This window comes from Coptis chinensis, chromosome 3 (assembly GCF_015680905.1).
Source record: "Coptis chinensis isolate HL-2020 chromosome 3, ASM1568090v1, whole genome shotgun sequence".
Lineage (NCBI taxonomy): Eukaryota > Viridiplantae > Streptophyta > Magnoliopsida > Ranunculales > Ranunculaceae > Coptis > Coptis chinensis.
The window spans coordinates 103,742,796-103,886,974 of record NC_141458.1 but is presented as its reverse complement, the minus strand read 5'-3'; the positions used below and the strand labels follow the sequence as shown (position 1 = coordinate 103,886,974).

The 144,179-nt window shown below is 36.6% G+C and overlaps 8 protein-coding genes, 3 long non-coding RNA genes and 4 pseudogenes across 34 annotated transcripts; 9 read left to right on the top strand and 6 right to left on the bottom strand.

Moving 5' to 3' along the window:
• Window positions 1–34,157: 34,157 nt before the first annotated feature.
• On the top strand, window positions 34,158–35,159 carry LOC147512398 (uncharacterized). The gene has a single exon (XM_086598723.1). The coding sequence runs from the start codon at window positions 34,158–34,160 to the stop codon at window positions 35,157–35,159; it is 1,002 nt and encodes a 333-aa protein (XP_086454849.1).
• Window positions 35,160–39,482: 4,323 nt separating this feature from the next.
• LOC147512397 (uncharacterized) lies at window positions 39,483–42,360 on the top strand. Its single transcript, XM_086598722.1, has 2 exons — window positions 39,483–40,652; window positions 40,762–42,360. The coding sequence occupies exons 1-2, from the start codon at window positions 39,483–39,485 to the stop codon at window positions 42,358–42,360; spliced, it is 2,769 nt and encodes a 922-aa protein (XP_086454848.1).
• A 1,505-nt stretch (window positions 42,361–43,865) lies between these two features.
• LOC147512395 (mediator of RNA polymerase II transcription subunit 20a-like) lies at window positions 43,866–60,429 on the top strand (annotated as a pseudogene).
• Window positions 46,132–49,646, top strand: LOC147512396 (uncharacterized). Of its 2 annotated transcripts, XR_015217204.1 has the most exons (7): window positions 46,132–46,329; window positions 46,416–46,457; window positions 46,576–46,638; window positions 47,650–47,690; window positions 48,304–48,500; window positions 48,598–48,971; window positions 49,434–49,646. It is a non-coding gene; the product is annotated as an uncharacterized LOC147512396 (long non-coding RNA). The 2 variants fall into 2 exon arrangements; XR_015217203.1 differs by lacking the exons at window positions 46,576–46,638; window positions 47,650–47,690; window positions 48,304–48,500; window positions 48,598–48,971; window positions 49,434–49,646 and adding an exon at window positions 46,690–46,754.
• Window positions 52,176–63,099, bottom strand: LOC147512394 (cytochrome P450 CYP72A616-like; annotated as a pseudogene). Its single transcript, XR_015216083.1, has 9 exons — window positions 63,077–63,099; window positions 61,437–61,594; window positions 61,263–61,303; window positions 60,378–60,578; window positions 59,501–59,745; window positions 59,160–59,324; window positions 56,711–56,765; window positions 52,985–53,098; window positions 52,176–52,759 (listed from the first exon to the last, which is right to left on the bottom strand). The product of XR_015216083.1 is annotated as a cytochrome P450 CYP72A616-like (transcript).
• Window positions 63,100–63,670: 571 nt separating this feature from the next.
• On the top strand, window positions 63,671–65,517 carry LOC147512393 (luminal-binding protein 3-like). Its single transcript, XM_086598721.1, is given in 4 exon segments — window positions 63,671–63,696; window positions 63,888–64,120; window positions 64,443–64,749; window positions 64,751–65,517. Coding segments are annotated over 4 exon segments (777 nt in total). The 3' UTR covers window positions 64,962–65,517.
• An 11,560-nt stretch (window positions 65,518–77,077) lies between these two features.
• Window positions 77,078–80,255, top strand: LOC147512392 (alpha-1,2-mannosyltransferase ALG9-like). Of its 7 annotated transcripts, none has more exons than XR_015214917.1 (7): window positions 77,078–77,534; window positions 77,702–77,816; window positions 77,898–78,036; window positions 78,136–78,332; window positions 78,425–78,468; window positions 78,616–78,687; window positions 79,872–80,255. XR_015214917.1 is itself a non-coding variant. In XM_086595363.1 (6 exons), the coding sequence occupies exons 2-6, from the start codon at window positions 77,811–77,813 to the stop codon at window positions 78,620–78,622; spliced, it is 393 nt and encodes a 130-aa protein (XP_086451489.1). In that variant the 5' UTR covers window positions 77,078–77,534; window positions 77,702–77,810; the 3' UTR covers window positions 78,623–80,255. The 7 variants fall into 7 exon arrangements, 3 of the variants coding, with proteins under 3 accessions (XP_086451489.1, XP_086451491.1, XP_086451490.1); XR_015214920.1 differs by having other exon boundaries at window positions 78,420–78,468; XR_015214919.1 differs by lacking the exon at window positions 78,425–78,468 and having other exon boundaries at window positions 78,136–78,381; window positions 78,641–78,687.
• Window positions 80,256–83,262: 3,007 nt separating this feature from the next.
• LOC147512391 (uncharacterized) lies at window positions 83,263–94,230 on the top strand. 14 transcript variants are annotated; one of them, XR_015214906.1, is made up of 10 exons: window positions 83,278–83,475; window positions 86,691–86,779; window positions 88,361–88,455; window positions 89,096–89,192; window positions 89,656–89,711; window positions 90,064–90,484; window positions 90,583–90,862; window positions 91,974–92,041; window positions 92,948–93,027; window positions 93,855–94,230. It is a non-coding gene; the product is annotated as an uncharacterized LOC147512391 (long non-coding RNA). The 14 variants fall into 14 exon arrangements; XR_015214907.1 differs by having other exon boundaries at window positions 83,278–86,543; window positions 90,405–90,484; XR_015214914.1 differs by having other exon boundaries at window positions 83,278–86,543; window positions 90,381–90,484.
• A 4,546-nt stretch (window positions 94,231–98,776) lies between these two features.
• Window positions 98,777–102,201, bottom strand: LOC147512390 (bifunctional aspartate aminotransferase and glutamate/aspartate-prephenate aminotransferase pseudogene; annotated as a pseudogene).
• A 196-nt stretch (window positions 102,202–102,397) lies between these two features.
• Window positions 102,398–103,483, top strand: LOC147512389 (uncharacterized; annotated as a pseudogene).
• Window positions 103,484–107,253: 3,770 nt separating this feature from the next.
• On the bottom strand, window positions 107,254–111,640 carry LOC147512388 (cytochrome P450 CYP72A219-like). 2 transcript variants are annotated; one of them, XM_086595362.1, is made up of 6 exons: window positions 111,128–111,534; window positions 110,305–110,525; window positions 109,584–109,828; window positions 109,227–109,437; window positions 109,047–109,144; window positions 107,254–107,830 (listed from the first exon to the last, which is right to left on the bottom strand). In XM_086595362.1, the coding sequence occupies exons 1-5, from the start codon at window positions 111,399–111,401 to the stop codon at window positions 109,061–109,063; spliced, it is 1,035 nt and encodes a 344-aa protein (XP_086451488.1). In that variant the 5' UTR covers window positions 111,402–111,534; the 3' UTR covers window positions 107,254–107,830; window positions 109,047–109,060. The 2 variants fall into 2 exon arrangements, with proteins under 2 accessions (XP_086451488.1, XP_086451487.1); XM_086595361.1 differs by having other exon boundaries at window positions 109,047–109,437; window positions 111,128–111,640.
• Window positions 111,641–132,374: 20,734 nt separating this feature from the next.
• LOC147512387 (ubiquitin-like protein ATG12) lies at window positions 132,375–135,402 on the bottom strand. The gene is made up of 6 exons (XM_086595358.1): window positions 135,199–135,402; window positions 135,073–135,131; window positions 134,919–134,987; window positions 134,769–134,831; window positions 134,413–134,517; window positions 132,375–132,676 (listed from the first exon to the last, which is right to left on the bottom strand). The coding sequence occupies exons 1-5, from the start codon at window positions 135,230–135,232 to the stop codon at window positions 134,458–134,460; spliced, it is 285 nt and encodes a 94-aa protein (XP_086451484.1). The 5' UTR covers window positions 135,233–135,402; the 3' UTR covers window positions 132,375–132,676; window positions 134,413–134,457.
• A 44-nt stretch (window positions 135,403–135,446) lies between these two features.
• On the bottom strand, window positions 135,447–139,045 carry LOC147512386 (histone-lysine N-methyltransferase ASHH3-like). 2 transcript variants are annotated; one of them, XM_086595357.1, is made up of 4 exons: window positions 138,955–139,002; window positions 138,615–138,674; window positions 137,419–138,457; window positions 135,447–135,904 (listed from the first exon to the last, which is right to left on the bottom strand). In XM_086595357.1, the coding sequence occupies exons 3-4, from the start codon at window positions 138,425–138,427 to the stop codon at window positions 135,843–135,845; spliced, it is 1,071 nt and encodes a 356-aa protein (XP_086451483.1). In that variant the 5' UTR covers window positions 138,428–138,457; window positions 138,615–138,674; window positions 138,955–139,002; the 3' UTR covers window positions 135,447–135,842. The 2 variants fall into 2 exon arrangements, with proteins under 2 accessions (XP_086451483.1, XP_086451482.1); XM_086595356.1 differs by having other exon boundaries at window positions 137,419–138,674; window positions 138,955–139,045.
• Window positions 139,046–139,819: 774 nt separating this feature from the next.
• On the bottom strand, window positions 139,820–142,973 carry LOC147512384 (transcription factor MYB1-like). The gene is made up of 4 exons (XM_086599463.1): window positions 142,597–142,973; window positions 141,165–141,297; window positions 140,943–141,072; window positions 139,820–140,750 (listed from the first exon to the last, which is right to left on the bottom strand). Exons 1-4 carry the CDS (start codon window positions 142,648–142,650, stop codon window positions 140,090–140,092), a joined length of 978 nt encoding a protein of 325 aa, XP_086455589.1. The 5' UTR covers window positions 142,651–142,973; the 3' UTR covers window positions 139,820–140,089.
• On the top strand, window positions 141,724–142,248 carry LOC147512385 (uncharacterized). The gene is made up of 2 exons (XR_015217202.1): window positions 141,724–141,825; window positions 141,969–142,248. It is a non-coding gene; the product is annotated as an uncharacterized LOC147512385 (long non-coding RNA).
• Window positions 142,974–144,179: the final 1,206 nt, after the last annotated feature.

Sequence of the window (144,179 nt, the reverse complement as noted above, 5' to 3'; positions counted from 1 at the left end):
CGGGTGGATTTTTGTGACCCACGATTTTAACCCCATACGGGCTGTCACCTAACTTACGGTGGTCAACCGTTCGACGACTCGCAGATGCTTAGGATCGACACATCCGGGAGTGGACTAAACTCTCACTCCAAGCGTCTAAACCTCATCGAGGGTAACATGTAACCTCACACAAGCTAAGCACCATACATGCATTGACACATACAAGCATGGTTATCTAGAAAAGTAGAAAGGGAATTCCCGGACTATATCCCTGTGATGTATCCCTTTAAAGGTGGCCCACCACCTCGAAGGTGTACCCCACGGTTGGAATCTAGAAATTAGGCTGCCGTCTCGAATCGCGACAACGGTTCCTTCTTTATAGAATTCACCAATTCTTTTCCAAATCCCTCGTGATAAGCATGGTAATATATATATATACTTTCATTATTACGGTTATTTCAAAATACTATAATTACATATTTAGTTTTCCTTTTAAACGTTGATTACGTAGGTGTGAGTTCCTGGATTTCCCACCATCAAGTAAAGCAACCTATGACTCCCAAACGGGACAGTCATAGTAAATAACAACCGATGATTCCCAAACAGCGAATCATCGTAAATAACAACCATCCCGGGAACAATCCAGAACCTCACACCTAGTTACAAACAACCGGATAATCCTTACCCGCATTACAAAATCCATCTCTCTGTCTCCTTACTGAGACAAGAGACGAGAACCCTTCCCAAAACCAGTTTTACTCTTTTTAACCAAGAAAATAAATCCCCACTACCCGATTTCATGAAACTCATTTTTTCACAAAAGCTATCCATTATATTTAGTTTATATCGCGAAAAATACAAATGCAAAATATGAATACCATATATACATGCATGGTTGATAAGCAAACTATCTCTTAACAATTTAACCAAATCAAATCATGCATGAAAATAAACATGCTATATATTGGTATGTAGGTTCCTACCTTAGCAAGCTCCGTTCTCCTCAAGCCCACTTAACCGAATCAAGTCCACTTAACCAAATCCACTCGAATTCACTCCTATAACATCAGATGTATACGTCGGTCGTTAGAGTTTATCAAACTAACGAGGAAATTCTTATCTACGAAAGTCGAGAAGAATCTCGGCGTTAAAATTTGGTTTTGTGATATGAGCTACATGCCATTGCTAGCTTGTTCCTCGTGAGGGGCTGTAGTCATTTACGTGACCAACTGTAGGACCGCACGTCATCGCCAATCATATATATCAATCCCACTAACTATTACGATTTTTTTCCCAACTCTAACTACAACAAATTCCACTCTTCAATTCACATTTAATCCAATAATACTAAGTGGGTGTTCTTTCTCACTCACTCGATACTCAACGTGATCTTAAACAAGTGTGAACTAGCATCAATGCTCTAAAATAGATTGAATATTTATAATTCTTACCGAGTCAGCAAGAATAGCTCCTTAGCTTGCTTCTCCACCAATTCGCTCCACTCTATCTTCACCCAAAAGCTACTGCCGATATTACCAACACCCCCATTCAATTAATTTCATCCATACACTCCTAATCCATTGAAATTTAGTTTAAATATCTATTTAGGAAGAAATTAAACTCACCTTTTACCTTGGTATGACGCGATTCTAAGAAATTTCGAATCCTCACACTTGGGTTTAAGGTTTCTAAGGTTTGGGTGTGAAGAATTGAGGTTATGTCGATTGAAATTGAGTGAATTAACCCTCTCTCTCTTAGGGTTTCAAGAGATAGCGAAATTGGGGAAAAAATAGGTGCGATTTGATTTGGGGATTTTGTTTGGTGTGATTTTGTCTAATTTTTAGCCAAAAGACCATCCTACCCTTACCTTCTAATTTAGCAACCAACAAGGTTTTGAATCCCCCGCTTTCGCATGCAACGCCCAAGTTTGCGCACGCGATACCGTAATTGCGACGCTGTCGTCGAATGACTTGTCCAATTTTACAGTTTCCGGGTTTACAGGCGACATACTCTTATTGACTATTAAATTATTTAGTTAGGCGCCCCCGAGTTTACTACGTATCGAATTATTTTATCACTTATTATTTAACTTCTTTTCAATTTTCGTATATTCTAAGTAACCAGTTATATGAGACCTTAGAATTTTTTTTTTCGAGAGGTTTTCCTGAACTAACTTGGTTTTCTCGATTAGGTGTTAAATAAATTTACGTTACGTCCGGGCTAACCGTCTTTCGGTTTGGCCAAATGCGTAATCGCCCTAAGGTTCAAATGTCTTTTACTAATTTACCCTTAATAATAATTCAGGACTTTACAAATGGGGAGTTCCTCTTCATGATGACAAGTGAGTTTTTCTTCTATAGGCGCCCTCCTTATAGTTCTCTTCTTCTAAAGCACAAAAAGTGACATTTAGCCTATAAATTAAAATGAGTGCGATCACATTTGTTTGAACTACTAGTTTTGAGTGGTGCACAAGTTGGAACGGACATACTATATTTTCTTAAGATATTTCTCTCTCTCGGATTAAGCTCTCGGTTATTATATTTCTTGCTCGGATTGGCTCGAATTATTATTATTAAGGAGCTTCGAATCGGGACTCGGACATCAATCAATTGAGGCTCAAAATTCTTTATTCATAAGTCATCAATCAACTGTGGATAGGTAATTTTCTTTCAACATCCATAGGCGTTTTGGCGCGGTAATCATTGATTCAGCGGCATTTTCTTGCAGTCTTGCTTGTAAAGGCAATTGTAGATTACACAACATTAAATTAACTTGCTTTTGTTTAGTTTAATTCATGATCGGATAGATAGATCGGTGGTATGCTTTGTTTACTTTTCTAATTGACTTGGATTCATCACCTTGTTTGGTCCATAACCAGATTGTATATATTTCAGACTATCTTATTTACGGGTGGGTTTCTTTTTGTTATACCGATTTGGGATTTTTGGCTACTTTTGTTTGGGTGTTCAATTTAACTAACTTATAAAATGTATTGTCATGATCTAGTTTAACTTTGATATTCACTTGTACTTGGCATGATTTAAAAGTGAAATGATGAAATCCATTATTGTATCGGTTGCATAGGCAATGTAATATTTTGTGTTTGCAATGAAAGAAAACTAAAAGTCACGATTTGAAGTAATCATTATGCTCTCAAAATGAAATTACTAACATATATAAAAACTTCTAAACAGAATGGTTGATGAAAGAGTTGGCCGGTTATTTCATGGCTTTCTTCATTTTAAAGTCTATTAGTTTTTAGTTAGCATTTTATAAAATTAGCATAATCCCTGTTTCCCTGTTAGTTTTTTAGTAGTGGGAACACCTAATTTCGTAATTTCTTACTTGGAACACAATCAGTTTTAATTCAAATCTATTCTGTTCTAGGTCAATTTGTAAGGCAAAAATAAGCATAGACTAAGTGGCATTGTGTTGGGGTTGTTGAGTTATGTTGAGCTTTCAATTTTCGTTGGTTTCGTTGTTGGATTTGTGTTTGTTGCTATGTTTTGGTTGGGTCTTTATTTACGTACTTTTCATCTGGCCAGTGTGTTTTGTTAAACAAAATAAGGCATAATAAAAATATCAATTGTACTAGCTTTTGAGGTCCCTATATATCTTGTTCTATTAGCTTCTTGTTTGGGTTATTGATGAATGTTGTTGCTAATTAGCTTCTCAATCAAATTTACTTGAACATCACATTTATTATGTGTACTTCTTCTACCTATTTTCCCAATGTATTTCTTTATATATATATATATATATATAAGGGATGTAAGTAGACTTACGGCTAGTGGGTTACACCGCTAGTGTCGGTGTCGAAAACCCAACCACATCACCAACTAGAGATCCATTTAAGCGTTTACACTTATGGGGAGGTTTGAAGATGTGGAACCAAGCCTTACTAGATGCATTCAATTATAATCAACATAAACATAGATAAATTTTTTCTAAGTATTCTCATTGAACTATTTTATTTCTATAGGAGGGAGTGGAGAACTTGACAATGAATACCAAAGTGCCTAATAAAACCCTATTGGAAATCATTAACAATGATTGGAATAGTGGTGACTGGATCAATTGGAGGCAAAAGAGTGGTATGGGGAAACACACTAACTTTAGCTAAACTCGAAATCAATTGGGCTTTCATAGAAGCACTTATTAGATATTGGGAGCCAAATGACATGGTCTTCAAATTTGGCTCTCATCTACTTTGTCCTACACTAGAAGAATGTTCTCATCTTCTTGGCATGTCTCTTGGAGGAAAGCCTGCTTTCCCCACCTAAAAGATAGCTATATAAAAGGAGCTTGTCGATTTCCTGCATATCTCCAAAAACTCTTGTAAAAAGAAACAAATGGTCAAGTGAAAACTTGCTCTCTTGATTTCCTTATCGCTAGACACTTGAATGTCGGTGATCAAAGCGATAAAAAAAATCGTTGGGGTGTGCAAATTCAATAGACTTAGCAATTGTGGGACATGTTCTTCTTCGAATAACACAAACAAAATTGATGCCTCTTTATGCAAAATTATTCAAGAAGTTAGAACTGGGAGGCGTTACTATCATTACCAATGATATTAGCGGAACTTCTTATAGGTTTGACCAATTGTGTCATAAATAGACATACCAAGCTTCGGGATGCATTCCACTTCTTCAAGTTTGGGCATATGAGCACTTATCAAATTCCTTGGTGAAAATGAAAAGTGTTGGAGATAGCGGTATAATCTTGTCAAAACAAGCATTAGCAAAAGCGTCCTTGTACAATTCCTAAGGATGCACGCATGAATGCGCCAAATTTTAAATTCTTTGAAGGCGAAAGGACATCAAGTGGAAATGTGATTGGCTCTTGTGTCAGAGAGATATTTATCTACATATTCGAATTCGACCACGATCTTGTACTTGTTGGCCTTCATGGTTCCACTCATTATGTGCCACTTGGTACTATGCGGTTTGGGCGTGTTCCATTCAATCCAACCACGCTGATCTTGCAAATGACCGTGTTGATTTTTACTTCATACTCCATGAAGCAAGAAATTAGATATGTCAAGACATAGGACCCGAGTCGTCAATCTGTTGTTTAGTTTCTTCAAAACAATACCTCTACCATAAGTGAAGTAAATCAACTTGCTCCAAAGCATAGCAGAGAATTTGAAGGAGATCAAGAAAACCCAAATAGCAAGATGTCCACTTGTAATAATGCAAGAAGAGAGGGGATTTAATCTCTGTCATGATCGCATTATACATCAACCTCCACCAAAGGGACTGAATAATGATTGAGAATTTGCATTTGTTTATGTCAAATGCATGTAAGTCCAATTTTTGACATTATATAGTTTTATTTATTTGGCAATGTATTTTAACTTTTAAATTAGTGAAAAAAAATTATCCAAAAGCGAATAACAATAAATTAGATACAACTTTACTCTATCATTTTCAAACAATTCAAAGAAAAAAACATGATTTATTACCTTTTACTCGATCTCATGATCTCGAAGCGAACAGGTTAAGCGATTGCTTACATTTGTGAGTTGCGATTAATTTGGGTTGTATTTAGTCTTCCATGTCTTCCCTCATGAATCACGGGTCTCCAATTTTGAAGATGGGGTTTTTCTTTCCTCAGCGTCTCTTTCTTTCTTTGGTTCTTTTATACCATTTATCGTCACCGAGGTTGAATATTGTGCTTACCAAAACCAAAAAAAAAAAAAATATTGTGCTTACCTCTTGCTAGCTCACTTGGATCAAACTAACCATTTGGTTATCATAGAACAATACAATAGTCGATAGGTTTAGGTGAGAGGGAGCGAAGTTAAGCTAGAAAGAAGTCATAGGTAATCAGGATATGAGTTATATTGGAAGTTATTGTAAGCCAATTGAAAGTGGAAGATGTATGAGCCATATTGATTGGGATGGTCATGTTCGTTGTCCAATAATATTTATATATTTATTTATTTATTTTATATATTGTATTAAGAAATGTTACTTAATACCATCCCACTAAAACGGTGTAGTATTTTCGATGAGCAAAGCGCACCGGTGACACACCCGAGGTAAAATCTGAAAAGATCCTTACTCTACCGGTAGATGGGCAACTTTGAAAATGTAAGTGGTGTAGTGGTAACCATGGAAGGACCTGGACGAACAAAATGTACCGGTGAGACATCCTCTGTAGTAGTCTGTAGTGAAGAATCTCCTGGCGGCAAACAATTTCAGATTTCCGAATTCACGGAAAAGCCCAATTTAAAGGTAAAGGAATGATGAGAGTCATCCAAACCAAAATGTTTAGGATAAGATTACGTAGTTGTTTGATGTCTACACTTTAGAAGTCCTCTATATATGTTTTATTTTCATAATAAGAGTAGTATGCTTTGATCAATGAAATCCAACTTTATTAGTTCTAGTTCATTGTTAAGCATGACCTGAAAATTTGTTAGCATTGAGCATACTTTCACAGTCTTTACGTGAGTGATGCTCAATTTCATGGAGTATGAATTGCATTTTCGTAAGAATTGATTCAAAAATAGATCTAATTTTTGTAATGAGTAGTATCTATCTATAAACCATATCGATTGAAAAAGATGCCCATTGGTTTTTTTGTATTGTGTTGTTTAGTAAACTTCAATCTCATATTTCCTGTTTTTCTAGCATGAATCGGAATGTATGTTGGCATTGAGCATGCTAACATGAACTTGTGAGTTGTGGTCGTGTCATTGTCTTAACATAATGTTTATAGAATAGATACAGGATATTAAAAGATGATAATAATACGACATGGTGTAGTGAAAAGAATGTGATGCCACTATTAGTACTACTAAATATCTATGGTACTTAGAACTACTAAAACTTAGAACATATATTTCTTCTGTAGTACTCTGGTTCCATCTTCTAAGATAAACTTGGTTATTCATTTACTAATATCTATGGTGTATGTGTATCCGGCCACTATTTTTCGTGAAAAACCGCGAAAAACGTAAGTTACGCTCTATTTATATACTCTTTGTATATGTACTTGGCAGTTGGTAATTTTAGTTCTTGGGTTCTCAGTTATACTTGAAATGTATTAACAGGGATCTTCACGAATATGCTAAACCCGAAGGCATAATTGAAAGAACGTAAAAGGAAAAAAGCTGCAACATAAGTTATGCTTCGAGCAAAGGAATGACCAAGACGGTCTATGAAAAAGATTAGCCAATCGAACAACACGAAACTAAGGAAAAGAAGTTTGGGTTTTGGATCAAGAAAGGCATGCAATCCTGCATTTGCGCCGTCCCGTCAAAATTTGAATAAATTGAGTTCATTTGCCACCTCCGTAGGTCGAACAATTCTTCTCAAGTTGTGGGAGTAGAATCAAAGTTAGGCAGCGTTTCTACCGCAGATTCTCGAACATGGAAAAAGAGATTAGCCCGATGGACAATTCAGTTTCTCATGAACCAAGATTCCATATTGGGGGTTGGGATTGTGGGTAATCAACACTTGACTTTGAGTCGACCCACAGGATTGATCAATCAAGAGTGGAATTAGGTTGCCTAAATCGATCCCGAAGTGCCCTGTCTTCTCTCTATCTCAACTGATCGATTGCCTCTTTCAATTATGATTTGTTTGGTACGAAAGGTGGAACATCAAATACGAGAATGAAGACCTAAAATGAAAGCTAGACCACGAATCATCACCACCCTAACCTCCTAACTTCAGGCTTCCTCCTTACTGCGACTAATTGATTATTCCTGCTTATTCTATTTTTAGATGCCACTATCTTACTTTTTCAGTACTCTCTATTTCAACAAGATTGGAATTGATTTGCTCATCTGGCTCCATCCTTTTCTCTTAGCCCCTTTTTTTGCTTTTGATCTTTACCGCTTTACTTCTTACAGTGCGTTAAGTAAAACTGGGACCCTAAATCAAATAAAGTACCTTAAAAAAGAAAGTCCTCTATCCAACTATTGCTTGTTGGTTGATACTTCTCCACTAGGCGGCCCCGCCTGGGGTTAGTTTTCGGCCTTCCGCGTGCTCACCGTGAGAAATGGCTTCACCCATTGCTCTATACCGCCGCTTTCTTTTGGCCTAATAGCCCTACCTAGGTGACCCCTTATGTAGTATTATATAATCTTGGTTAGAGGCATCCCCTTTGAAGTTTTGGATTCTGACCTACCTCTGCGGTACATCGATTCCGGTCATGATAGTTCGAGTTATTAGCGTGAGCTCCATCCAACTCCCGGCTAGCAGCTCTACTTCCCGCTTTTTCTCATTCCCACGGGCCTTTCAACCGCTTCCGACATTTCGCTTTCTTAGGCCTGGGCTGGCTAGGACCACTAAGGAATTCTCTTCCACAACTAGCTCGACCCGGAAGGGGGGAAGTAGGATGATCCCACGCGGAAGAAGCTCTTCCAGTATGTGAGACCGGCTTCTATGGAACTAGCTACCAATGTCCGACAATATAAGTAAAGCAAAGTGGTGTGGTATGGGCTGAAACTATAGTTGCAGAAAACTTTGGTTCTAAACCACATAAAACAACCGATAATGGGTTCTAAAAGGTGTCACCGTGATCTTGAAAATTTAAGGTCTGCTTGATTCGCCGCTCTTGGTCATAAGTTCCTTTGATCGATGTAGTTTAGCATACGGTATTTATGTCCTTCAATTTGGTGCATTGTTAAATTTAAGTTTGATAGCTATATATCTCACGCTTTGGTTCAACACATCATCGCTTCATAGAAGGTTTCAGCTTAATGCGATAATATCCATTTGATTGGTGAAGTGCCTATTTGAAACATAAACTAACATTTTGGTTAATCGGGGTGGTCGGAGCAAACCGGGCGCAGATACTCAAAGCGGGGCATTGGTGGCGGTTCGGAGAGGGCATGGTTCTATCCTTCTCCACCAAAAATCTCATTCACTGCTCACATTACCAACGGCAGCACTTCGCCACCTCAAACCCAAAACCACTCCCTAACAACAACCCTTTCAAAATACCGTGATTGGTGGTAGTTCTGGAGGGCATGGTTCTATCCTTCATCCGGACATAAATGATGTTGTTGACCGCTTAACTGTGGGACCAAAGCGTGTAGGGATTGAGTTGGGTCATCAAGGGCAATGTCGTTAAAGCAACTCTTGGAAAGTGTACAACAAAGTCCGATTAGTTCGAGATGTAGCTTCTAGATCGGATGTCACAATAGAGAATTTTCTCAAGTCCAAGTCACGGGAAGGTGTGAGGTGCTCGCTTTTGATATGGGATGATCCTACTTCAAGAAGCATCTTGGGTTTGGATTCATGATTGTACCCGAACTTCCATCCACGAAAGAGGAAGATCTCCTAGAATAGCAAGGAAGTATACAAATCTAATTCCCGCTACATAAAGACTTCTTCATTATTAAAAATGGTAGAACAGATTACCATCATTATACATAATAAAGCAAAATGCCAAGAGCATTGGCATTTTGATTCGATAACTGCATTAAAAGTTTAACAAGAGTACTTCATCTCAAAGTACTTTTTAAATAGTTCGTTTTTATTTCTTCTTTGTAAATGTTTTTCTTGATTTCGAGTAAATGTGGATTGTTCTATTGAAAGATATATGCAATGAGATTCTTAGTATTTGTTTCTGAGCTTTGTTGTCACTATTTTCGTGTGTGTGAGAAGATTGCAACTCAACAGATAGTCTTATTTGGTAGTACTTTAGTTAAACCACCGGCCTAGACGTGATCATATTGGTACTTACTCGAATCATATTTCAACTTCGTCTCTAAGCAAGAAATTACTTGATATGACTGAAAAAAAAGACAAGGTACCTACACTATAAGGGTTAATGTTTATCTTCATACCAATAGAATCTACCACTAGATAGGGTTAATGTTTATCTTCATATGATTTCTCGGACAATAACAATTCACGACTTACGCCTTCGAATATAAACTAATTTCAAAGTTTATCTACCACGGCCAAAATGTCAAAGTTTATCTTATTTAAGAAAGATTTACTTACTAAGTGTTTTGTTCAACATTAAATTCCTATTAGCTATGTTTCTGAGAACAATAGTTTAATTCAAACTCTAATTCATACTAATACTAAACCTATAAATACAATATCAATATACAATTGTCATTCTTAACTCCTAAACAAAAGAAGGTAAAATCTTAACTAATCTATTTATACTCCATGAACTACATGTTTTTAACAATATTTTGATATTGTTAATGGTTTACAGATCAGACGAAATGGCAAGGAAGTGCAAAAATTTTGACAAACTGAACCTTAACTCAGGATTTTGCAAAATAAGAGCACGAGTAAGCAGACTCTGGATATCACGGTTTAAGGAAAGACTCTTTGGGACTGAGATGATCTTAATTGATGAAAAAGGTAAAATTTATTTGTTTAGGCTATTGAAATTAAAATTCAAGTTTCATTGTTTGATAATTTTAAATGTTTTTGTTGCTACAAATAATTAGCACTATTTTGACAAAAACAAAGTTGTTATCTTCTTTGAGATTTTTAAGGTTGTTTACAGAAAACCAAATTCATGCAAAAATCGATAAAGTTTTGCAAAAGGACTTTGACACAAAATTGAAACAAGGAGAAGTTTATTATTTTGAAAATTTTGAGGTAAAGGCAGCCCCATTTAAATTTCAACCTATGAGATTCAACTTCACAATATCATTCAAAAAGAAACGATCATTGACTACTTCAAAGGAAGACACATCAATATTCAGGGCACCACAAATTTTCATTTGTTGAATTTGAAGAATTCATGGAGAAAAAGATTACTATGTCAAAGCGATCAACACAGTTGGTATGTTATTAATTACTTCAAGTTTTTGTTTTGTACATGTATTTTTGTAATAACATTTTCTACTAAACAGATTTTGTAGGGCTTCTAAAAAAGTATCATCAAAGCCCATATGGTTTCGGAGATGTTACACTAATGAATGAGAGGTAACATCTGAAAAAAATAAATAATTAATGACAATTTTATTTACAAAATAAATTCTTATTTCGATCTCTTTTCTCTTTTGCAGGGAACTATGAACTGGATATTGCTATGGGGTGAAGATTCAGAAAAAAATGCTGGACTAAACAATTCTAATGGAATTGTCATAGTCATATTAACGTCACTCTATATGAAAAAAATTGGACGTATGCAAATTATTCAATAATACTCGATGTTTATATGTCTAATTTTATTATTTTAAAAAACTTAATTTTTATTATTATCTAATTTGACTCCATAGCTGTCTTTAAAGCATCCGAATCACATCAAAGAAACACAAGTATACTTCAATTTGGATATCCCTCAGTCTAATGAAATGAGAAAGAGGTAAAAATAATCTAATATGTTTATTATTTAATAATTAATATATATTGACATATAAATCTAATCTAATGCAGCTTTGAAACCGAAAACATTCAAATAGAGTTTGAGGAACATAAAGAAGGTGAACCTACTTCACTTTTGGAAGTACTTAGTAAGGACAGAGTCACCATCACTGACCTAATTAAATTAGGCAAGGAAAGATGCAACCCGAGGTTAGTTTGTAATGTTGGAATTACACGCAAAGACGATGCAAAAAAGTTATTTATTTCATTATTTAAATATTGATTTGTAGAAAAAGTCATTCACTTGCAAAGCAAGATTCGTAAAGCTTTTTGGAAATCGTTGGAACTACAAATCTTGCAAATTTTGTACTGTCAAACATGTGGAAACCAGGGATGAGCCATACTGTAAGGAATGTAAAACTACTTATAATGAACCATCTGAGAGGTAAACAAAATGAATTTTAAAAAAAACATAAAATTTATATATTACTAATCTTCTTAATTATGTTTTCTTTTTATGCACAGGTACTATCTTAAACTTTGTGTGCAAGATGAAACAAATCAAACAACATTTGTTGTTTTTGGAAATAAAGCAGAATACATAGTGCAACAACCATTTGACAAAATTAAAAGATGAATTTAAAAGGCGAGTAAATATACAATTATTTAATGATACCAAGTATAATTTTTTTGGAAAATATATATTAATGCATTTCAATTTCTCAATGTCTTGAGGGCAATGATTGGGATGAAATTAAAAAGGAGAACTAGAGAAAAATAATTGGAAAGACATACATCTTCAAAGTTGTGTAAACGCGAGTACATTATGCATGAAATGTATCCAACATTTAGTGTAAACAATGTCTTGGAAGAAGAAACCCGATAAAGAAAAAAACAAAATATATTGACCCAACAGATGATCCCCAATCGAAAGGTGTAATAATCTTTTAAACTAACTTTCTTTACGACCGTTGTTCAATTTTATTTTCATATATAAGAAAAACTTACATGTCAAAAATACAAGAAAATGGATCAAATAGAAAGAAAAATAAGAACAAAAATCCTACAGATGAGGTCTCACCAACAAAAAGAACCGAACCTAAAGCTCGAAATCACAATGAACGGATGGGTAATAGGATTTTAGTGTTTTTAGATGTATAATTTTTTTTCAATGAACAATGAAGAAAATAATTTGACATTTTATTTGCTTATAAATTATGTTTTTACATGTCTTTTACAAGTTAATTTGGTTTTCTTCATTATGTGAATGATATTACGATTTCAAATTTATTTATGTCAATGCTATTACGATTTCAGAGATCTAATAGTTGGAATAACCCGACAAAAACAATGAAAGATGATGAATCAAATCAGATAATGAAATGATAAAGAACAACATAATTCATACTAGAAAGAATATATGGAGAAATCTAACCTTTCTCCCTGTTAAAGCATAAAATAAATTAGATCCTCCATTTCATTCTTGCTCCAACCAAAATATGAGAAAGTGAAGTCTTCTTCAGAGCTTTACTTGCATAATTTTTGATAGAAGACCAAAAATTGGATTGAAATTGGAAGTTGTATTTGCCTCTCTATATTGATATGAGGGGTATAACATGTTGAAAGGCACTACTTCTTGCAGTAGCCTAGGTAGCCAATCTGATTAGGACAAGCAAAAAAAAAACAGTCAGTCATCTCTTAAGAACTTCTAAAGATACTAGATTGTGATAGTGAATCAAACAAGAAGGCAATTGAATTGAACTCGACAGATGGCCATCACAGTATGCAGTCATCAGTTTCCTCAGTTGAGTACTTCTTTTGATCCTAAAGAAAACTTCATTTTCATACTAAATTAACATAGAGTCAGTTCGAATTACCGTGACTTTCACTAGAGATACAACAAGCACCAAAGTTCAAAGAAGACAGCCCTGACACTAGCAAGCAATAATCTTTCCAATACGTACTTTTAATAAAAAGACTGGATTTCAAATAACCCCAGCAATGGTATTTGCTAAGTTTCCTAATGTACATCTTTCAAATATATTAAGTTAGGAAAATTTGCTAACTAATTTTCCTATAATGAGAAAAACCCGCACCGACCGATCTTTAATCTTTGTGAACCTAATATCTTTGTGATTGGATGATTACTATTTGTCTCAAATTCCTAATGAGAATGTAGACAAGTGTAGCTTAGCTCCGGCTACTTTTGTGATCCCCGATTCTCTTATTAATATATTCTATATACCCGTTATAAATAAAATAAAATAAGAAAAACCAGTGCTACCTTATATCAAGCTCCTCGATTTCGAATCCGCTTCTTGGCGGCTTTATGATTGATTTGCCATGCCAAGATGAACTACCTCAAATAATGTAGGTAGAGTTGTATGTATAGTCGGAAGAGGGGCCCAATAGGACCAAGAATAACATGATGGGGCTGCAACCAAATACAAAAGTAATTGTCATATTAATTTTTTTTTTTTTGTTTTTGTTTTTTTTTTTTTTTGACAAATGAATATATTTTATTAAATTTCCAAAATATATCATACAAAGGATTTGAGGGTAAAAGCGTTCACTATTGATTATTCTTTGGAGTTTTAGATAACTCGGTCTTACCACAGATAGATGCTCTCCATATTCATCCTTTGATACAATGTTAGTTTTCCAGGTATTGAGCTTCTCTGAAAGCGAAGTAAATTTCTCTTGAGGTATGATGAGACGAAGTCTCATTGGTGCTCTTTTAATAGGAAATTGCTTCTGAAGTTCACGGATAACTTCTAACCCCTGCAGGTGAGACACTAACAGCATAAAGAATAATCCAACTGACAAGGAATATCCAACGAAGTGGGATTAACCCATGAAATTTGCAAATATTCAATCAAAAACGCCGGCTATTATTGGAAACCAGATCCAAGAATTAGCTAGAAAAGATACCTTAAATTACACATGGCATCCGTATCTTGAAAAGTTAAGGTCGAAGCTTTGGATGCAGATCTTTTGCATTGGCTTTCTCCTCCTGAAACGAAAGGCGATTAGATATAAGAATGAAACTGGAACTAAATGACAAAGTTATATCAAGAGCTGATGGTGACCGATACAAAAAATATGTACAAATACTGGACTACCACACACTCAAGGACAGACTTACCAAACATCTGAGTATCATATCCAGAACCCTAAATACGTTCCATAACCATCCAAAGAAAAAAGCACAACGGCCTGAAAAAGGAAAGTGGAAGAACGCATTACCAATTAGGTGGTATAAATTTAACTTTCGTATATCAAAGAGGACCAAGGGCTATTCTTCATCTATTTTCAGTATATCAATTAAAAATAGTTATATCAATTAAAATCAGAATAATAGGAACTCACCAAATCACCAGCATTATCCAAATATACCTGGACCATCGCATCCAAAAAATATCCAACGAAGTGGGATTAACCCATGACATGCAAATATTCAATAAAAAACGCCGGCTATTATTGGAAACCAGATCCAACAATTAGCTAGAAAAGATACCTTAAATTACACATGGCATCCGTATCTTGAAAAGTTAAGGTCGAAGCTTTGGATGCAGATCTTTTGCATTGGCTTTCTCCTCCCGAAACGAAAGGCAATTAGATATAAGAATGAAACTGGAACTAAATGACAAAGTTATATCAAGAGCTGATGGTGACCGATACAAAAAATATGTACAAATACTGGACTACCACACACTCAAGGACCGACTTACCAAATCACCAACATTATCCAGATATACCTGGACCACTGCATCTCCGCAAATGCGGCGGTCCGAGGAGTCGTATATTCCATTTGAGAGTCTTGATCCGCGTGCCACTAAATATACAAGAAAAAACACAGAAATCATTACCTAATTTGAAGAACAAAACATATAAAGAACAACCAAAAACATTAATATAGTCACTTCTATCTACTCCGACTCACCATAACTCTAACCATGGGACGGATCATTATTGAGAAGCAACAAAAGACTAACCATTAGATTGTTCTCAATCTAAAATGCTAACCATCTTCTGAATTGAATCATCCTTTGATACAATGTTAGTTTTCCAGCATTGAGCTTCTTCTCGAAAGCGAAGTAAATTTCTCTTGAAGTATGATGAGATCTAAATCTCATTGGTGCTCTTTTAATAGGAAATTTCTACGAGAATGTAGACAAGTGTAGCTTAGCTCCGCCTACTTTTGTGATCCGATTCTCTTATTAATATATTCTATATACCGGTTATAAATAAAATAAAATAAGAAAAACCAATGCTACCTTATATCAAGCTCCTCTCGATTTCTCGAACCGCTTCTTGAGCGGCTTTAATGCATTGATTTCCCATGCCAAGATGAACTACCTCAAATAATGTAGGTAGAGTTGTCTCGTATAGTCGAAAAAGGGCCAATAGGACCCGAATGCAATTTGAGGGCGCAAGCAAATACAAAACTAATTGTCAGTATATGTATGTAATTATACAAATCATGACACCAGACGTCCAGACAACAAAATTTATTTACATTTCAACTACATTTGTGAAGGGAAATGAGGTTTTGTCCCATTGAAGCTATTGTTATGTTATGCCCAGACTATAGAGTGGCAAAAGATAACACCAAATGGCTAATTTCTATATTAACTTTATATGCAGCAATCCGCAAAAGAACAACAAGAAAAATATGTAAAACACCAACTAAAATTTAGAAATCAATAAAATGGTGCAACTAAAAACTAATGAAATGGTAAAGCACAAACCTCGGGCGAATGCAAAGATTGGCATTTTACTGCTGATTTTTCCCTGACCACTGAATAACATCCATAATTACATCCCATAGAATGCGTACAACCTCAACATCAGGCAGCTTAGCGTCGTTAACACGTTGCTTCACAGTGTCAATGACTTCAGATATGTCAGTCTCCTCTGCTATCTGGGTCGTCAATGCAGATTTCATTTCCTTGAGTTTGATCTCAAATATTTTCTTCTCATTGTATTCGACCAACCCAGTCAGGCCGTCCTTGCTGAATAGAAATAGACATAACGCAACATAAAGCACAATTAAAACTCAGTATATCCAATACCACTATGACATCACATGAATAAATTACTCATCAAAGTTTGCCAAAAGAGATCACCATCCGTTGTCTGCTATGTAACACTCTCATAACCATGTATACAAACTGTTTGGATCTCTCTGCTGCATTCAATATCTTTGACGAGATGACTAGCAATCTGGATTCAGTTTCTTGGAATGCAATTCTAATAGCATGTCTGCATCACAACCAGCCCAATGATGCTTGCTGATTCCTAAAACTAATGCATACTTCTGAATATAAGATTGATCATATAACACTGGCAAATGTGTGGTGTTTAAAACTCTGCTTGCAGCATGTCGAAACGGTGGGGATGTAGAGGTTGCAAAGCATGCAATCAAAGCGAACCTGCATCGAACAAACCACCTCGGAATGGATGATCGAAAGGATTAGAAGAAAATGCTAATGCCGCGAAAGATTTCGCTTCTTCTCTTAAGATAATACATAACTCAGAAATCCTTCGAACTCTAGCCTTGAACTACTTGAATGCTTTGAAACAACGGATTTCCTGCCGATCGGTTGAATGCAGATTCCCCAGTTGCAACTAAGTCACAATGCGGCAGATAGTGTATGGAAATTGGATCCGTCCGATTCAGCATCTCATGTGTTACTCGGCAACATCCTTGCATCGACAGGTAACTGGGGTGAGGTCGCCAAAGTAAGGAGATTAATGCAAGTCCTAAGTTACCGAGTTTCACCTGAAACAAATGATCAACACAATAACATACCCAATAGTACTTCACATATTAGTAAGTATATATGGATCTAAAAACAAGTTCACTTACATGAAATAGGAAGTTGTTATCAATCAGCACATCCTGCAGGCCTACATTATCGATGCAAGTATTATATGGTATTGTCATCGAATGGGAAGATTTGTAAGTACTATTCTCCATACACAAAAATGCTTGCAGTAATTATGTTCAACTAAGGACAGGGAGGTTGCAAAGCATGCAGTACAGTGAACTGGTATCGAACAAACCACCTGGGAATGGATGATCGAAAGGATTAGAAGAAAATGCTAATGTTGCAGTACTTCGCTTCTTCTCTTAAGATAATACATAACTCAGAAAGCCTTCAAACTCTAGCCTTGAACTACTTGAATGCTTTGAAACAACAGATTTCCTGCCAATCGGTTGAATGCAGATTCCCCAGTTGCAACTAAGTCACAATGCGGCAGATAGTGTATGGAAACTGGATCCGTCCGATTCAGCATCTCATGTGTTACTTGGCAACATCCTTGCATCGACAGGTAACTGGGGTGAGGTCGCCAGAGTAAGGAGATTAATGCGAGTCCTAAGTTACCGAGTTTCACCTGAAACAAATGATCAACACAATAACATACCCAATAGTACTTCACATATTAGTAAGTATATATGGATCTAAAAACAAGTTCACTTACATGAAACAGGAAGTTGTTATCAATCAGCACATCCTGCAGGCCTACATTATCGATGCAAGTATTATATGGTATTGTCATCGAATGGGAAGATTTGTAAGTACTATTCTCCATACACAAAAATGCTCGCAGTAATTATGTTCAACTAAGAACAGGGAACCCCCCAAATTAAGTAGGAACACTTTAGTAGGATATCTGATGGCATCAATAATGGAGGAAAGGAGCTTTATAGTTTGGAACTTCTCATCACAGAGGTCAAGGACAAAATCAGCGTTTCGTCCAACTTTCGAGAATCATTTTCTGCTGTAATGGTTCTTGGCACAGTCGGGCATCAGCCCTTTGAAATCAACTTGGGCAGGGAACAAATTCATCCTAAAGGCGACAAGAATGTCTGTAGAGTCGTTTCTTCTTGATGAATTTTGCATCCCAAGGCTATAAATGGATAATTATTATGCAAAACTTGAATGTAAAGTGTTCTCACAAACTAATGGATATCAGATTTGCGGGCATAGCCGCACTCCAATGATTCAAAAAGAAAAACGTGAAATGAGACTAGAGATAGAGAATGAAATCAGCCTCTCAATATTGGATAGAACAAGATATAATCCATCTCTATCTGAAGTTGGATCATGCACTTCGATGATTAAAAGATTGAATGGGCATTTCTCCGCGATAAGCGTAGGACTTGAGACAACCTACATCACACCTGTGACCGTTTACTAGCATATTCATCAATGCAACATCCCTCATATTTTGGAACTACTACTCACACAAAGATTTATACTGAAACAGTCGAATGCTTTGCGAACCAACAAGTGTCCCGGACCTAAGCCTACATATCATAACAAAAGATGCACTTAGGTGCATAAACAAGATAACCAACATTTATTGAAGCAGGAGAGCTAAGCTCATAAGCATACTGATGTTCCATCCGTATCGACAATTGATGGGTTGCAAATGTAAGATGAGTAAAAAGTTCAAAAGTTGATATTCATTTGACTTGCTTCAAAGTCATGGTTGTCCAATTATTGTGTTTGCCATGTGGTTATCAAAAAGGTTTAAAACATTAATATCATTGTACAAATTTTAAATTATTTACAGCTTGCAACTTCATAAGGCTGCTACATTTTTTCAATACAGAGGGGTATGGCCCCTTATTGATGTACTTTACCAAGCTGTGAAGGTGATTAGATTCTCCATAGGTTTATATTTGTACGTTGTATTTACATCTCCTTTGATCAGTGTAGTTTAGCATACAGTATTTATGTCCTTCAATTTGGTGGATTGTTAAATTTAAGTTTGATAGCTATATATCTCACGCTTTGGTTCAGCACTCTGTCCTTCATAGAAGGTTACAGTTAATGCAGTAATATCCATTTCAGTGGTGAAGTGCCAATTTTAAACATAAACTAACATTTTGGTTAATCAGGGTGGTCAGGAGCAAAACTGGCGCAGCTACTCCAAGAGGCACCCGAACTTCACTGCCTGAGGAAGATCTCCTGGAATAGCAAGGAAGTATACGGTCTAATTCCTAGGCCTACATAACGACTTCTTCTACCAAAAGAATCCTATCTATACTTAACTTCATAAACAAACATATCTAATAAGAATCCTATTAATACTAAACTTCTAATGACATAATAAAACCTAAACAACCTATATATATAAAAAAAACCCACGATCCTCCTAACACAAAACAAAAAACAAAGGTAAACTTTCAGTTTTTTTTTTTTTTAGTCTGATTTACATTAGTTTTACATATATAATCGAAGTTCTTTTCTTTTTTTTCATTGCATGCAATAGAAGATAGTCAATCAAGGCTTCAGAAAGAGTTAACAAAAATGGATAAGGTAAACTATTTCTTTTCCAATATCTTATTTAATAATTTTGTTGATTTCTCTTTTATGATTCAGCTGATGATAATATTAAAGGTTAAACACATGAGATATTAGCGTAAGCCTGTAACGGTTTGTTTTTTATGATTCTTTTAATTCAAAATTATATTGAAATATATTGAACTTAAGACATGTATTAGTGTAACAACTACTCACTATTAACTGTTCCTGGAACCCCTCTTTACCCCTCCTCTTTATAATTCTTCTCAATATTGTGAAATCAGTGGGACTGGGGGAGAGACAAGTCTCGAGTTGAAGCTATTGAGTCAATCAATCCAACACAACAATTATTGATGAAATTATATGAAATATAAGAGCATACAAAAGGAGAACATATCAACTTTCAAATCATCCATATGCTTTAAAATATATTTCAAGGGGGAAAGGTGTGTGTGTATAAGGTACAGTATAATATATATATGTAACTAGAGTATAAGAAAATGAATGTTTTATATCAAAATTATGTAATGCTAGAACCAAGTTTAGTGGTATATATATACTTGCAATTATTCACTATAGCCCACTTTGACACACGCTTTGGTATCCTCCCACAAAGCCTACAAAACAAGAAAAGATCCATCAATAAAACAAAACCTAAAATTTACATGTTCAATGTGAGATCAGATATTTCGATAATATAAACTAATGTAATTTTTAAAATTGTATATTTCTCGGATAATATAAACTAATGTAATTTTTAAAATGCAGCTCATGGAGTATGAAACCAAACACAAAATTTCACTCAAGACAGTTTGAGAGAAATTCTAATCAAGGAAAAAATTCAGGGGAGAACCAGCTTTACATATCAAAGATTGAAAACAACCGATCTGCATGCAGATGTCATAATAGATTTGCCGATAATGAGAGAAATCTTCAAAATCCCAATTATCCTATAAGCCAATCATTTCCGGGACGTATCAAACTAAGAAAGTGGACTCAGAAAATGCGGCTGCAGGAAACGCAATCCGCTTCCTACAGCAAATATACAAATTTGAGGTTTTAGACATCAACCACAAAGAAGTCATTACTAAATGTGAAGAGCTACATGAAGCAAATACTAGAGAAAACAACTTCATCAAGATATTGAAAACTTGAGAAAAGAAAAAATGCCTATTTGAAGTCAATAAATGAAGCATTGCTTATAGGAGGACCAAATTGGGATATGGACTACCTAAGCATCCCAAATAATTCATCAGATTTGGATGAGGATTAGCGTAGTGTTTTTCAAGCTGAATTCTATATTGGATGAGGATTAGCACAGTGTTAGATCCATCAAATTTATGTTTTTGTTTTTTCAAAATTTGAATTATCTATAGTTCATCATAACTTAATGAAATATTTATTTTAGGACATATACTGAGTAGTTCAGAATTTTCTTTTGATGACATTAAGAACCTGTTTTTGGCTTGAATCCACCTAAGGTCATCTGAAAACAAAACCTTTTGCTCCTCAATGTTAGCCTACCCCCATATGTATGACCCCTAAGTCGATCTTTGCAATCATAGATACATAATTGCCGGTTTTATGTATGTATTGGTAGCATGACAGTTTTACAGATAATGGAATTAAAAATGCAAACATTATCCGCATGATAACCCAAAACCTTCACTTCCAATCCAACCCAAAGATGAACAAGATCAGAACAGCTTAACCTCCCACCAAAAATCTCATTCACAAAATACAGCAAGAAAGAAGACCACTCGAGCTCAAACCACTCTCCAACCAAAAATCTCATTCACAGCTACAGCTGTAGCAGCAGCACTTGCCACACTAGACCCCAAACCACTCTCCCACCAAAAATCGCATTAATGACACAAAGAACCCAAAGATGAACAAGATCAGGAACAATTAACCTCCCACCAAAAATCTCATTCACAGCTATAGCAGCACTCGCAGCACTCGAGACCAAACCACTCTCCAACCAAAAATCTCATTCATAGCTACAACTGTAGCAGCAGCACTCGCCCCACTCGATCCCAAACCACTATCCCACCAAAAATCTCATTAACAGCTACAGCTGCAGCAGCACTCGCCGCACTCGACCCCAAACCACTCTCCCACCAAAAATCTCATTCAAAATCTATAGCTGCATAAAGAAGACTCTCCCACTCAAACCCAAACCACTCCCTAACGGCAACCCTTTCTCAAGCGAAAGCAAGCACTCTCTTCAAACACTGCTAGGTAAATTTGTAAAGAAACACACTCACTCTCTCAAGTATAGATCGAGAGTAAGACCAAATTGAAAGGAAACCTATTGTGACTTGCAAAGGATTCCTAAAAAATTATTCTCCCTACAGTTTTATGCCAAATTATAAAGTGTATGTGAGTTATTGGGTTGTTCCAAATGATATTTAATATTGGTTATATTAAATGCTTGACCTTATACAGAGTTAAGCTTAACACTGTAATTTTTAGTAATTAATCTTATTGCATGTAATTTTTAGCGTATAGGATAACAAGGCTTCCCTGGATTGTGCACAAACGAAGAATCCCCTTTTGATGACTAAAACTTCTTTTACTCAAAACATCCTTCACTACTGAAGGTGATATTTTCTTGGATAGTTGCGGGGTTAAAGTTTTTTGGTAAATGATTAATTACTGCTGACACTGGGAAACCTCTATTTTTTCGTGTGAGTTTCCATCCGACTCTTTTTCTAATAAGAGTCCGTAATGTGTAAGATACATGATCTATGTAAATAACAACATTGCCGATCAATTGTACCTAGCATAAATTAGAACACAATTCGAAACTCTTATGATTTGCCTTTCAAATTAACAATAGGTATTTACCGTTTCTATAAAATAGTTGCTACATATCTTCAGTTTCATGGGTATTATCTCTATTGTCTGGGAATTATCGTCTATTGCATATAGCTTAGGTTTTTGTATTGAGTTTTGAATTGGTGTGGTATATTAAGCTTCTTTTGGTATTGCAAGACGAGTGGGTATTGGGTGCATCTTCTAAGTGAAATGACACCAAATATTGGTTGTACTCTCAACAACATCATTTGGCACATAGTCAAAATCGACATGAACATAGGTATTTCTCCAAAACTTTAGTTTATTGTTTTGTCCTGATGCTACTAAAAATATATGATGAATAATAACAAATACCTTCTGGAGACGAAGGGAACTACTCCAAATGTCAGTCCACAAGCAGCTTGAACAAACAAAGAAAAAGCAATCATCATAGTTACTGAAGCCTCCAGTGTGGTCACTCTACCAAGCAACACACAAAGTAGACCTCCAATTGTTTGCACCACCTAGAGGCTCCAGAGCCTACCTCTCATCCCATACCTCTTAGCCATCATATCATAGATTAATCCTCCACCAGGTCAAGAAATGAAATTCGCTAGACCAAAACTTGCTGCAATGATTCCGGCAGTTTCGAGCTTTAGATTGAACCTGTCATAAAAGTATTGTGCAATTATGTTGTCCACCATCGATTCCACTCCAAAACAATACCCATAAGTCAAGGCCAAAATCCACCCTCTGTAATTGGTGACCCTATGGTTGAACACCTGCAACTATTTATCTTTTGGTCTCTCTCCTGACTTCTGGAGCGGCTTGAATGCGAACTGCATGTTCAAAGAATATCCTAGCAGCTGAGGATCCCGAGATCCTACCTTCACTACAAATCTATCACCACTCTGGTAGAGCACAAAACAATGTCAGAGAGACAGTTAGCATCAGTAATTACGATGCTAACAAAGATGGTATGATGTTTAAAGCATTACTCTTAAGGGTCCAAGAAACTTCAAAGGACATTTATGATAATGCCAAAGCTTCTCCATTACAGGGCAATTGCATCTGCACTTTTGAAAGGAAGCTGCGTGGGAAAAACAGATAGCGATTTAAATTTGAATTGAATTTTAGATTCAATACCCGCAATTTGTTCGGCCCAGGCCCAACACTAATAGTATACTTATGGGTTTCTAAACCAAATAGCTTCTACCTAATTAAAAAATATATATCTAATTTAAAATAAGGTGATTTAGCTTTAGGACGTCCCAATAATATGGGTATTTGCATTGGACCCAAAGTTTTACGTTTCTGAGCTTTAGGTAACCCTATCGTTAGTTAACGATTCATTTACCAAGTTTGACCGTCTATTGTGGTGTGTCTGGTGTTATGCCATTTCAAAATGCAACAATTACCCCTCACACGTTTTGCACGTGCCCACACCATAAAACTCAAAAATTATTTAACTAATTATTTCATTCTTCCTCTTCTCTATTATTTACAATTATTTATTGACTTCATTTTATTATGTATATTGTAGATAATGGCGTATGAAAATTACAGCTTATGTAAAAAAAAAAAAAATGCTAAGGAAATTCTAGAAGCGGGGACTTAACATTCAACAAGATTCAAATCTACAACACAGAATTAGAGAGCGGACGATTCAAAAGCACTGTGACATTAAATGTACCAAAAGACTTATTCTTTAACAGTGAAGACGTCATAGTTAAAGAAATTGATGGAAGCCCAACATATTCTGTTGCAAAAGTAGAGGATTCAGCAGCTTTTCACGCAATACAATTTATAAAGGATGAACGTGATATAGAAATTGAAGACTTCAATTTCAAAGAACTTATGAAGAAAAGAATAGAAGTTGATGAAAAGCAGAATCAACTCGATATCCTCAAAAATATTATGCTAGATTGTTTGGTTGATGATAAACACAACAAAGATAAAATATATTATCTCGAAGAAAAAATTAAAGGAATGAAAGGCATGTAGAGTTCCATAATAAAGAAAAGAAAACCATGAGGATTAGTACTTTAATACCAAAACTTTATTATGTTGGTCACATAGTATTTTTTTAATGGCCGAGGTTTAACGCTTTTTATTTATGAAAGTTTGTAACTATTGAGTCCGTTAATTTTTAGTTTAAATTTATAATATTACCACACTCGCTTTTCAAATACGACTACTTCAAGTTATATTGTGTTCGATATCGAAAAAAATATAAGTCATTTGTCACCTTTGGAGTAGGTATTCGTATCATAGCATTGTTTCGTTTGCTGACCTTCTAAAAGAAGTGAGTAATTGTAAATAAGTGGATGCACTGAACATTCAACAATGTAAATACTGGATAGTGTCTTCCAAATATTAATGAGATAGTGAGTTCCTCCTTCAGTATTCTAATGCCAAATACCAGATGAACTTTTAAAAAAAAAACACACCATTAGTAGTGCGAAATAATTAGGCAGTCAGCAACATTCTCAAATGTCTAGATTTTTTTAGTATTATCGAGGCAGTTTTGCAACTCCATTATATAAACTCTCCTAAATCACCACAAATTACCACAAGAGCACAATCAATTATGAAAATGGTGAGCTAGAAAGCATTCTTATTATAATAGCTTTGACCAAAACTGAAAGATACTTAATAAACTTGGATCGGGGTTTTGACACACTTAAGTTGTGGATGTGAACTCCTGCCTGCTCTCAGACTCACCTGAATTATCATCAAAATGTCTACAGCAAGCATTAGGGCTCATCTTTGCTAATAACATGTGGCAGAGACAGTTTTGCTTTAGTTCTGCATAACAATGTGGTCAATATCTTTGATCTCCCCTTTCAACATGAACATTGGTTAAATAGCCATTCCTGCTCTTTGTACTCCCTCTACATTGCCCAAAATCCATTTCCACAACCTTGACATTGTCTTCAATGTGTCTATCAATGTACATACAGAAAAATCATATTGCTGATTAAAGGGCGAATAATTTGTATTTCTTTTATTTATAAGAGAGATTCTCCCATCATAATAGTGGATATGCTTTTAAGTAGTGCAAACTATTTTCAGTAGGATGCATGTGGTCATTTTATTTATATAGAAATAATTTCATATCTGTGTTATAATTTCATATCTGAGAAACGCCAAAAATAAGTTCATATCTGTGTTATAATTACAAAGCAAATACAAGAGCTTCACCTTCGTTTACAGCAGCACAGTCCATATCCACATCTGTATTTAATTTAAGAGATTTAAACGTGAAATCAAGTGGTATGTTGAAATAACCCTTTCTCAAGCAAAAGTGATAGACCAGTTGACCGAACCCCAAGCATTCTCATAGCAATATAGCAGCAATTCCAAAATTTGCTGAAATTTGGGAAACAAGAACTAAGAAAGATCAAGAAATATACTGATCTAGCACAGAAAAGCTACTTCGACACAAATGTTCATACATTTAAAGACATCGGTAGGTTAAAAATCCACAGCAAGTTAAAATTTTAGTTTAACCAGTGAAAACACGAAGATATCAATAGATGCCACAGGTCTATATAGTCAATCTGAGTTTTTAACCGGTCCAAAATCAGAGTTACCAATAGGAAGATACAAAACTTCAAAACAACACAACTATCCAACTGGAAGTCAAAACCACACCTTAATAAGTTTTTTAGACAAATGAGAAAAAAGACCATACCTACCTCGACTGTTTGCTTTATTCTCTCCTATACGCAGACCACTTCAATAAGTTGGTATTGTATTCTGCACTTCCTAAACTCTGAAGTTGAGAAACCATCTGTTCGTTGCCAGCTCTCAATATATTGCTATGAATCAGCATGAGTACCTAGGTGTAAGACATTTTAATATCTCCATAAGAGGTAGCAACTCAAATTTGAATTGAATTTGAGATACAATACCCACTTAAAACATATGTTATACTTAGAGGTTTCTAAACCCAATAGATTCTACCTAATTAAAAAAAAAAAAAAAAAAAAATCTAATTTAAAATAAAATATGGGTATTTGCGTTGGACCCAAAGTTTTACATTTCTTAACTTTAGGTAATCCTATCGTTAGTTAACGATTCATTTACCAAGTTTGACCGTCTATTGTGGTGTGTCTGGTGTTATGCCATTTCAAAATGCAACAACTACCCCTCACACATTTTGCACGTGCCCACACCATAAAACTCAAAATCCAAATTTCAAATTACCCGACAAGTGTCATAATCCATGCTCCTAATAGAGTGGTGGCTGCAAAAAAGGAGAAGCTCGCTGTTCCAAAATATCAAAATTTAAGAGATATACAAAACTAAAAACCTAGTAAAAGTGAACTTCCAATCACTTAGTAAAACATAATCTATTAACCTAAAAAAAAAACAATTTAACTACACATATCAAAAAACAAGGTAGCCTATTTTCTTCCTCTTCACCATTATTTACAATAATTTATTGACTTCATTTTATTATGTATATTGCAGATAATGGCGTATGAAAATTACAGCTTATGTAAAAAAAAAATGTTAAAGAAAATTCTAGAAGAAGGACTTAATATTCAACAAGATCCGGTTTACAACACAGAATTAGAGAGCGGACGACTCAAAAACACTGTAACATTAAAGGTGAAAACGTCATAGTTAAAGAAATTAATGGAAGACCAACATATTCTGTTGCAAAAGCAGAGGATTCAACAGCTTTTAACACAATACAGTTTATAAATGATGAACGTGATATGGAAATTGGAGACTTCAATTTCAAAGAACTTATGAAGAAAACAATACAAGTTGAAGAGAAACAAAATCAACTCGACATCCTCAAAAATATTATGCTAGATTGTTTGGTTGATGATAAACACAACAAAGATAAAATTAAAGGAATGAAGGACACGGAGAGTTCCATAATAAAGAAAAAAAAAAAAAAAAACCATGAGGATTAGTACTTTAATACCAAAATTTTAGTATGTTAATCACATAGTATTTTTTTAATGGACGAAGTTTAACACTTCTTATCTATGAAAGTTTGTCACTATTAAGTCCTTTAATTTTTAGTTTAAATTTATAATATTAGCACGCTCACTTTTCCAATTCGACTAATTCAAGTTATATTGTGTTCGATATTGAAAAAAAAAAGTTATTTGTCACCTTTGGAGTAGGTATTCGTATCATAACATTGTTTCGTTTGCTGACCTTCAAAAACAAGTGAGTAAATGTAATCATTACCTATCCTCCCTTACTATTATTACAAACGAATTTAGCAAAATAAGATAACAATTAACAAATATCGATAAAAAAATAAGTAAAGAATAATAGGTAATCAGCTATTTCCATACTGCAATAAGTCGATGCCCTGAACATTCTACAATATAAATACTGGACAATATTAATGAGATAGTGAGTTTCTGCTTCAGTATTCTACTGCCAAATACAAAATGATCTTTTAATTTATTGTCTGAGTGAATATAGTTTGGAAGTAAGATTTTTTATATATAATAATAAAGTGAAAAAAAAATTATATAAAAACGGTCCCCGTTCGTTGAACGGGTCCAAAAATCTAGTTTTATTCAAAATAACACAACAACAACTTTAGTAAACGGTCTTGTCTTCTACTATGAGAAGCCTGTCAATGAGATTTCCTTTGATCTCAGTCTGCCAATTCAGGTATGAAGAATTTCTCTTTATTACTTTGACTGTTCACCTGTCACTTTACCTTTCAACATTGGAGTTTGTCACGTATATCAAACCACATAAATCTTGTAATATGCAAATGGGTCCATAGGATCCTTTGGATTGGAATCTTGTTGAATTTGTATGATATGTGGATGGCGGAAGAGCCTTTTGACAGTTTATAGTCAAGGCTTCGATTGGTTGTTCAGTACTTCAAAAAGCTTTATCACTACAATGAAACTGATAAGGCTTGGCGTCTCTATGATCCTAATAATGAGAGTGTGTTTAAGGCTCTCAGAAACTCAGGTGTTAATTGGCCGTCGTGTCAAACTTTGACACACAACTACAACTAGTCTTACGGGATTTAAATTGTGATCATTGGCTTGATGCGGTAGCAGTGTTAACTGAAGTTGAAGCAGAGAAACCAACTTGTGAGTTATTGTGAGTAACTCCAGTGGATGATGTGCATGTAGGGGATGATTGTAGAAATCATGTTTGGGGTGCTAGAGATTCGGGCTGTGATGCGTGGCTCTGGGATAGTGGTGTTCACTCTTTCAAGGAGGTTGCTGAAAGGATTGGTGTGCCTTTGTAAGGAGCATGCATATTATATTCCAATACTCAGTGAACTTCACATGAATACTATAACTTCTATTTGAAAATTATTTTATAGAAACACATTGGAAAGCCAAATTAAAGTACAACGGCAGCATTTAAGTCCCTGAAGCTTGTTAAATATGCGTACCCCCATGGTGCAGCTGCTTGGAGTAAATAAAATCTAAGCATTCATTAATTTTGGTTGTCTCAAACTTCACAAAATCTATGTTGGTTTCTGTTTTCAACCTGCTTTTGTTAAATCGAATGTGATTTTTTTTCTTTCTAAAAGGCATGTATGTTCACGTTTTGAGACTGTCTTTCATTGTAAGGATTATTTGATAATTATCAGATGGTGCGAATCAACATGTTTCTTGTTTCTTTTCTTCATTGGTAATATATAGAGCTTTCAAATGTAATCTTTAATTTAATATTGGAGTATGTTATCACACTCTTGCACTTAGCCTTGCTGTATGTTAGATTTGATGTGCAAATCCTCTCTATGTTGCTTACCATGATGAAGAATGGTGTCACGTCCCGAGACCCCAACACACATCCCGAGGACGAGGAGTGAATCTCGAGGCCGACACCATCCCAATTCTAATGAAATTTCGACAGAGTTTCCTTTGTTTAATCGATATTTCGTATACAAAAACCTGTCATAAAATCTGGACATCCCATAATTCATCCTTCCAACCATATATATATCCAACAACCATATATACTACTCTTAACTTTAGATATTACAGGGATATGACGGTATATCTACAAAACAAGGAGAACCGTTGCCAAATACATCGATTATTACATCAAAATGACCTAACTCTCTATATATACAACAAAAGAAACTAGTCTCTCTCTATACAACCAAAAGAAAAGAGCTATGCTCTCTATATACAACAAAAGAATAAACTAGACTATCTCTATACAACCCAATATATGAACTTGACTCTGTCTCTCGTCAAGCATGGGGGAACCCACCCAAATCTCCATAACCATCATCCTCGGTGGTAGGGAAAGTCTCCTCTGCAACGGGCTCGACTGAAATGTTAATGTAGGATGAGCAAAACAACTATGCCCAGTAGAAACGCACATAACCAATAAATAGTTTACTTATAGAAAACATTTAAAACATGCAGGGTTTCCATAAAAGTATTCAAATATCGTGACTATATATATATACATCACTAACTAGCATAAATCATCTCGACATGCTTCATTGATATACAAAATAGAGTTTTTCACAATCATCATACAACTATTGTGGCTGCTGCATCCTATTAGAATGGTGAGGGTACGACTGGTACTCAGCCCCAGTCACAGGCAAATCTCGGTTCAGTACTTTCCAGTGTGAACTATGCACCGTTGTTTTCCTGATTTTATCGGCAGGGAGCTGAAATGCTGTTGTTGTGTTCGTACACACAAAATCCCCAAAGCTTTTAGGGCTCAGGTGGGCCCTGTGACCACGACCCCCATACGGGCTGTCACCTAACTTACGGTGGTCAACCGTTCGACGACTGCAGACTGCTTAGGATCCTGACACACATCCAGGAGTGGACTAAACTCTCACTCCTCGCGTCTAAACCTCATCGAGGTAACATGTAACCTCACACAAGCTAAGCACCATACATCGTGACACATACAAGCATGGTTATCTAGAAAAGTAGAAAGGGAATTCCCGGACTATATCCTGTGATGTATCCCTTTAAAGGTGGCCCACCACCTCGAAAGGTGTACCCCACAGTTGGAATCCTAGAAATAACTCGCCGCCTCCTCGAATCGACAACAACACTTCCTTCTTTATAGGAATTCACCAATTCTTTTCCAAATCCCCTCGTGATAAGCATGGTAATATATATATATACTCGTATTACCGGTTATTTCAAAATACTATAATTACATATTTAGTTTTCCTTTTAAACTGTTGATTCTGTAGGTGTGAGTTCCTGGATTTCCCACCATCAAGTAAAGCAACCTATGACTCCCAAACGGGACAGTCATAGTAAATAACAACCGATGATTCCCAAACAAATAATCATCGTAAATAACAACAACCATCCCGGGAACAATCCAGAACCTCACACCTAGTTACAAACAACCGGATAATCCTTACCCGCATTACAAAATCCATCTCTCTGTCTCCTTACTGAGACAAGAGACGAGAACCCTTCCCAAAACCAGTTTTACTCTTTTAACCAAGAAAATAAATCCCCACTACCCCGATTTCGCAAACTCATTTTTCACACAAAAGCTATCCGTATATTTAGTTTATATCACGAAAAAATACAAATGCAAAATATGAATACCATATATACATGCATGGTTGATAAGCAAACTATCTCTTAACAATTTAACCAAATCAAATCATGCATGAAAATAAGCATGCTATATATTGGTATGTAGGTTCCTACCTTAGCAAGCTCCGTTCTCCTCAAGCCCACTTAACCGAATCAAGTCCACTTAACCAAATCCACTCGAATTCACTCCTATAACATCAGATGTATACGTCGGTCGTTAGAGTTTATCAAACTAACGAGGAAATTCTTATCTACGAAAGTCGAGAAGAATCTCGACGTTAAGAATTTGGTTTTGTAGATAACAGAGTTACATGCCATTGCTAGCACTGTTCCTCTGACAGGGCTCTGTAGTCATTTACAGCCACTGTAGGACCGCACGTCATCGCCAATCATATATATCAATCCCACTAACTATTACGATTTTTTTTCCCAACTCTAACTACAACAAATTCCACTCTTCAATTCACATTTAATCCAATAATACTAAGTGGGTGTTCTTTCTCACTCACTCGATACTCAACGTGATCTTAAACAAGTGTGAACTAGCATCAATGCTCTAAAATAGATTGAATATTTATAATTTTCTTAATCAGCAAGAATAGCTCCTTAGCTTGCTTCTCCACCAATTCGCTCCACTCTATCTTCACCCAATAGCTACTGCCGATATTACCAACACCCCCATTCAATTAATTTCATCCATACACTCCTAATCCATTGAAATTTAGTTTAAATATCTATTTAGGAAGAAATTAAACTCACCTTTTACCTTGGTATGACGCGATTCTAAGAAATTTCGAATCCTCACACTTGGGTTTAAGGTTTCTAAGGTTTGGGTGTGAAGAATTGAGGTTGTAATCGATTGAAATTGAGTGAATTAACCCTCTCTCTCTTAGGGTTTCAAGAGATAGCGAAATTGGGGAAAAAATAGGTGCGATTTGATTTGGGGATTTTGTTTGGTGTGATTTTGTCTAATTTTTAGCCAAAAGACCATCCTACCCTTACCTTCTAATTTAGCATCCAACAAGGTTTTGAATCCCCCGCTTTCGCATGCAACTTCAAGTTTGCGCCGCGATATCAGAATTATGACTGTCGTCGAATGACTTGTCCAATTTTACAGTTTCCGGGTTTACAGGCGACATACTCTTATTGACTATTAAATTATTTAGTTAGGCGCCCCCGAGTTTACTACGTATCGAATTATTTTATCACTTATTATTTAACTTCTTTTCAATTTTCGTATATTCTAAGTAACCAGTTATATGAGACCTTAGAATTTTTTTTTTCGAGGGGTTTTCCTGAACTAACTTGGTTTTCTCGGTCGGTGTTAAATAAATTTACGTTACGTCAGGCTAACCGTCTATCTGACTGGCCAAGTACGTAATCGCCCCTAAGGTTCAAATGTCTTTTACTAATTTACCCTTAATAATAATTCAGGACTTTACAAATGGGGAGTTCCTCTTCATGATGACAAGTGAGTTTTTCTTCTATAGACGCCCTCCTTATAGTTCTCTTCTTCTAAAGCATAAAAGAGACTGACATTTAGCCTATAAATTAAAATGGTACAGTCTGTTGTTTGAACTACTAGTTTTGAGTGGTGCACAAGTTGGAACAGACATACTATATTTTCTTAAGATATTTCTCGCTCTCGGATTCGCTCTCGGATTATTATATTTCTTGCTCTCGGATTCGCTCTCGAATTATTATTATTAAGGAGCTTCACGAATCAGGACTCAGACATCAATCAATTGAGGCTCAAAATTCTTTATTCATAAGTCATCAATCACTGTGGATAGGTAATTTTCTTTCAACATCCATAGACGTTTTGACGCAGTAATCATTGATTCACTGGCATTTTCTTGCAGTCTTGCTTGTAAGGCAATTGTAGATTACACAACATTAAATTAACTTGCTTTTGTTTAGTTTAATTCATGATCCAGATAGATAGATCGGTGGTATGCTTTGTTTACTTTTCTAATTGACTTGGATTCATCACCTTGTTTGGTCCGCAACCCAGATTGTATATATTTCAGCTATCTTATTTCTGGGTGGGTTTCTTTTTGTTATACCGATTTGGGATTTTTGGCTACTTTTGTTTGGGTGTTCAATTTAACTAACTTATAAAAATGTATTGTCATGATCTAGTTTAACTTTGATATTCACTTGTACTTGGCATGATTTAAAAAGTGAAATGATGAAATCCATTATTGTATCAGTTTGCATAGGCAATGTAATATTTTGTGTTTGCAATGAAAGAGAAAACTAAAGTACGATTTGAAGTAATCGTATGCTCTCAAAATGAAATTACTAACATATATAAAAATAACGAAACAGAATGGTTGATGAAAGAGTTGAGCGGTTATTTCATGGCTTTCTTCATTTTAAAGTCTATTAATTTTTTAGTTAGCATTTTATAAAATTAGCATAATCCCTGTTTCCCTGTTAGTTTTTTAGTAGTGGGAACACCTAATTTCGTAATTTCTTACTTGGAACACAATCAGTTTTAATTCAAATCTATTCTGTTCTAGGTCAATTTGTAAGGCAAAAATAAGCATAGACTAAGTGGCGCATTGTGTTGGGGTTGTTGAGTTATGTTGAGCTTTCAATTTTCGTTGGTTTCGTTGTTGGATTTGTGTTTGTTGCTATGTTTTTGGTTGGGTCTTTATTTCTGTACTTTTTCATGCAGAAACTGACTGTGTTTTGTTAAACAAAATAAGGCATAATAAAAATATCAATTGTACTAGCTTTCGAGTCCCTATATATCTTGTTCTATTAGCTTCTTGTTTGGGTTATTGATGAATGTTGTTGCTAATTAGCTTCTCAATCAAATTTACTTGAACATCACATTTATTATGTGTACTTCTTCTACCTATTTTCCCCATTTTTCCAATATATTTATTTATATATATATATATATATATATATATATATATATAAGTATGTAAGTAGACTTACGGCTAGTGGGTTACACCGCTAGTGTCGGTGTCGAAAACCCCAACCACATCACCAACTATAGATCCATTAGCGTTTACACTTATGGGGAGGTTTGAAGATGTGGAACCAAGCCTTACTAGATGCATTCAGTATAATCAACATAAACATAGATAAATTTTTCTCGTATTCTCATTGAACTATTTTATTTCTATAGGAGGGAGTGGAGAACTTGACAATGAATACCAAAGTGCCTAATAAAACCCTATTGGAAATCATTAACAATGATTGGAATAGTGGTGACTGGATCAATTGGAGGCAAAAGAGTGGTATGGGGAAACACACTAACTTTAGCTAAACTCGAAATCAATTGGGCTTTCATAGAAGCACTTATTAGATATTGGGAGCCAAATGACATGGTCTTCAAATTTGGCTCTCATCTACTTTGTCCTACACTAGAAGAATGTTCTCATCTTCTTGGCATGTCTCTTGGAGGAAGCCCTGCTTTTCCCCACCTAAAAGATAGCTATATAAAGGAGCTTGTCGATTTCCTGCATATCTCCAAAAAAACTCTTGTAAAAGAAACAAATGGTCAAGTGAAAACTTGCTCTCTTGATTTCCTTATCGCTAGACACTTGAATGTCGGTGATCCAAACGATAAAAAAAATGCGTTGGGGTGTGCAAATTCAATAGACTTAGCAATTGTGGGACATGTTCTTCTTCCGAATAACACAAACAAAATTGATGCCTCTTTATGCAAAATTATTCAAGAAGTTAGAACTGGGAGCGTTACTATCGTACCAATGATATTAGCGGAACTTCTTATAGGTTTGACCAATTGTGTCATAAATAGACATACCAAGCTTTCAGGATGCATTCCACTTCTTCAAGTTTGGGCATATGAGCACTTATCAAATTCCTTGGTGAAAATGAAAAGTGTTGGAGATAGCAGGTATAATCTTGTCAAAACAAGCATTAGCAAGCGTCCTTGTACAATTCCTAAGGATGCAGACGCATGGTACGCCAGCTTAAATTCTTTGAAGACGAAGGACATCAAGTGGAAATGTGATTGGCTCTTGTGTCAGAGAGATATTTATCTACATATTCCAGGTCGACACAGTCTTGTACTTGTTGGCCTTCATGGTTCCACTCCGTATGTGCCACTTCGAGTACTATGCCAGTTTGGCTGTGTTCCATTCAATCCAACCACCGCTGATCTTGCAAATGACCGTGTTGATTTTACTTCATACTCCATGAAGCAAGAAATTAGATATGTCAAGACATAGGACCAGAGTCGTCAATCTGTTGTTTCGTTTCTTCAAAACAATACCTCTACCATAAGTGAAGTAAATCAACTTGCTCCAAAGCATAGCAGGGAATTTGAAGGAGATCAAGAAAACCCAAATAGCAAGATGTCCACTTGTAATAATGCAAGAAGAGAGGGGATTTAATCTCTGTCATGATCGCATTATACATCAACCTCCACCAAAGGGACTGAATAATGATTGAGAATTTGCATTTGTTTATGTCAAATGCATGTAAGTCCAATTTTTGACATTATATAGTTTTATTTATTTGGCAATGTATTTTAACTTTAAATTAGTGAAAAAAATTATCCAAAACGAATAACAATAAATTAGATACAACTTTACTCTATCATTTTCAAACAATTCAAAGAAAAAAAACATGATTTATTACCTTTTACTCACTGTGCAATATTTGACGTATTCGGTGTTACCCTTTATTTTTGCCAAATATGATTAGTTGTATGCTTCTGTCCTAGAACAACACATTTATTAATGATCCTTTCTTTGCACTATTTTCCCCGTGTATTTCTTTATATATATCATTCATGTATGTTCTATCATGTCATGTCCCAATAACCCAATAGAAGGGATGCAAGTAGGCTTACGGCCAGTGGGTTATACCACTGGTGTCGGTGTTGAAAGCCCCAACCACATCACCAACTAAAGATTCATTAGCGTTTACACTTCTGGGGAGGTTTGAAGATGTGGAACCAAGCCTTATTAGATGCATAAACCAAATCTCTATATGTTTAAATCATGATTGATAATTTTTGTTTGTTTATGTCAACTGCATGTAAGTCCAATTTTAAATTTGGAAATGTATTTTTACTTTAAATTTGTTAGAAATATTATCCAAAAGGAATAACAAGAAATAAGATACAACTTTACTCTATCATTTTCAAACAATTCAACAAATAAAAGTAACCAAATCGTTATATAGATTTACTTTATTAAATATCTATATTCATGGAGCTAACCATTTTCATATGTCTTTACAGCTGCACTTTTTTGGTTCTAGGTCTTTCTGTTATTGTGGAAAATATTGGAAAAGGAAGCGATATGTTTTCATTCACATTTGTGGTATTTCTAATCCTATAACAAATATTTTATTGGCCTCAAACTACCCGTTTTCATTACAATATATTTCCAAAGCTAACCACTATTTGTTTTGTCCTTGCAGGCTCAGTTTTTTCGGTTTTGTTTTCATTCTAAGTCTTTATGTTTCTTGGAGATATTTTTGTCAAAGAAATTGGTATGTATTCATTCGCATTTGCTTTACTCCTTGTTTTCATTTGTTTTCAACTTGAAACTACTATTTACATGGTAATGCAAAGATTCATGCATTTCTCTTGCGCTTAATATTCTTAATATCTCCTAATACATTACTTACTTTGGGTGCATTTAATAGGTGGGTAATAATAGTCCAAATTTCATTATTTCATTTAGATTAACAAAGTAAGTAGTCATATTTATGTTTCATATATATTGCAAGTTTTTCACATTTATGACAACCATGTTTGAAATAATAAGTTTGAAGTAGTTGGACTTTATAGTTTTTATCCGTTTACTCAACTTTTCCTGGCTTAACTTCCCGTTAGAGAAAAGAAACAAAATTCCTAAGCAAAACTTTTAACTATTTAATGCTCCAGTTTGCCCACCATGTAGGAATTTTATTTGACATGACATAAGAAGGCTTCCCTCTCGTCCCTCCTTTTTCCACTCTCACTGTTTTAATGCACAATGGATGCAACTGAGGAAGGTTTTCCAGTAACACTACACCAAATTGATAGGTTCTTTGGTAGATTTTATATTCGTCGGAATCGACATACTCCCCTACCAACTACTACTCGGCCGCGTCTTCATAATCGTCGACTCCGTAACTCTTTTGCCCAAATTTCAACATACCTCGGGAGATTAGACTGCCTACCAGAAATTGCATATCCAACTACTCGAAGACGTACAATTCGTCCAAACGTACTTCTTCTTGGATTATGACGGCGGTGGCATCTCAACCGGAGAGTTCAATGCATATTCATAGGAGACCTGATCAATTAGAATCCTCTATAAGTAATCACATGGTTAGAAATTATGCAGAAATCTCTTCAGCAAGGGAGAGGGCCGATGATCTAGATGAAAATTGCCCGCTCATGGAATGGGTTCGTACGGTTGGAAATCCTGCACCAAATTCTTTGCCAAGGGAGACTATATCTGATTTACCAGAAAATGTACCCCGTATTCAAAGGGTTGACAATCTACCAGATCCAACAGCGACTTCAATAGGTTATGACAGGGTTGGAAGTCAAACAGATAAATCTTTGCAACTAGATAGTGTATCTGATTTTGATTTAACAGACAATTGCCCACTCATTCAGTGGCTCCGTAATCCAAGGGTTGCAGGCCCAGTTGATAATAATAGCATTTCCCACACAAGGCAATGGGTGGAGCAGAAAAGGGCTAAAAATACTGCAAAAAAGAAGAGAGCCCGTGCAAAACAGACAAGTGAGCAGCATGCATCGACGCAGTCAATTAATAGTGCTAGAAGAAAAGCTGCACGCATTAGCTAAACCTTCGAGCAGAGAGAAGTTCATCGTTGCCTAGACACTGCTTGTAGAGGTTTGGCTCGTGGATTGCAAATGGATGCAGTACGACATTCCCTCAAAAGTCAAAGTGTAGAGCATGGTAGGTCTACAAATACTGCAAAAAAGAAGAGAACTCGTGGCAAAACAGACAAGTGCCCAGCATGCATCGACAAAGTCAATTAATATTGCTATAAGAAAAGAAGCCCGCATTGGCGAAACCTCCAAGCACCGAGATGCTCATCGTTGCGACACTGCTTGTAAAGCTTTCACTCGTGCATTGCACATGGATGGAGTACAAAATTCCAGACAAGCTCGTAGAAGATCAACAATTGTAAGGCAAAACCCTGTTGAAAGGGTTGTTCAAAACGCCCTTAATGTGTTTCGTAGCAGAGTTGTTGGGCAAAGAGTTGCACATCAAACAATTGCCTGTCAAAGAGTTGTTATTGTTCGTCAAAGAGTTATTTCACAGAACGTTGTTCATCAAGGACTTCCTGGTGTTCAACTGATGGTGTGTGAAGACAATATCCGTGATAACCCTGATCTGCCACCTACTATAGACGACTACATACCACTCTCCAACGCACAAGTATTTAGAAAATCCTGCAATGATATTTCATTGGTCAGTTGTCCTATATGCAAAAAAAAATTTCCCGATCTAAAGATTTCTGCAGGTATTTGCTTTTCTTTGTATATTTTCTTGGAATATGTTTGTACTAAGTGAGAACCTCGCGTATAACAAGAATTGATGCAGGTATTTGTACCTCTTACAAGTTGGATAACCGGGCCAACACTGACGCTGGCATGTTCAGTGTTAACAATTCAATGGATCCGGGCATTGTACCTCTAGAACTATCTCATTTGTCCGATCTAGAAAGAATTCTCATTGCCAGGGTGCACCCCATGATGTTTGTGCATCGTGTTAGGGGTCAACAATACAAGTATAGTGGTAACGTAATGAATTTTTCCCAATATGTCAATCTGATTGCCACTGTTCTTCCATTCAATCCCACTGATTTGTCTGCAATTCTTGTCATTAATAGAGGGGGGCCACATGCAAGTAAGGAATTCCGTGTTCGGCGATAATTTGTACGCAAAGCCTTGGTTTGGTTGAAAACTTATTTTCGGTACTATAATGATATAATTATTGACGATGGAACTATCGAAGGACTACCTGTAGATGGACAACCTGATGACCTACCACATATGTCCCGACCTGTGGAAGATATCGTCAACGAAGTTTCTGCCATACCTAGGGAAGCCGATGACGATGACGGGCCACCAGACTTGCTTAACCAGGATTTGCACATTGATGAGTTTCATGCTGTTGGAACTATATATTTCTATTGCGGCACAACCCAATCAATAAGCACGTCTCCAGAGGGCATTTATGGTACCAAGTGTAGATCAAACTAATGTTCATATGCCTTTAACAACTCACATCATTGATGAGTTTTCAACCCCAGGATATATTGCTATGGCATTTCCAACTTAATTTGTTTCCTTACGGTGATGCTGATCTACGACAAGCTCGCCAGCGGAAAGTCAATCCATTGCCATACTTCCAGTTTTTGATGAAATATCATGATGGCCGTTTTGCTAAAGATACAAGATTCCCCTACTTTGCTTGGAACTCTCTTTCAAGGTGGCGGCACTTTCTTTAGGTGATGTTTTTGTGAGGAAGAATCCAGGGGATGCTGAGTTGTCAATTGAGGATATTCGAAATATGGTTTCATCCGACGATAAGCAATTAACTAATCGTGTCTCTTACTTTGCTAACAACATTCATGGTACCCGGTCTTATTGGTATACAAGATTGAAAGAGCTGACTGCCATGGTTAAACAATTAGGTGCACCAACTATCTTCTTCACACTCAGCGCTGCTGACATGCAATGGCCAGAACTGTTTCATATTTTAGATCCTTCTAATGATCTTGAAAGGATGTCTCCTTTAGATAAAAGAAGGGGACGCGCAAAGTTAATTAATGATAACCCAAATGTTGTCGCTTGGTTCTTTCAGGCAAGAGTGGAATTCTTTTTTCGGGATTACTTACGAGCTGAGTTCTCTGTGGTTGATCATTGGTACCGGTTTGAGTGGCAAAATCGTGGTAGTGGTCATGTTCATGAATTTCTTTGGCTAGTAGATGCTCCAGATGTTACTAAGATTGCTACAAGTGCTATCGATAGATCTAATGTCATTGATTATTTTGATAGACTTGTATGCACTGTGAACCCAGACCCAAGCATGTCTAGAAATCTTCAAGACCATCCTTGTGCACGCACTTTGCCACTCGATTTACAACTTGATACAAACGAAGATGACTATGTTTCGTTGGTCAATTGGGTCATGCGACACTCTATATGTGGAAGTCATTGTTTGCGCTTACACAAAGCAACCAAACAAATGTTATGTCGCTTTAGATACCCATTTGATGTAATTGGTCAGTCGAATATTGTAGAAGATCCCCCCAATAGTAACATGTATCGTTTCCTCGGCCGCCGGAATGATGAACTAGTCTGTTCCCACAATCGAAAGAATTTGCAGACCTGGCGTGCAAACATTGATTGGTCGCCTGTACTTTCAGTGCAATCTATTGTCAATTACATTGCTAAATACGCCGCTAAATCTGAACCAGCTTCAAAAAGTTTTAGAGATACTTTTCAAGATATTGTTGAAGATTTTCATCGACCCTGTCAAAATGCAAGATCTGCTTTCAAGCGGCTACTTATGAAAAGTGTCTCTAAAAGAGATATTTCTGCCCAGGAAGTATGTCACTTGCTAATGGGGTATCCATTGACCCGATCATCCAGAAAGTTTGTACTCTTAAATGTTAGCGAAAAGAGCATGCTAGCATCAATTGTACGCCGTCGAAGAGTGGCCGACGAGGATAAAATTGTTGGAATAGATAGATCCAACCTTTGTAGGAAGATATCTCCAACGACCTTCTTGCTATGAAAATACTTCCCTCCTGAATATGGCAAAGAGACATTACTTCAAGCAATAGGTTTGGCACATTTCTCGAGTAGACGTAGTTGTGCATTTGGTTCCGGAGCTAGACGGTGTCATCCTACCAAACACTGAAAAATGGGAATCATTTTGTCGTCAACAAGTCTTAATTCATCACCATTATCGAACTCTTGAAGAAGCTCAGGGAGAATTTACCTTGTGGTCTGAAAGATACTATGACTTGGGTTTCGAAATCACTCATGGGATTATTCTTCCAAAACCGATAGATGAAGAGCTTGAAGATGGTATTGAGGTAGAGCTTGGTACTGAAGACTTACTACGGGATGAGTGGATGATGGCAGCAGCAATGGGGCCCATGTTTGTCCCTGGGGAAATTGTGGAATTAGGAAGGAGAGACTTGGACATTTCACACAATTGGGCTAAAGGTTTACATCGATATCCAAATATAGAAATTGATAGAAAATTTGTTCATGCTCTGCATGGTGGCAATGACCTAAATCATGAACCTCAAACCGTTGTACCAGATCATGATTTATCTAATGAACAAAGACGGGCTCATGAAATGGTTGTTAGAGCACTACAAGCTGGAGCATGTATTCGGTTCATTGTTTGTGGGGGAGCAGGCACAGGCAAGTCCACACTCATAAATGCAATTGTGTATTCAGTTACTGCAATTTTCAGAACAAACAAAGCAGTACGTGTCATGGCTCCTACTGGAGTTGCCGCTTTTAATATTGGAGGTGCAACCATCCATCATGAACTCTCTTTCACTGTGGAACAAAAATGTGTGAAAGAAACTTCCAAAAAGATTGAAGGTGATCAATGTCGACGTATGCAAGAAGACTTTAAAGACATCAAACTTATCATTATCGATGAGTACAACATGGTCGGAAGAAGTATGCTTGCAAATATTGACCGGCGTTGTCGAGATATTTTTGCAAAGAACGAGCCATTTGGTGATGTATCTATTATCCTCGTTGGTGATATGCATCAATTACCTCCTGTATGTGACAGTGCATTATATGTCCAAGGTGGGTCTATTAAAAAACAACATGGTGGAATTGTGTATTCTAGTTTCGATAAATGTGTTCGGTTATCACATATATTTCGACAAGCAGGGGATGACCAAGCATCATTTCGAGAAACACTGTTCAGACTCAGTAATGGAACTTCAACCATCAATGATTGGCAATTATTTCTAACTCGGGATATTTCCTCACTAAATATGGATGAGGTTAACACCTTCAAAGATGCTTTGCGTCTTTTTCCTACCAAACAGCCTACACATGATTACAATCTCACCCGACTTATTGAGCTTGGTAAACCAATTGCTCGAATTGTATCACTAAATAATTGTGAGACCGCTACCAAGGCTTCTTCAGATGATGCAAAAGGCTTGGAGAAAGTTCTGTGTCTATCACTTGGTGCAAGTGTTATGCTTCGTTCAAACATTGCCACCACAAATGGACTGGTTAATAGTGCAATGGGCACTGTTGTAGATATTGTTTACAGAAATGGCTGCAAATCACCAGAAGATGTACCTCTTGCTGTTATGGTTGACTTCGACCACTATCATGGTGCTAGGTTTTGTCCAGATTCTAATACAATACCTATTACTTCACAAACATCAAATTAGAAGTCAGGTAATGCTTCATGCCAGCGCATTCAGGTTCCCCTTGTACTTTGTTGGGCGATAACAATTCACAAGAGTCAAGGCCTCACTCTTGATCGGGCTGTGGTAGATATTGGTAAAAGGGAAAGCCTCGGTTTGACTTTTGTTGCTTTGTCTCGCACAAGAAAGTTGTGTGATCTAGCATTTAGCCCTATGTTCTCTTTGGAAAGACTTCAAAAGATTGGAAAATGTATTGGTCTTAGAGGCCGATTGCAATAGGAGAATCGTTTGTTGCACTTGTCTGCTTCAACCATTTGATGTTCTAGGAAAATCTGATCGTTGAAATGTTAATTAATTGTTTTTATCTCGGTATGTAGTATTCATCTTTCTACCTTTATTTCTATTTATATTGTTTGCAAATTCACTTCATCAAGATGTTTTATATTTCTCATAAATGAATATCTAATGTCGTTATCATGCTTAATTTTGTTGTTTGGATTTATGTAGGTTCTTCCATAAGTAATGTATAGGAGGACATTTTTTATGGTTCTTTCCGCAGATGGATTTTGTCACTTCAGCTACTACATTTTATATTATAGTTGTTTGGACTTTTGCTAACCCCCCTATCTGTCTTTTGAGTTGAGTTGAGCAGTTTATAAAGTAAATAATTGTGCAACTTGTTATATGTATAGTAGTTTAGAACCTTTGGGATGTTGTTACTTTGGTTCTTCTGGACATATGACAGGTTTAATGATTTCTAGATATGACAGGTTTTTTATGATTTAATATTGAAAATACAAAGGAGACTTTGTCGAAATTTTTATTCGTAAAATATGTGTTGTGATTTTTCTACGTTGAGAATGTAATATTTACTTCTAAATTTAATAACTATGTAACTTCTTATATGTATAGTGTTTTAAAACCTTCGGGATGTTACTTTAGTTTTCTGATGGTGTTGTATATATGTATTTTTGGTTATTCAAATAACGAAAGACAAAAACATATTTCTTTGGAATGACAGGTTCTATAATTTAATGTTGCAAATATAGAGAAGATTTTGTTGAAAATTTCATTCTTATCCATTTGGAGAATGTAATACTGCTTTAAAATTAAATGTATGTTGATAGGATATTATGTGACTTAGCTCCAAACATAAAAGGGTTCCATTAGGGTGCCCATTGTAATGCATGACTACTTAACAGGAAATTTCAGCAAATACTAGCTTCTTTCATTGTTGGGATAAAGGTATAATTCTTCACATTTACCACACATGAAAGCATTGATATATAATTACATTAATGCGTCTTGAAAAGCTTTACACATGTTAATACCACGATTGTTGGTTCAAGTGCGTAATAAAATAACCGTAGCAAGAATATTCATTCAATATTGTTACACTTGCAATAAACTAGACAATGATATAGTCTATTTTTCTTAATTTATCTGTCTAATTATCAAAGAATTAATCAAGTCGCGGAAATAAATAAATAAATATAATATATTATTATTATAAAAAGAGAGCCAAATAAATGATATACTACACTCCATTGCTTGCAATGCATTATACTAGTTTATTGTGCGAAAGAGTTCTTTATTGGCAAGCAAATGTAGAAGAACAACGGTGAACACTCAAATATTAACTGAAATATCTCAATGCGTTGAAACTATTAACGGTTCTAAAGGTGGCAGATAGAAAACTACTCTTAACTACTACAAAGCCAATACTAGAGGTATACATTTTTTTTTCATACCCAACCCAATCTTCTAAATTATGAATTTACGATTCTTCTTATTGTTATTGTTATTAGATTAGTCAGTAGCTAATCCTCCAGAGTTTCCACGGGATTTAATGGGAATTTCACTGCAAGAACAACTAAGTAAATACTACTTTATTATTCGTAGTCACGGATTGTACTTGAAGGCCGATACATTGGTTCAAATGATCATGGAAAAGTTACAGTCTTATAGATCTCGCATTTCCGTTAATTTTGAGGTTATCTCTCTTCCCCAACAAACTTCTTCTCGTCGTGCTCTTGTCTTGTATCCTTATAAGGTTTCTTGTGTGTAGGGGATACAATATCAACTTGGTGATTTCCAATTGAGGATTGGGAAAGTTGTTGCAACTAATGCAAATAGTTTGAGGGGCATCGTTTTGGAGGTAATGCTTAGCACATTACGTTATCTCTTCCTAGTTAGTATACTGTATGAAATGCAAACTATTAAATCATACACAACTCTATATAGGTTTCAGAAAACTGCATTGCGACTAATAACTCAATGCATGATACATTATTTGGGAAACTGCCGTCTAGTTTGAATATAACTTGCAATGCCTAGATTTGAGGCTATGGATCTCTTCATACTTAAATACGAATACATGACACATATAGTTAATTCCTTCTACTCTCTTTTGGCAGATGGAATATCTTCCGATTTCTTCAGTAGAAAAATCTAGAGTAATAATGGAAGAGTTTCTTGATATGTGGCAAGAAATTGTCTCAAAGAGGTCATTGCACGTGGCTTTGATGCATATCGAACCAAACTTTGCAGGGTATGGTCTTGCAGACCACTACACTCCACAACACACTGTGGTTCAGTACGCAACGGTCATGACTCATCTATTACAATCGAATGTGAGAAATTAGAAGATTGAATTATAGAATGGCTTCAGATTACCAAGGTTATTCCTCTTCTTATGGTACTAGTTATACTTGCTTTTAAGTTAGAACTGGTTGCTAACGCTATCTTGCGTCTTGGATGAATCTTATATTTTTGTCTTACCAAAGTGGGGACAACTCTTAAATGAATATTGTTTTCCCAAAAAAAGAAGCCGTGTAGGTGATCTTAACCATATGTTTACTGTAAACCTTGGTTATTAGTGATATTGTTTGAGTATCAATTCCAAAGTCTAGGTTCTTTTATTAGTCTCGGTCTCGTGTCTGCTTCGTAATCTGGCTTTTAGATGAATGAACTGTCTTGGTTGTTGGTCAACTGTGTGTCTGTGCAGCATATCTTATATATAAAGCGGATACCAGATTTCCCAATTAGTTCCCGTATTTTCGGTTTTACACCAAAGTTTTTGATGGGATGGGTATCGGAAAGTTAGACAGCCACTTTCCTTTTGTTCTTCATTGAAAGGGTAAATCGGTAATTTACATCATTTTCCGGACTATAAAACTCAACTTCTTCGTAAAACAGAGACCGTTTCCAATTAAAAAAAAAAAAGAAAACTGTTTAGTTAGTCTTCTCCGCTCCTATATTCCCAAATACTAAAATAACAATTTCCATCCAGTTTCTTCAATTCTTCCCAAACTATGAAGGTCAACTTATTCAGCAAAACGAGAGGCAGAGACACCGTTTGAGGTTTTCTCAATTAAAAAAAAGAAACCCACTCGTGTTCTTCGTTCCTGACCAATACCCAAATTAACTTTAAAATCGAAACTACAAATTTGATAATTCCTAACTTGCTCTCCATCAGAATGATTTCTATTGAACCAATAGCCAATCATTTTAAAGGTTAGTATGCAATTTTCTCAGTGTTTATACTTTTTTCCCTCTTAATTCTTCTTTTCACTTCAAACCGAATTCTATGGGAATTCTTAATTTTAATTTCAGTTTCTTAATTTTAAAGTTGTCACCAGAAAGTGCTAAACTCTCCGCTTTGCTTCAGTGTTTTAAATTTTATTTTTTGGTTTGTTGTTGTGTAGACTGCAACATTCAAGCGCGCATCAAATCACTGTGTGCTCCTCGTCTGCGAAAATACGTTCGCTCTTCGGTATGCATGAAAAAATTTCTTCTCTCCACTTTGTGGGAAAACTTGATAATTCTTCGTTTTTTTGTTTATTGCCCACTATTATTGGGTCTCATTATAGGTGCGTCTGGGAAAAAGTTAATGGGCCTCACGGTCATAGTGGTGTTGTCAGGGCTTCTGTCTCGGAAGATAATGCACGTGATCGAATTGCAATGCCACACACATATCACTCCGACGGAATGGTACATGTCGCAGGGACACTTTTCATGTTTATTTACTTTTTCAAGTTATATGCTAATTATTTTCTGATTAACTGGCCAATCTCTAGGTTGTTTTAACCGATTTACAGAAAGAAAAAGATGCGGAGGAGGTAAATAAAGATGCTTTTACTCCATGTATAAATGCTTTCGATGTATGAATGTCTATACAAACTTACTAAGTAGAATCTGAATTCTTAGAATAAAATACATTTTCCCTTTTAATTGCAGGCCAGCTTAGATGATATAATCAAACAATTAGAGAATGATAAGGAATCTTCGGTCTTAGAAGAGGTAATCATGTTTTATTTTAATAATAACTGTGTTTGTTTCAATTTCTTGAAGGTTTCCAGAAGAGATTAGATACCAAGAGAACCAACTCGTGTAATAGTCCTCCTGTTAATAAAGCATATTGTTTAATGCTTTGTTTTTCGCCTCTTGGATTTGGATGTAATCTATTGAAGGAAACAATTGCTAAGATGACTAAAAATCAAATGGAAGTATAGGCTCGTGTATGGCTCATTGGCTCCAATGGATGGAGTCCATCTAGAAACATTAAATACCTTTTTGATATAGCATTGTGTAAGTCGTTTGTTAATTAAACCGAACGAGAAAAATCATAAGTTCAGATAACCAATTTTTAAAGGTGAGAAAAGACAATGTTAAACCACCAAGAAATATGACAAAATGTAAGAGCATAAGAAAACAGTCACTGACTTGAATATCAAAAAACTTTAAAACCTCTTTATAATAAAGGATGTTGCTTACAAGCAACTAGGTGTAAAGAAATGACCCCCCACCCCAAAAAAAATGTAAGTGGGAATCAAACCTAGGACCTTCTGATACAACCACGAGGGCCTTAACCAGATGATCCACTGGACACTAACAATACACACAAGCTTTGGTGGATATCATTTTAAAAGTTTGCTGGTGAGAATAGAACTTAATCTAAGGTGATTCAAGGGCTTTGGTTGTCCTAGGGTTAAGTTCATAATCTAAGGTGACAAAACACTGGTGTGGCTTTTTGTTTTTAGAACATTTTGTATTTGGATTGAAATTTGGATTGTATAAAATTTGTCTTTAGTATGTGGCTTTTTGTTTAGTAAAATTACACAGGCACTACGATTTGCAAGTTTGTCTTATATTAATGTGTTTTTAATTTTGTTTGGTACTTTCGGTTACATACCGGGTTCTTCAAATAATTACATTATATATACATATACATTCTTTTAAGAAATGCCAATTATGAATTTCTAACTTGAGTTCCAAATTGGTGTTCTCTCTCTGTTTGCCTTCTCTTCTCAGGCCTTTCTGGTTGACAACTATGGCATCACCAATCCAGTCATGTAAGTTATTTTTTTATTTTTTATTTTTCTTTCATTTGTTTGTTAGAATGAATTGAGAAGTTTATTTGAGAGATTGAGCTCAATGGAATGTTCAAAGCACCTTCTTGATATGCATTACCGAATGCATCCTAAAATAAGTTGTTTCCCAAATTCGAAGTTCTATCAAGAGAAGGTCTTGGATGCTCCAAATGTTAAAAGTCGGAGCTATGAAAAGCATTATCTTCCTATCTTGGAAGAGAAGAAGTTGATGATGTTGGTCATAGGAGGAAAAACATAGTAGAAGTAGTTGTTGTATTCACAATTGTCTTGAAGTCTTTTTAAAGGTATTATATGTTCTAACCCACCCCTCTGTTTTTTCCCCTATAAGATATCTTGCTTTTGTATGGTTCAAAAGAAAATTTTAATTACACATTATACTTACCATTTGCCCTCCCTGTTTTGCTCATTGTTGGAGTTAGGACCGAAGGAGGGTACTAAATTATTCTCCACGTGTATACATCGTTATTCACTGTTGTTTTGATATTAATGACTTCATACATTGTTTTTTTTTACAATATGGGAAGTATCCAAGCAAAAGATTAGCATCGTTATAATATCTCCCTATGCCGCTTAGGTTGCTGCAATTCAAGAGAAATTTGGAAAGATGTACCAGAACATTGAGGACTTTGATGTAAGGGTGAAGTATGTAGACGGATTTCAAGGTGGTGAGCAAGACATCATTATAATCTCTACTGTTAGATCAAACAGTGGTGGAGACACCGACTTTTTATCCAATTTCCAGCGTACTAATGTTGCTTTAACAAGGGCTAAGTATGTTGATCTATGGTTTTTAATGGATCAAAAGTTGTTATATCCAATCTATTACATTGTAACTTTTTGTAATTTAATTTCCTATATTAAAATACAGGTTATGGATGACATTGCAGACACTGTCTCTAGATTTTGGGAATGAAACAACTCTGGCTAATAGTGACTCTGTCTAGGCAGCATTAGTCAACATTGTGAAGGATCACAAGTGTTTCTTTTTATGCAGATGAAGATAAGGGCCTTCTGAAAGCAGTAATACAGGTCAAGAAAGAGCTTGATCTATGCTCTTAGTGAAGTTATGCTTATATGAGACAGATTTCGGGAGTAGCGGCCATGGCCATTCACTCAGAAAAGGATACGGGGTAACTCATAGTTGATGTTGCATCACCTTGCTATCATTACTGGGATTCATGAGTTGGATAATTGTAGATTCTGTGGGATTCAATGAATGTTACTAGATGGAGGTAAAAAGAGGTATGTCTTCATTTGAATTTGTTAGCAAGCTACTTTGTGATGTGGTCTTGGGACAGTAAATATATACTGTGAGACCACGTCGCGTTAGCTCACAAAAGAATTGTTCTATCTCTTTAGAGTACTAATACATCGTCTTTTAAGCTTATTTTCCAATTTCTTTAAAAGTGAACTTTTTAAAAAGACTGGCAGTCGCAGGATCAGATGATAAGTGTTCTTAAAAGTAACAAATTCACAATATCATGAAGAGAAAAATAATCAGACTTTGTTGGTTATTGTGTTAGTAAAGTATGTTTTTTTACTAAATTACATTTGAATGGTTTATAAGCTTATCGTCCTTTTTATTTTCTTAGAATGTAACTATGTAACCATTCTGTCTTTAGTTATTCTACTTCTCATCTTCTCGGATTGTTATTTTTGTATTCCTTGATTTGATATTCTCAACTACGTCTTCTCTTCCTGTAGATGCCAAGAAACAGATTCAAGCTTTTGCCTCTCAGACTATTGCATCCCGTTTCTCATCTACATTACAGTCAGCTTTCATCGTTGTCTGAATTTTTCGTTCAAAAATACTATTGGTTTGCATAGTAAACTAGAGTGACTGAATCAAGAGAACGAAAAAAATGGAGGGTTGTACCTGGTTTTGTTTGTATCTATATTTTTTGATACCTCCTAGGCTATTTCGGTGCTGCTAATAGTTCTTCCACGTTTAATTTCTTGATCACTAGGCCCAAACTCTCGAGTTCTTTGTAAAATGAGAATACAAGAAGGTCGATAGAAATTGAAGTTCCAAAAGTGTATTGGCTTGGTTTGTTGCATTTGTATTACATGGTACTTTCAATTCAACCTCGTGTAAATGGCCTCCTTATATATGAGAATTGTTTTTCATGTCTGTTTTTGGAAATGGTTCTAAAGCTTTTCAGTTGCATCAACTTTTAGTTTCTATTTATTTTCCTTACAGGGTTTCTCTAGACACTCAAGGGGAGCCAGAACAATGGATATTATGTCTTTTGTTATCAATCTGAAATAATAATTACCTCGTGCTTTTTCTTGAATTTACACTTCATATATCTGTACTCTCTGTGTAACCTCCCAGCAGTAGTTAGCAGCTCAATGCTAATCTATCTGTAGAAGAAAGTCAGATACTGAAGCTTTTTTTTTTTTTTTTTTCCCGGAAAGTTCAGTATTAAATTAACCAACTAAATGAATGATTTAGAAGCCAATTAACTTTTTTACAGTTCTTAATTGATTCAAAGGTTGTTGAAACGCAGATAAGCATTCAGTACTTTTCGTATGTTTGAACTTCGAAGTTTCAATTTCAAACTGGGCTGCTTTGAGTTTAGAGAGATAACAGTGAAAGGAGGTAGCTAGCTAAGGCCCCATTTCTCATTTCTTGGAGATAACAATGAGATAGAAATGGTGGAAGCAACTGGATTGGTGAAACACGTACTGATGGCAAAGTTTAAGGACGTGATTACCCCAGACCAGGTTGATCAACTCATCAAGGGATATGGCAATCTCGTTACTCTCATTGAACCCATGAAATCTTTCCACTGGTATATCTCCATTTCTTTAGTCAACTTATTAGCGGGTATTTGTAGTTAAGCTTAATTTGGGTGTTACAAACTTTTGGATTAATTTGTTATGATGATTAGTAGGAAGTTATGCCCTGACCTGCATGTGCATACCTGAAATTACCAATCATGGCATGTCTCATCTTTCGTTGAAGCAATATTAGAGTTTTTAATACCAATCCAACAATTTTTTTTTTTTTTACGAAGATCACTACCATTTTTCCCACTACACCAGTCTGTATTATGGATGTTTCTATAATCAAAATGTTGCCGCTTGACAAAATGTTTCTATAATCATCTAGGCATATCATAGTTATTATGCACAATGGATCACGCTTATAATGCCTCCTTTACCATGCACTCTGCACCTGCTGCTAACTACTCAATCATTACACTTAATTTGACTCTCAAAGAACCAACATTCCATTGCATTATGTTAATCAAGTTGAAGCCCAAAACTTGCCAAAGTTCTGCATGTGGAGTTGGGGGTGCTAATAGCATTTTTAGAATGTGGACTAATAACCAATGTAAAAATTCAGCGATGCAACTAGCTAGCATCCATAATTTCTTCCTTTTGTCGCCTCCATACAGATGGATTGAAAAAAAACAACACCATATCATTTGAATCATTCAATCTCTATACACATGAAATAAGATCCACATTATATTGAAAGCTTTTAAATTGTAATCTTGCCACATAACCATCTTATGGAAAGCTATTATTTACACATTCAATTCACACCACATATTCACTCCAAATATTAATAGTGTCCAATGCATTTTTTTAATTATTTCCAAATGTGATCGTTTCTAAATAATAAATAAATAAAATTGTTTTTAAACTAGCTACAATTTTTTTCTCCTGTCCAAGCTACCTACTTATTTAAACCAACAAAAAATTAATAGGCGATGGTAGAGCATCAAAAATCGAATCAAACAAAGAATACAACTAACGCATTGAAGTGGTTTTTTCCTTATTGAACTTTTTAATTTACTATTCTAATTTACATGCGTTTATTCTTTTCCCCAATTTTTCTTTCCTAGCACGTGCAACGCACGTGCCCGTTTACTAGTTAAGGGTAATGTGTATATGACATATGTTTTGTTTAAGTTTCTGGAGCTGATAAACAATAAAGCTATCAGTCACCATGTTGTTTTTGGATGTGAATAGATATAGGAACCAAGGCCAAAATTTTCGGGATTTGAAGATATTTTGGACCCTCCCAAAACCGATACATATTGGAAAAATTGAAAAATCGGATCGATATATCGTTTTTGCCCATTTTGTTGATAATATTCAAAAAAATCGAAAAATCATAATATATCGAAATATATCGGTCAATAGTCAACAAAATCGGTCAAAAGTCAAACTGTCCAACTAAGTCAAACGATATATATTGAATATATCAGAATATGTCAGAATATATTACCGATATATATCTTTATATCAGTTTTATTGATATATATCGGTTTAAAATTAACTTAATTTTTGGTGCCGATATTTCGAATGTTTTTAAGTCAGTAGGCTGAAAAAACGATAAATATCAGCAAAAAATCGATTTGTCAACCGATATTTTCGGCCCTGATAGGAACACAGTTATTTTCTTGAGTAAAGGGGTAGCAGGCTCCCATATTCTGTGCTGTGACATACTTATGTCTTCTTTAATCTTTATTATAAATAACTGAACAACTTAAAACAAATCAACTGATTGACCACGTATAACTCTGTGATTTAAATCACATTACACTTGCATAATATTGTTGTGTTGCTACGACAATCTTGGGATACTCGTTACAGACGGTGTAGTATGATTTGAGCTCCGTGTTGTGGCTGAAGAGTGATGACGGTATAAGGGGCATGGGCATATGAGGGTGAGAGCTGAAATGCAAAGTGTTGCAGAATCATAGCCAGTGCCATCTTTGCTTCTATCATAGCAAAGTTCTGCCCTACGCAGATCCTTGGTCCCCATCCAAATGGAAAGTATGCTACATGATCCTTTGATGCCTTTGCAATTCCTTCTGAGAATCTCACTGGTCTGAATTCATCTGCATCATCGCCCCATACTTCATGATCATGATTAATAAGAAGTGTTGGGAGAATGAGATGGACCCCAGCTGGGAGGGAGAATTCTCCAATTTTATTTTCGTGGATGTGTATCGAAACTGATGGATCACAGAGGGATATAGCCTTAGGACTTCATGTAGAATCATTGTAACCTGCAGTGGAAGTTGGTATGTCAGTCACAATGGCGTGCGAATAAAACATTTTTATACTTTTAAAAGACCAAAAAACGACTAATTAGTAGTAGTGTAGTGCCGTATATGAGTATATGACGACACCTTATTGTGTTAACTTTCTCATCTCAAGTTCTTTTCTATTACAAGTCATCAAATAGGCTAGTGATATCCCTATAAATTGCATATTGAAGGAGAAATACTCACAATCTTTAAATGGTTTAGATTTTCGAATTTGGGCATGTCTTTCCCGCATACTTGTAAAACCTCTTCCCTCGCCTTCTCTTGCCAGCTTGGATGCATTGCTAAGACAATCATTGTCTATGTTGCATGGACACGGACGCGGACACTGACGCAGCGACTCGATTATATCTCAAAAAAGTAGGACGCGGACGCGTCAAAGGACGCAGAAATTAATTAATATTTATAATTTTATTTTATATAAATTAAACATTATAAACTAAATTAAATGTATCAACATTCATAAATTCAAAACTATTAAAGATAAATAACCATAAAATTAAGTTTAATATTTCCTAATCAAATTTTAAAAACATATCATAAGTCTTAACAAAACAAAAATTGAAAAAATTGAGTTTTTTAATATTATTTTGATTTATTTTTTATTTTTTTGGGTCAAAATCCGCGTCCGGACCATGTTGACCGCGTCCTGACTGCGTCTTGACCTGCGTCCGGTTTAGTTGACTGCGTCTTGACTGTGTTGACCAAGGTCGGACGCTGCGTCCATGCAGCGTCGTGTCAGCGTCAGCGTCCGACGCGTGTCGGCGGACCGACGACCCATTGATAGGTGCGTCCGTGCTTTAGAGATCATTGTCCATGTTAGCGGGTTGAACTTGTTTCTTGGCCGGCAGAAACAACTTGCATTCCTCTATCACCTCATCAATTGTCATCCCATTAACTTTTGGATTAGTTGCTTCTATGGAGTAATGTAGAAAAATTTCTGTTTCTCACGGTCGAGCGCCAGCGCTTTCGAGAAGCGCGACTTCGCTCACTACTCCGATGATTTAGCGCCGCCCGCTCAAAAAAGCGCAGCATGGCTTTAAAATTCTTTCGGTAGCGCCAGCGTTTCGGCCAGAGTAGGCGCCAGCCAGTCTTTTTATGGGCCTCTACAAAAGAATCACGATTTTTGGTTTTGGTATAAAAACAAAATCGGTTTTTGGAAAACCTAACTTTTCCAAAACCAAGAAAGAGAGTGATTACAAAGAGAACAATTCTTTGTGAGTTGAGTGTTCATTCTTTGTGAGTGAATTGAGAGAGACTTGTAATCGGTTACTCTCGACATCTAGTAAAGCTTGGAACTCGCGCGATTGTGGAAGTAGGCAAATTGCGAACCACGATATATCTCGTCTTGTGGTTTGTTCTTCTTTTACATTGATTGTTTTATTTCATATGCTTGTTATTTGATATTGAGAAGTGTTGGGATATTGCTTGGAGGGTGTTGAAGTCTTGTCTATTGAGAAAGATCAATCTTTGTGTAGGATTGATCCGTTTGGTGTGGGTAAACGTTGTTTCCGCAGCTTAATTATTCACAACAATTGGTATCGAGCATAGGTATCACGACCTAGGATTTTGAGTTTAGTACTAAAAATTTGTGTAGACAAGGTGTTCGATTAAATTCGAGGTGAAACCGTTTCTTTTGGGTTATTGTGTGTAACTTGAAAGATGGCTCCCAAGATGTCAAACGCAAAGGTTTGAAGTAGAAAGTTTAATGGGAAGAATAACTTTGGGATTTGGCAAGTCCAAGTAAAGGACATCCTCATCCAACAAGGTTTGCCTGAGGCTTTGAAGGGGATTAAATCTAAAGGCGAAAGTATGAGTAATGATGATTGGGAAGAGTTCGATCTTGAGGGCTTGTTCATCAATCCGGTTATGTCTTGCTAATGAGGTCATGTATAGTGTGATGGGAGAAAATACAAATTACCCGGTATTTGGCTCAAACTAGAGTCTATGTATATGACCAAGAGCATGACGAACAAAGATGTACCTTAAGAAGCGTCTTTATCGGTACATGATGGTCGATGGTTCAACGATGCAAAAGCACGTGAGTGAGTTCCGTCGGCGCCTAGCGGATTATTTGAATGTTGGTATGAAGATGGATGATGAGGATCAAAGCGGCATGTTTAATATTCTCCTTTGCCGAAAAGCTATGAGCATCTAATGACTACATTCATGAACGGAGAAGTCGTCGATCTTGACGAAGTTCGAGTGCTCTTCTTTCTTATGAGTTAATGAAGAAGACACGTGTAGAGAATAGCATTGATGCAAGTCGGGGGGCTAGTGGCAAGAGAAAATTAAATGCGAACGAATTATTCAAGTAATGATAATTCTAGGTCCAAGTCAAAGAAGCCTTTAAAACATGTACGATCTTCTGATTGCAATGAAAAAGGACATTACATGCAAGTAATTGTCCCCACCAAGAAAGAGAACAAGAGAGATGGTCAGAAGAAAGGTAAGGCAAAATTTGAGGCAAATTATGCTTTAGGCTCTGAAGAGGATGAGTTCAGTCTTTGTGTGTCCACACAAGACTATATGACCGAGAGGTGGATTCTTGATTCCGGATGTTCCTATCATATGTGCCCGAATAGAAAGTGGTTTACTTCTTATGAGAGCATTGATGGTGGTTCTGTTTTAATGGGTAATTAAAGAGCCATTTACTATACGGGTCAAGATGTATGATGGTGTAGTGAGGACTCTAACCGATGTGAGACATGTTCCTGAGCTAAAGAAAAGTCTTATTTCTCTTGGTACCTTGGATTCCAAAGGCCACAAGTTTGTGAAGGCTGAAGGTGGAGTCCTAAATATTGTTAATGGCTCTTTAATTGTTATGAAGGGTCAAAAATATGGAACCTTGTATACTCGATTGGTAGTACGGTGATAAGCGATGTAGCGATGGGTGCATGTAGTAATGATTCCGAGTGCACTAAGATGTGGCATATACGTTTAGGGCATATGAGTGAAAAGGGTTTGTCCGAGTTGTGCAAGCGAGGTTCTTGAAGAACTTGAAGAAGCCAAGTATGGGGTTCTGTGAGCATTAAGTCTATGGGAAGCGAAGCGCTGAGAGTCAAGTTCAAGTCAAGCAAGCAAGCACGACAGCATCCTTGATTATGTGCATACGGATGTTTGGGGACCTCCGGGTGGCTTCCAAGGGAGGTAACCGCTATTATGTCTCATTCATTGATGATCATACTCGCTATGTGTGGGTGTATATGATGAAATCGAAAAGATGAAGTGTTTGAGACATTTAAGAAGTGGAAGGCAAGGGTTGAGAATCGCACGGATAGGAAGGTAAAGACATTACGGTCCGACAATGGTACTTGAGTATACCTATGGACCTTTCCAAGAGTTCTCATGGCGCAATGAGGGAATTGCCGGACAACAATCGGATCGAGGGCACGCCAATGCCAGAATGGAATGGCGAGAGGGATGAATAGAACTTTGCTTGAAAGAGCAAGATGTTTATTGTCTAATGCCGCCTAGGCAAAAGAGTATTAGGCGGATCACGTGTCCATGGCGTGTTACCCGTCTGATAGGTCACCGATACCAGCTATAGATTGCAGGGACACCTTATGAGGTGTGGTCGGGGTAACCCAAATTATAGTATCTTGCGAGTGTTTGGATCGACAACTTACTACCATGTGAGGGACGACAAAGCTAGATCCTAGAGCTAGGAAGGCCATATTCTTAGGCTTCGCCAAATGGGGTAAAGGGATACAGATTGTGGTGTCTAGAAGCCCACAAGTTCCCCGGTCGCCAGAGATGTTACTTTTGATGAGACTTCCGTGTTATCTTTGATGGTTCCGGAAGTAGGCAGAAGCGAAATGGTGAGTCCATAGAAGTTCAAGCTCTTGAGCTTGAGTTATGCGATCTGTGAGATGACCGGTTAGATCATGATGAGGTACCAAATCATGGAACCACACAAAGAACATGAAGAAGAAGCAAGAGCATCCATGAACTTGTAGTGGTGACCCTAGGCCACGAGAGACAAGTTAAAGAAGTGCACAAGTATGGGCACGAAGCCGGTGAAACACTATGGTCGGGTGGATTTAGTAGCATATGCACCGAATATCGAAGATGATGAGCGGATAGCTTCAAGGAAGGCCGTTAGAGATGCTCATTCTGAGATTGGTTGGTAGCTATGCAGCGGAGATGGAATCTCTTGATAAAAATCACACATGGGACCTAGTTTTATTGCCAAAAGGGGCAAAAGGACTATCGGCGATAAATGGGTGTTCGAAAAGAAAGAGGTCCTTCCCGAGTCAAACAAGATCTTGGGTACAAGGCAAGAGTGGTAGCAAAGGGTTTTTCACGTAAGGAAGGAGTTGACTACAATGAGGTATTTTCCCGGTGGTCAAACATACGTCCATTCGTGTGTGTTATTAAGTTTAGTTGCTTTCACTTGGGAGTTAGAACAACTTGATGTGAAAACTTTCTTGCATGGGGACTTGGAAGAAGAGATCTATATGAGACAACTGAAGGGTTTGTCGTTCTTGAAAAAAGAAGATTATGTATGCAAATTGAATCGGTCCTTTATGCGGGTTAAAGCAATCGCCTGCAATGGTACAATGCGCTTTGACACATTCATGATCTGACATGAGTACACCAAGTAAAAGTATGATATGACTGTGTCTACTTTAGAAGGCTTCGTGGTAATGACTTCATCTATCTCCTGCTTTATGTGGATGACATGCTTATTGCTTCCAAAAGCATGGTGGAGATAGACAAGTTGAAATCTCAACTTAGCTCGAGTTTGAGATGAAAGACTTAGGTGGAGCCAAGAAGATCTTGGGCATGGAGATTGACGAGAGATAGGAAGAAGCGGCGGATAGTTGTATCTCGGAAGAAATACATTCGAAAAGTAATTTCGATTTGGTATGGAGAATGCAAAGTCGGTTTCTACTCCTTTAATTTGGGCATTTTAGGCTTTTTAAGCTAAGTTCTCTCTAGTTGATTGGAGGAACAAAAGCATATGGCTAATGTTCCTTATGCAAGTCCGCGGGTAGTTTGATGTATGCTATGGTGTTACTGCACCCGGACATTTCCACGAGGCGATTAGTGTTGTTGTGGCGGTATATGGCAAATCACGGAAGCAAAGCATTGGGAGGCGATGAAATGGGTACTAAGGTACTTGAAGGGTACTTTGGATGTGGGATTAGCTTATGGTGGAGGCACTTGTTATGTCGATGGGTTTGTGGATTCGATTATCGCGGTGATCTAGATAGACGACGATCGACTCACGGTTATGTGTTTATGATGATGCATGGTGCACCGGTTAGTTGGAGGTCATATTCACTATTTCTGATTGCTCTATCTACTCTTGAGGCGAGTATATGGCGCTTAAGAGGGCGATGAAAAGAGGCACTATGGCTTCGAGGGTCTTCTAGATGATTTGGGTATTGAAAGCGTAAACGGTGTTCTTTGTGTATTGTGATAGTCGAGTGCTATTCATTTGGCGAAGAACCAAGTTCATCATGGTCGGACCAAGCATATTGATGTCCGATATCACTTTATCTGGGATGTCGTTGAGGATGGTGATGTAGCACTTGAGAAAGTAGACACCCATGACAACCCCTATTTGATATCTTGTGAAAGTTGTCACCGGAGTTAAGTTCCAACACTTGTTTGGACTTGCTCCAAATCCTACATGTTTGAAAAGAGCCCCGTGTGGGCATAGCCCTTGAGGCGGTTAATTCGCCAGTCTTCCTTCTTTGGAGGTGTTCCCTCTTGGATGTGATCTTCTTTGGATGTGTTCGGCTTGGTTTTATGTGTTAAAACCTCAGAGGTGGAGAATGTAGAAAATTTCTGTTTCTCACGGTCGTCGGCGCCAGCCTCGAGTGAAGCGCGACTTCGCTCACTACTCGAGGATTTAAGCGCCGCAAAAGAAAAGCGCGCCAGCGCTCATGGCTTTAATACAGCGCCAGCGAGTCTTTTTTGCGGGCCTCATTTCACGAAGAATCACGATTTTTGGTTTTGGTATAAAACAAAATCGGTTTTGGAAAACCTAACTTTTCCAAAACCAAGAAAGAGAGTGATTACAAGAGAACAATTCTTTGTGAGTTGAGTGTTCATTCTTTGTGAGTGAATTGAGAGAGACTTGTAATCAGTTACTCCGGACATCTAGTAAAGCTTGGAACTTCGCGATTAATGGAAGTAGGCAAATTGCCGAACCACGATATATCTCGTCTTGTGGTTTGTTCTTCTTTTACATTGATTGTTTTATTTCATATGCTTGTTATTTGATATTGAGAAGTGTTGGGATATTGCTTGGAGGGTGTTGAAGTCTTGTCTATTGAGAAAGATCAATCTTTGTGTAGGATTGATCCGTTTGGTGTGGGTAACGTTGTTTCCGCAGTTAATTATTCACAACAAGTACTGATTACTAGACTGCAAAAGCATGCCTATCAAGTCATCATTGCCTGTATCCCCATTTCTTATTGCCTGTACTTTCCTTTCAATCAGACTTCTTAGTTTTGCCTTGATCTCTTTGTCCAGATTCGTTCTTCTCCTGTTTTTCTTTGTGGGGATAAATCTACAAAAGAAAAGGTTGAAATGGTTAGAAACTGTATTAATCTGTCATGTAATGGTTTTCTAATTAGAAAAAAAATTGAATGTTTGTGTGGTCAACATGTGTGAGAGCTTGTGTGAGCAAGCATTTGAGCTTGGGGAAATGAAGTAGCCATAATTCCAAGAGAATTGAGAATGTACCTAAAACCTGGTATGTAAACAGATTTAAAAGCTTCAAGGACTAGTACAGCTTGCTCCTTTTGAAGTTCAAAGATCCTCTTGCCTTCTTCGTAGTTACTTCCAAAGGCAGTCCGTAAGATTACATCAGAGCTGAAGGTTTGGATATCTGGCCATACATCTAATTCGTGAGATCCTTGAGGACTAACCATCTTCTTCCATTTCTCAATCAACTTGCTACAACTGGTCGAGAATGCAGGCATCATCCCCTGTCGTCGAGAAATTCATGATTAGATGATATGAAACCTAGAGGTGCGGAAATTTCAATCATAGTGTTGGTTATATTTTTGTCTGCAAAGTTGCAGCTCTTAGTCTACAAATGAAACATTCTTTAGCTTAGAAAATATGAAATACAATGTGGTATTAAGTTGTACTCTTGAACTTATTATCTTTAAAGGATTGTTGCCCAGAAGGCAAACTTAGTTTCTCTCGATAATAGATGATTGCATTCATTGACAAGGTTACATCTTGAACTACTTAAATTGTCACAGAGATTTACCGGTTTTCTTTGAACAGGAGCGCTCATTGTATCTTTACTAATTCTCTGTATTACCACTCAATCTGTATATCTTGAGTGTCAGTGTCTTTGGGCAGTAGCACTACGTTGCAGCTTGAGAAAGTCCCTATAGAAATGTAACTCGTGTGGTGGTATGTTTTAACAAGTATATATGACCTAACCAGATTATTCCATCCTTATACCTAGTTTACTTCTTTCTTGAATAATGGGGGAAGTTTATCTGATTAGTCTGTTCTTTTATGCAATCTTGCAGTTAGTATCAGGAGGACGGAGATATTCAAAAGTCTGCATTAAAATGAGTAGATATGGATGGACGGAACAAACCTTCAGTTTTTCAATATGAAATGCAGGGGTAACTATTTTTCTGTGTTTGAACCATTTCTCTCCTTCCATAGTTGAGAGTCCCATAGTAAAAAGCTTAATATGTGGGTTCTTTGGTGGTTTTTGAACTTTACCAAACTTTTCTCATAGGATATCCTTCACTAGTTCTAGATCCTTAATGATCAGAGTGTTAGGAATATACAACTTAATTGTACTTACTCTTTACCAATTACCAAACTATACAAACCTTTTGTCTTGTAAGTGTCTTGTACTTCTTAATTAAATCCGAGCCTAGTGTAGATACACTATGTCCTTAAGACAGATTTTCCCTCTCACGGTGCTTGAAGGTTGATGGGAAACTATCTCCCAAGATAGAACGGATTTCCTTCTATAGAAAACTAGCACTTCAATTTTATAGACTCAGCGAACACAACATAGTATTTGACTAAGAACAGAGGGAGAAGAGAAAGATCAGAACTCTGTGTGATCTGGTTTATTTTTCTCTCCAAATTCATCCACTATTTATAGGTGAGTGGTGCCTTTTCGAAACAAGACAGTGACTCTTGGAAAAAAGTAAACAACTCTTTGAAAAGTCACATGTTTCGAAAGGACACACCATTTCGGCATATAGCACTGTTTCGAACCAGTGCCTATTTCGAAAGGTTGCACCTTTTCGGCATGATCCACTGTTTCAAACCAGTGCACATTTCGAAAAGTCGCACCTTTTCGGCATAATGCACTGTTTCAAACAAATGCATCATTTTGAAAAGGTTTTTCTCACATTACGTACTATTTCAAGAAAAAACCCATTTCATCTTAAGTGGGGTAATTTGGGAGACAAACTACTCATTCATATTTAAATGGATTTGAGCAAATCATTTTTCTAACAATAGTAGGAGTCGTTCCTAGCCAAAAGAGAGTGATCTTCCCTGTGTTTCAAGTATCAAAGTATCAAACGCAACTGATATATAATGAGAATTGAGAAAGCATATCGTAATAGTATGAACTTTCAAAATCTCAATTCCTAAAGCTATCTAAGAAGAACAGAAGAACATAACATACCATGAGTTTGTAATATTTTGTTGAAGAAAGGGATGACATATGGCACGATACAATGCGTTAAGTTCAAGGGCTTGGACCATGTTTCTATAAACATATTTGAGTACTCTTTCAGGTCCCCATGCAAGAACTTGTAAGGAGTACCTTTGATCCCTTGTCTTCTTTATATATATATAATAGCAGTCCCTTTTCCTGCTCTCTGAGGGTGTCCACGTAGGCTAATTTTAAGTACCCTTTTTACTCACGAGAAATCAGGATGGATTGAGAAAAAAGTGGAGAAAAAACTGGCCGAACCACTTAAAAAGTGGAGAAAAAAACTGCGATAGATATGTCTCCCACTTATCTTTATATATATATTCCTAAAAATGAGGACCAACAAATGAAAGTAAGTTTACCGGCAACAAAAATGCAAACCCATCTTTCTCTCTACAAAGAAGAACGGCTAACCCATCTCTTACTCTTCGCCATTAAACAGAACTTACCATTCATTCTACATCAGCTAAGAGGATGTCACCCCAATATCGGTTATCTTTAACTTATTTCTTCAAACCAACTATCACAATCCATCCGATATCACAAAAATTTCAAAAACGTGTTAACCTTTATACATCATGTACCAAGAACCCCATAAATCAATTGATAGAATGGAATTGCAATTTGTAAAAAATAATTTGGGGTTGTTTAAATGAAACTGAATTTAAGGAGTCCAAGAAACTTATCTTGACGGCTCGATATCGGTTATGAAATAATGAGGTTGCTACTACATTGATCCCATCTTTGGACTGCTGTTGATATCAGTATCGGCATCCTTCTTGGTCTTTCTGAACATCAACCATGGCAAGTCAAGCCCCGATGTCGGTATCGTTTAAATTTTTGATGTCGTCCCCGTGTTTTATCTCAGTATCGGTATCAAAAGTTTAAATGGGTGCTTGATATCGAACTTCAGTTGTTAGAATTGATTGGTATCGATATCGAAATTGGGTTGTTGACTGCGTTATGTTGAGTTGGGCTGGGTTGGTTGGTCTCGATATCGAAAATTTGGTATCGATCTCGGTTTGTTGGGGTGTTATTCAGTATCAAAATTGGGTGTTGCTGTTTTTGGGAGTTTGAGATTTAGATCAAGGAGGAATCGAAGTCGCCCCCAATATCGGTATCGAATTTGAAGTCGGGTATCGATATCGAAGTTCTCCCACCCGATGATACAATACCACCCCTCTCCTACGAGTTAGAGTGTTCACTTCAAGTCTCTATTCTAAATAACAGGTGTTCTCATCATATTTCGGCAAAGGCATGCTTTCCTCGCCAGCTTGAAATTGTCGGACTATTGCGATAACCCAGTGGAGAAAGTTTATTTATCATAATTGCCGTCGAGTCGGATTGGAATGGCTATTGGCTTTGGATTGACAGAGTGTAGTGCTTACGGAAAAGAAATATAACCCTTTTTTCTTTTACCAATTGTTTGCTTTGAAATATTTATTTCTACATTCTATCTGGGATCTCTATTTGTGGAAGGAAAAAGTTGGACGATAGGCACTATGCATGCTTTCGATATGTGGACTGTTAGAGGAAAGTAATGTAAAGATGGTCGTCTTTGTGAGCCCATTTTAATACACGTAGTTATAAGGAAGTAGAAGCTGAGTTACTTGGAAGTTCCAATATAATTCATTGTTCTAACAACCATTAGAACATACCTCGATCGGCTCGACCTCACGAAGTTCAAATTTTCTTTGAACAAGAAACTATATTATTAAATGTTCATCCTAACATACTGCATGTTCTTTACGATTTCAGCTCATTGTTGTCGCTTTCATCGCAATGACTATCTTCCCTCGTCATCGAGATGAAACATAACATGGTAACGGATGGAGGAATTTATATGGGTGCCATTTTTTTTGCAATTGTCAACTGTTATGCTTAATGCCTTTGGTGATTTCCTTGAGTTGGAGCCGGACAATTGTTTTATAAGTTACAAGGCTTGGATCTTTTATTTATCTTAAGTGATTGTAAATCATCAAAACTCATATCTATTTTTTTGCTGATTTGTGTGCTTCATATTGGTCTTTTTAACTACAAATAAGAACTACACGTAGTTTTCATTATCTATTACCCAGTGAACTTTCCTCCAATTTTGTTTTTCTGATAAAACCGACAACAACTAGAACATGAGCAAGACGGCCATGTACAGTGGCAGCACTTTGGGTTCCACTTAAAACAAGAGCAAGATAGACAAGTACACGATGGCAGACGCCGAGGTATGCTTAGAGTAAGAGCAGGATAGCTGCAAAAAACCCTTTATCAAGTTTAATCACAATACTATGCATGCGGGGGAACCGAATCAACCCGAACTTATAATAGGCGTAGTGGGGGTGTAAACAATTTGGTTTTTTTTATGAACAGGGAAAAGTCTACAGGGGACAGTTGGAAGTCCATTTTATATAGCCCCTGAGGTATTAGGCGGGGCTACTCTGACCAAGCTGGCGATGTGCGAGGTCTTTGGGGTTATTCTTTACATTCTTCTCAATGGGATGCCACCATTTTGGGGAAGACTAAGTTGAGGATTTTCGATTCTATCAAGGCTGCCAATTTGCAGTTTCCATCTGATCACATATCTGCATCCGCCAAGGACTTGATCACTGGAATGCTCTGTACTGATCCCACCCAACGTCTCACTGCTTCAAAAGTTCTAGGTATGTCATGTATTAACTGCCTATTACGATGTAGTATCTGTTATAGTGGATTCATATCTTAGATTCTGAAATTCTACTTTGGATTCCAAGAGAATTGAACTTGCTTACCTGTATTTAGTTTTTCACCTCTTGCACGAAGTATTCAAATGAATATCTATCTGTAAGAACTTCACTTGGACTATAGTGAATTAGTGATTGTTTGATTGACCTTCATTTTGGTATCTTCTCTCCTATGTGTTAGGCGGATTGGTCCTTTATTTAGTCATTTTTAATCAATACTAAAGAATATACTTCTTTAGTTACTGTGATGACCTAATAATAGTTTCCTTTCATTTGAACAGGGGAACTCCACAGATTGAAGTGACATTTGAGGTTGATGCCAATGGTGTCCTGAACATTAAGGCTGAGGACAAGGCCGGTGTCAAATCAGAGAAAATTACCATCACCAACGACAAGGGTCGTCTGAGTCAGGAGGAGATTGACCGTATGGTTCAAGAAGCAGAGGAATTTGCGGAGGAAGATAAGAAAGTCAAGGAAAAGATTGATGCCCGAAACAGTTTGGAGACTTATATCTACAACATGAAGAACCAAATCAACGACAAGGACAAGCTTGCAGACAAGCTTGAATCTGGAGAAGGAAAAGATTGAGACTGCTGTCAAGGAGGCTCTCAAGTGGCTTGATGAAAACCAGTCTGCTGAAAAGGATGATTATGATGAGAAGCTCAAGGAGGTAGAAGCTGTATGCAACCCAATCGTCACTGCTGTTTACCAGAGATCTGGTGGGGCTGTAGGTGTTGGATCAGGAGAAGGAGAAGATGATGATTCTCACGACGAGCTATAGACGATAATTTCAATTTCTTTAAATGTCAAAAAGAGACTGAAAGAAGAGAAGCTCCCCATGTTCGGATGTACTGATGCATCACAAGTCTTGGCTGAGCTTGAAGAGGCCAAGAAGGCTTACCCTCAGTATGTTACAACAGAGCAATGGGAAGATCATGCATCTGTTTAGGGAAGAAGAATAAATCTGCACGACGACAATGCTAGGAAAACAATGCTGATTAGCGACGCAGCTTCGACAGAAAAATTGCAAAGGAAAATGAAGGGGTGCTGTAATGAATCTGCCAGGCAAGATGCCGGAGAATGTATCTTAGTTCGTTTATACATTTTTTGTTTCGGTAGATGAGTCACAAGTGTTAATAGTGAAGTAGAGAGAGTTCCTCTGAAAATCTTCAACTGTTTTAGTATGAACTTAACTTCGGCAATTAATTAAATGTAAATGTTAATGTTTTATATTGTAATATATTGTAATGAACTGGTTGGAATGTGAAGAAGAAAGATTGTATTTATAGGATGGGATGGAAGATGTTACAGACATCTCAGTAGTTTTGTGTTTCTGATTCTGCAACTGTTTTTGGGTTCAGTTAGAAAAAAAGGGAGAAAGAAAGATTGGCTGTGTACTTTGTAGTTTGACACTTTGTGTTATCGTCAAAGATCCAAAAAAGCTGTGGATAAGGTACAGCCAAGTTTTTCAAGTGAGAGCACTAATGTAAACTTACAGAACCCCTCTTATAAATCAACATTAGAGTCAGCTGGTCCAAGCCTCCAAGGGACCAGTGATTTTATCCTTCGTCTGTGCTGGAAAAAGAACCACATCTTTCACCAGGCAGTACCATGGGCCATAGCGTGAGAATGTTCAACAGCTAAATGTCTGGATTGTTCATACGATTTCAACTACAGGCACACCACCGCACACCCCTTGAGGCTTCAAGTTTTGGTCTAAAATGCAACACCACTAACATGAGGACATGACATAGACGTTCCTGACAAGATGTTAAACTTCACTTTCCTGTGATCTGTTGGCAGACCGGATGGCCCTATTTTCTCCGTCCAAGCAGCAAGGATGTTCACACTTCACACCAGGTGCAACAAGATCGGGCTTCAGAATTTCTAACGTCAGGAAGTTGGGTCCTCTCGATGAGAATGCTGCTACTATAGGCGAAGGCCGAATGCCCAACTTCGTCCCCAAGAAAGCTAGAGTTGCTGTTGGTCGTGGGTTGGTCAGGGCGTACTGCTTAATCATTTTTCCTGCCGTTGCTCCAACTGCTATTGCTGGTAAAAGATGGCTATCTGCAACCAGCTCCTCTCCATTTTCAGCAGTGTTGGCCAATATCATGCCCACTCCCCCTGCATCCTTCACTACCTGCCCTTTATGTACTCTCGGAGTGATGCCTCTGTCACATATCACAATCTTCCCAGTCACAACAGCTGGATCCATGGCTCCCTCAAGACACATGGAGGTTGGGTCAGGGCTGCTCGAGTTGGTACCCAAATACACTAACGGGTATTACCTCTGTGTTGATAGATTGATCCGGCCTCTGTAGAGTGAAACATCCGACAATGTTCTTCTACTCCCTAGCTTCACAACAGATGGGAAATCTCTATCCATTGTGCTGGCTCCGACTGTGGTGATCCATGGAGACACATTCATGAGAGTAATTGGATCTGGCCCTCCATTTCCAGCTGAACAGGAAACGAATACACCATTTTCCATTGCTCCAAAAGTGGCCACTGCTAAGCTATCATGGCTGTAAGAGGTGGCGCCATGATATCAAGTATATAAATATATGTATATTTATATATGTAGCAAATATAAATATACATAGGAAGGTTGTAATTATTAAAAGTCATTTTGACAATTACCTTAATGTTAGATTGTCAGAAACAAAGATTATCCTATTCATTTAACAATTAATCTGGGAATTTAGAAGTGGTAAATGACATAAAATGAGGGACACCTAACTTATTCATCTGAAGTGAAAAATGGCCTAAGGTATTATCTGAATTTTAATAATTAAGCAAAGGAGCATAAAATAATGGTACTAAGGATGAGAAGACAAATCAAACATGGCATTTTGGTGGCAAAATTATGAGGAGCAATGTGAATGTCTGGATGAGATAGTAACAGTTTGAACTATTGTTTAAGGTGTGCGATGAAGAAGTTGTAAAGCTTCTTCTCAGTACCAACATTGATGTAAATGAAACAGACAGAGAAGGAAACTCCGCACTGCATTGCTGCCTCAAGCACTGCTCCAATACTAAGATTCCCAGGTTTGGTGAATTTTATGTCTCAAGTGCATTGCTATCGGAATAGCAGTTCATAGTTAAAATCTCTGTACAGGACACATATTTTTTCTTATACTGTTAAGATTGTGGCGTTTGCTTAATGATAATCGTAGGATTCCATTTCTGCTTCTGAAACGTGGAGCCAATGTGAGCTAGAGAAACAAGTTGGGGCTGACCCCCCTCCACCTTGCTGCTTCCAGTGGTTATTTCCAAGCACTCCAGGTATAAGGGACTGCTCCCTCCAGTAGTCTTTTGCCCTGTACTTGGACAAGTCATACAAATATTCCAATACATTGAAATTGAAAATCAGTGTTCTGTTATCCCAAATATGTTCCAGATCCTCCTCCTAAAAGATCTAGACTGCGTTGATGCAATTTCAGAAACTCAAGAACCAGCAATAACCTTTCATGTAAACCCTATTCCTATTCCTATTCATGTCTTTTTACTTGAGGAGTATTACCATCTTCCACGATTATCTGACCCTTTGAAGAATTGCGAAAGGGAGATTCTGAAGGCCTTGACTTCTCTGGCGGAGATGGTACCGGTGAGACTGAGAATCTGCCCTTGCCAGTATGTGTTGAAGACATCGTTGACTTAAACACAGACTTAGGTAGACTCGCAGTAGCTATATGATGGGGTGGCAATGGGTGGAGAAGGGAAAAAGCAAAGACATCAAGTAAGTAAGAACATCATTATCAACTATTTAAGCTATATATCGAAGATCTACTTTCATGACAATAATATCAACTTTCTACAAGAGATTAAAATCTGACATATGCCCATACCTTGAGTTGGCTCAACTTTCCGTTTTTTGAATGGAGGATCTCTCTTTGGTTTATGGGTTGTCCTTCCTGAATTTATTAGCAAAACGTATAAATGTTGTTGATCGGGGTAAAATTAAATAAAGAGGGGATGTTAATGAGGTTTTGGAGTGGGAATCACAAGATACACGGAATCTTTAAGATACCGCACAGGAGTAGCTCAGTAACTACGTACTACTCTTTCAGGGGGGTTCTGTACTGCAAGCCTCAACTTTGATCAACTCTATAAATTTTGTGTGGACGACTTTTTAAGCAAAGTACTAATTTTATTGTATTTTGATTTCTGGCATGGTTATTAAAGGTATTGTGGTTAAAATTGCATAGAGAGGTGAAGAAGTCCGACACAATCCAAAAACGTGGAGAACTGAATTTTCAAAACTGGAAGGTATATCTATGGTAAATCTGAAGAGTCTGTTGCGGGAGATTGGCTTCAGAATGAGCAAATGGTTGTTGATTATGACATAAAGAATGGTTCAATCATCAGTGTGAACGATTGCAAGTTATAACATTGAGGGAGGGTCAACAATTTATGCAGTCTTTCGTTTGGGAGATACAATGCTAATATCGATTACTACTGAAAAAAATAGAACTTTTAGTCTTAAAGATAAAGATGGTTTACGGTTCTGAATGTCAAGTTCCTGATTGTAAGCATGTTGGAGATCCCAATTGGCAAACAGAAACTCTGGCTTGACAAGGTGGAGCTAGAGAATGATATGACTTTAGCGGACTTACATTTTTCAAAGGGATGACATTGAATTTGAGGGAGTGACAAACATGCAAATATTCATTAGGGTGCCTTCGTGTAAATTGATTAATTGCAGAGTGGATGGATCTTATACCGCTCAAAATGTGAAAGAAATGATTGAAGAGCGGGGAGGGAATACATATAAAGTCGCAAAAGGCTCATCTACGGTCTGCGATGTAGCTTGAGCCTTCCAATGCCAGTTTGGGCGACTACAATATTAAGGAAGACACCACACTTCATTTGGTTCTTCGTCTATGTGGGTGTTAGATAAAGATAATTGTTAATCTTCTGGTTGGATTAGTTGATTTGATAGAAGGTATTGTACGTTTTAGCATATTGTTCTTATTGCTTAGAAGCTTTTTAGAATTTTATTTCTATGCAATTTAAAAGTTGGGTGCTGCTTTTGGTGTTTTAATTGTGTTTTTTTTTTTATAGTTAAACTTTGGCATTTGGACTCAAGTTTTAGTAGATTGTTTAATTTCTTTGACACTCATAGGCCACATTATTAGCATGGCTTTCAAAAAGTAAAAAAATTACATAATAAGCAATTAGTGTTGTAATATATTATAAGGCTTCAAATGGGGTATATAACGGTGCATTTAGATTGATTGTTTTATTCAGTTTTTTTTATAATGGATAGCTACCAAGTGCTACTCTTCTCAACCATGCCTAAATCCTTAGAAAGAGAGCTGGAAACAATTATGGTAGCCGTGTAGCTGGAACCACGATGAGATATACTCAGCTGATGGTTAGTTTAATTGGATTGAGGGAGTATTGAACATTGTTGATAATCAGGTTCTTTGTAATTATAAATTAGAGTGCCATCTACTGGATGTTCCTAATTAGTATTCCCATTACCATATGATTCTCCAAACCTCATAAGGTATTAACATATTGATGTAAGAATGACATTTTTATCCTTTAAGTGAAACCCGATTTATTAGCATCTTAAAAGGATAGACTACAACTCCCTATATCAATAGTATACGGTATTGCACGAGATCATAAAATATGATAGCTATAAATATATCGATGGAGAGATTTATCTATATTGATAATATATATTGATAGTCTTGATGAAGATAAATGGAGAATTTGAGGAATTACGTTTTTTTTTTTTTTATTTTTATTTTGAATTGTGGATTGGTAGAACAAAAGAGACATAATTCTATGTTACTCCATTTGTTTAAAAAATAATTTCAAGATATAAAGGGGTTCAAGGTTCCTCTTTAGATTGCGTTTTTCATCTAATTTAGAAATGTATGGAACCCCTGTCCAACATTATTTAATTTTCTATTTTCAAGTGAAGTTGAAGTAAAATTTTTAGACGACTTCTCATTTCCAAAGCAAATATAGCTATTCTAACATAAATTACTGTTTCAGGTCATGTGGATGGCACCCCGACTAAGTTTGAACTTGGATATTTTCATGTCAGGCAGGATTCAAGGTTCCTCCTTAGATTGTGTTTTTCATTTCATTTAGTGATGTATGCAACTCCTGTCCAACAAAATGTAATCTTCTATTTCCAAATGAATTTCCATGAAAATTTTCGAGCAGCTTATAATTTCTGGAAAATACAACTATTCCAACAAAGATGATTATTGTTTCATGTCACGTGGGCGTGCCACCTTTTAATTTGAACTTAGCCTTACCCACTCTCTCAATGCCTATTCGATCAGTGTCATTCGATCTTCAACCTCACCACCCACCAAATAAAGTTCTTCCCCATGGTAAGTTCTTCCTCAAGGTAAGATAATCACTTTGCTTGAGAGATATATTATTATCGTTTTACAACTCTTAAGATCTGTGCTTTAAAGATAATCACTTTGTTGGGTGGTTATATAACGTTTTCCAAGTATATCAGAATTGTTAAAGATTTGTTACCCAAGGTTTACGTCTCTGTCATGACTCACGAGGTCAATTTCCAATTAGTAGAGCTCCTGTTATTTGGTTTAATTTGTTCTTATTATGGAATCAAATTCCTAGGTTTTCTTCATCTCTTCAATTCCCTATAAAGTATATGTCAAAATGTGGCCCTTATTTTCTTCATTTCATTGTGTTATTTAGGACAATAATACTTCAAAAAAAATTAGAAAAACATAAACCCATCAAACAAAGTATATATATATTTATAAGCAGTGAATGCTATCAATATACATATATTATTTATTTAAGTGGATTTTAGGTTTTTGAGTCATTAGCTATATATGTAGCAAGTCCGGCCATAGGCATTGAAAGCAGAGGACTTTCTGCAGATACAATAGCCTCTTTGCCTTCAGTAACGTATAAGGCTCAAAGCAATCAGGATGGTAGCGCTAAGCAGTAAGCACAACACGTGTCCTTAGTTGTCAGTAGTAGACAATTTTTATGTGATTATGATATTATGGTTGTAATATACAAATGTGTTATTTGCTGGTTGGAGTATGAAGATGAAGACACCTTGACGGTGCTTTCATACAAGCACTCATACCACTATGAGTGTATAAACAAGGTATGTGCTGTTGTTGTTTCATTTATTGTAAGTGTGGCAGATGATCAAATTCACACTGGCTGTGCATCATCTTATTATATGCTGATTTGACGGTGTAGATTCCATATTTGTTCGGACTCCAAATTCTACGATCATGTTCAAGATCTAAGGAAATAGAAATACTGTCTGATGGCCAAAATGCACGGACCAAATCCTATCGCCATTGTCTGGTAAGAGGGTTGATGAAGTCACTAACCCGATCAAGGTTGCAGTTATGTGGTTGATCTAAGAGAGGGAGAGGTGAAGGTGTCCCAAGCACCCAAGCATCCAACCAGACTCTAATAGAAAGACCATCACCTACTTTCCAATTGAGACCAAGGGCCATGAGTTTTCGAAGGTAATGGATGAGTTTCCAGCTTTTTGAAGCACTTCTATGTACTGTTGCTCTCATAAAGTCTTGAGTAGGTTAATATTTCATCTTCATCTGGCGTGCCCATAGTGAAGTTGGTTCAATCAGGTCCCATGCTTTCTTGCACGCCTAGCAAGGCAAAATTTTGAATTTGAATATCTTTTATACCCAATCCTCCTCCTTTTAGTGGTGAGCATGCAAGGTCCTAAGAGAAATAGTGTAACTTTCGTTCTCCCACTTCATGCACCAAAAGAAAGCATGCCTAAAACTGTCAATTTTGGTATTAGTGGTGATTATGGACCATATCGACAATTCTCCAAGTGTTTGAAGGTATGCCTTTATGTCATTCATTTCATTTTTATTTTTGTAGGTCTTTGTACTTCTTTATATGAAAATCACCATTTTAGTTTGTATGTGTTTTCTTTATATGAAAGTACACTTCTGAATTCATGTTTTTATTATATTCGGGTGTATTTGGGGCTCTCTAGCTTCCCATCTTCACATTGCTCGGTGTTTGAGAAAAAATATCTCGGCAGCACTGTTTATTTTGATGGATTTTAGAAAATAGTTTGTTTGATCTGTAACAGGTCTAATATTCTTCTCCAATACCATTTGAAATTTGGTTATACTACTACGTTGTTTAATTTATTGTTTGGTTTGTAACAGGTCTAATATTCTTCTCCAATACCATTTGAAATTTGGTTATACTGCTACATTGTTTAATTTACTGTTTGGTTTATTGCTTACTAAACTTAGAAACAACCTCCTCGAAATTGAAAAACCTTCCTCACAAAAAAAAAAAATTTCGTCGCATAAAAAAAACCTTTCTTCCCCGTCCAAAACCTTCCTCACTTCTATAAAAAAAAATAAGTAAAAAAGAAACGTCATCACACCCGAAATTTTCATCACAGTTTGAAGAAGAGATTTAGTTCTGAGTTTCAACTAACATCATTTATCTTCTCTCTTGATCACAACTTTAAGAACTAACAAGAGGAAAAATTTGCCAGGTGTGAAATCTCATTGTATTCGAAAATAGTTTGGACTATTGACAGCTTTGATTCAAGATTTTGTAATGATATGATGACTGTAATTGATGATATATCTCATCATGATTTTCATTTTTTGTGTTGTTTCAGTGATTTATTATTTTGGTTTTTGTAGAAAAAAGGATTGTTATACGAGTTATCAATTAAGTTCAAGAGGTGGGTTTTCTTGGTCTGATTTTTCTGGGAAGATCAACCTCTTCTTTGTCACCATGTATTCATGCCTATCAACCTATCATGTCTTCCTATTCTATCAAGTAAGATGTCTTCATTGTTTTCTTATCTCTTCATGGTTAATTCATTTTTTTTTTATATTAGGTTTTACATGCGATCGCGTTGTCATTGGATGACACCCATTTTAATAGTTGTTGAGAATGTATGTCAGATCCAAGTAAAACTCTTATTAGTTTTGTGTTTGTATATTTCACTATTTACAATTTTATGATTGGTTTGAGAAAAAAAAATATCTCGAAACTAGGATTTTTTTTTTTTTTTTTTTTTTGTTAATGTCCACATAAGTAACTCATTAAGTTAATTTGGATGGCAAACCCATTTAGAATCACCACATTGTTAAAATTGAAAAGTTGGATGCACAAAGTGTTAACAAAAAAGCTGGTTGCCCACTATGTGAAATTGGCCATAGTTTGATGCCCAGAAATTCATTTTTTTTTCTTTAGGAAATGGTTGAATCTAATATTAATGATTCATTTTGCATTTTTTAAGTGTTTTACCACTGGCGAGAATAGTTGATGAACACGGATGGAAATTTATTTCAGGCAATATTCTTACAAATCATGGAATCCTATGGGATCTTATACAAGGAGGACTTGAGAATGCTCAAATATCATGGGAAGCTTAAACTCATTTGACATGAAGGAACCTTCAATGTTTTTAATAAAAAGAGTGGTATTGTTGCTCTTTTCATTGAAACTATGTTCTTGAACACAAGTGAGAACAGTAAGATTTTGTTTTAATGTAATATAGAGCTACAACAAAGGTATATTAAGTTTGCTTAAGGTTGAAAGGCGTTGTTCCTCTGGCAGCAGCAATAATCAGAAATATGTCAGGAGCAGTTTTTTTTTGGTTGAAAATGTAATGACTTTAGAAACTTTTGTTGCAAGTCTTCAGGATTGCACGTTTTTTTTTTTCAATTGAACAAAGAATTGTCTATCTAATGGTGATCATATTGTAATGTTTCCTATCAGTTTTGTTTATTGTGTAGACAGATTCAAAGTCTTAAGGTTCTGTGTCATTCTACTTATTATGTAAATTTGATTTTGAAAATTAGTGATATTGGACCATCATAGATAATACGTACAAACATTTTCCATGCTCTATTTCATTATTTAAAAAGGTAATGGCCTTCATCCTCCTATTCCACTCATAGGTATTTGCATTTTATTTATTTTACTCTGCAATACTACATACTTCACACATTGCAGTCAAATTTTCAGAGTTCCTGACAAAGATTGATAGGCATTTTGGAAAGGAGCTGGAGAATGAGCCCAAGTTTTTGAACAATGGTGATGCAGGGTTTGTTAAGATGATTCTACTAAACTAATGGTGGTCAAAACTTTCTCCTTCAACAAAGAGGGCCCACGAAATGGGAAAGTGGTGGCGTCCCTATACTTTTTAAATAACCATGAGTCAGCCTATTCTCCTGACTCATTATTCTTCTTTATAGATTTCGTTACTTTTAGTTAGCTATTGTCGGAAACTCTTGGCATTTTTTCGATAACCTAGAGCGCATATTTATCCCGCAGATCGGGCTGTCTCAAATCTTAGTCATTAGGCAAGGAAGTAGAATAAATGCGAGAACAAGAACACTAAGATTGAAGGAAGGATTAAATGAGCAGAACTAGGATCAACAAATATAGATAGCATAATAAAGCCGTTAATGGCAGAGTCCATAACGCATGATTAACGTGTAAATTGAGCGTTCCAAGCATTTAAGATTTTTATGTCCACTCAAAATTTGACATGGCTGATCATCTGGAAGTATTCTTGCCACTTTAGCATCCATATTCCATAATATTAAGGCAGGAGGATTAAGAAAAAATGGGAGAAATAACTGTCGATAAAAAAGAGAAACAACCTGTGAGAAAAAAAATTAAATAGTAAGAGTCCCAATTAACTATGTTTCTCTTTTGAAGAGTCCTAATTTAGTTTCCTAATCTATAATAATAAATATTACAGGCACAAAGAGATTCCTTTATATACTAATCTTCAAATCAGGAGAAAAAAGCTGCGAGCAATTCTTGAACTTCTAAGTATCCCATACTCTCGAATTCTTTCTACAAGTCTTCTTTCAGCGAGAGACTCTCCTCAAATAAGGAGATTCCTTTATATACTCATCTTCAAATCGGAGAAAAAAATCACGACCAATTCTTGAACTTCTAAGTGTTCTTTCTCTGAGTCTTCTTTCAATACCTCCCAAGATATATAGAAAGCACCATCTCGAAGTTCTTTTAGTAACTTCACAAATAATGATGAACGACATTTTCTCTTTCATAACAACATGATTTTGAGTTCTTTTTACTAGGTAGCTATGTCTACAAGAAAGCGAGATGCACCTTCAGATACTTGAAAGTGTATTTAATCAAAAGAGTTTATATTATACTAAGGAAGAAATCAAACTTTTGACAACTCAAATTGTCAATACATGGTCAAATTTCAAAGATAATATTTTTCGGGATGACCTCAAAAATAATTAACTAGAAAATTGGAAATTGGATCTGCATTGCGTTAACTAATCTCAAAATAATAATTAATATAAAATCGAAAACCGAATGTAAAATGTATTGAACTATCTTTAAAGAACAATTAATGGGAACATCGAACTAACTTCAAAAAACAATTAACGGGAAATCATGAACTGGATGAAAATGCATTGAACTAACCTCAAAAATAATTAACAGGAAATCAGAAATTGAATGCAAATACATCGAACTAACCCCAATGAATAATTAATGAAAAATTGGAAACTGGAGGCAAATGTATCGAAACAATTAACGAAAAATCGGAAACTGGATACAACAACATTTAACTAATCTCAAAAAATAATTAACGGGAAATCAGAAACTGAATGCAAATGTATTGAACTAACCTCGAAATATAGTTGTATTATATGTAGTTGAAATGTCTACACAAATATAGTTTTGCATTTAAAATAATGTTTACCACATATTTATTCGTATGATTGGGAATGCCTAGCTATTCAACTAGGTGCAATATGATTTTCGCCTCATTTGGCATTCTCAAAAAAACTTTGATCAAACGCCTATCATTAAAAAACAAAAAAAAAAAGTCGAAAGGGTTCTTTATTTTTATAGGTGGGGTTTTCACGTTGCAAGATTGATATAATATTTATATCTCATAGCTATGTATAGTTGTAAATATTTTTCAAAACCCGTTCGTAGGACGGGTTCGAAAACTAGTATATATAATAGCAGTCCCTTTTCGTGGCCTATGAGGGTGTCCACGTACGCAAATTTTAAGTACCCTGTTTACTCACTATAAATCAGGATGGATTAAGAAAAAAAAACGGAGAAAAAACTGGTGAACACATTAAAAAGTCAGCAAAACCCACCGAATCTTTGTTTCGGCTCATTTTCCGGATGAAATCCAAATGAACAGAAAAATAGGATTTTAATATGAAAAATACAACTCTCTCTCCCCTCAATTGAGGAAACTAATTACTATAAATCAGCATACTAAAGCCCTTCGTCTTCTCCGAACCCTTATGTTTGGCTTTGTCCGAAATATCTCTGCCAATCCTTAAAAATGAACCCTACCCTCTTCACTCTTCAATTCACTGAGCCAACTCCAATTACCCACCCCTATTATTCAAAGGAAAAAAAAATCCAACATGCTCTAGCAATCCCTTCGTCAGGTATGAAAAACAGTTATGGTTTTTCTGAGTTACATCCTCCGCTAATAAAAAAAATTCGATTGGGCAGTCGAGGAAGAAGACGAGGTTGCCGAACCAATTAAGGCAGTAAACTTGATTTTTCACACTTGAGTGAGTGAATGGGAGATGTATGAAACCAGACACGGAGCTAATGCCAATACTGGCTTTCCATACCGGAAGTACAAACACCACAAGGCCAAAGATTACCAAACCCATTATCCAAGTGAGATTTTCGAACAAATATCAACGTTAATGATTTGTCTAAGTTTCTGAGTCCAATTGGATCACCAACAAAGCGAGTGTTGATTATTGAAAAAGTATTTTGCATAAAATATTATTTCGATTCTAACCCTTTTGTGCACTGCACAACAATGGAAGTTGGCGCTCAATTTGGAAAATTGAGTTCAAGGATGATTTGTGGCATAGGACGTCTTGGTACAACCTGAATATACAATCTCCCTTACCCTCTTCATGGCACAGGACCTTTTACTGTAAATCATTCAATAGTGTTACTATAAAAGAGTCACCAACTGAATCAGCAGCTTCTTCAAGAGCCAAGGCGACAGAAGCTGTCAAGGCTCCTATAGAAAGATGGTTTTCAGAAGATCTAACACTGAGCAAAACTAACCTTCAGTGATGCAGACTTATCTCTTCAGAATCCACATCTGAATCCCCGTAGAAGCAGAGGAATCTGGATCTATCCGATTGCTTCATATGAATCATACAAAGCAGCTGAGGCATCCGAAACGGGAGAATAGGATAGTACACTCCTTTTTCCAGGAAGGAAGAACGAGGCCTTTTCAGCCTGACTCGATGAAGAGGGGATTTATATAGTGTCTCAAAAGTAAAAGCTCGGGTAGCTTTCAGACAGCCAGCCATTTGTTAATTAACAGGTAAGGGTTTTCAATCGTATATCAAAGTGAGAATAGTGGTGCAGCCTGCATCCGATGACTGCAATGTTTAAGTGATCCTTGAACCGTGCCTGTGACATTTGATAGGCAAGATGTGAGAAACAAAAATGATTTATAGTTTACTATTTTTGCATTCATTCATATTGCAGGTTTCTCTATCCCATATACCTGCTCATTTGTGTGGCTGCTGCAGCTGTCATTGAGTCTTTTCCTGATTTCTCTCGGGATAAGTATGCTCCAAATTTGACATCCCTGACTATGACGGTGAGGTTTTCCTAGATTTTTAAGATATTTCTTTTGAACCCAATATATAGTTGCTTATTGTTTCACTCTTTGTGGAAACAGGCTGCTAAGGTCGTCAGACATGTTGTTCTTGGTCTCATACTAGCTGCCTCCCATTGCCGGACTTTCTCATTGATCCATGATTACTCTGCACCTTTGGAGGCTTACAAGCATTTAGAGCACCATGAAGATGTTGGAGTTGGTTAGTACCCTGTTAGCTATGAAAGTTAAAGCTTTTGCTACCAGATAAAATTTGGAAGTACCAATATTAACTGTTTCCGACCAAATATATGTTTTGCAGCTTCCATGGTATGTGTTGGAAGTGTGTGGCATCGCTTTCCATCAGCTTTTTTCGTTCCGGAGTATGTGGGTGAAGTTCGATGGCTAGATGATGGGTTCAGGGGGCTCCTTCCTTTGCCTTTCAATGCTACCTTGGGTGGGTCTGTTGCAGCACCACCTTATTTTAACAATAAGAACATAGCTTCTGATGAGCAATATGTAAACGCTTATCTCAACCAATTCAATTTCTTATAGTATTGTGCTCAAGGTAACATATCATCTATCCTTATTAAACTTTATTCACAGCTTAGGGAGCAAATTTTAAGGTTCTAATCATTTGGATTTATTCAATAAGGTAAATTATTCTATTATTCTATTATTGGTTTCCTTATTTTTTGAATTATGTTTGTTATAAACTCTTTTGAAGCAAATCTGTTATTTTGCTATTGTATTGTGAATTATAATCTAGATTTTGATCTTGGGGTATCTTTGAATTTTTTAGATTTTGACATGTGATTTGATCAAAGGAAGGACTTGCTTGCATTATGCTGTTTAGGGTTTCCATCATAGAAGGGTAAGTGAGTTGTATTGCATAATTTGGTATGTCTAGACTGTTGTGTCATTCTAATAGTCACAATATCGTGCAATTTGCTATTCCTTAAATAATTAACTACGTACTCTGCTTGGTACTTCTAACATTTTTTTTATGTTAAAGTTGGAATACACATTATACAATAATTACATCTTAATAGAGAGCAATATCATCCTGTCACTAAAATAAAGAGTTCAGTCCATCTAATTCACACTCTGTGTACAAATGAATGAACAATCTTTCTCTTCTATTGATTTTTTTTTGTTTTCATCTAAGGCTTCATATTCTTCAAGTTAAAGTTCGAATTATTCATTCAATTTACTTTGATGTCTACCTGCTACTTATTTCAAATTTTGTCTTCTTTGATACCCATTTTGAAGTATGCTTTCAAAAGGTGCGAGGATGTAAACGTTGAACTACATACACTGGATTTGTTGATAAAGTTCAAGTTGATTAGTATGTATGTATACCAATAGTGTTAATAACAGTGAACACTCATCGATTCTAGAAGTGGCGTTTCTTTATGGCCAATAGGACACGGAAAAATTTGCATGAATCCTTTTAACTTAGAATTTCACCAATTTTACCAAATGCAATTAGAAATACTTCTACAAATATTTTTTGATCAATCAAGAAAATTAAGTAAAACCCATCTTCATCAAGAAATAGCAGATCGATACTGAAGGTTTGAAGAGAAGTTTGGTGCGTATGTCACCAAGAGGATCATTTTTTTTTTTGTCTTTCAATTAATTATGTTATATTTATTTGATATTGTTGTAATCACTTGAATTAAAATTTGGAACAAGTAGAGTCTGTAATGCTCTGTCTCATAATATCCTACTTTGATCAAAGTCTTGCTACCAAGAATGGCACTAAACGGTGTGGTTATTTACTATGCAAGTTATTGTAAAGGTTTGAAACCTTCCAACAATCAATATGGATGGTCACCACACTTTTAAGAATGGGATACTGAATTCAAATGCTTTGAATAAACCGTGGGTTTGCCTTATAATACAATTTTTTTTGCATCTCTTTTAGTTTTACTTAATGTGTGAGAATGCTCTCAGGAGAGCATGACCTTACGTCATCTCATGATGGATTTGTAAAAATGTGAGTAATGACTATATTTACAGCTTTTGTGAATTTTATGCTCAAATTTTTTTTAGGCCACGCAGGGATAGTTTTTAGCGTTTGGTATTTGGTTTCATCAATGGGCTATATTGAAAGACAATCTAAGTAAATGGAATCTTTACCTTGCAGTGTTAGAAGGTACTTTCCCTATGACTATATTTGACTCTCACGGTTTATATATCTGTATTTTGTTGCATTGAATTAAAATCTTAAAATGCATTTATCTATGACCCGAATTATTTAAAATGCTATTTTTCATTACTTGAAACTAATTATATGCACTGATGTCGGAAATCATGTGGAATGATTGTTTTTGACTGTTGGTCAGTGGTCATGGTTTATACTACACACGTCAGCAGAAATCGGAATGTTTCCTATATATTTTCTTAACCAAAAATGAGGCCCCTATTTGTAAACCCTTTGTTTCAACCAAAAAATTCACACACTACAGAAAACTGATTCAATCAAAATTCTTATCATAATAATTTTGTATGTTCTCCACTCGAACTTTTTTGGAAAACAACATTATAGCATGAAAGCCAACACAATCACTTTAAGAAAAAAAAAATTAGTAACATTATAACTAAAATTATTCAAATTATAAAATTAGATTAAAAAAAAAAATACATACTCATTCAATTGGCTTCTCATACTTAGAACCAACTTTTGAGTTTCACTATTTATATATCGAGACCACGTTTTAATCAAACACATAAATCCTTTATCCGTTATCAAAACATACTTATTTTTGCCGGCCGGATATCTTTTGGACAATTAAAAAACATCATAAATTTACAAGCACAATCCCTACAAAACAAAAAAATTGAGACAAATACATTACTAAAAAATAAAAAAAATCAACTTACTCTTCCATTGAGAAAAATATTACAAGAATACCTATAAAACAATAAAAAAAAATACATAAAATCAACTTACTCTTCGTTCTATACACATGCATTTATATTAATCAAACATAACTAGAAAGATAAACTTATTGCCATAACCAATTATACTACTCTATTAAAAATGGAATGATAATTACGTGTATGACTTTCTGTAGTAAAAGTTTAAGCAATTATGATAATTATGTTGTAAAAGTTTAGACTGATTATGAATACTATATTTTAAGCAATTATAGTTCAATACATGCGTAATCCAGGTTAACCCATGGCCAAAAGGACATACATTTGGAATCATGAAGCCAAGTATACGTCTATATGTCTGCTGCTAGAATTAGAAATGAATTTCAGATAACATGCATGCTTAATAAAGAAGAATATTAGTAAGCCCATGTGAGACTAAATGCTTGATATATACACCATAACAATAAGTTAATTAAATTTGCATTTTTAGCTATTTTGGTGCGGTATATCCAAAACAGCGTAGTTTGGTGTCAAATTTTTGATGTCTGGGCTGAAGTTGTTTGGTAAAAAAATTTAGTGTTTTTCAAATCTTACCATTAAAGATGCTCTTAGGCAGGTGTTAAGAATACCATTATGAGATGGAAGAGTTTAAAATTTTAAATAATTGAATCTGAGGTTGAGGGTCCTAAACATAAACAAAAGTACTTCATGGGTTAGTATGATGTTAGAAAAGATTGTTTCCATTGCAACGACCATAATTTTGTAGTAATTCCCACACAATATAAGGGGAATTGATATTCTTAACAAAGAATAAAGAATATACATATTTTGGAGCTTAATAGGTTACAAGGGGCAATTTAACGCTCCCGACCACATAAGTGGAACTTTGAACATTGATTCGGTTGATTACCATTTAAAATTATATTCGTATGATTGGGAATGCCTAGCTATTCAACTAGGTGCAATATGATCTTCATCTAATTTGGCATTCTCAAAAAAACTTCAATCAAATGCCTATTATTAAAAAAACAAAAAAAAGTTGAAGGGATTTTTTTTTATGGTGAGTGGGGTTTTCACATTGCAAGATCAATATAATATTTATATCTCATAATTCTGTATAGTTGCAAATATTTTCTAAAATAATATATAATATATAACGGCACCCGTTCATAGGACGGGTCCGAAAACTAGTTGCTTCAAATGCTTCTCTACGCTTTTGGGTTTCCACCTAAGTGAATGAAACACCTTCGCAGCACACCAGACTAGCAACAAGGAAGAAACAATCACAGTGATTAGCATCACATTTCCCATTTTAGTTCGAACCAAAAGCAGGGACCTTAGTAGCAGTTATGATAGACTGAAGCTCAGATGGAGATCGTTTATAGAACTTTTTTTGAAATGTTTCTGTCCACTAATTCACCACAACTGTTTTCTAATGTAAGGACCACGTTTTCTAAACTTTCTTTGCTCATTTTCTGAGTGAGACAAACCTGTCTTTTCCAAAAGCCTTAAGGCCCCACGTAGGGATGTGCATCTTGCCCGACACCAAAAAAAAAACACCCCGCACCAACCCTGACTACAAAATCTGAACCCGAACCGAAACCAAAATACATAAGGTAGAGTTTGGTTACACTCTAAACCCGAACCGACCTGAGACCTATCCGATAATTTAGCTCTAAACCCGTTAAAATATTTAATAAGCCGGAAACTGAACTCGAACCCGAACCCGAACTCCAAATCCGATTTCAATTGCCTACTATTAATTCCATGAAAAAGAATGAGTTAGATAAATATTTGGATAATGATCTCATTCATGTTTAGAATGATGAGTTATTTAATGTATTGGATTATGGAAAAATTTATGTTGGGACTTTCAATTTTTTTAGCAATTGCATGTGATCTAATATGTGTTATATGTCTATATTTTGTTTTGAGTCCATCGATTTTTAGAACATATGAAAAAAATTATGTCCAAGTATAAGTGATAGTTACTTCTAAGTTTATTAGAAGTTTTAGTTTGTTTGAAAGATTGGTGAATAGCTAAAGAAAGAATAAAATGTAGATATATATTTTAAATGAGTTTTTTTAGAGTGATCTTAGACATATCCATAGAAACACTCCCGTACCCTATAACTATCTTAAATTTTTGCCATACCCAATAACTGACATCCAATAATGTACCCAAATTAATTTGGGATATTTCGGCAAAAAGATTTAAAACAATAATCTAAACACCTTTAAGAGAGCGTGCCCGACTTAGCCGTTTTAACTTCAGCCGCCAGAACATAGAAGCGTGGGCGAGCTAGCCGTGCAACTCGCTTTTCTCCTTAGCCCATTCGCCATCTGTCCTTTTTAGCTGCCTAATTCTATGCGGCGTCCGTCCGGGTTTTCCCTCCAAACAGCACTCAACACCTACCTCTCCTAGCCATCTCCTCAACTTAAGCCGCCTGTTCACCTAATCTAAACACCTTTAAGAGTCAACAATCATCATCATCATCACAAGTCAAAAGAAAAGAAATCATTACTCAGAAAGCAAATTGGTTCTTATCCAATCAAATCATTTCAATCAGTAATGCTTTTTCTCTTCTTATCGACTAAACCCCCAACCATTTGCTTAACTTCTTCTTCCAATCGTACCAATTTCTCCGTTTTTCAATCGTACCCAATTTCTCCTTTTTCAATCGCTAACCCATCGGACCAATTCCTCCTTTTTCCAATCGCTGAGAAGCAGCAGCAGAAGAAAACACTCTTTATTTACTACTAATAAGAGTAAGAGGTAAGATGCCTCTTTATTTACTTTTTATTATTTCATTGATTCTTCCATGTTTGTCAATTGCAAATGTCATTTTTTTCCCCTTAATTCGTTTTTTAATTGAGTTGGGTTCGAAAATTGGATCAAACCAATGTTTTTAATTTTGTTAGCTAACTTCATGGATTGGATCAATCTCGTGTAGAAGAGAAGACTCCATCTACAAGTCCACTGACCTGTTAAAACCCACCATACTCCAATCCAAGTTCTGCCCAACCTGTTGGGTTCCACTCTCAATAATGTTGTTGATGAGGAAGCCACCCTCTGATTATTGATGTAGTCGTTTCGTTTTTGCGACACATTCCCCCGCTGTCCATTTCCAAAACGTTATATCTGAGGTTGATGTGAACCTGGAAATTAATTGTAGTTTGGAGATGGTGCCCTCTGCCTGTCGAACCCTAACCTGCTGCTGAATTTTTACACTCTAGGCTTAAATGTTACACACTCTAGATGCATCAAATGCACATCGTTGCCCCAATAAAGCCACTACTTTCATCCCAGTTTTTTAGCCTATCTCACAAGATAAGCCTTTGGTTTGATAGGGAGGGTTATATATGAGTTTAAGAGGATGAGAGTGACTTTGGTGTTTGACGGAGGGGGTCATGGAAACGATAGGGATATCGAGGACAAGGTCACAGGAGCTGCAGTCGTAGTAGAAGCCCTTGCCATGTTCCCAACATGCATCACATATAGTTAGTACTCTTTCTAGGTAGGAGGGTCGCTTCGAGGTAAGGTAGTAAGCTTTGTTGGAGTCAATGGGTGGGTAATAAAGCTTGCAAGTGGGCTGGTAGCTTGGGAGGATGAGGGCGTGGTTGGGATCTGCATTTTGGTTAATATGTTGGTGTATTTGAGAGCATTGGATATGGAGGATATAATTGTCAGCCTTGCAAGTGTTTAAAAAAAGGGGAAAACATATCTTATGAAGTTTCCTATGTATTTTGATATTTGAAACGTCTCCTTCTCTGCCAAGCTTTTATTCATTTTAATTGAATTAGATTATGTACATGTCACACCTTGCTATATAGGAAACTTCTGTAGTCACCTTTGTCGCAATATGGTATAGTGCCAATTGTCCCAAACAAACAACAAAAATGTTGATAAGTATTAAAGTAACGCCAGTGTCATACCATATGTGGTATAAGTGTCCAAGAAGTATTACTGAAATAGCCATATTAAAATTGTCCATGGATCACGGACACATTGGGAACATCGAAGTATATGGGTATCAAGTGTCGCTGAGAGATTATCCTCCCTTTGATCTGTCCGGATTATTTTATTGAAGAAATCTGGCAATTCCAAAGTGTACAAGAATATAAGTTTGGAGAAGGCTGCTGGATGTTGGGGAGCTCTAATGGATGTTCATGGCTGAAATGTTCAATGGATTGGTCATATTTTAGCTTCCCAATCCCTTTCTGTTTCTCTTAGATAGAGATGAACACAACGGAGACCTTGATCCCTTGAATCTATATGTTCTCACAAGATGGTTGAATCTAACATGTTAGCTTCAAGTTGATTTCTTTTTCTTCAAGGTCACCAAATATTTGTATTAATCAAGAAAAGCAAAATTCAGTTAAATCCTTAGGCGTGCAACTGTGCAAGTTTACCATACTGTTACTAGCAATGTCGATAGACCCTAAGAGCTGACAATTTTGACCCACCCTTATATTTTTCCATATTGCATACTCCGCATTATTAATTCTGGTTGGGAATAACCTTCATCTTAACAAGGGGCGATAAATTACAGTTAATATCTGTATTGATTGACCCTCTGTTCTTCTACGTTGTCCTAGCTTCTCAACTCCGACCCATCCTTCTCAACGTCCACCATCGAAAATTTTCTGAAAGCGAGTTTATATAGAATATTATTAAAATACTTACGCACTGTAGCATTCTCAGGAAATTTGTAGAAGTTACTCTTCACAAACGAAAGTTACTGAAGTAGAATTCGTTACTCTTAAATAATTTGATCATAAGGAGATTTAATTTCAGTTTCCATTTGCATAGTACCCACCTTAGGAGCCACTTATCTTCAGGCACATCTACGTTCTATTGTCGTCGAAGAATTTCTAATGCAATAATCTTAGATAAAGGTTGTTGTTCTGTATTTACAAGTCGATCAGGGGATGCAATGCTTGATTATGAAAACATCATAAGGCTTAGGTAGGCTATAAAAAAATAAAAAGGACTAGCCCGTATTTTTATATTGACTTGCATGTTAAATGTCACTCTCTTCCTGCCGACTTGAACTTAGGTATAGTAAACTACCAGTCGTGTTGTTTGTTGGAAGTCTTTATTTTTAAAATTGTGTAGCAGCCCCTTCCCAGTATATACCTGTTACAATATGAAGTTTGTGGGTTATGGTTGCTTTCATACCCTTTTTGTCTTAAAGGCTTAATGCTTAAGGGTAAGATGTCCCCATTAACTCACTTGATCTCTGGGACTTTAGGACACTCTAGCCTTAACTTTGACTTCCAGTTTTCAGTTTAGAAATAATAGGTGTTAGGGGACTTATTTAGTATTTCAATAGTATTTTTATTCACCTAGCTCAAGTTAATGTCTACGTAGTTATTTACAAACGGTATTCGTTGGTGACACACGAATCCCCCTACTTCACAACTATAATTATATATAATAATAAAATTCAATAAATTCGCTTCTGTCAAAGAGTTTTATAAACAAATTAACTCCGTTGGACCCTGTGCATCAATGCTCAATTATACGTTATCTCTCTCCATTAGTTTATAGTTATGATGATTAGTAATATGGTTAGTTCTGGCTACACTTTTTTTACTAATTTCCAATCCCTTGAACTTACATTAGAGTAAACTACCCGTCATGTTGTTTGTTAGCAGTCTTCATTTTTTTTAAGTGTGTAGCAGCCCCTTCCCAATATATACCTATTACAATGTGACGTTTGTAGGGTTATAGTTGGCATCATACCCTTTTCACCTTAAAGTTTTAACGCTTGAGGCTACGATGTCCCCGTTAACTCGCTTGAAAAGACAAGATACAACTATTATTTCAACATTCCATAGGTACTTCAAGCATTTTCTTTCTATACTGCTTAGATATATATGTATGAAACATATTCATTTCGTCATTTATTAACACTAATTTGAAGTCTTCCGATTACCTAATTTCTACATTGCTAATAGATTGATCACATGTTGTTTTTCTTTCAGTTCTATATCTCACTATATTAGCTAAGTTGCCGACCTTGCTTGCTTTTTGACTTTTTCTTGGATTTCCTTCAAGAATAAGAAGCAATAAGGTTAGACTTTACAACAACTTCAGTCTTTTATTTTCTGATTATCCAATTGTCCAGGACTTATAATTTAATTTACTATCAAAATATGCTATGAAATGATTGTTAAATGTTTATGAAGGTCTTCAGATGTGTTGCTCAGATTGACGTTGCTTTATTATTATTATTATTTTTTAGGTGTACAAGGAATAGGATGATAGTAGACAATTTCGTCTAACTGCTTTAGCATAATTCTCTCCATACGAGTTCCATCAAGCAATTCCTATTTGTACTTTTCGTTCGTGACCCCCTAAAGCAACCTACTTGACATCTATAACTATATACTAAACTATTTATAATAATTAAATTAAATAAATTCACTTTCGTCAAAATGTATTATAAACAAATCAACTTATTTGGACTTTATACATAATTTCTCAAGTATATGTTTTCTTCCTCCATTAGTTTATAATTATCATTATTAGTAATTTGGTTTGCTATGTATATATTTTTTTCATAATATTCAAGCCATTGTGGGATTTCATAACTTTCAACTCTACTAAAGTTTGGGTTCCCGACTACTCTTGACGGTTGTGCGATTGAGGCTTTAAGTAGTTATAACTTTTAAATTGAATTTATGTCTATGAATACAACTGTTGCCCGAGTTGTCTATATCATGTAACGAGTTGTCTATTTCATGTGATGATATATAATCATAATTATTCAACCCAACAATGTATGTCAAGCTATGAAATTTATTGTTTTTCGTTTTTCCAATTATATTTTTTTGCTCCAACTAAATGGTTAGCTACAACGTGTCTATAAACTATAAAGAGGTCTTAACCTTTGTTAACCTACTTTTAACCTTCTTAAATCGTTTCGTTTCATTAATAATTGCCCATCCTCTGTGTTAAATGGTATTATTATCGCCAATATAAGTTTCCAACTGATATAGTCTATTCAATATCGTTACTTCGTATGAAAATATTTAAGGAATGTTTATGTTTGATAAATGAACATATTAAACTCTAACAAACAATGATATCTTCCAGGGTGTACTACCAATATCTGTTATTTATTTGTTACACTCAAGAGGATTTCCCTAGAAACTGAAAATCATGAGGTCAATGCTAGCAGATTAAGCTTGACATGACCATTGTGGCCAGTAATATTTTTCACTCAAGTTTTGAATGCTTAGGAATTAACACAGACATTGTACACCAACAGTCACCAGTCAATATGGTTTGTGGCAAACGTTTGGAATGTCCACGTGCGCCTATGTTGATGTATTTAGCTCCTTCTCTACATCATCCATAACTGGTTCATTATTTCATAGTCAATTTCACTCTGCTGTTAGTAGTAGATAGCTATTGCTTTCGCAGTTTTGTCTACCTTTATTAGAAACATTATTCTTTCGCTTACCTGTTTTTAAGTACAAGACTCAAGATTGTCAGTGTAACAGAAGGTAGCAAAAGAGTTCCACAAAGAAAACTTATTGACAACTTACAGTCTTCTTATACTAGCTATACTAGCTAAGTGGAACGTGTATCAAGGTGTTTAGATGTGTTCCTCAGACTGATGTCGATTTGTTTTTTATGGTTTTTGTAGGTGTAAAAGGAAAGGGATGATAGTAGAGGATTTTGTCTCACTACTCCAGCTCAAATTTCTTGATACAACTTTCATCAATAATTTCCTGTTTGTAGGTAGTCCCCAACTATCTTCGTATTTTTCTTTAAATATGATGTTATATTTCTATGCTATTATGTTATCGTATCACTTTAAACACTGTTAGGCGTTATGATTTGTTCTCCCGTACAAGCAGCTTCTATCGTTATTCATTTGTTTTTCATTGTATCTAACCCCATACACATTTCAACATCCTCCGTATTACACGGCTTACATGCATGTATATTGAATACACTGGATAGGCAGTCATACAATAATTGTTGCTTTATTACTTAAACTGTTTGTTAGCAGGTCTAAACATGCTGTCAATGTTTGATAATGTCTCTGGCGCTTTTATATAACTTGCGAATTTTATCAACATTGTATTTTTTGTTGTCTATAGTACTCACAATTAGTTACTCATCATTTAACTTTATTTTATCATCATTACAGACATGCTGGCATATGATCTTTGGCCCCTGCATTTTGGCCCATTTTGATTTATTAAGATCACTAATAGCAGCTTAATGAAAGTTCATGCGATGAATTACGCCTTTTATAAATAATGGGGTTCTATTGACTTGAATGTCTACTTCATCTACAATATATTAGTTTTATAGTTGAAGTCTTCACAATAGGATTGTATCTGACTAATCTACTCATATTTAACTCTTTTAGGTGGTTCCACATGAAGGCTACAATTGGTTGTCCACTATTATTTGGATTTTTCTAACAAAGTACCAAGGACTGATCACGCTTTGCTGGTATTCCATAGGTATTTTTTTTTTAAATGTTAATATATCTTAAATTATTTGTGCAATTAATTTTTGTTACATATTAAAATTAAATTATTGTTACATCGTTAAGGTTGACATAAGATTGGAAAAACTATTCGTGTTTTAATTCTGTATAACCTAATATTATCTATTTTGTATATAGTTTAATATAGCTACAACGTATTATTTGTCAAACTTACTTAGGTTAACCCTATTTCTTATAATCGTTCCCCCTCTAATTTTGTTATTTTTTTTTATTTGTTTCATTAACTATTCACAAGGCTATACCTTGATCAATTTATTAATTTAAGTTATATAATGATAATATTTATCAATTTGGATTGGCATTGCAGTTAGAAATATGTTATTTTGTATTTAGCTTCAATGGGTAACCTGCCTATTAGCTTAGCACAAAATTAACTCCTTCTGACCTTAACTCCAAATCATATAAATATTTTTCAGAAAATTTTATTGGTTGGAGTTAGACGCATTACCTGGTCCATTTCGGCATACACATGGTAATTTGTTACTTAAAATTTTGTTGTGTTATCTGTCTTGCTTCAATCTTAACTTCATAGTCTCCATGACTATTTTTTCTAATCAGTTAACAATACGAGCTTCATACATAGGCTGAGTATGTGATAATTGTACTTGATGGCATAGTATTGACTTTAACTATATTAGAACATAGCTCATTATATCCTGTTAGGACAACAATAATTTCTTAAAGTTGATCAACATCTAAACACCTTTAAAGAGGCGCACCCGAGCTGCCAAGCTTAGTTTTAGCCGCCATCACATAGAGGCGTGGGCGAGCTAGCCGTACACCGCGCTTTTATCCTAACCCGATTCACCATCTGTCCTTTTTAGCCTCCTAAGCCTATCCGGCGTCCGTCCGGGTTTTCCTCCAATCGCAATGCAACTCCTGCTTTCTCAACTCCAAGCCAGCGTCCGCAACTTCCACCGCTTTCTTCACCCTATCAAAAACAGAGAAACGAACAACAGCTGCAGGTTTTTCTTCCAGATCCAAAAATTCCGTCTGGTTTTTCTTCTCAACAGATTCAAACAAAAAAACCCAAAGAAGCAAAAAGACATTAATTCATTAAATTCACAAGAAAAAAAGTGTATTAAAATAACCCTCTCTCTTCATCAAATTCTAACATTGTCAGTTCAAAGAATATCTTAAGCCATATTGTCCTATATTATCGAAGCCATATTGAAGAATCGAAAGCGAAGCACAACTGGTGATACTAATGGCAGCTGAACGCATACTGTCTTCTTTGTGAATCAGGTATGTTTCAAATTTTCATATTGGGTTTGATGTGAAAAAGCTTTGTTGAACTTGGAAATTGAAATGAACAAATATCTGATTTCATTGTTGGTATGCAGTTGATTTATTTTGCACTATATGGAGGAGATGGGTCCTGAAAATGTTGATTGAAGGATTAGTACAGTTCAACCTGTTCCTACTAATGCACTTTTCACCCCCATCTCATCATCTATCTACCAACAAAGTCATCACTTTCAAACCATTCAACCCAAACTTACATTTCTCATCGTTTCTAAATACCAATCAAAGGCCCAATAGAAGAGAAGTAACACTCTCTGCTTCACCTACTACAGTTGAAGCTATTGAAGATGTAGAACAGATAGTACGCTTCGAAAAGAGGTATTCACTCTATCCCTCTTTGTTTGTCATTTTTTTCCCACTTATTTGTTTAATATTTACTTATTTAGGCATTTTGTTTAATAAAAGAAAAGATGTATTTTGATGGATTATTGCATACAAGGAAAACCACTATCTTCGTTTATGATATGGAAAACCCCAAATAAGCAAACTCCTTAGTTCTCGCCTCTATTCTTCGCAACGAATATATTTGTTTGTTTGTTTGTTTGTTTGAAGGACTTGCTGTTTGAGATTAGCTATATTTTCATTACCATCATGTTTGTAGTATTTAGGGATTGAGTGCTTGATTTGGATTCAAGAACCTGAGAATGTAATTTTTTTATTACATAAAGTTAAGGTATAAAGAAATTGTTTTGTTTTCTTTTTAGTGCTTCAACTATTAAGTTTCTCGGCAAAAAACATTTGATTGCTGTCATGATTGTTTATATATCTTAATCGGTTTTGTCTCGACAATCCAAAACGCCATCCATATTGGCATCCTTAACCATGTACAAGCCTCCACACAAGTTACCCTTCACTTAATCTGCACTCAATCCGATACATACAATATATATCGACTTCCATTTAATTGGATTCGATTGGTTTATTTGTTGCTCATATGTCTAATTTTTATTGTATATTGGTAACTTTAAAGCATTAAAGCTTTGGAACAATTCATTATTAAGCATCGACAGCATTATGTAGTTTTCAATAACACAACTGAGCAAGAAAGGGACAACATTGCATCCGAAGTCACTTCTTAAATTGCTCCATGAATTAAGAAAAGGTATTTGTTCTTTATAATCCTAAAATTATTAGTTAATGAACAATATAGTACGATACACGATGGATATTTCTGTTTCAATTTTATTCGTTAATCCCAATACTTTTTTCTCATTTTTTAAGTCAGCCTCATTTCAATATCGATATTCCCAGTAACCTTGAAGATTCAAATTTACATATTGAACAGCATCTGTTGTATGCACACCCCCCAAATCAGTCTCATAAGGAGTTTCGTTCTTGGGTGTTTATCCTAATTACCATTGAAGCTAAATTGTGTAGTTGAAATGTTTATGAAATCTATTTTATATTTTGTCAATTCCCAACATTGCAGGGTGGTAGCAATAGGACAATAAATTCAACTATATATTAATTGAACCAGCGATGCTGTTTTGCACTAAGGTAGGTGAAACATACTTGCTTCTTGATTCATTAATTAGTACTCTGAATTCTTACCAATTACATTAGGATTTATGTTTGCCAACGTATTTTTATAAGGGATTATAGTTTATATTTGCAACTTGATAATCTCTAACCAACTCTGTCTCAACTGGTTTGTCCAGTTGAATATATGTAAGGTTTCCAAAAGGGTTTGCACCGGCTAATCTACACATGACTCATACATATGCTATATACCCAACCCATGATGCCGGATGAGTTGTTTATCTACACAATGAAGTTTCTGGTCACAATATACAATTATATATATGGGTTGTCCCATATAACCCCTGCTGTTGATAAAGTATGACTCTGACACCAACCTAGAGGTGTTTGCTACACTGAAATGAGTAAAATATTTCTAATGTGTACAAGAGATTTAATCATGTTTATTTAGAAGCCAACTCTTATGAATGACATAATCAGGCTGAAATCTTCAAGTTTCAACCTACATAGTGGCTCTATCTACAAGAATCTTGAATTTCCCTCTTAATAGATTGTACCCCGGTGTATCTGCTCTACAAATCTAGGTTGAGAATATGCACCATTTGCTCTTCGCTGAACATCAAGAGCTTCTAGAACTTCTAGCTGATGAAAAACATTCCTGCCCCATATTAACTCAGTTTCTCCCAATTAATTGTATTGACGCGGATCACGAACCAGTATCTCTATATAGAATTTACTCAACATTATACATGGAACAAGTCCTTAAGCCAATCGCGCCCGATAAGAAGCCACCTAAAAGTCATTATCGCGGCAATTGCAAATTGTCTTTTAATTTTGGTATGATCCTATATGCTTTATTTTTCATCAAATTTAAAAAGCTATCATTGCAAATACTAACAGTTGTCTTTTTTAATCATGACCAAGCAATGTCAAAAAGCAGGGGAAGAACTCACGATTCTAAGGACATTGTATGTCCCGGGGCTATTTCACTAGGGTACCTTGAGGTTAGTAAAAACATTTGAAGACATTGTATTTGTCCCGGGGCTATGTCACAATTCTAAGGACATTGTATGTGTTGGGCTGTTTAAATTTTTTTTGCCAAGTGCTTATATTGTAATACTGGTTTGGAGACACTGGTTGTTAATTATCAGGTTTAAACAATATTTATGTTGTAACCTCTGGTCTATCTCTTTTGCACTTAGACATGAAGTGATGCTGAGTTGTTGACTATTTGAAACACATGTAACCTTCAGGATATCCCCATGTCACTTGGTCGTGTTTAGCATGAAATTTTTCTTGATATGCTCTTGGTTCAGTTCTGCTTTTGACCTTCAGAATGTAGAGACCTTCACTATGACAGTAAACAGTCTCTTTATACACTGTGTGGAATGTCTCAATCTCTGTGGTGGGTCTGGCGACTGGTAGATGTTGTTAAGGCACCATGATAATAGGATATCATTATGGCATCATTTCATTGTAGTTAAGTTTATGATTGATGGGTTGATTGAATCGTAAAATTCCAGACTGCATAGCACTCCCAGGGTATGACAAACTCCAGTACAAGTTTGAAAGATAGTTATGTAGTTTGTCCATAAGTTATTGCTGTATTTGAGTAATCAATTTGCTTTGCATTATTGGTGGTCAACTTTCATTTTAATCAATATGAATTATGAATTACAAATTAGCAACTCATATGCTAAACTGATCTCATTTAAAACAGGCTTGCATTGCCAATAAAAAAAAAATGAAATTAGCAGTAATTAGTTCATTTGTGTACTATTTTCATATGTAAATTTGGTTCAATGTTTGTAGTTGCCTCCATTTTTCGCAGGTTGTTGTGGCAGCACTCATGACATGGTTGGACTGGCTCATTTTTGGGAAGGCGGTGTTTACTCTAAAGCTATTGATGGATTTGAACTGCCACTGCAGTTTGGTATTTCAGTACTGGTAGTTGCCTACCCATGTGCACTGGGTTCAGCTACCCCAACAGCTGTCATGATTTCCACATGAATAGGTGCTTCCCAAGGCGTTCTCATCAAGGGTAGAAATGCTCTTGAAAAAGCACACAAAGCAAGAAACTGTATCTAATATCTGTTAATAAACATTCAAAACTGTTATATGTAACTTTTTATATCTTCAATTTTGTCTTTGATTCTAAACACATTCTATTGACTAAATGCATAGAAAGATGATTCATTGGATTTCAACACTCTGGCTCCAGGTGAAATGTGTTGTGTTTGAGAAGACTGGAACTTTTCATAGTAGAGAAGTCTTTGGTAGTTAGTACGATGCTGTTTTCAGACATGGCTATTCAAGAATTTTGGGACATGGCTGCTAATGCAGAGATAGTCTCTGTTTCTAGCTACTCTTATCATTACTTGCTTTCTAAGGGAAAGGGGAATAGTTGTTTTGGATTACCATTTATTTGTTTTTATTTTTCTTTAATTTTCAAAGCAAACGGAAGCATCCTGTCGCAAAAGTTATAGTGGCACACGCTAAGAAGCTGCATCAGCAGTATAGGCACGTAAATGTAGTTAAAGACTTTGAGGTGTACCCAGTGTTTGGGGTGGGCGGCATGGTTGGTGAGAAAACGGTATTGGTTGGGAACAAGAGACTCATGAAGGCTCACAACATCCCAGTGAAACCCTGAGGTTCAGGAGTACATGTCCACGTAAATGTAGTTAAAGACTTTTGAGGTGTACCCAGTGTTTGGGGTGGGCGGCATGGTTGGTGAGAAAACGGTATTGGTTGGGAACAAGAGACTCACGAAGGCTCACAACATCCCAGTGAAACCCTGAGGTTCAGGAGTACATGTCAGATAGTGAGCAGCTTGCTCGCATTTGCGTGTTGGTTGCTGTGGATGGCATGGTTTCAGTCATTGATCAGTTAATACGAATTTTATCGTTCTAATTCGTTGATTTTTCTTCCATCACAACTTAACATTCAGTATGTAAGTTAACAAAAAATTCTTAATAAATAATATTCCGACCAAGGACATTATTATGGCCCAAAGATTAGACTTTTGTAAAATACATACATAATTAGAATATTTTGGGGTTTTCACGTTGTTCGTACATTTTTTTTTGAAGATACGTTGTTCGTTTTCACTATCAACTCCACATACGTTCATAAATAGTATTAGATAAATAATAGTTCGGTAAATACGAATTTTATCATTCCAATAAACATTTTCATTAAAAAATTTGACTCAACCACAATTAAATGGGTTAACCAACTTTATTATGGGCTATGTCTAAGATGTACTATATGACCCACATTTGTATATGACCCACGTTAAAAAAAGGCAAATAAAATAAAATAAAAATAATCTGATATAAATATATTGAACAAATAAAAAAAAAAATAACATAGTTCAAGTATAGTTTTGCATTGAAAATAGTCGCAATATCATCTTCGCTTCATTTAACATTTTCACATAATTTCAATCAAAATTCTGTTATTAAACAACAAGCATACATTCAACAAATCTCAACTATGGGCAAAAGTTTGAACTTTTGTAAAAGACATACATAATTAAAAAACTTTAAGCGCAAGTTTATACATACATACATCATTATAACTTAACACTTTAGTATGTAAATGCAAATTTATATATGAACAAAAAAATCTTAATAAATAATACTCTGACCAAGCACACGACTATCTAACAAAAAAAAAAAAACAAGCACACGACTATGGCCCAAAGATTGAACTTTCGTAAAATACATACATAATTAGAAGACTTTGGGATTTTACCGTTGTTCGTACATTTTTTTACCTAGATACGCTGTTCGTTTTCACTATAAACTCTATTTACGTTCATAAATAGTATCAGATAAATAATAATTCGGTTAATACGAATTTTATCATTCCAATAAACATTTTCATAAAAAAGAATTGACTCAACCACAATTAAATGGATTAAACGACTTTATTATGGCCTATGTCTAAAATGAACTATAGCCCTAATATTAAATAAATCTATCTACTAGGCTTTACTTAGACTATTTATTATTTATTCAAGTAGATATCGGATTCGGATGTGAGTGACAAATTTTAGATTTCCTAATTCGGATTAGGATTCCGATTCGGATGCAACTAGGTATGCATCCTTTTCTTCATTTATTCAAGCGGATATCGGATTTGGATACTATTTCATACATTTGCCGAATACGAATTCGGATTCAGATGTGAGTGACAAATTTTAGATTTCCTTATTCGGATTAGGGTTCCTATTCGGATGCAACTAGGTATGCATCCTCTTCTTCAAACCAAATAGTACAACATATTTCCTGAAATTAATTGCGACGTATTTTAAAAATGGGAGTGTGCTTTGAACATAGAGCCCTGTGTTTGCTCAACAAATGAGGAAGAGACTTACAGAGATAACTCTATCAAACTTAAATGGTTATATCAGGTAGAAAATTTGTATGTTACTGAAAAGTAAAAACAGATATCATGCTTAGTCTGCTAATGGACATGAGTCGGATTACATTGCTCAGTCATCCGTGTGTTCCTAGGAGAAGAACAAACATACTACTTATTTCACTCTATTGCCAATGACTGAAGGCATTTATATCATCAAGAATTTTTAATTCTATATCTACAGTCGGTTTTTTCAACTCAAAACAACCTTCCTTCTGGTCACAACATGTTAAGCCCTTTGTCTAAACTTTAAGACAAACCCCAGTTTGTTCAGAGTATTTGAGACCGATTGACCTGATAACAATGTGAAATCGGAAGCTCTGTGTTGCTTGGGAGTATTTGTTCCTGAAAGGGACGAAACGTTGACTGAAAGAGTCCAAGAGGTCAATCCCTACACCAAGCAGTCAAACTTAACAACATTGAACACCTGATTCAATGAACAACACCTGTTGATAATACTCTTACCTCTTTTTTTTACCCTCCACGTGCGGAGCACGTGCACTTATACTAGTAATAATAACAGGTCTTTCGTTTTTTGGACTCGTTTTTTTTGTGACAGTTTCTTTTTGCATTCTTCTTCGTCTTCCCTACTCTATCTTCTACCGAGATTTAAAAAATCAAAAAATCAAATCTTTCGAGCCTTGCAAACACAAATATGGTGTGGTGAAGTTAATCTTGTTTGCCACATCGCTTACCAATGTTACTGGCTTCAGTCTTCTTGTAAGCAGTTTGTAGTCTGTAGCAAGCCCACATGTTCCTACTTAGAAACCAAACTGTAGTTGAGCTTCCAACTGACCACTTGTATGTAATAAGACCATAACTAGAGATTCCAGTCTCATGGATATCCTATTCGAAGTCATTTTGCTTACGAGTCTTTGTTCTTTAATCTTTTACACCCACTACTGCTATTTATAATCAATAAATCTAACAGAGTTTAGTTTTTTAGTGCAGCTCATTGAGTGAACTTATGGATTTAGTGACATAAAAGAAGAACGTATTATGGGATATGATGTGGATAATGTTAGCTTGATTAATGGAGATTAGATCCAAGCAAGTGCGTGTTTGAGGTAGAAAGGACAGTTGGTTAGATTTGTGGGGTTCAAGTGTTAAACAAAAATAATATTGGTGTTTGAATTATGAAGCCAATATATCAAATCACTGGTTGACAAGAAGCCAATATTAGTTGTAGACAGGGAACGGTGGAATAAACAATATGAGAAGTTACAGAAATACATGATCATTCACTACAAAGATACATCAAATATCCTGTAGCTGATTGCTGCAGCTTCATTTCTATATTGCAGGGTTTGACTTGGAGGTAGCTGTTTACATGATAATTTTGCGCGTTTGTGGCCATCAAATAAAAATATAACGAATAAACATCAGCAGACCAGTGCGTTTCCATATGCAGAAAAAGAGTTGAATGAGTTTGATTTTTTCGTGTTTGTAAGGCATCCTTACAAAAGTACATGTTTCATGTAACTTGGTTCATTCCACTATTCCAGTACAGTTTCTATGTGCCCCTGTATCCCCAAATGCTCTTCTTATGCCTCCCTAGGAAGTCCCTCAAAGTGAAGGTTCTTTAAAAGGGACAAATATTTGAAGGAGTTCTTAGAGTGCTTCAGCTGAAAACAAACTTTTGTGCTTGTAAATGCCATTCTTCTACTATTGCCACTTGTCGAAGTGAACGAAGTTCCTCCTAGGCATGAGCGGAAATTCTTTACTGTCTAAAGTGCAAAGTTCATATTTGCATTGAAAATAAAAAAGGGTAGCTTTCTACTTTACAAGAAAATCAGTGAGAGTTTCGTGATGCCAAGTTCATTTGGCATCCAAATTTGTAGTCTGTGTACTGAGCCCATTCTTTTGTTGGGACGTCTGGCGATTGGACTACTTGATACCTGAATAGTTGTAAATGTTTCTTTAATGTTTTTATTACTTTGTTTAAGTAGTTGAAAACAAATTTTAGCTGGATAGGCTTAAAAACAAATTTTAGCTGAATAGGCTTAGTGGTTCTTGCTTGGAATTAATCAAATGAAAACTGATTACCGTAGATCTGAGTTGGCGAGGATGCCAAACTGGTGTTGATCTCAGAACGTAATGCTTGAAATCTCGAGGTGATCACTGGCCATATTTATGCACAGGGGCCTTATTAATCCCAGTTGCCAATGGGTGGTACTTTATCTGATTAATGAAATATAGTTGTGGCCTAAAAAAACGAAGAAAACCGGCAATGGTGCCTTAGGGCAACACGTTTTATTTTTTCTGATTAATAACGAAAAACAGCAAGCATACATACTAAGTGCAGCACTTAAGTTGCTCATTTGGCCATCAGTTAGGAACCCTACAATTCAAGCGTATCTCCCCTGCAGTACCAGTCAGAACATCCACCTTCCCCATCTTTACAATTGCTTCTGCAAACTCGCCATTCCAGAAAAATGGGACACGCGCATACTGCTTTACCTGCTGAGCAGTATCTGGGTTGGAAATAAGTGTTTCTTATTACATAACAGTTTGTAGCAAGATGCAGACCTCGTAATCTCTGACACGGAATATTGGTAGATAAAAGAAGAGGTTATTGAAGGAAAAAAAAAACCCCGTGGTCTTTTTAAAACCGTGGTCTTTTTCTTCTACAAGTGAATCACTTGGAGTATAGGGTTTAATTAGTATGGTCCTACGAGTTATATTTAATAAATGACTTGTTTTAGTCAATAAATATTTTGGGTACGCCTAATAAAAAGAAGAGTAATTTAGGAAACTAAATGTGTTTAAAACCCGTTTATTTATTCATTTTAAAGTTGGGGTACGGGAGCGTTTTTATAGGTGTGTCCAATATCACCCTTTTTTAGGTCTCAGAGATTGGGACCCCCATATTGTGTTAGGCGGACCAACAACAAAAATAATTATTATAAGTGTGCCATTGGTCCCAAAAAGTTGTTTTGTGTTGGGCACCTTCCAAACCAACGTGAATTTCACTTGTTACAAACTTGCAACCTTTTCAGCCCTTCTCTTCTCTTCTCTTCTTTTCCACCATCCTAAATCTTAAACCATGAAAAATATATCATAACACTAACATTAAACACTAGGGCTGAATATGAATATGCATGACTAGACTCAGGTCATATGTATGTATCTGAATGAATGAGAAAATTGAACACCCTAGGCTTAAAACCCGCGACTAGGTCGTTAACGTTAAAACCAAACGGTCTGGTCACACCGTCTAGACTGAGTCCAAAACGATGTGGCCATGTTGTTTGGGATTTGAACTTTGAAAAAACATAAAGTTCTATTTTTTGGCCTCTTGACCGGTGTGGGTAGTTTGGGACTTAGTCCAAACGATGTGACCACACCGGTAAGTTTTTTTCTAAGTCCAAATCCCAAACGACATGATCACATCGTTTTGGACTCAGTCCAGACGGTGTGGCCAGATCGTTTGGTTTGCACAATGAACAACCTAGCCGGGTCGTTTAAGCCTAGGGTGTTTGAATTTTCTCATTCAGCCACTATACACATGCATATTTAGCCCTAGTCACATGCATATTCAGCCATAGTGTTTAATGTTAGTGTTAGGATATATTTTTCATGGTTTAAGGTTTATGATGGTAGAAGAGAAGAGAATAGAAGAGAAGAGAAGGGCTAAAAGGTTGCAAGTTTGCAACAAGTGAAATTCACGTTGGTTTGGGAGGTGCCCAACACAAAACAACTTTTTGGGACTAATGGCACACTTGTAATAATTATTTTTGTTTTTGGGGTCTGCCCAACACAATATGGGGTCCGTCTGTAATAAATACCTTTTTTTTATTGTCATCTTTTTTCATTTATACCGGATTTTATCCTACCAGAAATCCAAACCCAAGCCCGATGGGTACCCAAAATATAAGATTAGATAGGGTTTGGTCACACTTCTCAATAAAATACCTAACTCTGAACCCGACCCAGTGAGAACCGGTTTGGGCTTGAATAACCTGATACTCGTTTAAAACTCGAAAAATCAGGTTCGGGCCGGGTCGGGTACCCATTTGGACATCCCAGCTCCCACGCATGAAATATCAAAAAAATTAGCGGCTGAAGACCTTCATTATGAATGGAGACGATTGAAGTCGAACACTACGACAACACAATCAGGGGCGGATCCAGGATTGCCACTCAAAGGGGGCTGCTACAACTAATATACACTACAAATTTTGTTTTTGGGATGAATTATACACTATTATAACTAGTATTTCTTTTTTTTCGACGGAAAAGTTGGGTGCCCCACCCCCACCCCCCCCCCCCATCTGCCCCTACCTATGCCTACTTGTCAGATACAATTATTAAGAAATGTGTGGTTTAATATAATGCATACCCTGCCAAAACCAACAGTTTCACCTCCATCATATCCAAGTCCTAAAGCAGCAACTCCAGCTTTTTGTGAAATACTACTAGCACCTGAAGTAGCTTGACTTTGAATCTTCCCACAAGCTTGAACAAAATGTGTTGGATCAGCTAGGTACCCAAGTTCCAACCAGTCATTGCAAACGCCTTCGAAAACCCATTAACAATCAATGTTCTCTCCCACATTCCAAGCAAAGAAGCAAAAAGCTAATATGAGTAGCTGGTGCATAAACGATATGTTCATAAATCTCATCCGATAACACTAATAGCCTAGGATGTTTCGCGACTATTTTAGCAATCTCCTCCATAAGTTTTCTAGGATAAACAGATCCAGTTGGATTCGAAGGCGAACATAGAATAAGTACCCTCGAATTCTCATTAAGTTTTGATTCTAAAACTTTAGGATCCAACAAAAGTTATTATTCAAGGATGTTCTACAATCACCAGATTTGCATCAGCCATTCTAGCCATTTCAGAATAACTAACATAAAACGTACCAGGAATTCTAACCTCATCACCCGACGAACAAACATCAAGCAATCCTTGAAGTACACTTTGTTTAGCACCATTACTAACTAAAATCTGATTAGGTGTATAACTAATACCATTCTCTTCTTCAAGTTTATGACATATCGCTTTACGTAACTCAAAAGTACCAGCATTAGGAGTATACCTTGTGTGCCCTTCATGTATTGCATTAATCCCTGCTTCAGCAATCACTGATGGGGTATCGAAATCGGGTTCTCCAGCTGCTAAATAGATAACAGGTACACCAGCTTGAACTAGTGCAGTAGCTTGATTAGTTATCACTACGGTTCTCAACGGTTTCACAGAATTCACTCTAGGACTCAATGTAGTATCGACTGTAAATGGTGTTCATACTATATATATATATATATATATATTTTTTTTTTTTTTTTTTTTGGGAAGTTTGGGGGGGGGGGTGTTTAGCCCCGGTCAGCCAACCTGTAGATCTGCCCCTGGACAGCAAGAAACCTCTGCTTGGAGACTGAATTTGTTCGGCTGCTGTGCCCCCTTAAGGCCTTGGTAGTATATGGGCTTTAGACCCTTCATAGGTCCGGCCCTTTTGTAACATTTCCATCAGTTCGTCCCCACGGTTGTACTGGTTTAGTGACTTTCGTCCACATCCCAGATCAAAAGCAAGCCAAATTTTCGAAATGCTTTTAACATTGCAGCTGCACAATTTGTTCGGGTTCTACGAAAAACTTTCAGAAAGATTACATGTGCCCAGGGTGAGTTTTTTGGTACAAGCTAAGATAGCAAGAAAAGTTCTCGAGTTAAATGTAACTCTATAAAGGAATTTAAACAGAATGACCAACTAGTTAATATTCACCCAAAGATGAAACTATGTGATCATCCATATTGGTCTATTGTCATTCTACTGGGACACTATAGATTATGTGTCCCTTCATTCACCATAATAGACATTCATGGAAAACTTAGTCAACAATGCAATAAACATATTTTGTGGAAACGCTGTCAACAAGCACTACTAAGTATTTTGTTGTTTGTACTTGAAAATAATTTATATGAAACAGATCAAAGTTGCGAAGAGAAAGCACATTTGAGATTTCATCATTTGCATGAGTTATATATATGTAACCTAGATCTTATTTGGTGTTGAAGGGACTCAAACTTGAAGGTTTTGAAATATCAAATATTATGGGCACATTTGTAGGACACATGGTCCCTGGTTGCGCTCTCATTCTCTTAGGTCTATGGCATACCTTCAACACCATCAAAGCTTACTATCTCAAAGGAAAAGCTAATTTTCATTCAAGGTTTTGGTACCCCTTCAATGATTTCTCTTTCAAATTCAAATACTTGGAACTTATACTTATCTTCTGCTTCTCCATATTTTCCATAACTTCCCAAGTTTTGGACTTCTATCACTTTGAGTTTTCGTTCATGCTGGATAGTTTAGAGCATGCAACCATGTTTCTTCACCTTGCCATCTATGCAGGAATCGCACTTGTCGTCGAATTAACACACATACCAGAGGTTTTTATGTGGTTCATTGGACTCCTTGCAGCGTCAGTCTTTAGCCAAGAGTTATTTTTACTACATTTTCACTCTACAGATCATGTTGGTCTTGAAGGTCACTACCACTGGCTCTTGCAGCTTATAGTGGTAGTCTCATTTGTATCAGCTCTCGCAATGATCAGCTTCCTAGCAGTGTATCAGCAGCTATAGTCCTTTCGGTCTCTGTCCTATTCCAGGGGTGTTGGTTTTTGAACATGGGATTCATACTATGGGTCCCGAGATTTGTTCCTAAGGGTTGTATGGTTAGTTTCGTGGAGGGTGGGAACGACATGCATGGAGCAGTTACTTGTGGGACGAATGACGCTTTTCTGAGAGCTAGAGCACTGGCCAACTTACAATTTAGTTTGATACTAGCTGCAATCATGATTCTCACATCGAGCCTTTGTTTGACGTTGGCTGGAAAGTATATTGCGAGGAGGCAATCAATCGAATATGAGCGAATTCATAGTAGAGGTGCAGATGCAAATCAGATACCAATGGATGTTTAATTATGGCACCAGGAAAAATTCGCAACATATTGAAGCAAGTAAGAATATGTTTGAGAGCGTCCAACACTAGTTACGGAGAATGGATCCAGCAATTACCTGAAATTTGAATTTTCTTCTTGAAAATTCTGTGATAAATAAAATGTAGGCCGAAACAGAACGTCTATATAGTGTACTAGAGAGCCAAAACGAAAAATTGGCTCACTTATTAATCTTGGCGTTTAACGCAACTGCTTGCTCTTATGCACACAATTTGTGGTATTGTGGTAAGCCTTTATACGTACCAGATGAAAGACTGAAAGAGGAAAAGAAAGACCAGAGTTGGTATATGTTTAAGAGTATCTTTAGGAGAGAAACCAAGAAAACACTAAATTTTTGAACCAAACAAAAAAAATACCAACCAACTTCAGGAGCGATATCAAATAGTTGACATCAAATGACGCGGTTTTGGATAAACAGCGCCATATAGCCTACACGGCTTTCTCAAAACCACGTAACTGAAGCCCAAACCCACGTGGTTTTCCAGAAACCGCGTGGTGTTTGAAACACCACGTGCTATGTCTTTATAAACATGACCAAAACCGCGCAGTTCATTCATTTTTAACTTTTCTCTCAATTCATAAACCCTCTCCTTAGTAAAAATTAAAAAAAACAAAAACCTACCTAAACTCTTGAAATTTTATATGGATCATTTTCAACTTTTCGACGATAATAATGATGAGTATTGGTAGCACACAAATGACATTGGCGATGATGTAGAGCTAGAAGAACCCAAGGAAGTACAAGACGGTAGGGGAGAAGAAGCCGAGGATGTCGCGCCGACTGATAGACATTCCTATGTACTTGAGTATCAATTGAACGACTTCGATTGACAATTTAATCCCGATGAAACACTTGATATGCAAGTTGTGTCTTCTACACGTGATACAAAACACGTGTCAAGTGTAGTGGCTAATTCTCAGGTAATTAATTAGTTTTGATTAAATATTTTGAATATTATGCATTAATTAGTTGAGTTGGACCAATTAATTAATTATTTATCTTATATGCATTTTTTTTTTCATAATATCAGCAAGTTATTGACTACCGAGTTAGATCGGCTTTACTTGGTGTTAGAGAGTAGTGAAAAGTTCTTAAGAGTTTGTATGAGTTTGTACATATTAGAGATAGTATTTTGTGTGCACCTTTGGGTGTTTTGGTTGATGTAGATTATGAGAAGGCTGATTGGGCAGTGGTCATAGCTTTAGTAGAAAGATGGTGGAATACAACTCATACATTTTATTTTCCTTGTGCGGAGTTGGGGTTCACACCACTAGACTTCACCATGATTTCTGGGTTGAGTATCGGTATAGGCCAACCGATATCTTTTAATACAAATTATGAGAATATTGGTAGTTTGCTTATGATTTTTCCTTGCTTGGATGCGAATGCTTATGATTCTTCTGGTATTAAGCTATCTCATATTAAGACTGCATACATGGAACCTATCTTGGATCCTAATACACGAGCGGAGTTAGTTTTGACTGTTCTACCTGGTAGTGAGGGTGCTGATGTGTATGTTAAGGTTTTTTTGATATTTTTTATTGGGCATGTTTTGTTTCCAAATGGTCATTCTACGGTACAACTTGGATATTATGCTTATGTTTTTGAGTTGCATAATATGAGAGATTATGACCTTGGTAGCTCAGTATATGCCACATTGATAGTGGCGTTAGACAAATCTTCACAGACATTTGGAAGTAAAAGTCCTCAGATTGCAGGATTCACAGGACTTTTGGAGATTTGGTTTTATGAGTACTTCCGTTGTATTTGTCCTAACATAGACATAATTGCTGATACTCGCCCTAGATTTGGAAGTTGCATTGGTCAATGCCTCACTTGACTCGTAACAGGGGGCAGATTGGAAATAATGTGTGTATGGCTCATGCTCAGATTGATATTAGATCATTGTCATCTATTGAGTGGAGACCTTGGCGTTTGTCTACTGCCTTTGACGATCCAGTACGTTGTGTAGCATGCTTGTGTTTTGTCACGTCACAGAGTTATTTTTGCCGCACGTGACTGTAAGGTTTGGTACTGTGGCGACAGATGTTGGAAACAGTTGACTGGACGTTATGGAGTTCCATGTGCTCCCATACTAGATGTTAGTGATGCTAAGTCGTGGAGTAAAACTCAAGTTCATGAAGTTCATGCCAGTAGTGGTCCTTGGCCAAATGCGTCTTCTTTTGTTGTTGAGCAGATTGCTGATCAATATTATAGATGGTGGAACCGTGTTTCTATGGGTCTATTGTTGCCCCCTGTTTGTCGGGCAAGCAATTCGAGTTTGTGGGCCTAGAAGGGATGAGACGTGAGCTACGTATTCTTTATCCGCCACAGCCTGTTTACAACCCACAACCTATGAATGCATATCATCCAGCTCCTGTGCCTGCCATTAATCCTCAGATGTTTGCCGTGTGTGGACCTGATGGGGAGGCTACTTATGTTTCCATTCCTGAGGTGCCTGATGCTTGTTTCTATGAGTTAGAGCCGCAGATTGATCAGTATATCATGGTGAGTTTAGTTGTTTTATTTATCTTCTTCATTATATATATAATATGTACTCACACTGTATTTTCTTGGATTTTCAAGCTGAGGTTTGGGAAATATATGAGAACAAGGTTTGTATGTTTGATGGGATGAGGACTGCCGTGTATTATTATCGCCAAGAAAGAGAGGAGGTATATTCTCAAACATATCAGCAATCCCAACGTGCGTATGACGAGACTCGAAAAGCGTATGAGGATATTCAGCAGGTGTACACACAACAACATCAGGGATATGAGGAACTTCAGGCTGAGGTAGTTAACCTTCGTGCAGACAGAGAGATCTTGGTTCTCAGGTTAGGAAGTTAGAGGAGCAGCTTCGGAACATCCAAATAGAAAGAGGAAAGTCATCGAGTGGTAAAGGGCGTAAGAAGAGAGCTAAATAAATTTTATGTAATATGTAACATGACCAGATTATAATTCATTCCTAGTATCATTTTTATTCTCAAACAATTGCACAATTCATTCTTATTAGATAAATAATCATAGGTTTTGGATCATTCTTATAATTTTTATCATTTTGGATCATTCTTATTAGATACAATTGCACAGTTCCTAATTTCTATAATTTTTATTCATATCACGTACGCGGTTTTGGATGAACTGCGCCATTGAAGCCCAAGCCCATGCGGTATTCGCAAAACCGTGCCATAGAAGCCCAAGCCCATGCGGTATTCGCAAAACTGTGCCATAGAAGCCCACTGTCTAGCCCAAGCCCATGCCGTGTTTGAAAAACTGCGCGGTTTTGCGAGAGAGATTTGATACAGCACCAAAGCAAACACCAAATTTTGGCTGATTTGGTGTTTGGTTTGGTATTTTTTTGGTGTTTTCATCAATATGTATCTCTCCTGAAGATGAAAAAACACCAAATTATTGAAAATTTGGTGTTTGATGCTAGGATAGTATCTCACCTAAAGATGCTAATTTGGATCACTTTGCAAAAAATCACTTTGAAAAGCTTATGTTTTTGGTCACTGTCACTATAAACTAACTACAAAAGTAAAAAGTAAGATCAATTTGACGTCTTTTAGATTTGCCAATAAAGACTACTTTAGGCCCTAACACCATGCGTTAACAAAATTAAAGAACTACCAAAAAGTAAGTTGGTATTAGAAAACAATAGAGATCGATCAGATAAGCAATTCTGAAGACTGCCAAAATCGTTCATGTTTTTTGTAAGATAGCCCATTGGTTAGCCCTATTGACTGTAGTTGTTAATATTTAATTAAGTAATGTTTACCTTGTGCTGTATTGTAAACAATAACATATGCCAAGCAAAACATAATTACATGCAGATTGACTGTTAATTCTGAAATCTGATGAGCATCCATAATCCATTAGATCATCAAGTGTGACAAGCTGTTGTTCTGTGACTGGCTGTGAATTACAAATTTATTCTATTCATCTAAACAGAATTATACTATATATGTACGTGATAACTTGTGCACGCTTCATTGCGCGTGTAAAATAATTTGAGCTCCATGCTGTGGTTGAAGAGTGATAATGGTGTTTGGAGCATGGGCATATGAGGGTGAAAGCTGAAATGAGAAGTGTTGCAAAATCATAGCCAACGCCATCTTAGCTTCTATCATGGCAAAGTTCTGGCCTATGCAGATCCTTGGTCCCCATCCAAATGGAAAGAATGCTACCTTTTGATCCTTCGACGCTTTGGATATTCCTTCTGAGAATCTCTCGGGTCTAAAATCTTCTGCATTGTCTCCCCAGAATTCACGATCATGATGAATAAGTAGTATCGGTAGGATGAGTTGAACCCCGGCTGGGAGGGTGATATCTCCAAGCTTTGTTGTCTTGCAAGTATACCGAATTTGTTGTACCAATGGTGGATACAGCCTTAAAACTTCATATAGAATCATGGTAACCTGCAATTGAATTTGGTACCATAGTCAAAACAGATGTAGCTAGTGAAGTAGTGAGCATATCTATTTCTCGACAATCAGAGCATAGCATATCTATTTCATATGACAATAAAGCATCCAGTTTCAGCAAGATTTGTTTCTTGATTCGACGAGCAATAATCAGAGCATATCATAAGTCCTCGGGTCATATGAACAATTCAGTGCAAGATTTGAAGATTCTACACTTCTTCAACCTACAACATAAACTTCGAAAGTCTCCAAAGATATTCGAATGTTATTGGAACCTTCCTCCTTTGGGTATACTTAAGATGAATGTTGATGGTAGTTCAAGGGGGAATCGAGGCAACTCTGGTTGGGGAGTAGTTTACAGAAATCATAAAGGTGACTTTCTTGGAGCAGCAGCTGGTGGACTAGGAAATACAACTAACTACATGGCTGAAACATATGCCATTGTCGAGGGAGTCAAGAAAGCACTAGAGCTCGGGTGGAAACACATTTGGATAGAATCAGATTTTTCCTCGGTGGTTAAAGCATTCCAGACGGGTTACATTAGAGAGTCAAGGCAACTTGGCAAGTATTACAGGAACAAGCTACATGGCTAAACGTCACTGCTACTTGGCGGGAAACTAACTCTGGAGCTGATAGTTGTGCCAGACATGGAGCAGCACTACTCATGGGACAAAAGGTATGGTGGGATGTTCGACCTCCATTCATGAGAAATCTGGAGAATCATTATACTACCTACTTTAGGTTCATCAACTAAGATTTAATGTATTGAGCAGGGTACATAGATGAGGATACCCTACTTGAATTCTTCATATCTTTCTTATTTTTTCATCTTGTAATCTTTATTCTTTTAATTAATCAATCACCCTTTTAGCAAAAAAAAAAATCTATTTCTTGACGAACATATGCCTGCTAAGCCATAGGTGCTGAGTAGGTTCTGAAATTTCATGTTCATATAGTTTTGAGTTTATATATCATTTTACACCATTACCAAATAGTTTCTTGAAGTTAAATCTCACTGTCTATATGTCTGATTACTTAAAGATATATTCCGAGTTTCCCACCATTTCTTGCAAGCAGAACAAAGCCATAAGTATCACTATCAATCTATGATGCCAAAAAATTGATTAAGGTTTGACGTTTTCTCATATCAGAATCTAGGATTCTAATAAAAACCGTTATAGATAAAAAGTTTTGAAAGAGATGTACTCACAATCTTTAAATGGTTTAGATATTCGTAACTGGGCATGTTTTTCCCACAAATTTGTAGCACCTCCTCCCTCGCCTTTTCTTGCCAGCTTGGGTGCATAGCTAAGACAATCATAGTCCATGTTAGCAAGTTTGAACTTGTTTCTTGGCCGGCAAAATAGAACAGCTTGCATTCTTCTATCACCTGATCAATTGACATCCCGGTAGTTTTAAGATTATTCATATCTGCTTGAGAACTTTCTCTACTATATTGCAAAAGCATGCCTAATAAGTCATCAACGCTCGACTTTCCACTTTCCAATGCAAGAGTTTTTCTCCGGATCAGATCTCTTAAGTTTACTATGATCTCTTTATCCAGATTCATTCTTCTCTTGTTTTTCTTCGTTGGAATAAATCTGTAAGATGTTAAATTGAATAGTGATGCTGTTGGTATGCTATTGGACCAGTTGTTGACTTTGATTGTTAGGGGAACCTGAATAAATTAGAAGAACCTAAAAGAAGTAAAGAACATGCTCAAATTAGAAGAAAAATTGCAATGCACCTGAAACCTGGAATGTATACGGATTGAACTGCCTGCATGACTAGTATACTCTGCTCTTTTTGAAGTTCAAAAATCTTCTTTCCTTCTTCAAAGTTACTTCCGAAGGCTGTTCGTGAGATAACATCAGCGGTGAAGTCTTGAATATCATGCCACGCATCCAGTTCACAATATCCTTGGGAATAAGTTTTCTTCTTCCATTTTTCAATCAATTCAATGCAACTAGTCAAAAATGCAGGAGTCATACCCTACAATAACGAAATCAACAAGTATAAGAGATCAGTAATATTGGTCACCAAATTTAACCTCTTCCAATCCTTACTCGTTGCCATTTGAAGCAGTTATGGGATGCCCAAAAGAAAATTTTCTCTTGTTGTTTCTGCGTTTATATGTACCTGCCTAACCTAACCACTATATTGGCGGATTGGCCTACGTTTAGGAGCATAATCTACGCAAGATTGCTTAAATCAATTCCAACGCATAGCACTGTGATTTTAAAGATCGCCAGTATAAGTTGAAACTGTCCCTCACAACCTAGTGCAAATTGAACCATAGCATCGGCTATAAGTCATAGGTGAAATATGACCTGACCTGTGAGTTTTAGCTTAAATTATCTATATTGTTAGTCAAAATTATTGGCATGCACTAGAAAAGCTGTTTGAAATTAGTATACAATGATAATCAGAGAACCTTTAATATTCCGTGAAAAAGAGAGAGTGAAAACCTTCAGTTTTTCTTGGTGGAAAGCAGGACTAATTAATTTCCTCTGTTTCACCCATTTCTCTCCTTGCAATGACGAAAGTCCATTCGATAGAAGTTTTATATGTGGGTTCCTCGGTGGTTTTTGAATGCGACCATGCTTGTCTGATAGGACTTCCTTCAACAGTTCTGGATCTAAGATGATGAGAGTAGGCTTTGTTCCAATCCAGAAGAAAGACATTTTTCCTGCATTACCAATATTCCAACATCAGTGCTGTATAACTGTATAAGTATAATGAGGTTCTCGAAATCAAAGTGCCACAAGGGATCTTATAAAACAACATACAATGAGAAACATATCAGATAGTTTCTCAAGTATCGGTACAGTGAGGGCAACTGAGAGAATGGCATTCGTTTTGGTTCCTAGTTATTGTTAACGAGTGGCGTGAGCTCTTTAAGGTTCATTATTTTCTTCTCTCCGATCCATATTGAGCAATTAAACAACAAAGAAATAGCAGCTAAGGTGATGTAGAAAAGCATTGGGAGACTTACATCTATACATGATGGTGATGATACAGAAAAAAAAAAAGTGAAATAAGTTCATCCTAAAAACTAATGAAGTTGATAAAGATAACTCGGGCCATGTTACGATTTAAGATTCCTAAAGTGATTCCTATTTCATAAGAATAGTCTCTATGCAGCTCTTGGTTTTGAGTTTTTCTCACCATTTCTTATCAAAACTAGCAAAACACCAAGGAAGAAAAATTTGTAAATAACTAAAGAAGGAAATACACGCAGAAGTATATGTTACTGAAGAACTTATAAGTAAAGTCTCTCACAATACATACCATAGATCTTCACTGTTCTGTTGATGAAAGGGATGACGCGTGGCACGATATGATGAGTAAGATTGATGGGTTTGGACCATGCTTCTCTGAAGCACCCTGCTAACTCTTTCAGGTCACCATATAAAAATTTGTAAGGAGTACCTTTGATCCCTTGTTGCTTCAAATGCTTTTCTAAGCTTTTGGGTTTCCACCAAAGTGAATGAAATACTTTCACAGCAAACAAAAACGATAATAGGCAAGAGATGAACAAAGTGATGGGCATGAGACCTTCCATTGTGTCTGTAAGCTCAACTAAACGAGCTGAAAAACCAAGATGCAAGGCAGGGTATTTGTATTTTCAAGTGCCTCTCTTTATTCCCATTTGGTTTCTTGTTGGATTGAATTGTCGCTGTTTCTTGATATCCTAGACAAGAAAAAAAAAAATATAACATCAGCATATTTTTGTTGATGACGATGTCTTCAAAGCAATATGAAAAGGATACGCTGGCATGCTGCTGTGGGAGCATTAACCACAAACCAAAAGTTGCGTCATTCTGCCCCATGATATAACTTGTGCTCGCTACTTGCTAGTGACATTTGGCCCATGATGAATATTATCAATTTTTTTTTTTGATTGAATTGGCAAGCCTTTTTCAAATGGCGATCAGTAATTCATTGATGCTGGTATTATCAGCCAAAGGTTTTACAAGTATTTATTGATGCTGGTATTATCGGCCAAAGGTTTTACAAGTATTCATTGATGCTGGTATCATCAGCCAGAGGTTTTACAAGTTTAAGATCCGTTCACGTAAAGATACCTCTCATATAATTGTAAAGGGTATGGACCATACTACCATGGTTAAGTATGGACCATACAATAGTAAATGTGTCGACCGTATATACATATCCAAAATTCCGCAACACAAGATCACAAATGAATGTTGGACTTTTCATTTTATCTTTTCAACTTTTCTTTCTGCCAAGGATTCCCCAGACATTTGGTGCCATCCAATTATCCAAACACTCTGGCTAACCATAGACCGTAGTACAACATGTCGTTGCAGAGCAGGCACAAACTTAAATTTTATTCGACTTTGGGTATCTTGAAATGCTGTCATATATTGTGAAATTTACCCCACCCCCCCCCCCCGCGCGTAATGTGCACGGGTGGATCCAGGGGCGATGTTGAAAAAAAAATACTAGTTTTAATAGTGTATAATTCACTCCAAAAAAAAATATTTGTAGTGTATGTTAATTGTAGCAACCCCCTTGAGTGGCAATCCTGGATCAGCCCCTGGTAATGTGAGCTAGCCAATTCACTCCAAGCAATATTAAGATCCAAAAACATCAAAACTCTTTAGTGTGAAATCTTAGTAACATATTGGACAAGCGTTTTTATGTGATTCAAAATCACATTATTCTGATCATAGAAAAATTATACACTTTCCTAAGATATATAATTTACAGTAAAGCTATCTCAACTCTCAAGTGACACCTTATAGCGCATGTAGAATAACTTGAGCTCCATGTTGAGGTTGAAGAGTGATAATAGTGTAAGGACATGGGCATATGAGGGTGAAAGCTCAATGAAATGTGTTGCAGAATCATAGCCAAAGCCATCTTTGCTTCCATCATGGCAAAGTTCTGGCCTAGACAGATCCTTGGTCCCCATCCAAATGGAAGGAATGCCACGTGATCTTTCGAAGCCTTTGCAATTCCTTCTGAAAACCTCTCTGGTTTAAATTCTTCTACATCTTCTCCCCTGACTTCACGGTCATGATGAATAGACAGTGTCGATGTCATTAGTTGAACTCCAGCCGGGAGGGAGAACTCTCCAATCTTTGTTTTCTCGACAGTATATCAACCTTACCATACAAAACATTTATGGTGGTCTGGCACAAATAAGCCGTGGCAGATCAACCTTATCTCCCAGTGGTGAATTTGATGCCATAAACGTTTTGTATAGTAAGTTAGTAACAGAACAGAAAATTTGTGATGCTGTCTCTGGAATCACAGGAACATACTGTCCCATTCCAAGCTTGTGATGTCTTGCAAAATCTAAATGTCATTGTCAATCCGGGCTTGACTCGTCAATCTCAGCTGAGATCGTCAATGAGTCTACGGGTCAAGTCTGCCAAAAAGCCTTGCTCCCCACCCATGCCTTGGCCTCTATAATCAGAGTTAATGTTTTTCAGCCGATAAGATTCAGAGATTAGGTAGTAGAAGTCTACCCTTGGTGCATTTCATGTAAATTCTGCATATATTCCGAAACTATTTGTGCTTGACCCAGAGTGGATTTCAGAAGCAAGGCCCAAAATATCGATATCGGTTAATATATCGGTGTACCCAAAAACCGATATATATTGGATATATAGGATATATCCGTTTTTTTTGTGACTAGTCCAAACTATCTAAAATATCATAAATATCGGATATATTGGTGGACATAATAGCAACATTTATTTATCAAGAAAACCATAAAAAAATATTGACAAATAATTAACCACAATGTCATAATCTAATATTCTAATGTACTCAAAGTCTCAAATTACAAAATAAGATAAATAAGTTATATTAAGTCATCAATACATAAACGAGTGACGTGACTGGTCAACTTCCATACCCGATTCTTGAATCCTAACTGCTTCACAATACCCTACCCAAGTGTATATAGAGTTATACCCACCGTTGAGAAATTGTCGAACATGTCACTCATATTTTTGTGTTGGAAATTCTAACATGATTCCAATTCGAGGAGTGTTGGTGTAACTATACATTGGGCGCAATGCAACAAATCCAGGTGCAGTTCCAACAGATTCATAACTTGTGCACATATATATCGGATATCTCGCCGATATATATCAGATATATCAGAAATTTCAGAAATTTCAATATTAAAAATTGGTCAAAAAGTCAATCGATATATATCGGAAATATCGATTATATCGGTGATATAAAGTTTCATATCGGAAAATTCCGATATATATCGAAAAAAATGGTTCAATATTCGGTGGATATATGTCGGAAATATCGATATCGGTGTACCAATTTACCAAGATATACCGGTGATATATCGGATATATCGGCGATATTTTGGGCCTTGTTGAGAAGTACCGGAATTCTGAGAACTTTAAATCCAGAGATTCAGTCTGAAATTCCGAAATATTCCGATTGCATTTTCCAACTCTTAGATTATTGTTTCCATTTCTTCAAAAGCTGAAATATTTAATGAAATTCTGAGATTCCATTCTAAATCACAATCTATGGTTTTGCTGGAGTGAGTGAAATTGTAACTTAAACTACTCTTAAATTTGAGAGTGCTATTGTGATTTAAATTACGTTAAAATTTGAGCTATAATCTGATCTGATCTGACGTGCATGGTGGATTAGTGGATAACAAAGTGCCGAAAATTTTATGAGTAAAACTAATTCGATAATGTTTAACATAGCAGGTGCCAACTAGCTTAGTTGGTAAAAACTAGTTTAGTTGGTAAAGTCTGGAACCACCATCAGCACTCGAGTTACTGATTTCATTTAAAATTAAAACAAACTTATCATAAAAATAAAGAAGAATTAGATCCACATCATTCGAAAGTTGGACGAAAGAAAGAACAATTAAATTATCTTTAGTTGAACATCCCCATCAACGTTTCAGCACGAGCATTAGTTAAATTATCTAATTGTTTGATGGTTCACTCGGGAAAGATCAATTAGTTCACTTCATCCTATGATGAAGTCACACGTTTAGTGTTATTCCTTCTAGATGAACCAATTAAGATTTCCCCCACTAGATGGGAAATTAGAATCTTTCCTCCAAATACATACAAAAAAAACAATTTTTCTATCTAGTGGGGTAGAGGGATCTGATTGGTTCATGGGGTAATACTAGTTAACCCTTCCACTTTTTTGTCCTGCTCTTCCTGACCAGAAACTTGTGTTCACATACTGACGAAGTGACGCGGACTAAATTATTCTTTGTTCACCAAACTTGTCCACAAAAATCCTCTCAGATCAATAAGAAACATACCTCACATATTGGTCGTCTGTCTGTGTGTACTGTGTATGCATATTTTTTTCTTTATTTCTTTTCTACAAATTATTACTGAAAGAATCACTATTTTTCATATTTTTTCTTTCTTTCCTAAATATTATTACTGAAAGATTCACTATTTTTCGGAGAACAATTTGTTGGAATCTTCATGTGTATTTCAAATACTTGTGTGTTGTTTAGTCCCACATTGATGAGCCACCACTAGCAAGTGAGGTATTTGAGGTGAACCTCTAACATAAGGGCGTGCCCTTAGGGTACAAAGGCTTTTGTGTTAGGAGGGAGGACTCACCCAAAGCCACACACGCGCGCGCCCGCCCGCCCCGCACCGAGCCGAGTCGTGTCGTGGGCTTGGGCTGTTTGACTAGTGGGTAGTGGATTATCAATTGCCTAAACCGAATTAAAGAGGTGTCCTTCTCCATCTATGATTCAGTCATGCCTCTATATAAACACAGCTATGTTCATTAGAGGGGATTAATCACAGAACAGAGAGAGAGAGGACGCAGAGAGATAGAACTCGTGTGCTGCTACTACCTCTACATCGACTGAGGCGAAGTCGTGCATATATGCTTTGCCACTATATAACCAAATAAAACGTAGTTGAAGTCGTCCTACACCCTTCTCTTACCTACGAAACAGATAAGTCTTTTACTGCTTCAATCTTCTTCTCTTCTCTTCTTCCTGTCAGCCGCCAGAGAGAGTTATATTGCTGTTCTAGAGGGTAGTCTATTCTAGTGCAAAGTTAGACTAAGCATTGTTAACCATTGAATCCTGTGAGGAAGACGCCAATCGTTGCCTTTCACGCACCATTGGAAGGGGCTTAAATCTTTCCTTAAGGGCGGCCTAATCCGCCTTGGTTATTACCGTTGTTACGTCCTTGTCTTCTATTGTTTTCTTTTATCCGGATACAACAATCTTAAGGAAAGATCAAGATGTCTACACTGTTGACACCACGCCCGATCAAAGAAACTAATGCGAGTCATGGAAGTAACTTCGTCTATGAGAGATCTTTGCACCTATTCCTCATGCTCGCAATTTACCCAATGTGTCCAAGATTGAATCCTTCAACGGTTCACACTTCAAGAGATGGAGAGAAAGGGTGTTCACAGCCCTAGATGTACTCAACTACGCAAGTATCTCATCGATCTGACCCATGGAGGGTTCTAATGATTTCGAAAGAAATCAAGTCGCTTTGGCTCAATGGGAATAAGGTATGTCGTCATGCTATTTTGAGTACCTTGTCCAATGAGATTTTTGATATTTATTGTTCAAATAAGAATGCACATGATATATGGGAGAGTTTGAACAAGAAATACATAATAGAAGGATCTTTGGTACTTAAATATGCTATCGAATTTTCTTAAGTTCCATATGAGAGGATAGAGATGTAACGCCTCAAATCCATGATTTTCATGTCGATTAATGATTTGAAAACCGGGGTATTAATTTACCGAATCCTTTGTTCTTTTGGATGTTTGATTGAGAAACTCCCCGAGTCTTGGAAACACTATAAAAATAGTATGAAGCATAAGCGTAAGCAGATGACTCTTGAGGATGTGATCATTCACATTCACATAGAGGAAAAGAACAAGACTCGGGATGAGGTGTTGTCTAAGGAATTTCATTCTAAAGCCAATATCGTTGAAGGTAATCCCAGCAAATCTAACAAAACCTCTAAGAAGCAGAAGTCCAACAAAAATAAGAATTTCAAGGTCAAAGGCACTTCTTTTAAACGGAGTGGTACCGCAATGGAAATTGTTATGTTTGTGGTAAACCCGACATAGGGCTTTTCGGTCGCATAACAAGAAAAGACACCGATGATCCTCCCAATGCTAATCTAGTTGAGGGAGATGATATTGTTGTTTATTTGTCGTGTCACAAGTGTTCATAGCCACCGGGGAAGAGGAACCGGGTACTAGATTCTCGGTGCCACCCACGCCACGCCTGGTGATGTTGAAGCCTTCTCGGACTACATGCTAGTGAAAGATGAAAAGGTCTATATGGGTGACTCTAGGTCTGTTCCTCGTTGAGGGAACAGGCAAGGTTCTTCGAAGTTAACCGAGGGGAAAACCCTTTCACTTAGTAATGTTCTTCATGTTCCTGAGATTCGTCAGAATCTGATTTCTGTGTCCCTACTGGGAAAAGCTGGCGTCAAGGTGACTTTTGAGAGTGACAAGTTTGTTCTGACAAAGAATGAGGGTTTTGTTGGTAAAGGTTATTGTAATAACAGTGGTCTTTTTCATGTTGAATGTACTTGACAACATTATTATTAATAAGAATGAATCATACGCTTTATTTGCTTGACTCTTTTAATATATGGCATGGTAGACTAGGACATGTGAATGTTCAGTATATGAAAAGGATGAAAGCATGTGGTTTATTGTCTAATATTTCTGATTTTTCTAATGATAAATGTGAGATATGTCTTTGAGACTAAAGCCACGAAGAAACCCCTCAGAAACTGCGTGTCTAGAGATAAAACCGGATTACTAACTCTTATTCATAATGGTTTGGGTGAATTCGGAAGTACCATGTCTAGAGGGGGAAGTTTTATTATATTACATTCATAGATGACTTCTCTAGGTACACCATGGTATATTTACTTAGACACAAGCATGAGGCAGGGTGAGATGTTTCTCAAGTACAAAGTTGAAGTTGAAACCCGGCTTAACTCGTAAGATTAAGAGACTTCGGTCCGATAGGGTGGAGAATATGAGTCTAACCCCTTCCGGGACTTTTGTGACAAGAGTGGCATTATTCATGAGACTACTCCACCATACTCTCCTGAGTCTAATGGAGTAGCCGAACGTAAAACGTAACAACACTAAAAGAGATGATGAATGCTATGCTTGTAAGTTCGAGCTTCCCTAACTTGTGGGGGAAGCAATCCTATCTGCTTGCCATATCTGAGAATAGGATACCTAACAAGAAAACAGGGAATAAGACACCATATGAGTTATGGAAAGGTCATGTACCTACCCCGACATACTTAAAAATGTGGGGTGTCTTGCTAAGGTTCTTGTGAACGAACCTAAAAAGAAAAATTGGGACCTAGAACCGCTGATTGTATGTTCATTGGTTATGCTCATAATAGTCTTTGCATATAGATTTTTAGTAGTAAAAAATGATAATAACCTTGTCGATGCTAACACTATTATAGAGAGTAAAAATGCTGATTTCTTTGAGAATTTGTTTCCTTTGAAAATTGGCATTGAGAGGTTGGTAGCTCCTAGTGAACAACAATCAATGAGATCCCCTGAAATTTGAACAAGAAATTCGGAAGAGTAAAAAGAGACGGAAATCCACCAATTTTGGTGATGACTTTTACATTTCTTCTTGATGATGATCCTTTGTGGACGTATAATGAGGCAATCGGTTCTCGAGATGCACCTTTACGGAAGGATGCTATACACTCGAGCTAGATTCGATTATAGCTAATCACACATGGGAGATAGTTGATCTACCTCACGGAGCCGAAACCTATCGTTACAAGTGGATCTTCAAAAAGAAATTGAAACTAGATGGTTCCATTGAGAAATACAAGGCTAGACTTGTAGTCAAGGGATTCTCCCAAAAAAGGCATTGACTATTTTGATACTTATGCTCCTGTAACTAGGATTTCTTCTATAAGAGTTCTAATGGCTCTAGCTGCTATTCATAATTTATTTATTCATCAAATGGATGTAAAACTGCATTTTGAATGGTGATCTTGATGAAGAAATATATATATGATCTGCCCCTGAGGGTCTGATAGTACCGGGAATGAGCATAAGGTATGCAAGTTAGTTAAGTCTTTATATGGGTTGAAACAAAGCCAAAACAATGGCATGAAAAGTTTGACGGTGTCATGATGTCTAATGGATATCACATAAATGATCTTTGATAAATGTATTTACTTCAAATCTTTTGATGTGAATTCATATGTGATTATCTGTCTATATGTGGATGACATGTTAATCATGAGTCCTAGCCTTGATGTTGTGAGAAACACCAAGATGTTTTATCCTCCCAATTTGAAATGAAGGATTTGGGAGAAGTTTATGATGTGATTCTTGGAATCAAAATCATCGAAACCGTGATGGCTATACGCTTTCACAAGAGCATTATGTTGAGAAGTTTTGAAGAAGTTTAACTTTTATGATAGTAAGCCCGTAATGGACACCTTATGAGGCAAATAGTGAACTTCAGAAAAATGCTCAACATGGTGTACTTCAGTCTAGATATGCCCAAATTATTGGTAGTCTCATGTACTTGATGAATTGCACTAGACCTGACATTGCTTATGCAGTTAGCAGGCTAAGCAGATACACTCATTGTCCTAGTCAGGGAACATTGGAGTGCGTTAGAGAGAATAGCCAAGTACTTGAGAGGAACAATGAATTACGGCATAAGGTTTAGACAAACTCCACCTGTGATAGAGGGTTATTGTGATGCAAACTGGATATCTGATTCTCATGATATCAAGTCCACTAGTGGTTATATTTTCACCCTAGGTGGAGGTGCGCGCTTGGAAATCTTCTAAGCGGACCTTGATAGCTCGTTCAACCATGGAGTCCGAGCTTATTGCTTTAGATAAAGCAAGTCTTTGAGGTTTGAGTGGCTTAGAAACCTCTTGGCGGATCTTCCTATTGGTACAAAACCGCCTCCAAATTGTACCTATGCATGCATTGTATTTGTCGGGCCAGATATAGCAAAGGCAAAGAGCAAATTGTATAATGGGAAAAGCGGGCATATTAAATGCGAGACTACTGATCTATAAAACAATTTCTTGGAATCTGGAGTTGTGGCTCGGATTATGTGAGGTCGAGTTAAATTTGGCCGATCCTCGACAAAGCCACTTAACGGGGAGACAAGTGGTTGATACGTCGAGGGGGATGGGACTTTTGCCTTAGATAGAGGGCGACACTGACGGCAACCCCACCTATGTGATTGGAGATCCCATGAAGTAGGTTCAAAGGGAAAAACAAGTCACCTAGTCGCTCTGGTATGCTATTGTCTTTATTTGAGACGTCCCACCCTATGACTAGATAGCATTTTTGTATACTTTGTATAACTTGAATAGCAATGAGAAAAAGGATGAGTTATTTTACTCTTAATGGAATCCATAGTCCATTATTTTTATGAGATAGTGTATTTTAACTGCTATGTACACTTGATGGATATCCACCCGTGTGAATGTAGAACTGGCCTCAGGTTCTTATGGGTATTTAGGCAAATATTCTAGAGCATTCACTTAACACGTAAATAAGCAGGGCCAAAAAGCTTAAACCTTGAAACGGCATATAATGAAAGAGCAATGTGGGTGCATGTCCTCTATTTTACTACAAGGGAATGTTGGTTCAAAGATTTTTAATCCACCACTTTCACGTATTATAAGACATGTTACCCTACGATTTCAAGCCCGAAAAGCACCGATATCTTATGCATTGTTTTTCGATTCTCTCGGCATTTCGTTAACCCATTTCTTTTGTAATATCCTATTCCAAAATAGTGGGGGACTATAAGTATTTTGAAATAGTGGGGGATTGTTGGAATCTTCATGTGTATTTCAAATACTTGTGTGTTGTTTAGTCCCACATTGATGAGCCACCACTAGCAAGTGAGGTATTTGAGGTGAACCTCTAACATAAGGGCGTGCCCTTAGGGTACAAAGGCTTTTGTGTTAGGAGGGAGGACTCACCCAAAGCCACACACGCCCGCCCCCGAACCGAGAGAGGGGCGCAGATAGATAGAACTTCGTGTCGCTACTACCTCCTACATCGACCGAGGCGTAAGCGGCATATATCGGCCGCCACTATAGAACCAAATAAACGAAGTTGAAGTCGCCCTACACCCCTTCTTACCTACTTAAAACGGATAAGTCTTTTACCGCTTCAATCTTCTTCTCTTCTCTTCTTCCTGTCAGCCGCCAGAGAGAGTTATATTGCTGTTCTAGAGGGTAGTCTATTCTAGTGCAAAGTTAGGCTGGCGTTAACCATTGAATCCTGTGAGGAAGACGCCATCCGCTGCCTTTACGCACCATTGGAAGGGGCTTAAATCTTTCCTTAAGGACCCTAATCAGCGCCTTGGTTATTACCTGTTGTTCGTCCTTTGTCTTCTATTGTTTTCTTTTATCTGGATACAACAATCTTAAGGAAAGATCAAGATGTCTACACCTGTTGACACCACGCCGATCAAAGAAACTAATTCTGGAGTCATGGAAGTAACTTCGTCTATGAGAGATGCTGCACCTATTCTGAATGCTCGCAATTTACCCAATGTGTCCAAGATTGAATCCTTCAACGGTTCACACTTCAAGAGATGGAGAGAAAGGGTGTTCACAGCCCTAGATGTACTCAACTACGCAAAGTATCTCACTGATACAGCACCCATGGAGGGTTCTAATGATTTCGAAAGAAATCAAGCTGCTTGGCTCAATGGGAATAAGGTATGTCGTCATGCTATTTTGAGTACCTTGTCCAATGAGATTTTTGATATTTATTGTTCAAATAAGAATGCACATGATATATGGGAGAGTTTGAACAAGAAATACATAATAGAGGATGCTGGTACTCAGAAATATGCTATTGGGAATTTTCTTAAGTTCCATATGAGAGAGGATAGAGATGTAACGTCTCAAATCCATGATTTTCATGTGCTGATTAATGATTTGAAAACTGAGGGTATTAATTTACCCGAATCCTTTGTTGCTGGATGTTTGATTGAGAAACTCCCCGAGTCTTGGAAACACTATAAAAATAGTATGAAGCATAAGCGTAAGCGATGACTCTTGAGGATGTGATCATTCACATTCACATAGAGGAAAAGAACAAGACTTCGGGATGAGGTGTTGTCTAAGGAATTTCATTCTAAAGCCAATATCGTTGAAGGTAATCCCAAAGAAATCTAACAAAACCTCTAAGAAGCCGGAAGTCCAACAAAATAAGAATTTCAAGGTCAAAGGCACTTCTTTTAAACGGAGTGGTACCGGCAATGGAAATTGTTATGTTTGTGGTAAACCCGACATAGGGGCTTTTCGGTCTGCATACACAAGAAAGACACCGATGATCCTCCCAATGCTAATCTAGTTGAGGGAGATGATATTGTTGCCTTTATGTCGTGTCACAAGTGTTCATAGCCACCGGGAAGAGGAACTGGGTACTAGATTCGGTGCCACCCGCCACGCCTCGTGGTGATGTTGAAGCCTTCTCGGACTACATGCTAGTGAAAGATGAAAAGGTCTATATGGGTGACTCTAGGTCCGCTGTTGAGGGAACAGGCAAGGTTCTTCCAAGTTAACTTCGGGGAAAACCCTTTCACTTAGTAATGTTCTTCATGTTCCCCGAGATTCGGCCAGAATCTGATTTCGTCCCTACCGGGAAAAGTCAAGGCCAAGGTGACTTTTGAGAGTGACAAGTTTGTTCCGACAAAGAATGAGGGTTTTGTTGGTAAAGGTTATTGTAATAATAGTGGTCTTTTCATGTTGAATGTACTTGACAACATTATTATTAATAAGAATGAATCGCCGCTTATTTGCTTGACTCTTTTAATATATGGCATGGTAGACTAGGACATGTGAATGTTCAAGATATATGAAAAGGATGAAAGCATGTGGTTTATTGTCTAATATTTCTGATTTTTCTAATGATAAATGTGAGATATGTCTTTGAGACTAAAGCCACGAAGAAACCCCTCGTAGAACTGTGTCTAGAGATAAAACCGGATTACTAACTCTTATTCATAACGGATTTGGGTGAATTCAAGTACCATGTCTAGAGGGGAAGTTTTATTATATTACATTCATAGATGACTTCTCTAGGTACACCATGGTATATTTACTTAGACACAAGCATGAGGCAGGTGAGATGTTTCTCAAGTACAAAGGCGAAAACCAAAACCGGCTTAATCAGAAGATTAAGAGACTTCTGGTCCGATAGGGGTGGAGAATATGAGTCTAACCCTTCCGGACTTTTGTGACAAGAGTGGCATTATTCATGAGACTACTCCACCATACTCTCCCCGAGTCTAATGGAGTAGCCCGAACGTAAAAAACAACACTAAAAAGAGATGATGAATGCTATGCTTGTAAGTTCCGAGCTTCCCGAACTTGTGGGGGAAGCAATCCTATCTATCCGCCATATCTGAGAATAGGATACCTAACAAGAAAACAGGGAATAAGACACCATATGAGTTATGGAAAGGTCATGTACCTACCTCGACATACTTAAAAATGTGGGGTGTCTTTGCTAAGGTTCTTGTGAACGAACCTAAAAGAGAAAAATCGGGACCTAGAACCTGTTGATTGTATGTTCATTGGTTATGCTCATAATAGTCTTTGCATATAGATTTTTAGTAGTAAAATCGATAATAACCTTGTCGATGCTAACACTATTATAGAGAGTAAAAAATGCTGATTTCTTTGAGAATTTGTTTCCTTTGAAAATTGGCATTGAGAGGTTGGTAGCTCCTAGTGAACAACAATCAACAGATCCCGAAATTTCTCGAACAAGAAATTCGGGAAGAGTAAAAGAGACAGGAAATCCACCAATTTTGGTGATGACTTTTACACATTTCTTCTTGATGATGATCTGTGGACGATAATGAGGCAATCGGTTCTCGAGATGCACCTTTGGAAGGATGCTATACACTTTCGAGCTAGATTCGATTATAGCTAATCACACATGGGAGATAGTTGATCTACCTCACGGAGCCGAAACCTATACGCTACAAGTGGATCTTCAAAAAGAAATTGAAACTAGATGGTTCCATTGAGAAATACAAGGCTAGACTTGTAGTCAAGGATTCTCCTTAAAAAGGCATTGACTATTTTGATACTTATGCTCCCCAGACTAGGATTTCTTCTATAAGAGTTCTAATGGCTCTAGCTGCTATTCATAATTTATTTATTCATCAAATGGATGTAAAACTGCATTTTTGAATGGTGATCTTGATGAAGAAATATATATGATGCGTACGAGGGCAATCTGAGTAATCTTAGGAAATGAGCATAAGGTATGCAAGTTAGTTAAGTCTTTATATGGTTGAAACAAAAGCGCCAAAACAATGGCATGAAAAGTTTGACAGATGTCATGATGTCTAATGGATATCACATAAATGATCTTTGATAAATGTATTTACTTCAAAATCTTTTGATGTGAATTCATATGTGATTATCCGCCTATATGTGGATGACATGTTAATCATGAGTCCTAGCCTTGATGTTGTGAGAAACACCAAGATGTTTTTATCCTCCCAATTTGAAATGAAGGATTTGGGAGAAGCTGATGTGATTCTTGGAATCAAAATCATCAGAAACAGTGATGGCTATACGCTTTCACAAGAGCATTATGTTGAGAAGTTTTTGAAGAAGTTTAACTTTTATGATAGTAAGCCTGTGTCGACACCTTATGAGGCAAATAGTGAACTTCAGAAAAATGCTCAACATGGTGTACTTCAGTCTAGATATGCCCAAATTATTGGTAGTCTCATGTACTTGATGAATTGCACTAGACCTGACATTGCTTATGCAGTTAGCAGGCTAAGCAGATACACTCATTGTCCTAGTCAGGAACATTGGAGTGCGTTAGAGAGAATAGCCAAGTACTTGAGAGGAACAATGAATTACCGGCATAAGGTTTAGACAAACTCCACCCGGTGATAGAGGGTTATTGTGATGCAAACCGGATATCCGATTCTCATGATATCAAGTCCACTAGTGGTTATATTTTCACCCTAGGTGGAGGTGCGCGATCGCTTGGAAATCTTCTAAGCAGACCTTGATAGCTCGTTCAACCATGGAGTCCGAGCTTATTGCTTTATAAAAAGCAAGTCTTTTGGTCGAGTGGCTTAGAAACCTCTTGGCAGATCTTCCTATTGGTACAAAACCGCCTCGGTTTTGCCTATGCATTGTATTTGTCGGGGCCTAATAGCAAAGGCAAAGAGCAAATTGTATAATGGGAAAAGCGGGCATATTAAATGCGAGACTACGATCTATAAAAAAATTTCTTTGGAATCTGGAGTTGTGGCTCGATTATGTGAGGTCGAGTTAAATTTGGCCGATCCTCGACAAAACCACTTAACAGAGACAAGTGGTTGATCGTCGAGGGGATGGGACTTTTTGCCTTAGATAGAGGGCGACACGACGCAACCCCACCTATGTGATTGGAGATCCCATGAAGTAGGTTCAAAGGGAAAAACAAGTCACCTAGTCGCTCGGTATGCTATTGTCTTTATTTGAGGCGTCCCACCCTTTATGACTAGATAGCATTTTTGTATACTTTGTATAACTTGAATAGCAATGAGAAAAAGGATGAGTTATTTTACTCTTAATGGAATCCATAGTCCATTATTTTTATGAGATAGTGTATTTTAACTGCTATGTACACTTGATGGATATCCACCTACGTGAATGTAGAACTGGGTCGGTTCTTATGGGTATTTAGGCAAATATTCTAGAGCATTCACTTAACACACGGTGTATGAAAGCCAAAAATCGCTAACCTTGAGCATATAATGAAAGAGCAATGTGGGTGCATGTCCTCTATTTTACTACAAGGGAATGTTGGTTCAAAGATTTTTAATCCACCACTTTCAATTATTATAAGACATGTTACCCTATGGTGGTTCAAGCCCGAAAAGCACCAGTATCTTATGCATTGTTTTTTCGATTCTCTCTGGCATTTCGTTAACCCATTTCTTTTGTAATATCCTATTCCAAAATAGTGGGGGACTATAAGTATTTTGAAATAGTGGGGGATTGTTGGAATCTTCATGTGTATTTCAAATACTTGTGTGTTGTTTAGTCCCACATTGATGAGCCACCACTAGCAAGTGAGGTATTTGAGGTGAACCTCTAACATAAGGGCGTGCCCTTAGGGTACAAAGGCTTTTGTGTTTAGGAGGGAGGACTCACCCAAAGCCACCATGCTACCCGTTGTCTAGACCGAACCGGTAGAGAGAGGGGCGCAGAGAGATAGAACTCGTGTGCTGCTACTACCTCTACATCGACTGAGGCAGAAGCCGTGCATATACTGCTGCCACTATAGAACCAACGAAACAGAAGTTGAAGTCGTCCTACACCCTTCTCTTACCTACGAAACAGATAAGTCTTTTACTGCTTCAATCTTCTTCTCTTCTCTTCTTCCTGTCAGCCGCCAGAGAGAGTTATATTGCTGTTCTAGAGGGTAGTCTATTCTAGTGCAAAGTTAGACTGCTGTTAACCATTGAATCCTGTGAGGAAGGCATGCTTGTTGCCTTTGCACCATTGGAGGGGCTTAAATCTTTCCTTAAGACGACTAATCCGCCTTGGTTATTACCGTTGTTCATTCCTTGTCTTCTATTGTTTTCTTTTATCTGGATACAACAATCTTAAGGAAAGATCAAGATGTCTACACCGCCGACACCACGCCGATCAAAGAAACTAATTACAAGGTCATGGAAGTAACTTCGCCTGAGAGATGCTGCACCTATTCTGAATGCTCGCAATTTACCCAATGTGTCCAAGATTGAATCCTTCAACGGTTCACACTTCAAGAGATGGAGAGAAAGGGTGTTCACAGCCCTAGATGTACTCAACTACGCAAAGTATCTCACTGATACAGCACCCATGGAGGGTTCTAATGATTTCGAAAGAAATCAAGCTGCTTGGCTCAATGGGAATAAGGTATGTCGTCATGCTATTTTGAGTACCTTGTCCAATGAGATTTTTGATATTTATTGTTCAAATAAGAATGCACATGATATATGGGAGAGTTTGAACAAGAAATACATAATAGAGGATCTTTGGTACTTTCGAAATATGCTATTGGGAATTTTCTTAAGTTCCATATGAGAGAGGATAGAGATGTAACGCCTCAAATCCATGATTTTCATGTCTTTGATTAATGATTTGAAAACCGAGGGTATTAATTTACCCGAATCCTTTGTTGCCGGATGTTTGATTGAGAAACTCCCCGAAGTCTTGGAAACACTATAAAAATAGTATGAAGCATAAAGCGTAAGCGATGACTCTTGAGGATGTGATCATTCACATTCACATAGAGGAAAAGAACAAGACTTCGGGATGAGGTGTTGTCTAAGGAATTTCATTCTAAAGCCAATATCGTTGAAGGTAATCCCAAAGAAATCTAACAAAACCTCTAAGAAGCGGAAGTCCAACAAAAATAAGAATTTCAAGGTCAAAGGCACTTCTTTTAAACGAGTGGTAATCGCAATGGAAATTGTTATGTTTGTGTGGTAAACCCGACATAGGGCTTTTCGGTCGCATACCTGAAAGACACCGATGATCCTCCCAATGCTAATCTAGTTGAGGGAGATGATATTGTTGTCGTGTCCGCGTGTTCATAGTGTTCATAGCCACCGAAGGGAACCGGGTACTAGATTCGGTGCCACCCGCCACGCCCGGTGTGATGTTGAAACCTTCTCGGACTACATGCTAGTGAAAAGATGAAAAGGTCTATATGGGTGACTCTAGGTCTGTTCTGTTGAGGGAACAGGCAAGGTTCTTCTCCGGTTAACTTCGTGGAAAACCCTTTCACTTAGTAATGTTCTTCATGTTCCTGAGATTCGTCAGAATCTGATTTCTGTGTCCCTACTGGGAAAAGCTGGCGTCAAGGTGACTTTTGAGAGTGACAAGTTTGTTCTGACAAAGAATGAGGGTTTTGTTGGTAAAGGTTATTGTAATAACAGTGGTCTTTTCATGTTGAATGTACTTGACAACATTATTATTAATAAGAATGAATCTGCTTCTGCTTATTTGCTTGACTCTTTTAATATATGGCATGGTAGACTAGGACATGTGAATGTTCAGTATATGAAAAGGATGAAAGCATGTGGTTTATTGTCTAATATTTCTGATTTTTCTAATGATAAATGTGAGATATGTGCTGAGACTAAAGCCACGAAGAAACCCTGTAGAACTGTGTCTAGAGATAAAACTGGATTACTAACTCTTATTCATACGGATTTGGGTGAATTCAAAGTACCATGTCTAGGGGGGAAGTTTTATTATATTACATTCATAGATGACTTCTCTAGGTACACCATGGTATATTTACTTAGACACAAGCATGAGGCAGGTGAGATGTTTCTCAAGTACAAAGCTGAAGTTGAAAACCAAATTAATCTGTAGATTAAGAGACTTGGCCCGATAGGGGTGGAGAATATGAGTCTAACCCCTTCCGGGACTTTTGTGACAAGAGTGGCATTATTCATGAGACTACTACCCACCATATACTCTCACGAGTCTAATGGAGTAGCCGAACGTAAAAAAACGTAACACTAAAAGAGATGATGAATGCTATGCTTGTAAGTTCCGAGCTTCCCCTGAACTTGTGGGGGAAGCAATCCTATCCGCTTGCCATATACTGAGAATAGGATACCTAACAAGAAAACAGGGAATAAGACACCATATGAGTTATGGAAAGGTCATGTACCTACGACATACTTAAAATGTGGGGTGTCTTGCTAAGGTTCTTGTGAACGAACCTAAAAGAGAAAAAATTGGGACCTAGAACCGTTGATTGTATGTTCATTGGTTATGCTCATAATAGTCTTTGCATATAGATTTTTAGTAGTAAAATCGATAATAACCTTGTCGATGCTAACACTATTATAGAGAGTAAAAATGCTGATTTCTTTGAGAATTTGTTTCCTTTGAAAATTGGCATTGAGAGGTTGGTAGCTCTAGTGAACAACAATCAATGATCCCTGAAATTTCTGAACAAGAAATTCGGAAGAGTAAAAGAGACAGGAAATCCACCAATTTTGGTGATGACTTTTACACATTTCTTCTTGATGATGATCCTGTGACGTATAATGAGGCAATCAGTTCTCGAGATGCACCTTTCTGGAAGGATGCTATACACTCAGAGCTAGATTCGATTATAGCTAATCACACATGGGAGATAGTTGATCTACCTCCTGGAGCGAAACCTATACGTTACAAGTGGATCTTCAAAAAGAAATTGAAACTAGATGGTTCCATTGAGAAATACAAGGCTAGACTTGTAGTCAAGGGATTCTCCCAGAAAAAAGGCATTGACTATTTTGATACTTATGCTCCTCAGAATCTAGGATTTCTTCTATAAGAGTTCTAATGGCTCTAGCTGCTATTCATAATTTATTTATTCATCAAATGGATGTAAAACTGCATTTTGAATGGTGATCTTGATGAAGAAATATATATGATGCGGCATGAAGGGGCAATGATAGTAACGGAATGAAAGCATAAGGTATGCAAGTTAGTTAAGTCTTTATATGGGTTGAAACAAAGCCAAAACAATGGCATGAAAAGTTTGACAGGTGTCATGATGTCTAATGGATATCACATAAATGATGCCGATAAATGTATTTACTTCAAATCTTTTGATGTGAATTCATATGTGATTATCCGCCTATATGTGGATGACATGTTAATCATGAGTCCTAGCCTTGATGTTGTGAGAAACACCAAGATGTTTTTATCCTCCCAATTTGAAATGAAGGATTTGGGAGAAGTTCGATGTGATTCTTGGAATCAAAATCATCGAAACCTGTGATGGCTATACGCTTTCACAAGAGCATTATGTTGAGAAGTTTTGAAGAAGTTTAACTTTTATGATAGTAAGCCCATTAATCGACACCTTATGAGGCAAATAGTGAACTTCAAAAATGCTCAACATGGTGTACTTCTCGCCTAGATATGCCCAAATTATTGGTAGTCTCATGTACTTGATGAATTGCACTAGACGACATTGCTTATGCAGCTTAGCGGTGTTAAGCGGATACACTCATTGTCCTAGTCGAACACATTGGAGTCGCGTTAGAGAATAGCCAAGTACTTGAGAGGAACAATGAATTACGGCATAAGGTTTAGACAAACTCCACCCGTGATAGAGGGTTATTGTGATGCAAACCGGATATCCGATTCTCATGATATCAAGTCCACTAGTGGTTATATTTTCACCCTAGGTGGAGGTGCGCGATTAAACTGGAAATCTTCTAAGCAGACCTTGATAGCTCGTTCAACCATGGAGTCCGAGCTTATTGCTTTAGATAAAGCAAGTCTTTGAGGTTGAGTGGCTTAGAAACCTCTTGGCGGATCTTCCTATTGGTACAAAACCGCCTCGGTTTGTACCTATGCATTGTATTTGTCGCCGCCCTTGATAGCAAAGGCAAAGAGCAAATTGTATAATGGGAAAAGGTGCATATTAAATGCGACTCTGATCCTATAAAACAATTTCTTTGAATCTGAGTTGTGGCTCGATTATGTGAGGTCGAGTTAAATTTGGCGATCCTCGACAAAGCCACTTAACAGGAGACAAGTGGTTGATACGTCGAGGGGGATGGGACTTTTGCCTTAGATAGAGGGCGACACTGACGGCAACCCCACCTATGTGATTGGAGATCCCATGAAGTAGGTTCAAAGGGAAAAACAAGTCACCTAGTCGCTCTGGTATGCTATTGTCTTTATTTGAGACGTCCCACCCTATGACTAGATAGCATTTTTGTATACTTTGTATAACTTGAATAGCAATGAGAAAAAGGATGAGTTATTTTACTCTTAATGGAATCCATAGTCCATTATTTTTATGAGATAGTGTATTTTAATCTGCTATGTACACTTGATGGATATCCACCTACGTGAATGTAGAACCTGGTCGGTTCTTATGGGTATTTAGGCAAATATTCTAGAGCATTCACTTAACACAGTAAATGCCTTGGGCCAAAAAGCGCTGAACAATCGAAACGGGCATATAATGAAAGAGCAATGTGGGTGCATGTCCTCTATTTTACTACAAGGGAATGTTGGTTCAAAGATTTTTAATCCACCACTTTCAATGACGTTATTATAAGACATGTTACCCTATGACCGGTTCAAGCCCTAAAAGCACCAAGATCTTATGCATTGTTTTTTCGATTCTCTCCGCATTTTCGTTAACCCATTTCTTTTGTAATATCCTATTCCAAAATAGTGGGGACTATAAGTATTTTGAAATAGTGGGGATTGTTGGAATCTTCATGTGTATTTCAAATACTTGTGTGTTGTTTAGTCCCACATTGATGAGCCACCACTAGCAAGTGAGGTATTTGAGGTGAACCTCTAACATAAGGCGTGCCCTTAGGGTACAAAGGCTTTTGTGTTAGGAGGGAGGACTCACCCAAAGCCACACGCTACCACCGCCAAGACCGAACCGAGAGAGAGGGGCGCAGAGAGATAGAACTTCGTGTCTTTGCTACTACCTCTACATCGACCGAGGCGTAAGCCGTGCATATATCGCCGCCACTATAGAACCCGTAAATAAAACGTAGTTGAAGTCGCCCCACACCCTTCTCTTACCTAGCAAACGTATAAGTCTTTTTCTTGCTTCAATCTTCTTCTCTTCTTCTTCCGTCGGCCGCCAGAGAGAGTTATATTGCCGTTCTAGAGGGTAGTCTATTCTAGTGCAAAGTTAGGCTGTTAACCATTGAATCTGTGAGAGGAAGACGCCATTTGTTGCCTTTCTCGCACCATTGGAAGGGGCGAAATCTTTCCTTAAGGACAGCCTAATCCGCGCCTTGGTTATTACCTGTTGTTCTGTCCTTGTCTTCTATTGTTTTCTTTTATCTGGATACAACACAATTAACCACTGAAACCATGGCATTCATTATATTACGTATTCTGAAAAAGATTTCCATCAGCAAAATAAAATGATCTTTTCACATCGTCATATTCGGGTAATATACATTCAGACCTATGTTTTGCTGTAAGAGATGAAAATTCATTTACATTCAGACCTATGTTTTGCTGTAAGAGATGAAAGTTGATTTACCTTGATGGATTTTGAGAGTTTGTGGCATCCAAACTGTAAAGTTACTCTACCTTAAAGGTCAAAAACTTTCCAAGGAAAACCCAAGAGATCACACTTCATCACAGTGCTTTCACAGTGCCCATCTTCCGAGTCCAGGACTCAATCTAACAAGCATTCCTGGTTAATTCTCCTAATAATCCAATCCCAGCGCAACTTTTGCAATCACATAAACAAGGTGGACCCCAAACTAACTTTACAATTTGAAACTAGCCGGTACAACATGCCAACAACCGACCAGTCCAAAGTGGTCAGCGTGTTTGAGTTGTACTTCAGTGGAGATGTACCACTGTAGTAGCCCTTGTGGCCGATTGTTGATTTGTTGGGTGCTTACACATATTTCCAGTAACCCACCAGACCTAAAACTTACCGAGAAAAATAAAATCACAAACCCCGCTCCTTTTAAAAAGTGATATCATCAAAACATTACACGATAAAGATTATGAAGTTTCTTCAGTACTTAACGACATTGCACATGAACCAATCCTTGTCAGAAAATGATAAACATAATGGTATATCCAATTTTCAGACAATGAATTAACATATAATAATTATTCTTCAATGAATTGAGTATTCTCATGTGCTAGTCTACTTTAATCTATTTTCATTGTATTCTCATGCGCTAGTCATACATACACAGAAGGACTAACGCAGTAATAAATTTCACTTCCAAGTTTCCCAGACATTCTGCTTCATAGAGATCCAATGTACATCATTCTGGTAGCAAAAAGAGCATCAATGATCAGTCTTTTGCAAGATAAAGAAGTAAACTCCAATGGGAAATAAAACAGAAAAGTTATAACAAACTACGATGTATATAATTATATTCAAAGAAAAGAATGGAGAAAACCATATGGAGAACCATATTTACTCAAAAATAAACATTCATTGGGAAATGTTAGAATAAAAAACAAAAAAAGCAAACCCACAAAAGAGTTGCACTACGCAACTCTCGGTATGTAATGCCCAGTACTGCCAGTAGTACCCATCTACAGAAAAACATTGTACAGATATTTGGGTCATTTAATATGGACCCCCACAATCGGAGTTTAAATAGGAAACAAATCCATAATTAACGGACCCGGTAATTGAACTAAGTACCAACTATTAAGGAAATAAAATCTATTCTGAATTTAAGACTTCACATAAGAACGCGAGAGTCCTTTCCTTCTCAATATCAATGAACTTTTATAACCATCATAGTCGTTTGAAACAAAGGAGATAAAGATGAATAACATATTAGAATATCAATATCAGTGCATCAGAGTTGTTTGGAACTTTGCAAGGTAAATTGACATGCTATAACTCATTGGTCATTACATGCTTGGAGTAACAGTTTGATACTTTGATGTCTGGCATATAGTTCAAGCTAAGAAGGTGAAGTTAGGACATTGTCTAGCTGCAACTACTCTTTTCACGTACGTGTAGTGGAAGTTCATGCACACTCCAATATAATGCACTAAAATATTTTTGTTAAGACTCCAATTGGTTTCTAAAATTTTATTAAGAACTTTTTCCATGACACCCAACAAAAAGTTGGTTTAGTCGAAAACACGGGGAATCGGGGATACATAATGCATAATACATTAATAAAATTATAAAAATGGGACTTCGCATGCAACTATATGCTTTAATTTTCTGTCAAAAGAATCATGACAAAGTCAATGGACAACTTCTAGTCATACATGCAAGATGCAACTTTTGAAAGGGGTTGCTCCCAAGGATACCTTCAATACTGTATGAAAACTCCACCCAGACCAGTCTAGGGTTTTAAAAACTATTGGAAAGATCTAGCATTTGAGCTCAAATCAATTTTCTATTCTAGATACCCGAAAACCAGTAATGCTCAATTTTCTCTATTGCTTTGGAGACCCATCAGGTTAAGCTCAAATCAATCTATATTCTAGGCTATCCGAAAACCACTAATGCTAAATTTTCTACATTGCTTTGGAGAGTGGAGACCCATCAGGTAGGCATTTCTGGTGTTTTTACTAGGCAGGCCTTTAGTATATAAGCTTTCAACTGATTGAGCTAAAATTCAAGTCATACAAGGACGGTCTACTATTGGCCACAAGCATCCACTAAAACAAGCCTCTAATACTCCGTGTTTCTATCTAAACATTTCAGCAGGTAAAATGGGTTAGTAATGGTATTCTTCGATGTTTTAATTTATTTAACAGTTTCTTTTTGAGAAAATCCCTTTTTTGGAGACCCCCCTTTCTTTTTCCTCATCTTTAATTTATAACATAGAACTATAAGGCATCAGCACTCTGTTATATCCTTGTAATAAACCCTCCACCAATCATACCGTTCTAAGTGTTCTTGACCTCTCGACAGGACTAGTAACATGCCAATGCAAATTCATTGCAACTATTTCATGACAATAGTAATTAACTAATAGAGAGAAAACCTAGTTAATCACAACAGTTGTAAAGTAACAAATTAATACTTACCGGGTATATCGTAAGAAAGATACTGTACAGCTACCGAAATGGAAATCAACCCCACGCCATTGAGCAAGCGTAGTTCACCACCAGCTTCCCATCAATCCCAAAATTCTGTAGGTGTAAAATAGAAGATGCTATAAGAATCTGGGTATATCCCAGTCACCAATTCATGCAGAATAACCGCAAAAGAAGTCCTTAAATTGACAGTCAATGTAAAATGAGATTGTATCCTAATTAATAGAGGGAGTTGATCCTCCGTTGTCTAAATTGTTTGCATCTATATAATAGGAAACTTAAAGGATAAATTATCAATAAAGAAACATCACAAGTATTTATACGAAATGCGAAAAACAAAAACTTACATTGTATAAATCGATAACTAATTCATCAGGGTTTGGTGAAAAGGCACTGTTTACGTACACAAACTGTAAATAAAACCATAACAAAGTTAAATAAATAATCATCGTACCTACACTGAATAAGTATGAAAAAACGTAACAGAAAATAAATACCAATGTGTCTCTGTGAAGTTGTCTTCGCAGAAAATCAATTACTTTGGCAAATTTGTCAGTTCCAGATATCTGGAAAGTAAAAGTAGAATTAAATCCTCCTAATTCCACGTGTCACAAATTGAAATCATATAAGGAAGAATACATATATTAATACCTTAAACTTGGCTTGTTTAAGTATTGGAGCATCTCCAGTTGCCCTTAGATGAACAACCACTACAATAAAACAAAAACAAGTTTATTTATAGTTGAGATCGCAAAAGAGATGACTTTTTATTATTACCTTTACGGGAAGAACTCGGAGAATCGGTAGCCATTTTTTTATCAGAAGAAACCAAAGTTTTAGCGACGACTTCAATTTGGTTTCAAAGGTTTTGCGTGCTGGCATAAAAGTTGGTCGAGTCGGGTCGGGTTTGGAATGTACGAGAGATCCGGATTGTGTCAAAGTTGGTGCAGTTGCAGTGTCGAACAAATCAGTGGACCACGCCTATCTAATAAACATTGTCAGAGAGTTCATATAACAAGCCCTAGTGCTTCAGTAACACAAACATTCTAAGAATCGAAAAACCAATTAAAAATTTATTATGCTGGAAGAGTTTACATGAATAATTGAATGAGAGACTTTCCCCCCTTCACGACACATTTTTTGTATATATTTTTTTTATCTTCGTCCATTCAAGTAGCTTTTCTTCATCTATTCAGCTGTAATAGATTGCTTCTCTGCAGCTACTATCACAACCTTGCGTCCTCCTCTCTTGCTTCTCATTAGTTTCCTTGCTTGATCATATCACCAATCCTGACCCCAAGAAGGACTTCCTTGCTCGGCCAACAAGCCCCACAACAGGCGCTGATGCTCAAAGACTTAAATTCATTAAGCTCACGGTAAAGCCAAATGCTCTTTGAAGATCATCTTTGTACTTTACCAACTTACCTTTCCAGCAATACTGATACTTTCTGACTGCTCTCACAACATATTGTGCTGCTTTTATCTGCAATTACCCAAGACCTTGATATTAATGTTTCTCAAAAAGTCGATAAAGAACTTTCAGTAGGAGTCTTTTGTGACATGTTGATTGATAAACAGAGAGATGCATATTGCTACCAAATATTGTCTTCCTAAATTCTTAATTCAGTAAGGAAATTACTTAATTTCACGTTCCGAGACGCCCTAATTATAACTAAACTTCAACCTAGAGATTAGATGCCAGCAAGTATGCTATGCTTACAAAAATTACATATGGTGACACCAAACTGCATCAAATAGGAGAACCTTCATGAGACAAACTGACTATATGCTTTGATAGCATAAGAGGCTCAATTAAAAGGTTTATATCTCAACAGAGAAAGATCATGCAGGCAGGCAAAAATTCATAAGGAGAAAACCATTCACGTGAAAACCAAACCAACGCAAGTCAACTTGAGTAGGATAAGCCAGGTAAGTGTGTAGCTCACTCCAGTATGCATATGTTGCATGCCTTCATTTATACACATCTTAAATTACCCAACAAGTAGTATGTGCAAACTTCCATCTTGCATCATAAATGATAACTTATTATATTTCAATAGAAAAAGGGGAAACAATTTGCACAAAAGGTTACAAGAGACAGGAGACAGGGTTCTGAGCTTACGAGAAAATAAAAATAAAAACAAAAAGAGAAACTAGGTAGCAAGGATAAAATTTAGGAAAACCAGTTGAAGCATAAGGAAAAACATATATGGAGCGTGCTTCCCCAACTATTTGTTGGTTGAATTCCCAAATGAATTCGCCATTCGGACTCCCCGCCTTATTCCCCACCTAATGTAGGTGGACACCAGTTTCAATTTCGGTCCATAATGTGGACCACCCTCATATACATTAGGCTTTAGGTTCAAGATTGTGGAGGAGGTCATACACAGGGACGGCCCTAAAGCATAGAATTCCCCTTCCCCCCCACAAAGTTTCCATTAAAAAAAATATAGTATGTATATACTCATATATACTTGGTTTCCTTATCAGGGCTAGTTTCTTTAACTTCACAGCACCCCCACCCCCTCCCACTCATAAAATTCTTGTTCCGCCCCTGGTCATAGAAGTATGTGATTGAGCTTCTGCTTATCCGACTTTTAAGGAGGTGATGTCTAGTGATTTTCTATGTGGTTGGAACACTCATGTAACATGAGGCGTTCACGTTTGAGTGGTCTAGTAGCTCCTTGCTAATTGAGATCCATATATTGTGCATTCTAACTTGATGTGAACGAAATTGATTTTATAGATCAAATAAATAAATAAATATTTTTTTTTTAAAAAGGACAAAAGAACAAGAGGGGATTAGAACCTGTCTGAAGTTTTTTAAAAGAGGTCTCAAATACATGAGTGGTGCAAATATTGCACATTCCACTCGTAATCAACATCAAAGAAAAGACCTTCATGTTACATATGACAGAGTTTTAATGTGAAAGAAAATTATGTCAGAAATAGAAGTAATGAAAAAGAAAACTAATAATGAATAAGAAAGGTGCTCACCCTCAAATAAGGTTCTGGCCGAACTTGGTCCTTGAGGTACCCATTCCCAATTTTCTTTTGACATGTCAAGAACTTCAGAACCCCCATCTTCATACATAATTGTGTGCGTCCTAGAAAATTCGTCAAACCGTGTTATGACCCCCAGATACCTCTTACCCGAAGTGCGCATTAGTAGTATGACTTTACCAATACAATTACGGGCACACGCTTTACTCTCGTGAAGACCATGTTTTGATCTTCCTGTGTGCAGACCTTTATTTGGGTAATAGATATGCCCAGGTAGAATTGCTCTCAGTTTAGGAGAAGATGCGGCCATTTCACAGACAACGAGTTTTAATGCAGCTGGTGAAGACAATTTAGGCTTGCTTGGTTTTGCCCCCAGCTTCTGTCTGCAGCCTGATGCACCACAGTGACAATCCTGATCAGCACCAAATTGAACAAACTGATAGTCATATGTCAGATGCTCGCCTTTCCTTATGTCGCAAGTAGCAAATATGCCAATTCTGGTTTCACCATCAATTCTCCACTTTTGCATCTCGGTATTAGGCCAACAACTATGATTAATGTATCTCGACTTATTTCCCTTGTATGTGGCATCAATCACCATATCTCGATTAATTTCACACAAGTAAAAATTAGTCTCCCCACGGCGTTTCATTTCCCAAAGCCTTTCCTCACAAGTTTTGTCATCAATAACTTCTCCAACATACTCTATAACAAATTCTCCCCTTTTTATATCTTCTTCAGTTACTAATCCCGAGCCACACTTCTCCGTCTTTACCAACTTCATCTTCTTCATAGGCCTTTGATGAAACGGTTTGTTGAGACAGCCATTCCCGCATCCACAATTCGGTGAACAGCTGGACAGTAGCATCCCACACTGGCAGTCTCTACCACAAACAACAGATTCCGTTGATGGGCTGCAAGAACAGAATATTCCATCATCCTCATCACGTTTTCTAATCCTTTTAGTAAGATAAACGTTGCGCCTTATGAAAGCATAAGGCATTGGATTCTGTTTCTTCAACCAATCAGGAAGCTGAAACTCCACAGTAGTTCCAATTTCAGGACTCCCAACTTCTTTCACCAATTCTTCGAATATGTGCTCAATTTTTTTGTGCTCCATATTGTTATTTGAAAAAGTAATTGCATAAAACAACTTTTATTATGTGTTATATAGTTTTGAGCCAACTTACCCGGAAGATCCAAAGGTTGAAGGGTGAAAGTAGTCTGGAACCCAAATTGCCCCGAGCACACTGTAGAAATAACCCAACTCATTATAAGGATATATATATAAAATATCAATTTCTCACCTCATTGTATCTAGCTAAGCCCCACTAACTCATATTCACTACAGGTCAAACTTTTGTTGTTTAATATATTATTATAAACAGCTTTACATATCAAAGTTTTCTCTAAAATCCTAAATCTCAAGTTTCTGTTAGCATGAATAGATCTAGAAGTGAGCTAGAAACAAACAAAAAATGATGGACAACATATTGTACCGAAAAATAGTGAGAGCTCCTGAAATATTACCTGTAACGGTTAGCAAACAAACACCTGGACCGATTGAATGTTTTTTTTAAGTGAGGGATAACTTAGGGTTTCTGCCTTTAATATTAGAGCGGACTCGTTGTGTCCAATTTGAATCTTGCGGGCTTTCTTGCTTTCGGTGGCTTTTCTCATTATAGGCCCATTTGTTAGCCCGCTAGAAAAAAGCCCAATGCGTTCGGTGGCTTATGGATCACATCTATCTTTTGCCAAACTAGCTCAACTAAAATTTTCTTACAAACCGAATGCCATGGTCCCCTCCATGTGTTTTCAAATTTTCTTACTAGAAAAGGCTGAACACAAAATACGAGTGTCAATAGCATCCTTTCTAAGAAAGCAAGTGACTCCAATATTGAAAGTCACAGTAGAAATTTCCTTTACTAACTTCAATGCTATGGAACCCATGTTACCAAACCATGTAACTATATTTGTATTGCTGTCGTTCTCAAAACTATTGCGTTTGATCGAGTTGATGTCCATGCAGGAAGATCTAATAAGGTACCTATAAAGTAGATTACGAGAGGACCATAGGCAGCTGGCTTTTGGTATGATTTGTTCTTATGGTTCACCTGATGGTACCAAGAAGTTTTTTTAAACAAAGAATTGGTTGATTGCATCACCCACCCCCTACAAAGTACATAACATACACATTCCATAGTACCAAAAATTACAGCTGTTTGTTTGGCACGAGGACATGCCCTGGGACATTCTGAACAGTCTTCATAATATTGAAGGCATACAAGGAAATTCTCACCACCGTACCTTCAATAGCTTTTATGAAGTAAGTTTTCACTCAAAGTTTCAGGTGCTGTCCTTGTGCAGTATTTCCCATTAAAATAATTCTCGAGGGTGGTGCTCAACTGCTCATACGTAGTGAAAATATCTACAAAAAGGAGTACAGATTCTTGGTTCCAAAACCTTGATGGCTTGATTTATGAATACCGACCAGTTTTACATCAATAGCGCAAAATTAAAGAGGCCGGACCTAATTAAATCGAAGTAATCTGGAAATAAGATTAACAGCTTTCAAAGCTCGTCAAAGAAACTAGAGAAGAAATTACCATCTCATCTTAACGATTCTTATAAGAAAATTCATGCACATTTTCATTGTTTCCACAAACTATTCGCCGAGCCAACCCTCTTCCGAATCAAGAAAACAAGTAATTGATCGAAGATCAGGAGAAGTTTCATTGTGTTGAATACATTCACTTTCTCTCCAATCATCCACCAACATTCCACCATGAAACAACGTAGTCTGATCTGAAGATAGTGACAAGTCATTGCTACTGCTGTTGTTGTTATCATCAAATTGCCTTGCCTCTTTATCAAAATAACACAACTGCTGAGAGAAGTCAGAACCTAGAAGATCAGATAGGCCATAATCCCCCATATTGAGGTCCATCATAAAACTTGACCTATACTCTTCTTCATCTGAGCTGCATGGCAGCAATCCCTTATAGGATTTTAGTTCCACTTGTTGCTTCAGCTCTGTGCCTTGGTTCATGCTAAGATCACTAGAAACTTTTGCTATATGTGGGTTGAGGAACACCTTGGTGCACCTGTATGCCTTTGTCCGTACCACTTGTACTGCTTGAACCTGCGATGTTACTGCCTCATTTGTAGAATGGCCCATGTATTTCTTCTTCCTAGGTTGGTCTGAATTCTTCTGTGAAGAAGTCGGTGTTGAGGAACCTTCAACTCTTTTTGATAAATTGGTATTCCAATAGTTCTTTATTTCATTGTCGGTTCTCCCTGGAAGCCTTCCAGCTATCAAAGACCATCTAAGAAAAAGTGCACTTGGTTAATTAGTTACTGCTCATTGAAATATATAAAACATTTTATTTTGTTAAGCAGGCAAGCAAACTTTGAAAAATTTCTTCTATATAATTTAGCTGATCGAACTGTGCTTCAGTATAGGAACAATAGTCTATACAGAATATATTAATTAGCTTTCATAGAGACGAGGGGAAGACCTGTTTCCCAAGAGTCTGTGAAGCTTGACAATGAGTTCTTCTTCATCATGAGTAATGTTCCCCCTCTTAATATCAGGTCTTAGATAATTCAACCAACGAAGTCTACAACTCTTGCCACATCTCTTGAGACCTGCATGGAGATTATACAAAACAGTGGCTTATAAATATAAGCTTAAAGGACCTGCTCAAATGAACATTTTTGTTACTAACAAACTATCTCACCTGCTTTCTTGGGAAGTTCTCTCCATCTCCCTTGACCATGGATTCTGATGTACTCACTAAGAGCTTGGTCTTCATGAGCAGTCCAAGCTCCTCTCTTCATGCCCTCCTTAGAGCAACAAGGGCTTCTACCCATCTAAAAGTACGAAGACAAAATGAACACCAACTCTTTCTCTCACTAATTTGAAGTGGGTTATTCTTATAGTTAGAATTCAGAAGCATATATCTTATCATATTAAGACTACGAGCTTTATTTTAAAAGGCTCCTCTCTCACTAATGACACCTTATTTATGCATTAAACTAGTTTAAGCTCTCTTTTATTTTGAACTAAGCTAAATAGCTTTAAGAGGTCCAAAATGCTGGTGGTTTTTGAGATACAAGTCCCACAAGTCTGATAGATACTTGAGCCAATTAAGGAAAGCTGATTTTATTAATAGATTGTGAATGGTGGTTAGTTGGGCCAGTGGGAGAACTGGAGAACCAAGCCTTTATTATTTAATTACTTACAGGGTTTAGGAAATAAATAAAATTAAGAATAAAATGACTCTTTCTTTAACAAAAATAATTTTGTGAGTACTTGAAATTGAAATGAAACTGCGTGATGAGGATTAGGGTCCTCAATTTGACAACAATAATGTTGGAAACGAAAAGTTGACTTCTAAGGTGAGTTCCCTAATACAATTGATTTCATAGAAAAAGAATTGCATCTTTCTGGAGCCATCAGGTGTTGTGAACTTGTTGTTTAACTGATATTATATACGTGCATTCTCATTGTGTTTTTGTATTCTCACTGAAATATTTTGCAGGAGGCACACGTTTTTTTTCCCTTTTCCAGATTTTATGAATACATGCTAGATTAAAGGAAAATAATGGAAGTGTTGAAATAATGAAAGATCCTATTAGAAACTATGTATACAACCAGTTGAGTTAAGAAAGTTGTTACTATGTCATGAAGCTATTCTAGAAGTATAAATCTTCTTTTGATAAAGTAGCAGTAGTTATTGTCTGTTCATTTTGGTTTATGCGTTTGTATTGCAAAATCAAATTTACTTCAACATTAGGTAATTTTCAAGTATGTTCATTGTAGTTCTCCTGTTGCAGTAATGGGCACTACTTGATATTATTGAACATCGTAGGTAAACAGAGTTTATCTGTCTAATTCACTTATCAACCAAAAAAAAAGAATGTTCCATTAATTTCTAATCAACAGACACAATAGCGCATCTTGAAAACAGAGTTACAGAGGAAACAGAGTATGCAACCCTCAAAAGAGTTGCCCCAGTATCTGTGTATCCTGTCTCAAAATGCCAATTCGCACACGTTTTCAGCAACCAAATGTTAAAATGTCAATCTAAAGGCGATGATTCTGAAGCTATAGATATTCTGAAATAAAAGATCAAAAGTTATAACAGGCAAAAATCTAGAGTCACTAACCGAAACCATTTTATTTCTGTAATGCCTGACAGTGCTACCAGCCGCGAGTGGCATCACTGCAACATATTAAATGGCTTTCCCCTCAGCATCCCTCTTCGCGAAATCAAAATGAAAATTCCATATGTTATCGTAAAGACTAACACTGGAACTTCAAATTGACTTGTATATTACCATGGTATAATAAAGACTCAAACAACCCTTTCCACATCTAAACCATCATCGAAGTTTTGAAAAAGGAAAGCCTAGGTTAGAGGCTAAGGCCCCTATTTTAGTGTTTGTCACTCAAACAATTTGTCATTTGCAGCCTTTCTTACCTACTAATCAATTGACAAATGGTCCTAAGCATCAATCACCTTGATTAATGAATTTTTTCTCCTTCTTTAGCTTTGAACCTTTTTCATGAACTAGAAACCTAGAATGGTAGCTTTTCTTTCATTTTCGATTTTCCCCTTTTTAAGTGGTTGTTGAAGGTTCAAATCCTTATAAAAGCGAGTATTTGCGTATGGCAGACGATAGTTAGGTATTTTCCCTTATGAGAAGTTGCAAGTTCAAGTCCTCTCCACATTGTGGTCATGCCTACATACAGAGTTCTATGTGTCTTTAGAAATTAGAACTTGAAAGATGCTGCTGTAAATCATGTATTGCTGATAAAAAAGTACAAGTATATCCATTTTATATGTTCTCAAGTAGACATTCTTCGTTTTACATGTTATAAATTCTAAAATTCACTTCAGCAAGTGTTTTAAAAGGATTGGATTTCATTACAGGTGTTTATGGGAAGTTTAGTAAGAACGAGCCATCAGCCATGTCTAAATGGATAGGCAGTACGTCGGAATGACTGGGAATTAACTAACAATGATCAGGATGACCGATTTGACTGAAATATCATTTTGGAAAATAGTGCACAGAATAACATTAGAACAATCAGTTACATATATATGATGCAAATTCTGATTAATCACTGACATTCCAGCATGGTTTTATCAGTCCACATCAAGCCTGAAACGCGAAACGCTTTGCTTTCTCTCTCCCTTGCTAACAATGGTTGAACAAAAAATGGTAGGTAGTGATAGATTTTTTGACTTTTTTATACATATATGATGATATATGGTATCCTCTGAAGCTAAATTTATGTACAAAGTGAGCAAAAATAAATGTCAAATGAGAATCTATTTGGTGGCGGTTGTTGTTGAATGCTATGGGGCCTGTAAACGAAACCATGGACCTTGTACTTGTTTTATTTTAAGGGTTAACTAGTATTACCCCCACTAGATGAGCCAATTAGGATTCCCCCCCCCCCCCGACACCCACTATATGGGGAAATTAGGGTCTTCTCCCCTCCCACCCCACTTCACCCCACAAGTAGGGGTGGCAATGGGTCGTGTTGGGTAGGGTTCATGTCGTGTCATATTCCTGACCCAATTACTAATCGTGTTGAGTTTGTCAAACCCAAATCCAACCCGCCTATATAACGGTTACTCACGGATGACCCACTAAACCAAATGGTCAATTTCGGATAAGTTTGGATTGGATTCACAAACAATTTGTATGCAAAATATTTAGTATTTCACGATTTTATTTAT

Bases quoted from the DNA above. Each gene is read 5' to 3' on its own strand.
- LOC147512398 (XM_086598723.1), top strand. From the start codon at position 34,158: ATGATTGGAATAGTGGTGACTGGATCAATTGGAGGCAAAAGAGTGGTA.
- LOC147512397 (XM_086598722.1), top strand. From the start codon at position 39,483: ATGGTTTCATCCGACGATAAGCAATTAACTAATCGTGTCTCTTACTTT. The intron at 40,653-40,761 runs GTTGGAATAGAT...TTCAAGCAATAG, and splicing joins TGGCCGACGAGGATAAAATT to GTTTGGCACATTTCTCGAGT.
- LOC147512392 (XM_086595363.1), top strand. The intron at 78,037-78,135 runs GTTAGTACCCTG...TATGTTTTGCAG, and splicing joins CCATGAAGATGTTGGAGTTG to CTTCCATGGTATGTGTTGGA. The intron at 78,333-78,424 runs GTAAACGCTTAT...TTCACAGCTTAG, and splicing joins TAGCTTCTGATGAGCAATAT to GGAGCAAATTTTAAGGTTCT.
- LOC147512388 (XM_086595361.1), bottom strand. From the start codon at position 111,401: ATGGAAGGTCTCATGCCCATCACTTTGTTCATCTCTTGCCTATTATCG. The intron at 110,526-111,127 runs GTATGTATTGTG...TTGGTAATGCAG, and splicing joins CAGAACAGTGAAGATCTATG to GAAAAATGTCTTTCTTCTGG. The intron at 109,438-109,583 runs GTGCATTGCAAT...AACATCTTACAG, and splicing joins GTATACATTCCAGGTTTCAG to ATTTATTCCAACGAAGAAAA.
- LOC147512387 (XM_086595358.1), bottom strand. From the start codon at position 135,232: ATGGCTACCGATTCTCCGAGTTCTTCCCGTAAAG. The intron at 135,132-135,198 runs GTAATAATAAAA...GTTTTATTGTAG, and splicing joins TCCGAGTTCTTCCCGTAAAG to TGGTTGTTCATCTAAGGGCA. The intron at 134,832-134,918 runs GTATTTATTTTC...TTTTATTTACAG, and splicing joins AACTTCACAGAGACACATTG to TTTGTGTACGTAAACAGTGC.
- LOC147512386 (XM_086595356.1), bottom strand. From the start codon at position 138,544: ATGGAGCACAAAAAAATTGAGCACATATTCGAAGAATTGGTGAAAGAA. The intron at 135,905-137,418 runs GTGAGCACCTTT...GGGTAATTGCAG, and splicing joins GGCCAGAACCTTATTTGAGG to ATAAAAGCAGCACAATATGT.
- LOC147512384 (XM_086599463.1), bottom strand. From the start codon at position 142,650: ATGCCACTCGCGGCTGGTAGCACTGTCAGGCATTACAGAAATAAAATG. The intron at 141,298-142,596 runs GTTAGTGACTCT...TCGTACTTTTAG, and splicing joins ACAGAAATAAAATGGTTTCG to ATGGGTAGAAGCCCTTGTTG. The intron at 141,073-141,164 runs GTGAGATAGTTT...ATCTCCATGCAG, and splicing joins AGAACTTCCCAAGAAAGCAG to GTCTCAAGAGATGTGGCAAG.